The 127,623-nt window shown below is 34.5% G+C and overlaps 4 protein-coding genes and 1 long non-coding RNA gene across 5 annotated transcripts; 2 read left to right on the top strand and 3 right to left on the bottom strand.

The window, feature by feature from the left end:
- The first annotated feature begins 15,885 nt into the window (after nucleotides 1-15,885).
- Nucleotides 15,886-17,638, top strand: LOC125675319 (uncharacterized). Its single transcript, XR_008797991.1, has 2 exons — nucleotides 15,886-16,081; nucleotides 16,989-17,638. It is a non-coding gene; the product is annotated as an uncharacterized LOC125675319 (long non-coding RNA).
- Nucleotides 17,639-25,261: 7,623 nt separating this feature from the next.
- Nucleotides 25,262-83,979, bottom strand: LOC125660709 (uncharacterized). The gene is made up of 16 exons (XM_056147202.1): nucleotides 83,702-83,979; nucleotides 82,895-82,973; nucleotides 82,576-82,801; nucleotides 82,159-82,284; nucleotides 78,879-78,960; nucleotides 71,989-72,057; nucleotides 60,613-60,707; nucleotides 56,840-56,887; nucleotides 56,590-56,637; nucleotides 55,858-55,977; nucleotides 51,397-51,615; nucleotides 46,025-46,309; nucleotides 40,386-40,493; nucleotides 26,494-26,603; nucleotides 26,324-26,419; nucleotides 25,262-25,714 (listed from the first exon to the last, which is right to left on the bottom strand). The coding sequence occupies exons 2-15, from the start codon at nucleotides 82,937-82,939 to the stop codon at nucleotides 26,363-26,365; spliced, it is 1,638 nt and encodes a 545-aa protein (XP_056003177.1). The 5' UTR covers nucleotides 82,940-82,973; nucleotides 83,702-83,979; the 3' UTR covers nucleotides 25,262-25,714; nucleotides 26,324-26,362.
- A 25,046-nt stretch (nucleotides 83,980-109,025) lies between these two features.
- Nucleotides 109,026-110,933, top strand: LOC125660727 (uncharacterized). The gene is made up of 2 exons (XM_048892544.2): nucleotides 109,026-109,960; nucleotides 110,718-110,933. The coding sequence occupies exons 1-2, from the start codon at nucleotides 109,510-109,512 to the stop codon at nucleotides 110,720-110,722; spliced, it is 456 nt and encodes a 151-aa protein (XP_048748501.2). The 5' UTR covers nucleotides 109,026-109,509; the 3' UTR covers nucleotides 110,723-110,933.
- A 4,467-nt stretch (nucleotides 110,934-115,400) lies between these two features.
- Nucleotides 115,401-121,922, bottom strand: LOC130049476 (zinc finger protein 239-like). Its single transcript, XM_056147201.1, has 4 exons — nucleotides 121,561-121,922; nucleotides 118,586-118,742; nucleotides 117,756-117,927; nucleotides 115,401-117,175 (listed from the first exon to the last, which is right to left on the bottom strand). Exons 1-4 carry the CDS (start codon nucleotides 121,657-121,659, stop codon nucleotides 117,049-117,051), a joined length of 555 nt encoding a protein of 184 aa, XP_056003176.1. The 5' UTR covers nucleotides 121,660-121,922; the 3' UTR covers nucleotides 115,401-117,048.
- Nucleotides 121,923-121,994: 72 nt separating this feature from the next.
- LOC130049634 (zinc finger protein 25-like) lies at nucleotides 121,995-125,029 on the bottom strand. The gene is made up of 4 exons (XM_056147504.1): nucleotides 124,874-125,029; nucleotides 123,729-123,861; nucleotides 122,796-122,879; nucleotides 121,995-122,104 (listed from the first exon to the last, which is right to left on the bottom strand). The coding sequence occupies exons 1-4, from the start codon at nucleotides 125,027-125,029 to the stop codon at nucleotides 121,995-121,997; spliced, it is 483 nt and encodes a 160-aa protein (XP_056003479.1).
- Between the last annotated feature and the right edge of the window lie 2,594 nt (nucleotides 125,030-127,623).

The raw sequence follows: 127,623 nt of genomic DNA, 5'->3' as shown, positions 1-127,623 counted from the left end.
AAAAATGGTAAACTTTTGATACTGAAAAAGTTTTCATTTTCCATAGATAATCAATAATTTATAATTTTTAAAAATGTTGTCAAGGGTAATAACTCCTATGCTGGAATTTTCCTCTACAGCATGTCTATGACACAATGATTTCCCTAATATCCACAATTAATTTTGATATATTTTTGAATTAGCAGTTTTCTTCAACTGTTGACACTTAAAATTAGAAATTTCAACAAGTTCTAATAAATTTTCATTATTTTGTTGAATTTTTATGTTGATATATAGTTCTGTTTTTGTATGCCTAACATCTTTAAAAAGGTGGCAACATACGCATTTTCTTTGGTTATTGATTAAATTAAACTATATTGAGTGGAAATTTATACACTTTTTCCACTTTCAACCATTAATATTGATAAGTCACATGAGGATCGATCCACCTTAAAGATGTTTAATTTTTAATTATTGCGTGCTTTAAATGAATCAAATAAAACTGTATTATCAATCAATGAGAGCAATATTGAGTTACAGTTATCTTTTATTGAATTAACGATATAATTTGTCTTAATAAGAGCGCGATTATTACAAGATCATCGGTTTAATTTCTCTCTCTCTCTCTCTCTCTCTCTCTCTCTCTCTCTCTCTCTCATCCCATGCACTCGTACAATGTTGTATATGCGAATTATATAAGCATAAACAATTTATGTACTTAAATTATTTCCTGATTTATAAATCTGCAATACTCTGACCTGTAAACCAGACGGTATAAGGATTCATGCACAATGCAGGGTAAATATTATACTTTGATACTTCCCCTGAGTCGCAGTCTGTACATTGGGGAATGGTATGTACTGTTGGAATACAAATTGAGTTTATGGTTTTGTTTCATGGATTATGCAAACAAAGGGATTTTTACTACTACTTAGAGTATTTTCGACAAGTGCACACGTACATCTGGGATTTGTTATTGTTAATATTGTCATTGTTATTAATTAAATTTGTTATTGTTAATAATATAATTTGATATTGTTAACGAGTGATTGTTAAGGGTGGTTTTTGAAGGGAGCATACGGATTTAAATATGAATTGAAATGATACTGCCTAAAATACCTTCACATTGATATTTTGTATCATTTTTAAATAACAGGGAAAAAAGGTATTTTTCCAAAAGGACCAACCTTTTCATATCGAGAAGATCGTTGTGATCATTGAACAACGCCGTTATATTTAATTCACGATTCATTTCAAATTTCATCCAAACTGCAAAATGGCTGTAAATTATCCCTATTTTAAATGAAATACAGAAAAATAGAATTACAAGAGAGATTGACAAAGTCACAAGCACACACACACACACACACACACACACACACACACACACACACACACACAGAGAGAGAGAGAGAGAGAGAGAGAGAGAGAGAGAGAGAGAGAGATCTGCATTACTTTTTATCACGATATTCCGCATACGTGTTTGTTTTCAAATGACTAGTGGGTATGTATACGTGTTGGATTTTTTTTTTAATAATACAATCTGAATTTGACATAGATAATGTGGGGTCAATATCGTCGTGATGTCACGATGGTCTGCTGGAAATACAGAACCGGAACACATGGTTTCTTTTCTTTTCTTTAGTTTAACGCCCACATTTTCAAAGATCATATCTGAATGTTTTAAAGTACGATATAACATGCCATTTTTAAGTGTCGAATTACCGATCGACAAGTTATCTCGTCAACTCGTCAGACCTGAGATATTTGCACTTCATTTAAACTGCATTTGGAATTGTTCAAGAAATCATGTAAAGTCGTAAAAGCAAAGAAAAATATCAATAAACTTCATTGTCGTTAATTCGCATCCAATGTAAACAAGACATTCAGGACCGGTGTTGTAGCATAGACTCCTCTCCCCCGCGTATAAAGTTCGCCCTGGGAAAACGGGCCCGGGTTACACCCCATCTCCGGAGAGGGGGAGGGGGTCCCAATACATGCATAGTAGTTCCAACAAAAAACAAAGTAAAAAATAGGATAGAGCTTCTCCCTCTTGTTTCTGGATTATACGTATTTTAGAACATCAATCATTCGATATGAACACAAATTACGCGTCATATATACATGTATGTATATTCATTTATGTAAGGAAGAAGTTTCATATTTGCATATATTATGTGTAGACTTTATTCTGAAACATCCATGGCATAATTGGTTTTGAATTCTGTATACACATTTTGCTTATACATTGTACATTAGCGTTTGCCATCAACAAATATAGCATTTTTAAGGGGAACTTTTTTTTAAAAATGTTGTATTACACATATCAGAATCAGGGGAATAACCCCAATTGAATGTTACGAATTTCACCGATTTACTGTTAAATCTTTAAACGATTACTAAAGAAAATGTCATTTCTGCTGATCCCGGTGGAGATGAATGGGTTGTATGTGTGATAGAAGATTTCACATGAAATGTACAATTACTTTTCCATGGAGAAAACATGAGGTCTCCATATGAGCGAAAAATCTTCAAGAGGGACATAAAACAAGATATAATCAATTAATCGATCCAGAAAACATCCTGGAATCAAACTTTAACATCTTTGTTACACAAGTGAATGTTAACGATGGTTTTGGAAGGGAGCATATGGATTTAAATATGAATTGATATGATAGTGCTAAAATACCTTCAATTTAATATGTTGTATCACTTTTACGTAACAGGGAAGGGGATATTTGTCCAGAAGGACCGATCTTTTCATTTCGTGAAGATTGCTGTGATCATTGAAAGAAGTCGTTATATTACATTCACGATTCATTTCAAATTTGACCCAAACTGCCGAATGGCTGTACATTTTCCCTATTTCAAATGAAATACAGAAAAATAGAATTACAAGAGAGAATGGCAGAGTCATGAGCACACACACGCACACACAGAGTGAGAAAGTGAGAGGGGAGGGGGAGACGGAAAGAGAGAAATCTGCATTACATTGCGAAATATGTCTATACCTATGGGTTCAGGGGAATTATATCAGTTGCATGTAAATACTATACTTTTTATCACGATTTTCCGCATACGTGTTTCTTTTCAAATGACTAGTGGGTATATATACGTATTAGCAGTCAGAACATGTTCCTTGCTACCAACGGAGAATCCTAGTTTGTTGGAACCCAATCCTTTTTAATACATCTTACATCTTCTACTTTTCAAACAAAACAAAAAATCTCCGTTTTCATCGTCACTCGAGTGACATTCAAGCAGGAGAACATCCGACCCCGCAGACCTATATGTCATTGTGATAAAGAAATAATGGCACGCATAACATTTTTTGTACATCAAAAGCAGAATGTATAAATTTAACGGTTTGTCTAGAGAAATTTTATTAGTTTTTTTTTTTAAATGATACAATCTGAATTTGACATAAATAATGTGGGGTTAATATCGCCGTGATTGCACGATGGTCTGCTGAAAAATAATGGAACACATGGTTTATTTTATTTTATTTAACGCCCACGTTTTCAATTATCATATCTGAATGTTTTAAAGTACGATGTAACATGCCATTTTTGAGTATCGAATTACCGGTCGACAAGTTATCTCGTCAGCTGATATTTGCACTTTATTTAAACCGTATTTGTAGTTGTTTAAAAATCATGTGAAGTAGTAAAAGCAAAGAAAAATATCAATAAACTTCATTGTCGTTAATTCGCATCCAATTTAAACAAAACATTCAGGTACCGGGGTTGTAGCATAGACTCCTCTCCCCCGCGTATAAAGTTCCCCCTGGGAAAATGGGCCCGGGTTAAACCCCAGCTCCGGAAAGTCTGAGGGGGTCCCAATACATGCATAGTAGTTCCAACAAAAAACAAAGTATAGATAGGATAGAGCTTCTCCCTCTTGTTTCTGGATTATACGTATTTTAGAGCATCAATCATTCGATATGAAAACAAATTACGCGTCATATATACTTGTATGTATATTCATTTATGTAAGGAATAAGTTTCATACTTGCATATATTATGTGTAGACTTTATTCTGAAACATCCATGGCATAATTGGTTTTGAATTCTGTATACACATTTTGCTTTTGATGTTAACTTGCACTCTCTTTATATTCAAACAATTACTAAAGAAAATGTCATTTCTGCTGATCCCGGTGGGGTTGAATGGGTTGTATGTGTGATACAAGATTTCACATAAAATGTACAATTACTCTTCCATGGAGAAAACATGAGGTCTCCATATGAGCGAAAAATTCTGAAGAGGGACATTAAACAAGATATAATCAATCAATCCAGAAAACATCCTGGAATGAAGCTTTAACATCTTTGTTACATTAATGATTGTTAACGATGGTTTTTGAAGGGAGCTAAATGATGAAATGATGACGCTAAAATACCTTCAATTCAATTTTTTGTGTCACTTTTACATAACAGAAAGAGGTATTTGTCCATGTATTTTCATTTCGTGAAGATTGTTGTAGCCGTCATATTTAATTCACGATTCATTTCAAATTTCACCCGAACTGCCGAATGGCTGTACATTTTCCCTATTTCAAATGAAATATAGAAAATAGAATCACAAGAAAATTTGGCAGAGTCACAAGCACAGAGAGAGAGAGAGAGAGAGAGAGAGAGAGAGAGAGAGAGAGAGAAAGAGAGAAAATCTGCATTACATTGCAAAATATTTACATACTAATGCGTTCAAGGGAAGTATATTAATCGGATGTACATCTAATACTTTTTATCATGATTTTACGCATACGCTTTTGCTTTCAAATGACTAGTGGGTATGTATACGAGTTAGTAGTCAAAAGATGCCCCTTGCTACCAACGGAGAATCTTAGTTTGCTGGAGTGCGTTCCATTACATGTTTTAGTTTATAAACTCTGAATTAAAACAATATCTTTTTTTCATCGTCACTCGAGTGACATTCAAGCAGGAGAACATCCGACCCCACTGACCTGTGTGTCATTGTGATAAAGACATAATGGCACGCATAGCATTTTCTGTACATCAAAATCAGAATGTCTATCAATGCTAGAGATGTATGAGTGTAAGGAACGATAACTCTGGGTAGAGATTGTCCTTGATCTTAGAGAAAATAAATGTTTAAAATATGATGTTGATATTTACCTTAATTCTAATCGCCGATGTTTTATGAGGAATATACCATTTGCCGAAATATACATGTAGCTCCGTACAGATATAATTGCAAGCAAATACCTTGAGGGTAAATCAAAATCGATATGTCCTAGAAATTAACCTGTCTACGGGATGAGATTAAAATTCCGATATAAAGACTCTAAATTCAAGTAGTTAGGAGAGGGAACGTTAAATATTTATAATTTCTGTAGTCTGACATCGGTTACGTGATTTTTTTTTCTCAGCGAATTAATCTTTTGATGTACATTCAATCAAAGTGATATTTTTAAAAAGACAAACCTTTTGTTCTCATGTCAACATGAATATAGTCTAAAATGTTAAAAGATTCACCATTCATCATATTTAGTTTAATTGAGTGTTGTGGAAGTGTATTGATTAAATGTATTCTTTTCATTATTATTTGGGTTTTTTTTCTTTAATATAGAACGTTCGATTTTCGCTGCAACTTACAAAAACGAAAGAAAAACTAGATATTATATATTTTTGTTTAACGATTCTACCATGTAATTTTTTTAACATACCTGTAAGAACATCCACCTTCAAGCAGAACATTGAAAGTAATACACGTTATACATCATAGAAAGACACATAAACCCCTAGTGTACGTACGGAAGCCCTGAAGTGAACTCATTGGGAGAAGAGCCATGAATTTTCCAAAACGTCACCGCCTATAGACGTAAATGGTGAAGGTCAGAAATGAAGTAGAAAATCTTCGCTAACATTTTTTTCTTCTTTCCTTTATGTACCGTATGGCGGGTTCTTTCAACGGGTGATATATTTGGCTCAAGTTATCTTAGCGGTTAGATAGCTTTCCGCCAAAATTTCTCTCGCCAAATATGCATATATTGCGACTTCAGTGTTTGCAAAAGAGATAACTTTTCCTTGTCCGCCAAAATTTATTACGGTAAATTTATTAGCATAATTATACTATTCACCAGGAAATCGCCCGATTTTAAACCCGCAGAAAACTCCCGCTATACAATGTGTGATGTGTGTAATGGGGGTTATTTAGATATCATAGTACAATTCGCAACATAAAGAAAGAAATTTATAGATTATCCAATAGTAAAAAGAAATGGAGTTGACAATAATGTCTGATAAAAATCTGATGAATCGATGTATGATTTAAAAAAACTGGACCCCTTGCGAAAGCTTTCTTGAATCAATACAATTACTTGCAAAATAACTCACTTTACAATTAAAATGAATATATATGATACTAATACCAACGACTCAAAAAACGTCCTGCTATAAATCAAAATACATTTATAGAAGACAGGAGAGTTTAATTAATGACATATATGATTTCCAAAATGAAGTGATAAAATGACATTTCAAGGCTTTCGTACCTGTCGTAATAAACCGAAAGTATAAAAATTGATGGGATTTCCCAATCTCTACTGTACCGGTACAAATTTGGGGATTTCCACCTCAAAATGACAAACATCCTCACTTATTGTTCTTATTCGACCAGTCTCAAACGAACATAAAATATTTACAACCTGATTCAAAATTATAACAACACTTTTTATGGGTACTTGCTCCAAGACTTGCACATTTATTCATGATAAGTACATATATCACGCGATCTGCCTCACTGCCTTCAGGAATAATATTTACAATGACATATACATCTCTCTCTCTCTCTCTCTCTCTCTCTCTCTCTCTCTCTCTCTCTCTCTCTCTCTCTATATATATATATATATATATATATATACACACACACACACATATATATATATATAATAATAAAAGTCAAGAAACACAAAACTCGAATAACATTTCACTGTTAGCGCTTTCGGCTTTAGTGCCTCTTCAGACAGTTATAAAAATGTTATTCGAGTTTTTGTGTTTCTTGACTTTTATTATTGGATATATATATATATATATATATATATATATATATATATATATATATATATATATACAAAGCACTAAAATGACCAACGACACGAACAACGAGATTGTCAAATTTTAGGGTCCCTTCTTCAGGACAAACGAAAAGAATTACATAATGTGGTTAATATCAACAGAGCATAATAACAAAAACTACATATAAATACATCTAGCACTACAGCTACACTAATCTACAAACGTATTTACAACGCAGACTACATGTTTTTGGTCTTTAGGCTTGCCAATCAAAGTTAAAAGTGGAGCGAATTAGGACATGCCTTATTCGTCCAAAGAGCTGATCCAAAATGTCCGAAAAGAAAAACAATAAACTTAATTAATCTCAAGTGGAACAAGTTAACCCAATTACGTTGACAAATAGTAAAGCTAACTCGTTCCCAGAGAGATTCTATTTTAACCATGCATAATTTATAAAAGATAATAATAAGTAAAAAATACAAAAAAATAAATAAAAATAAATGAAAATAAGCTATGTAAAAGAAGTAAGAAATGAACAAAGTTTGAGAGAAAGATAATGTAAACAACAAGTTTGAATAAGTTAACAAAATGGACCAACTCCAAACAAAAACAAAGAATAAGCAGCCCAGGAAATTTATCACTGATATAAATGTAAGCTTACAAGCATTAAAAGTGTCCATCTTTTTAAAAATTTGTGATTGACAATATATTGGAAACTTACAGGAGTTGATGCTTATAATTGAATTCATTACAAATTTAAAAATATATATATATATTAGTTTGAACTGTGCATGTAGAAAATATTGACTTTCTATGTCAGAATAACGGGAAAAAGTAAATTGTCAAAAAAGTGGGGAAAGCAGCGCAGCCTTCCTGTCCACCTCACAACCCTCTGTATACGTGCTTGAAACATCACCTCAATTTGTGTTGAAAGAAAGGTGTATATCTGCATTTCAGTAAATTCCAAAGGAGCTCGAATTTATGAATCCCCTATTAATTATTTTATATGTAAGATTCGTTCCCGAATTTAGAATCATGCTTTCATTTAGTGCAGAAATGAATTCATTTTGAAGTACATCGAGTTTGAACGCAAATGTTGGGCCCCTTCTTTTAATTTTCATCAGACTCATTATAACCCCCTCCCCAAAATATGCAGCTTTGTTTTTATTGATATCTAAACCGGTATAGATTAATCCGGATATAAATTATATAATGTTTTTTCGTGATCATATAGATATTGATACTAATAATGAAAAAAGAGAATGTTTCTACTCTTAACTTTTGCATATCCTACTAATGCATTACAGTATATTGACACTATCATATTGACATTGTATTATATCAAATAAAACCTCAACACGAATTTACCGATATCTTATCGAATACCTATGAATTTGAAGTTTCGACGCACAACGGTATGGCCATTGATCTACGAAATGAAAATATTTATGAATAAATTACACTCGTTATGGCATATTACAAAAACGTTAAAATACACATATGCTATAGTCCTGCAATGCATGTATGCGATTTTTCTGAATACATGTATATATGTATTTGTGAATGAAGTTCCTACGCGTAAAAATATCTTGGTCTTTATGCATTTTGTTTTGTGATTTTGGTTTACCATTTACACTGCGTAAATGAAGGAAAACTTGGTAAAGGGTGTAATTCTACACCATACAATCAGTATACATGCATGTGTTGCAAAGCAAAATGTACATGCAATAACCAGACATGTATCGTCATTTTTCATGGGGGCGGGAGTACAACAGGAAGGGAAAAAAAAGGAAAAATGGATTCTTCAAGATTTCTTGCCATTCAAAATAATAATTTAAAAGATGAACGAAAACAGCAATAAAATAAAACAAAATCCCCAAAGAAACCAAGATGTTTTGTCCGATGTTCAAAGTCCTAATGTGGGGGTGAAGGGTTAACGAGACTTCTACTTTGACTGCCTCAATAATTTTCCCCTACACTTCATTTTCTTCAATCGTAGGGGGTGGGATGGGGTGGTGAGAGTCTTCTACTATGAGTGCCTCATAATATCTTCATTTTCTCAATTGGTGGTGGTGTGTGTCTTCTACTATTATATCAGAACTTTTAAGCTGGGGTCAAGTGGGGGAGGAGGTTGTCACCCAATATATCTTTTATTTGCATTACAAAATAACAAATAATGGATATTGTTATTAAAGGTGGGGGATAGCCACTCTTGTCCCCTCACCTTGATTTTATGTGCTTGATAACGACGCATAATATGATAAACTCAATTATTACATTTTGCAGTAGTACAATTAATTTGCGTCGAGTTTAACGCAGAATGTAATAACGCAAAATGGCATGGATATATAAAAGATATATTGAATGCCAAATTAGCATAAAATAAAGTAATTGAAAATAACATTATTTAAGGTCGATCGATCCTCATGTGATGTCATAGGTTTTTGCAAAACCTTTATTTAATTAAATTTTGCACATGATAGAAATATATCTCTCAGAGGAATTTTGTTCACTGAATAAAATAAAAAAAATTGGTAAACTTTTGATACTGAAAAAGTTTTCATTTTCCATAGATAATCAATAATTTATAATTTTTAAAAATGTTGTCAAGGGTAATAACTCCTATGCTGGAATTTTCCTCTACAGCATGTCTATGACACAATGATTTCCCTAATATCCACAATTAATTTTGATATATTTTTGAATTAGCAGTTTTCTTCAACTGTTGACACTTAAAATTAGAAATTTCAACAAGTTCTAATACATTTTCATTATTTTGTTGAATTTTTATGTTGATATATAGTTCTGTTTTTGTATGCCTAACATCTTTAAAAAGGTGGCAACATACGCATTTTCTTTGGTTATTGATTAAATTAAACTATATTGAGTGGAAATTTATACACTTTTTCCACTTTCAACCATTAATATTGATAAGTCACATGAGGATCGATCCACCTTAAAGATGTTTAATTTTTAATTATTGCGTGCTTTAAATGAATCAAATAAAACTGTATTATCAATCAATGAGAGCAATATTGAGTTACGGTTATCTTTTATTGAATTAACGATATAATTTGTCTTAATAAGAGCACGATTATTACAAGATCATCGGTTGAATCTCTCTCTCTCTCTCTCTCTCTCTCTCTCTCTCTCTCTCTCTCTCTCTCATCCTATGCACTCGTACAATGTTGTATATGCGAATTATATAAGCATAAACAATTTATGTACTTAAATGATTTCCTGATTTATAAATCTGCAATACTCTGACCTGTAAACCAGACGGTATAAGGATTCATGCACAATACAGGGTAAATATTATACTTTGATACTTCCCCTGTGTCGCAGTCTGTACATTGGGGAATGGTATGTACTGTTGGAATACAAATTGAGTTTATCGTTTTGTTTCATGGATTATGCAAACAAAGGGATTTTTACTACTACTTAGAGTATTTTCGACAAGTGCACACGTACATCTGGGATCATTTACAGATATTACGAGTAGACCTAGGTAAACAGCCGGTCCGCATTCGATGCGTTTTCATGGCGAGCATGCATGTCATGTGCATAAGTATAGTAGTATTTATGTATTTGTCTTTTGCTTGAAGTAAGTGTGAATGGTATAGATTTTATTCCATTTGCTTATTCCATTTTATCAATAGATAATAGATGAAATATTTCTCTGCGTTTTTGTATAGTTTTGACATATTTACTGCAAATGTACGTACGTTCACGTAAATAAAAGGCATTCTATATTTATTTCTCCAAAGATTTTAGAACGATTTACTACTGTACGATATGTTTATTGTAAATGTTAGCACTGCGTGGTGTTCCAAAACGTGTTTTCATTTCTTTTTGATGTCCTATAAATTAATATCGGAGATGTACGTGTTTGCCTGTCGAAGCTACCCGCACAGGTAAATCGAAGACACTGATAGGAAGTGAAGCGTAGATAAACTCGTCCCCTTAGATATCATGCGAACCCTGATACATATAACAATAGAATAGCCAACTAATATGGCGGATTAGTAGAGAAATATGGTGGACTTATAGAATTATACTATATTTATTAATTCATGTCAGCTTTAAGCAAGATACAATCAATCAATCTTTACCTTTCCTAATGCTAAAACCTTTATTTATCCTTGCTTCTTTAAGCCCCCTCTCTCTTCGATCAGCTTGGAAGAATGACATAGAATCACATCACCCCGGTTTATATACACAAGGGCTGTTCTAATTATAAGGGTTGTCATGTCATTCCATGTTATCATGACAAATATAGTCAATAAAACGTTTGATTAAATAGAACAAAAGCATTACAATATAATTTATTTTCAAAATATTGAATCACAAGAGAGAAAAAAAAACCCCAAACCAACTCAGATTTCAACAGATAGATTCGATATACATCTACGTGAAATTAAGATTGTCAACTATGTGAAACGGAAACAAATGGATATGATATAGGTGCGGATCTAGAAAATTGTCAAAGGGGGTGAGGATGAACAAAGAGGTTTAGATTGTTGATATGATGATATTATTTTGAACTTTTTGATCATCTGCATGGAATTTTATAGGTTAGCTACCAAATAAAAACACTCTTTTAAAAAAAAATTAAAATAACACACGAATTCACAACGTTTATTGCTAATGCTAATGGATGAGATTGAAAGTTCAATGTCTGACAAAAAATTAAATTCACATAGCTTTAATCAACAACCCTCTCCCTCTTAGAACAATCAATGCAATAGTAATGCCATACCCTGATCTCTCTCTCTCTATCTCTCTCTCTCTCTCTCTCTCTCTCTCTCTCTCTCTCTCTCTCATATTATTGCGTCGGATGCCCAAGCGCGTAATGTCTTCCGCAATCAGAAACGAAAATAGTATCTCATTAGATATTACATCAATAAACCGCGTGATGCAATCGCTACCTTAAACAAGACTGTTGAAACCCCTGTAACATCAGCCGATGTACATTTATAGTAAATGAAGCGATGCATTTTACTTACCAGGTATACTTCACTGTATCGAAACTTGTGGATACAGCAAGGGCCTTTTTACGAAATGTGAGAGAAAATACCTGAGAGGTTGCGAATGTGACTGGTTTAAACGGAAAAGCGAGAGAGTGTTACAATTTCAACATGAATTCTTGATAATGGTGTATAACGGTGGCAAGGACCCAAAAGAGCGTTTTAAAGAAGTTATAGGTAATATCTAAATTAATTTGATTTAAGGATATTCAGACCCAGAGAGAAACAAAATTGCGCAGTTACAATACCTTACCCTTTCAGTACCAGTCTTAATATTTCTCTCATTGTCTCTTTTTTAGAGGGCAAAAGTGTTATGTTCATCATATTGGTAGAAAAGGGTAACAATATAAGCTGGGATATGGAGGATGGATCAATGGTTGAAATAGTTTACGAAGATGAGATTTGTACAAATGACAACACTGACGCTCTTAAGATTTCAATATGATAGGGGAGATAAAAAGATTTTCAAAAAAGAAACATGGGACATGAAGTCTAGCCACGTCACTGATATTTACTGAAAAATGCATATAAGCGTTTCTCAATAGTATATAAATTTTCCCGACATTTTTCAGATACAATTTACATGAATCTTGTCGTATTTCTTGAATATTACCGAAAATTATAGTTTATGTAACTGTAACTGCGGAAAGGGATGTATATTCGTTAATAGGTTATAAAGAGAAAATGTAGGTATTCTTAATGGTGTTTGCATCACAATAAATGAGAAATACGAAAAAGATTGTTATTTGAACAGTACAACGTTATTGTAGCAAAGCAGGGGAGATAAATCTTTGGATCAATGAGAAGTCGAACCCGGTAACTGCATTACTAGATAAGAAATCTAAATTGATCTTCCCGGGTCGAAAAACAAAGTGACGTATTATTACTACAATAGCAAATTTAAATCAGTTTCGTAAAGAATACTTTTAGAAAAAAAAAAAATCAACAATGACTTTCCGTGAAAACTACAGCTCATGATACGCAAAAACGAGTGAATATCATTTTACTCGTCTGTTAAGTGGATGTTGTAAATGTTAAAGACGAAACGTAAAGTACTGTTACGTTATCTTCATCATAGTCGTTTAATTCATTACAACAGAAGCATGTTAAATTTCATCTCTAGTTATTAATGTAATCTTGTCAACCGATAGATCAGCAATTAATCTTAAAGTTATAAAAAGACCCCGCGAATATGCGATAAGCGTCCGCCAATACTTTCGATTTCCTTCTCTAAAGAGTTATCGCTCTTTGATTGTTCTTCGATATAAGGAGAGAGAAATTGCGTAAGTCTCACAAGATTTCTGGGACAAACATAGTTGTCAGTCTGCACGACATTGCATCGCTGTCGGTTGTACTGTCGAAAGTAAAACGCCAAGTTATAATGTCAGTATTTGGTAATATTTAAAGTTAGTTTTAAGATTTAATCGAAATAAAGATCCTGGTGTTATTGCATAACGGTATGTAACTTTAATATTAAACAACATTTTGTATGTGAAGACAATAAAGTAATTTTACTTCATTTCGAACTTCTGAATATTTTTGTAATGCAAGATTTTTTTTTAAAGAAATAATAACAAAGCATAAACCATAATTTTTCAACAAAAGTTTTCAACACCATATTATCAAAACCTAATATTGCTTTAAAGATGAATTTTCCCGCAGTAGTGGCATAAAAATGTACTATAAAATCTAGGAATTGTATTTTATGAATGTGGTAAATCCTTATCTTGAAACATTGATTGTTTGTTCAAATATGTTCATTGAAATAAGTGCATGTACAATGTTCATTAATAAATCCTTTAATTAATTTGTGTAAAAACTTGAATATATATTTACATTTCCTTTGTATGGACCTGTGCCACATTTTTCAAAATCTTGAATAAAAAGCAGCATTCTTAGGGATAACAAGCAGCAATATGCATAGTGCAGTAGAAAATTGAATAAGAATTGAGAAATACATATTGCAACATATGCATAGCATACACTGTACTCAAACTAGTTATAATACCATCATATAATGATGATATCAAAACATATATGATAATTTTGAAACGAATATGCAATTAAGTATACGCATTTTGAAACATAATAGTAAATCAAAATCTAATTGAGACTTGGTTTACTTAATAACTTTCACTAGGCCTGTTTGTAATTTCAATGGTCTTTGTGAAAACATTGTATTCAGCCAGGATTTACAATTGTATGTTAAAGTGTATCATAGTTACAAGATGAAATATGATTACTTCCATTAAATTGACTTTCTTGTTGCTCTTTTTTATCAATATCCATTCCCATGAAAATGTTGCACACCATATCGTGACATCAACCTAGCCCCCCTTTTTCAAAATTCCAAAAATTCAAAATATATTTCGGAAATTGAGACTGTATACAATTGAATTGGGTATTTAGAATTGAACATTGAAGGCAAATAAGATCTAACGGAATTGAAACGACAAGAACTTTAGTCAGACTGACAAAAAGACAACATTTTTACCTGATATCCAAGTAATTACTAGATATTGGCCTACAGACGTTTTCAGGTTTGTCTCAATATGCTGCAGTATCAGTCACTCATATGGTACTTCTGTTCTCCATGGATATAAAATGATCGATATTGCTAAACAGAGGGGCAAAGACATGTTTGCAAAATCCATGTCCCCTATTTAAGATTATAAATAATTTATTTGTAGCTTAAACTTGTTGATTTCAAATTTCAGTTAAAGTCTTATTAGACAGAAAAATGCTCAGCCCAGTAACAATTAATAGTGTTCTTTTCTGATGAAACACACACACACACACACACACACACACACGCATTCATTTTATAATCCTCAGGCGTTACATTTTAAAATAATTTTGAAATGATCTGACGTCATAAAGGCGTCCTAAACGAATGAAGGGAAAAGGTTTTTACGTTAAGCATATTATGACGTCATAGATAATAACAGTAAACATATTTTATGACGTCAGACCATATATATATATATATATATATATATATATATATATATATATATATATATATATATTCATGTCCGCCCCTTTTCCCTCTTGTACCACATGTACCTCTTCCATACCATGAATATTGACCCCCATAATTGTTTTAAAAACCACTTTGTTGTACATTGTATATGATCACGGAACCTATCATTTTATTCTTATCCTTGATTGCACCTATCATTATGAGTATATTGTTTGTATTTCAGAATGTTCAAGGGAAGAATAGTACCATGTACTAATCGGGCTACCTTCTCTAAATAAAGCATTATTATTACCAATGGAATATTGCTAAATAAATATGGGAATATGGCTATAGAGAAGCTGAAGACATTCCGTTTGTCATAAAGAACATGACCCGCGAACCATGAAAAATGGCCTAGCCTGGGATATTGATAATTTCTGCATATAATAATCTTCGGGATATAGGCTTTCTAGAAATGTTTTTCTTTTTTTCATATATTCTATACTTTTTTGTTAATATGACGTTGAATATTGTGGTGTTTAATGTTAAAAAATTAACATTTCGGGATATACGTCACAACAATAAACCTCCAATGACCATGTACAATGTACACGAACCTATAAATCTCTGAATATATCAAGTTATATGCACTCAATTAGCTAGAATGGCTTATTCAATGATCATAATATGCATTTTTGACCAAATTTGGGAAATAGAAATAAGAAATATTTTGGAAATGATGTTCAAAGCCGTGATTGTTCAACTTTACTTTTGAATTATTTTTACTTAAATTTTAAAATACTGAAGTAAGAAGAATAAATATAGTATGTAGTCTATCTACATGGTGAAAGGAGTGAATCATTGGAACAATTCTGTTTCATATCATATTTCATAGTTTTTTAATATATTTTTTTTTGTATTAAAACGACCGAGTATCGAGATCAATGGTAATGAAATAAGTTGACACCGCGTCTCGTCAAAACATGTTCAATTCGAATTTACTCGGAATTACACGTTCAACGAACATTTCCTGTGAAACCTGATTAAAGAAAAATTACTGTAGACACCTAATAGTAAGTATCAAATGATCTTTTTTGTTACATGTACATGTAGATTTCATAACGTGAATAATAACAACACAGCACCGATATAGGGGATCAGAGTCAGTATATTATTGACTCTGAAAATACGATTTGAGAAATGATACTGTATAAATTTTACTGTACTTATCTTGATCAATAATTGTATATTCCTATACGTATTAATCATGTAAAGCTACTGAGGTCTTTTAACCAACAATTTTAAATGTTTGTGCAATACATTATTGACTGACAGAACGTAATTCATGAGCTGTGATATAAAAATCTTTCAGGCATTAATATAGATTTGAATAGAATTAGATCTAGATACATATTTGAAATAGAATATATCCTAAGGCACTGTAGTTTTAAATTGTTTGGATTATATTGCATTTACATGTAATGCTTGTAAATGCCACAGAATGAGAAATGATCTAAATTGGCCTATTTTCATAATGTTCCAAAAATAGAAGTATCATATAGATCTATACAGGAAATAACATTTACAAATCATGTTTGTTGTTTGTTATTTGCCAGTTAAGTATCATAATGATAATACTAGTAGTTTATAATAAGTAATTATTCTGCTAAAATCAAATACCCCTTTTATTGTCAACAAATACATCACTGGTAAAAAGGTTATAAAGCTTTTATCTAGCACAAGTTTCCATATATTCTACAGGTTTACATATGTCAGCAAGTCCTCAAAAGCAGCTTTAGGGGTTCCCAGGAGATTCTGAAGCTCACTGTTAGACTTTCACTGTTGTCAAAATCCAACCTTATTTTCTCTTTTCTCAAAACTTCAGCTCTCAAAAACTTGATTGATTAATTATGTAACTCCTGTTTTGTTGAACATGGTGTTGTCAGCAATAGGTTCAAGTTCTTCTATGTCTTGTTGTAGGTGATTTGTACAGAAGCGAGCCCCGGCAGGAATGATGGCCTCTTTTGAAATGAAGATTCCATGCCTTACTCCTACTGGGACTACAACTAACTTTGGACCTGGTCACTCGCAGATACAGCATGAAGTGTGCCCTCTTGATGTACATGGGAATGGGAGTGATACAGAAGGGGGACTAATTGGAAGAACTGCTGCTGCTGGTGGTGGTGCTGGACTGTCTTGAATATGTGGCCTAACCGAGTTGATATTCTTCTGTTTAATATGGGAGCAACACACACACTCTGGCATCTATTGCACAGAAAATCATGATCAGATGGTGCCCTCCCTATCAGAGTGGTGATCACTGTCCTATATTTCTTTGAAATCCTGGATCTGTGTTTTGGTTTTACTCTCCATGGACAATTGAAACAGAGAAAGAATTTGGGACCATTCCTTGGCATATTTGAAATATTTATGTCATATACATGTAATTGAAATTATACAATTTGGGTTGGATGAAAATCTTATCTTCATGTTAAAACCCATTAGCCTAGGTTATTTTTCCTAAAATCTAATTATAAATCAATTAACTTGTTAATTAATGCTTGGTGAATCAATTAATAAATTGTATTCAAAAACTTGGAATCATTTTTTCCCACTAATAAACTGAAAATGTGTATCTTCAAATGTTTTGTTGATTAATGTCACTGTGAAATATAGAGGGGGTATGGGATTTACAACAATGTATATTACATGGTTAATTTATTTCTATTATGTAGTCCATGTAAATTTCTGTGGAAATGAGGAAGTTATTTATATTCGGTCTTTCCTATCCCGGGGTAAGAAAGACCGAATATAAATAACCCCCTCGTTTCCACGGAAATTAAGTCCATGAGAGCCTGAAATCTCCCAACCTGGGTCTGTTTAATGGACCCTTCCAAAGTCCTTTTTTAAGGAAAAGGTAAACCATTTTCCTAATCCAAAAAGAAAACTGGTGCAAAAACTATGCACATCTCCATACATGAAATAATATAAATAATAGAAAAATTATCAGTAATATTGTAATACATTTTCGGATGTGGTTGTGTTTGCTGTTTCACCTTTATAGATTGTTTTTTTCCTAACATTTAAAACATATCTTTTCAATATCAATTTTGTCTATTTCACAAAATAAAAATTCTAAAATCAATTAAAGCATTTGATATACGTGTGTATATATAAAACAAAACGAAAGAAAAAAAACAAAAACAAACTAGGATCCACCACTAGTAAACTATGTTTTCCATTTAGAGTTATTGCCCTTCAATCGAAAAAAAGTAAATATAACTAGTGATCCTAATTGTTCGCGAACAATTAGAGGGCTTTCCACCTACAATGATTTAAAACGAGATATTTAAGAATTTTAAAAGACTTTGAAAATAAAAAATAATAATTTTTACGGTGACCTTCACATTTGACCTTGACCTCATTTTGAAGGTCAAAGGTCATCAGTCTTAATGCAAGTGATCCCATGTCTTTATCTATATTAATAATGTAAAAGCTATAAGCTTAAAACATGTTAATCAAGATATTCAGGGGCGATAATTTGTTCAGGGGTTTTTGATTACTTTCAGTTAGCTTCTCAATGCTAAAAATACGTTGAAATACCTTGAAAATGGAAAAAAATAATGTTGATGATGACCTTGACCTTTGACCTTGACCTCATTTTGAAGGTCAAAGGTCATCGGTCTTAATGCAAGTGATCCCATGTCTCTAACTAAATTAATATAAAAGTTATAGGCTTAGATAATGATATTGGAGACTTTCAGGGGCAATAAATATGCTTAAGGGTTTTCGTATCCCTTCCATTAATTTCTCATTGCAAGGGGCTTTTACTCTGAAGTCATTAGCGAAGGTTTCATGTCTCTATGACTTTCGCTTTAGTAGGAATAGCGATAACAAGCTTTTCAATGCGAGTCTCCGAAATTCACGAAAGGGTCAAAGTTCAAAGTTATCATGCATAATATCTGAACCAATCATGAAGTCAATACTTACCGATATAATATTTCAATGATATCTTAAGCAGGAAAAAGGGTATACAAAGTGTTATTTTCTGGCCTTTTGGGGTGACCTTGACCTTTGACCTTGACCTAATTTTCAAGGTCAAAGGTCAACGATCCCATTCCAGTTGGTCCAAGTGTCTCTACGATAAACCGTTCTCATGTTGGACGTTATTTACGAATAAATCGTAAAACCTAAGGGGCAATAACTCCCCTGAGGGGTCTTCGAATCCTTTTGATTAATGCCCATATGAATCCATCTAAGTCTCTTCTATGTTTCAGCAAAGGTTTGATGCTCCTATCTTTTACGATTAAAGAGGAGTAGCGATAACAAGGATTTTTACGTAAAGTCCAATAACTCCGTAAAAGGTCAAAGGTCATGTTTCGAGAAGTTGAATATGATGGGATATAAAACTTTTCGATAAGTCTAAAGATGTCAAATTATTTTTTGGCGGAAAGAAAAGAAGGAAGAAAATAATAACTAGGAATCCTAATTGTTCGCGAACAATTAGAGGTCTTTCCACCTTTTCAGACATTCAAACAATGTCTCTGAATACAAAAAAATGTGTACTTTATATGCTTTAGATGGTATAAAAATTGCTTATTTTCAAAGTTTCTAGATGACCTTGACCGTTGACCTTGACCTACTTTTCAAGGTCAAAGGTCAGGGATGTCACTTCAGTTGGTCCTGTCTTCCTACAACAAATACTTTAGGAGTTGTAAATTTCTACGCTAAATTTAAAATTTTTAAGGGCATTAATTCCCGTTAGGGATCAACGAATCATCAAAAACAGGAAGTCATATTTTACAATTGATCAGGCAATAAGTTTAGTGAACATTTCGTGTTCGTCCCATTTACGGTTTCCATACTGTAGTGATAACAATGGTTTTTACGCAAGTCGCTGTAAATCGAAGAAAGGTCAAAGTTCAGAGTCGTAATGCAATGCATTGACTTAAGTTGCTTCTTGACTTGTTGTGCATATTATACCTAATCTGTACTTTATATGCTTTAGACGGTGTGAAAATTGCTTATTTTCAAAGTTTCTAGATGACCTTGACCTTTGACATTGACCTAATTTTCAAGGTCAAAGGTCAGGGATGTCACTTCAGTTGGTCCTTTCTTCCTACGACAAATACTTTAGGAGTTGTAAATTTCTACGCGAAATCGAAAACTTTCAAGGGCATTAATTCCCGTTACGGATCGAGAAACCATCAAAAACGGAAGTCATCTTTTACAATTGGTCAGGCAATAAGTTTAGTGAACATTTCGTGTTCGTACCATTTACGGTTTCCATACTGTAGTGATAACAATGGTTTTTACGCAAGTCGCTGTAAATCGAAAAAAGGTCAAAGTTCAGAATGGTAATGATATGCGTTGACTTAAGTTGGTTCTTGACTACTTGTGCATAGTATACCTTATCTGTACTTTATATGCTTTAGACGGTATGAAAATTGCTTATTTTCAAAGTTTCTAGATGACCTTGACCTTTGACCTTGACCTGATTTTCAAGGTCGAAGGTAAAGTATTCCATTCCAGTTGGTTCCGTCTTTCTACGACTTATATTTTAGGAGTTTTGAATTTTTCCATAAAAATCGTAAACTTTCAGGGCCATTAACTCCCTTTAGGGATCACCGAAAACTTAAAAGTAAACACTACAACGCTTCAGCTTGATCGACTAAAGAATTTAGTGAAAGTTTCATCCTCTTATCATTTACGGTTTTCGAGGTGAACCGATAACAAGGTTTTTTTGGGGTAAAGTCCCATAAGTTCGTTAGGGGTCAAAGATCAAAGACGCAGGGTGAGATCTGAGCATGTTTCGAGATGTCAAATATGATGGTCTAAATTGTTTTTCGATAAGTCTTAAAACGTCAAGAGCTTCTCGAGGCGGAAAGAAAAGAAGACAAATAATAATAATAATAATAATAATAATAATAAACAGAACAATAACAAAAGGTCTTTCCACAGAAAGGTGGAAAGACCTAACTAGTAATCCTAATTGTTCGCGAACAATTAGAGAACTTTCCACCTTTTCAGTGGTTTTTCTGAAGATTAATTTTCAAATCCTTTTCAACTTCAATATTTCTTCCCTTCTTTTATCGCCTAACCGGACAACGCCTAAATCCTAAAAAAAAAAAAAACAAAAAAAAAAAAAAAAAAAAAAAAAACTTCCCGCGGTCAGCCATCCAACTTCTCGTCACGGCGACAGACTCTCTACCACTACACCAGACTGACTTGCTTAATAACGAACAAGTCCAAGTGAATTATAAACTGTTTAGTGCCACGAAAGCCATTCTTTAAAGGCCGTAACATCCAAAGACCATAAATAAAGGAATTTTAAGGGTTTTCTTGTTGTTTTTATGTGTGTTTGAACGTAGGACAGGCGTCAATGTGCATGGATCTAGTGTGCTTTTAGGAGGACGTGCTGAGAGACCGCAAGTCCTGTTGTGTTGTATTGTGGACCACCACGGACTCGCAACGGGAGGTGTGTGACCTTGACCTTTGACTTTGACCTCCTTTTGAAGGTCAAGGTCATCGGTCTTCTCGCAAGTGCTCCCGTGTCTCTAGGTATATTCCTGTCCAAGTTAGAAGCTGAAATAACGATATCGGAGATTTGCAGGGGCAATAACTCTGCTCAAGGGGATCCGGTTCCCTTCGGTTTACTTCTCACTGCAAGGGAGTTTCACTGGGAACTCCTCAGCGAAAGGTTCGTGTCTCTACGACTTTCGGTTCTGGAGGAGTAGCGATAACAAGGTTTTCAACGCGCGTCGCCACAGTTCGCAGAGGGATCCAAATTGAGAGTTGTCATTCACGATACGGAGACCCGTCCAGAATTCCATGCTGACCCATGTGGTATTTCACTGCTATCTGAAGCGGGAAAGAGGTTCTAAAAGGTGCCATTTTCTGGTCTTTTGGGATGACCTTGACCTTTGACCTTGACCTATTTTTCATGGTCAAGGTCACCCGACCCGTTCCAGAAGGTTCGGTGTCTCTACGACGAATGCTTTAGGAGTCGACAATTTCTTAAACATGAGGGGTACTAACTTCTTGAAAGGGTCCTCGAATCCTTTGGTTGAATTCCCATGTCAATTGGACCAAGTCACCTCTATGTTCTGGAAAAGGTCGGATGCTCCTATCATTCACGGTTTTCGAGAAGAACCGATGACAAGGGTTTTTTGCGTAGAGTCCTCCAAGTTCGTTAAAGGTCAAAGTTCAGTTACGCAGGGTCAAATCTGAGCATGTTTCGAGATGTCGAAAAGGATGGTCTACATTGATTTTCGATAAGTCTTAAGACATCAAAAGCTTCTCACAGCGGAAAGAAAAGAAGACAAATAATAATAATAAAAAACAGAACAATATCAATAGGACTTTCCACAGGAAGGTGGAAAGCCCTAATAATAAAAAACAGAACAATATCAATAGGACTTTCCACAGAAAGGTGGAAAGCCCTAATTAAGTGAATACTCTACATTTCAACACAAGTTATGTCAAATATTATTTAACAAGATATACTTTGATATGTATTTAAATTGACCTACTTCATTAAAAACAAACTCTCTGAGTGTTTTTGTAGGTTTCTTTCCACGTATATACAAGGGACTTATGAATTTACGAACTTAAATAGTTGAAAGTGAAAACAAAACGATAATTGTTTCTTCTCCGTTCGATGTATAAATATTGTGCGTTCAAATTCTGAAGTACAAATGTAAAATAGATAAAGCCAACAGCCGTGTTTGACATTGCCGTAATGTGCGGACATTTGTTAGTGTAACACGTTGCTACAACTTTACAGTTGCGATTGACAGACTTCATATTTTATAAGAAACTTTGAACTGCAGCCTATAATAATTAAACGTACAAAATTTGTAAAAATTGTGAGAACCAACGGACAAATTCATACGATAGAACATACTGTCTGAATATATATCGCACATCTCCATGCGTAATACATGTGTACATGCTGGGCCTGTATAATTGACATGTTTACTGGGGTATTCCTAGATAGAATATTCTATCGTTAAAATGATAATGTCCTACGGACCGATTGTGGTGAGGGCCTGTCCCGAGACACAGTTAGAATATTCTAACTAGGGTATTCCGTATGGCCGTATAAGTTTGTACTGTACGTTTGATTCGAACATTCATTCTGTTTCGAACAATATCATTTTTAAAGTAACAAAAGGTAGGGAAATCGGTACTTTTAAAGCCATCGGAACGGACTCAAACATACACGATAGGTGTAACCCTCCCCCACCCCCCCCCCACCCCACCCCCCTGTACCTTTTTACCATAGGCCATGACTCTCATATTTACTCGTTTAGATATTGATTGTTTATCTTAAAAATATATAACAACATAAAAACTCACCTCTTTGCTGTTTCTTTTTGAGCCGTATCAACTGCGTTAGATGTATGTATTGACTGCCTTGGAATCTGACGTTTCCAGACGACACTTTTGTTATTATTATTTTTCTTTTTTCGACATGGCCGCATTGATTACGAGTTAATTTTTTTAATGGAAAGTGTTAATCTAACTTTGCATTTTAATTTTAATTTATAAAATTGAGTCGTGAGTAATGCGGCCCATGTGAATTTATAGACTAAAGTTGGCAAATTTATGCGATTTTCCCGGAAAACGTGAAACTGCGGTAGGTTTGGGCATTTACTTGAGTGCTTTAAACATCCGGTGTGAGGAAACGATTGCGCAATACAACTTGGCTCATGTTATAGATGAAAAATATAATCTTAGATTTATTCTAACGTGTTCTTTAATTTTTCCAAATTTGGTAGGCCAAAAATGGCATATTGTGGGTCATGTTCTTTGAGTTCCTAGTTTGCCGTCTGCACTCTATGTTCAATACAAGAGGCCCGTGGGCCTAGAATCGCTCAAGATGCATCAACTGACAAGTCAAATAGTATTCAAATATAGCCGTCAAATTCCAAAAGAAGGCCATAGTGACCAACTTTTTGGTCGACACATTCCAAAGACTCAAGATACATGAACTGAAAAAGTTTGATAATTGAAGTCAGATAGTATCTGAAATATTCAGATATCAACGTCAAATTCCAAAAGTAGGTCACAGTGACCTACTTTTGGTCGACACACTCTGAAGACCCAAGATCCATCAACTGAAAAAGTTTGATGATTGTAAGTCAAATAGTATCTGAAATATTCAAATATAGCCATCAAAATCCAAAAAATAGGTCACGGTGACTTACTTTTTAGTCAACACACTCTGAAGACTCAACATGTATCAACTGACAAAGGTTAATAATTGTAAGTCAAATAGTATTTGAAATATTAAAACATAGCCATCAAATTTCAAAAGTAGGTCATGGTGACCTACTTTTTAGTCAACAAATTATGAAGAATCAAGATGCATCAACTGACAAAGATTGATGATCGTAGCTTTCATAGTGTCCAAAATATGCATCTAAAATTGAAAATATGAAATTTGAATGTCTGCAAAATTCAAAAAGTAGGTCACTATGACCTACTTTTTTATAAATATGTTTCTGGGCCCCTAGACGCATCAACTTACAAAGTTTGATGATCCTAAACCTCTTGGTATCTGAAATAACAACCTAAAATGTATTAATACATTATTAGCCATAAAATTTAGAAAGTAGGTCATGGTGACATACTTTCCAATGACGCAGTTCCAGGTCCCACGGTCCATCAACTGTCAAATTTTGGTGATCATAGGCTCTAAAGTGTCCAAGATATGCATCAAAATCCATTTAATAATAATTACCTGCTAAATTCAAAAAGTTTGTTACCATGACCTACTTTTGAGACAACATGATATTAGGTCCTAAGATTAATTAACTGACAACATTTGATGATCCTAGTCTTTATACTAAGCAAAATATCAAAGTTTTAACAAAACAAAATTAAAGTAAACTTTGAAGTGACCTTGAGACCACACCCTTTGCCCCAGGATGATGCCTTGAACATTTTTTTTTCTACAACCTATCCTCACCCTTATGCATAAGTTTGCCCAGTGGTTCTTGAGAATAAGATTTTATAGCAACCACTACTTTTGTTTGGATTTCCTAATTATATCCCCTTGTTAGAGGGTCAAAACCCTAGTTTTAGTATACCCTGTGACAAATTTGACAAAAATTGGCCAAGGGGTTCTTGAGATATAGCCCTTTTTCGAAAAAGTTGACGCACAGGGCCATATGACCATATGATTAGCTCTTTGAGCCTTCGGCTCAGAAGGCATAAAAATACAAATTTGAAGTAAACATGGAAGACTCATGTGGTAACTTTTATTTCGAGATCACAGGGATATATCGAATCGACACATAAATCAAAATTAACAGATAAAACACCGTCAATGTTTTTGAATTTTGAGTTGAAAACAACAGAAAGATATTCTTCTTCTCATATTCATATGAATATTTTGTTTCGTAGGATTTTTAATCAAATAGATAAAATGACAAACACTTTCTAGACATACTTGAAAACTAGTTTGTTGAATAATTATATAATCTAATTTGAAGTACAACTACACATATGTTTAACATATTGTGTATCGCTGGCAAATTTACTGTAATTAATTTTTCTCACATTCACAGTCACCAAACGTTAGGGTAAGGCTATTATACACTTCCAAACGTAATCGTGCGTATCAGTCCAGAAGTAATCAAGTGTTTTCTTTCACCATGATATTTTCCGTTTATGGACGATCATAGTTTTTCGGTGATCTGAAACAGATGTAACCCTGTTAAGACAGTGAGGAGACAGGAAAGTAGAATTGGCAAATTGACGGTTACCGTATATCAAGGGACTAAGCACAGGGAGATAACGGGACGATAGCGCGACTGCGCGATGACGAAATTGCAATGACATAAGAACGACTTCACGATGGCGCAATGACGAAGTTGCAATGGCACAATGCACCAAAGACGTGATAAAGTATCATGTTAGTGCATCATCGAACCACCTTGCCATCAAAATCGTATCATCGTACATTAAATAGAATCGCCTTATGGTCATCGAATCATTGTTCTTTCACATCAACATCGCACAACCCGAAAGGAATGTTTTGACTTTGTATAAGTTATTTTATACTAAAATAAAATTAACAGCATCAAATCTAATTGTGAACAACAAAGCAGCAGGAGTGTGTTTGTGTGATTTGTCATTGGATAAGACGCTTTAACTATATAGCATCATTCTTAAATTGGTCGACTACGAGTTCACGTACAGTACATGGTGAACGATACGAGTTTCTCTCTACTTAGGACCAAGAAAGTTATCTATAAACAAGCATTCATGGTTAAAGAAGAAAATAAAACGTACATGTAGTTTACCTGGATATTTCAAGGATGTAGTCCGATAGCATGCACTTTTCATATTCTCCTTATCAGCAGTGTTTGGCTTTTGGGATCCCAAAATCTTGGATGGGGCTTAAAGATATAATGACAGATGCTAATACAAATACTTTACTAGTTTCTTTGAAATCAAATAGAAATAGAATTACATGCAAAAGCTGGGTTAGCATATCGTATGGGTGTTGTTGGCTCGTAACCAGCATTCGGAACTCTTGAGGCCTTCCAGGATTTACATCTTGGCAATCAGTGTCCGAGTCATCTGAAAACGACATCATACGAATTTCAGTAAAACACGGTTATAGCAAATCACCAGGACCAATAGAAAACAGTTCTTTAATACCATGTATATTCTTGAAAATTGCTTTATTTAAATATCATAGGGGAATGAATATTACTAAGTTAGAAGCGAGTATTCGTTATAAGCGTGTGCTTTTAATACATGTGCTTTACTGTACATTGTAAACGTGCACACCCACGAGATATTTTAAAAAATGTATAATACGTTATATTATATGCAAACATGCGTAAACAAACAAGGAGGAAGAGGTGTTATAAACTCTAATTTCTATTAAAACTACATACTCCACCTTACACGTTGTTTAGACGTTGTCTTTAATCTTCTAACATGCATTATCAGAGCAATGCATAAGAAATACATGTCTACATGTCCCATGAATTGACGGGTGTAATTCGACAGCATGTACATTATATCTTGATCAGGTGAACGGAGTAGTTCGTCGTCAAAATCAGTGTGCTAATAACGGCCTAACAATTGGTATGAAAAACGCCTAACACAATTTGATCCAATGATAGGTCATATGGTCAAACTAGATCATTATAGCGATCATAGAATTTGCGAAATGCTTACTTAAAATTAAATTGTTGAAACTCCAGTACGGCTCATGGCGGGTGTGACCAGTCGATAGAGGATGATTACTCTTCCTAAGCACCCGATCCCACCTCTGGTATGTCCAGGGTCCGTGTTTGTCTAACTAGTGCTTAGGATGAGTAGGCATTCCCTCTCGACCGGTCACAACCTCCGTGAGCCATATATCTTCATGAAGTAAACGGAGTTATCTGTAGTCAAAAGCAGTGTGTCAAGACCGGCCTAACATATAAGACATTATTTGACCAAATGAAAGGTTGTATTGGCAAATTGGATTGTTTGATATTGCAGAACCATAGATTTTGCGAAATGCTGACTATAAACGAGACACTTGAAACCCCATTGCAATCAATATGTTTGTCAGTAGCTTGCTTCAATCTAACAAGAGGCCCATGGGCCACATCGCTCACCTGAGTCACCTTGGCCCATATCTGAAGACTTTCCATATATATTTGCATGTAAAACCTTGGTCCCTATCATGGCCCAAACTACCCTTTGCAAACTTGAATCTACACTATGTCAGAAAGCTTTCATGTAAATGTCAACTTCTTTGGCCCAATGATTCTTTTAAAAGCTTTTTTCTATATTTGTATGTAAAACTTTGACCCCCCCCCACTTGTGGCCCCATCCTACCCCCCGGGGACCATAATTTGAACAAACTTAAATCTGCACTATGTCAGAAAGTTTTCTTGTAAATCTCAGCTTTTCTGACTCAGTGGTTATTGAGAAAAAGATTTTAACTATATATTTGTATATAAAACTTTGATGCCCCTTGTGGCCCCATCCTACCCCCGGAGCCCATGATTTGAAGAAACTTGAATCTGCACTACGTCAGAAAGTTTTCATGTAAAAATCAGCTTTTCTGGCTCAGTGGTTCTTGAGAAGAAGATTTTTCCTACATATTTGTATGTAAAACTTTGATCCCCTATTGTGGCCCCATCCAACCCCCGGAGCCCATGATTTGAACAAACTTGAATCTGCATTATGTCAGGAAGATTTCATGTAAATCTCAGCTTTTCTGGCTTAGTGGTTCTTGAGAAGAAGATTTTTAAAGTTTTTCCCTATATATTTGTGTGTAAAACTTTGATCACCCCCCTTTGGGGCCCATCTTATCCCCGGGGGCCATGATTTGAACAAACTTGAATCTGCACTATGTCAGAAAGTTTTCATGTAAAAATCAGCTTTTCTGGCTTAGTGGTTCTTGAGAAGAAGATTTTTAAAGTTTTTCCCTATATATTTGTATGTAAAACTTTGATTTCCCCCCCCCCCCCCTTGGGGCCCCATCTTATCCCCGGGGGCCATGATTTGAACAAACTTGAATCTGCACTATGTCAGAAAGTTTTCATGTAAAAATCAGCTTTTCTGGCTTAGTGGTTCTTGAGAAGATTTTTAAAAAAAATTTCCTATATATTTGTATGTAAAACTTTGATCCCCTATTGTGGCCCCATCCAACCCCCGGGGCCCATGATTTGAACAAACATGAATCTGCATTATGTCAGGAAGCTTTCATGTAAATCTCAGCTTTTCTGGCTTAGTGGTTCTTGAGAAGTAGATTTTTAAAGTTTTTCCCTATATATTTGTGTGTAAAACTTTGACCCCCCTCCCCCTTGGGGCCCCATCTTATCCCCGGGGGCCATGATTTGAACAAACTTGAATCTGCACTATGTCAGAAAGTTTTCATGTAAAAATCAGCTTTTCTGGCTTAGTGGTTCTTGAGAAGAAGATTTTTAAAGATTTTTCCTATATATTTGTAAGTAAAACTTTGATCCCCTATTGTGGCCCCATCCAACCCCAAGAGCCCATGATTTGAACAAACTTGAATCTGCAATATGTCAGGCAGCTTTCAGGTAAATTTCAGCTCTTCTGGCCTAGTGGTTCTTGAGAAGAATATTTTTAAATGACCCCACCCTATTTTGGCATTTTTGTGATTATCTCCCCTTTGAAAGGGACATGACCCTTCATTTGAACAAACTTGAAAGCCCTTCACCCAAGGATGCTTTTGGCCAAGTTAGGTTGAGATTGGCCCCGTGGTTCTGGAGAAGAAGTCGAAAATGTGAAAAGTTTACAGACAGACGGACAGACAGACGGACAGACAGACAGACGGACAGACAGACAGACGGACGTGTAACATTTGACTTGTGATTGTACATACTTAGAGTTATCGCTCTTACATGTTTTGTTTATATCCGGGACCCCGTGTGGACCCACACATGTTCGTCAAAAAAAAAAAAGTTACAGTTAGGAGCACGTTGTTTTTGTTCCTCTATAAGGCTCATGGCACGAGCCCTGCGCACACTATTACATGGTGTCAGAAGTAAACCAGATTTACAGAGAGAATCCTGTCAACACTTCAAAATGGATTTGACCGGCATTCCGACGCCAAAAATGGACTGGGATTGCACCAATCTCCCAGAAGCGTGGAAGAAATTTCAACAACATGTGCAACTTATTTTCGACGGGCCTTTAAAGGACAAGGACGAGGAAATAAAATGCAAGTATCTCTTATTATGGGTTGGTGACAAGGGCAGAGATGTATTTAACACTTGGCCGGAACTTTCAGCCGAGCAGGCAAAAACTTTGAATGTGTACTTTAACAAATTCAAGTCGTATGTCCAGCCCAAATTGAACCCTGTTTTTGCGAGGTACAAATTCAGTAACATTCTTCAAAACAGTGACACTACTGAACAATTTGTTACACGTCTGAAACTACATGTACAAGACTGTAATTACGGAGACCCTGATGAGATGGTGCGTGACCGCATTGTGTTTGGTACGTCATCTACGAAGGTGAGAGAGAGACTCATAAATGAGGGAGAAAAACTGACACTTGTTAAAGCTATTGAAATTAGCCAGAGTTACGAATACTCCCAAGAGCAATTACGTTTGATGTCGCCGCATAATGCCGAAGTGCATGCAGTGTCCAAACCGTCTCGCACAGGAAGCAGATCGAATTCGGAACCAAGTGATGCGAAATACAAGAACCGTAACTCCAATCATCGACGTTCATCCAAACAACAGAACCAACAGAAGAATCCAGGATCTTCTACATGTGGCAAATGTGGATACACTCACAAAAAAGCTGACGTCTGTCCAGCAAAGGGGAAACGCTGTGATAACTGTAACAAGTGGAATCACTTCTCCAAAGTGTGTCGCTCTGTGCACAAATCAAAGTCTGTTCATGAAGTTACAGCATGCCCCGAGTCTGACACTGAATCTGATTTCTACATTGATAGTATAGAGTCAAATTATGATCATGTAAAAAATCAACAGGCTTTTGCCAAGGTAAATATCGGTCCAAAATCCTTCCCTGTAGATTTCAAACTTGATACTGGTTCTCAAGCAAATATATTGCCTGAAAAGGTCTACAATAAGCTAGGATCACTTGACATCCTTCGTAGTCCCCAGCGTAAACTGTCAGCTTATGATGGTGGTCAACTACGCACATTAGGTGTTTGTCGTCTGTCGTGCACAGTAGGTCAAAGGTCACAGAACCTCGAGTTCTATGTTGTCGATACAGAAGGACCCCCTATTTTAGGTCTTCAGTCATGTCTTAGTTTTGAATTGATCAAATTAGTCTACTCTGTTGAAACAGTAGTCCCAGACAGTGATGTCAAGGTCCACTGTCCAGATAAAAGCGTTCACAAACATGAACCTGATGGTCACTCTCAATTTAGCTCATTAGACAATGAAGTAATTTTGAAACGTTACTCAGATGTTTTTTTCAGGAATTGGACTGTTTCCAGGGGAAATCAAGATCCACATTGATCAGAACGCCGTACCGGTAGTCCACCCCCCACGACGTGTACCATTCGCAATCCGCGACAAATTGAAATCCGAGCTCGAACGCATGGAGCAGGCAGATATAATTGCAAAGGTCACCGAACCAACGAAATGGGTAAACTCGCTTGTGGTAGTCGAGAAGCGCTCCGGTAAGTTACGCATCTGTCTTGATCCGCAAGACTTGAACAAGGCTATTTTGTGTCCACATTACCCAATGCATACCCTAGACGATATCCTGCCGCAGCTCTCTGGAGCCAAATTTTTCACTAAGCTAGATGCACGGTCTGGCTACTGGGCTCTCAAGTTGGACGAGGAGTCATCCTTCCTCACAACGTTCAACACCCCTTTCGGTCGTTACCGGTTTCACCGTCTCCCATTTGGACTTAAATCATCGCAGGATGAGTTCCAAAGGAAAATCGATGAGTGCTTTGAAGGTCTGAGCGGTGTCGTAGCCATAGTCGATGACATCTTGGTATTTGGTAGTTCTAGGGCAGAACACGATCAGAACCTTAGATCTGTTCTCGCAAGAGCACGCGACAAGGGCATCCGATTTAACGAGGATAAACTAGAGGTCGGGGTCACATAACTGTCCTATTTTGGACACGTCATATCGTCGCAAGGTCTTAAGCCTGATCCGTTAAAGGTCAATGCCGTCAGTAACATGAAACCCCCGCAAAACAAGACCGAACTTGAAACAATACTCGGGATGGTCAATTATCTCGCAAAGTTTGCGCCGAACCTCTCGGAAATCACCAGTCCGATGCGAAAAATGTTGAACAAAGATGTGCAGTTCTCTTGGGACCACCCCCAGGAAAGAGCATTCAATGAGGTCAAAAAGGTCATCACTCAATGCCCAGGACGAGTACTCGCATACTATAACCCTGGCAAGGAAGTCACTTTGCAAGTTGACGCTTCTAAATTTGGTTTAGGGGCTACATTAATGCAAGATAAGAGACCGATAGCATTTGCGTCGAAGTCACTCACTTCCGCAGAAGTGAACTACGCTCAAATTGAGAAGGAAATGTTGGCCATCTTATTTGGTTGTAAACATTTTCACCAATACGTTTACGGACACTCCGTACGAGTCGAAACCGATCACAAACCACTTGTAAGCATAGTAAAGAAGCCGATCAGCGCGGCTCCTCCTAGGCTTCAGCGCATGCTATTGCAACTTCAAAGATATGATATAGACTTGTACCATTTGCCCGGAAAGAGCATACCCGTGGCTGACACTTTGTCCCGTAAGTTTCTTCCGGACTCTTATCCACATATTTCGGAAGGATTAGACCTTCAGGTACATTCAGTCTTATCTTCACTACCGATTAGTGAACGAAAATTAGAGGCGATAAGATCCGCTACTTGTCGTGACGAGCAACTTTCTACATTAGCTGAGATAATTCTGAATGAACTGAAATGCTCGAAAAAATCCATGCAGGCCACATGGGCATCGATAAATGTCTAAGCCGCGAAAGGGATATTATGTTCTGGCCGAAAATGTCAAGTGACATACAGAACCTTGTTTCTAGCTGCAAGATATGCTTAGAGTCTCGAAGGTCAAACCAAAAAGAACCTTTAATCAGTCATGAAATACCTGATTATCCTTGGCAAATAGTGGCAACCGATTTGTTCGCGTTTGAAGGTCAGCACTACCTCGTGGTAGTTGATTATTTGAGTAGATATTTTGAGTACACGAAACTTCGAAGCACGAGCAGCAGCATGATTATCAATGAGCTAAAATCCATATTTGCGCGATTCGGTATCCCGGAAAAGGTCGTATCGGACAATGGTCCACAATACTCATCGTACGAATTTGAAGACTTCAGTAAGAAGTGGAACTTTGATCACATAACATCAAGTTCTAGGTACCCACAGTCTAACGGTCTCGCCGAGCGAACTGTGCAAACGGTCAAGCGACTCCTTAAGAAAACGTGAAAGAGTGGTACCGACCCTCTATTAGCAGTTTTAGAATATCGCACAACCCCGTTGTCAGATACTGGTTGTTCCCCTTTCCAAGTCTTAATGAGTAAAAAACTCAGATCTGTGATTCCTTGTTTACCTGTTCAACTGGTCCCAGAAACCCCAAATTTGCCAAAGATCAAGAGTCTAATGAGGTCATCTCGTCTAGAACAGAAAAATCACTATGATGTAAAAGCAAAACCTTTGAAACCACTGGTTCTTAATGAAACGGTGAGAATCCAAGGCGAGAATAAATCTTGGAAACCAGCAGTTGTTGTTGACAAACACAACACTAGGTCATACACTGTCCGCACTGCTGATGGCGCGCAATACACGAGAAATCGTCGTCATTTGCTTAAGACAAATGAACCAGACTTGAGCCAGGTATCTATGTTTGAGTCTTTTCCCATTGTTTTGGACAATCAAAATTCTAGTCCCATGGTCACAAACAATCACGATCATGAAAATTTAGAGGTTGAAAAGTCTGACATTAACAGCCCCCTTAAATCAAAAAATGACTCTAGTCAAGGTTGCTACATACACGCTCTGGACGTGCTGTCAAACCAAAGACAATTGTTTCTATGTAATTTCAAAAAGAGGGAGATGTAACATTTGACTTGTGATTGTACATACTTAGAGTTATCGCTCTTACATGTTTTGTTTATATCCGGGACCCCGTGTGGACCCACACATGTTCGTCAAAAAAAAAGTTACAGTTAGGAGCACGTTGTTTTTGTTCCTCTATAAGGCTCATGGCATGAGCCCCTGCGCACACTATTACAGGACGCCGGCCAAAATGTGATCAGAATAGCTCACTTGAACCTTCGGTTCAGGTGAGCTAAAAACAGATCATACGCAGAACAACATGTTGCGTATCGAATCAGTTGAGAGTCATAATTACCATATGCAGTTGACAATGAAAAAATTGCTACATAAATATGGGAAATGCTCGATGGAGATGCCGAGGTCATCCCGTCGAATTGTTAGTTTGCCGTTAACATATATGTTCAATATATATTAAAGCACGAAGCAAATGTGGAGGATTGTATGTTTTTTATTTCGAGTTTACTGGGATATATCGAATCGACATATGAATCAAAATCACAATCGATTGTTGATAAATAAATGTCAGGTTGAAGGCCACAAAAAGTGGTAAAATGTCGTGTGAAAAAACTCATACACATGTATATTGAATATAAAAATCTTGTTTATTATAATTTTCTAAGAGCAGTTCCAAGTGGTGTGCATGTACACTCAAGTACTTTGCGCATTAGTTATGTTGTTATTTTGGATAGACAATGTGAATTATGTTCTAAGATAGGAAAGACAAAAGAACTAGTTTATTTATGCTGGAAAAACATTTGTTAGTCTATACCATATTCTACGTATACATCACATCATCCATATGCAGAGAGGACCTCCCACACCTGAATAAAACTTATTTAGTAAACATTTAACAGAGAAATTAAGATAATGATTTCAGCCAATGAAATGAACGTTTGAATTTCTTTCATATTAATCCCATGCATGTGTACAATTGTAAATGCAGATTATATATACATGTACATGTTCAGCTTAGGTACGTAAATGTTTCCATCTGAATGAAGACAGCTGATCGACACGGACCAATTATGTAGTATTCGGTACAAGAAAGTGAAAATATATTTACTGTAGGAATACAAATAGTGTTTATTGTTTTGTTTCATGGATTGTAAAAAAGGAATGTGTATACTACTTAGTGTGTACATGTACACATGTGTTCCTTTACAAATATTATGAGTAGACCTAGGTAAAAAGTACTCCCATTTAATGCGCTAAATAGCGCTTTCATAGCGACAATGCATATCATGTGAATAACTTACAGTTGTATTCATGTATTTTATTTGAAGTCAGTGTAGAAAGTTGATACCTTTTGCTTATTTCATTCTATTGAAAAATAATTGGTCAACTAATCCTTTGAATTTATAATATAATTTTCACATGTGTATTGCAACTATACAGATTTACATGTGAAATGCAGCTTTTCCATCTAAACTATCCAAATCTTTCGAAATAGTTTGCAATATATGTATTGTAATTTTAAGCACTGCATGCGTTCTTAAACGTGATTCCATCTGCTAATACTGCAGATAAACAGATAAATATGTCGGACACAGAATTCATGCCAGCTTTAAAGCTGACATAAATTAATAAATATAGTATAATTATATATGCTCGTCATATTTCTCTGCTAATCCGCCATATTAGTTGGATATTTTATTGTTATATGTATCAGGGCTCGCATGGTATATAAGGGGACGAGTTTTGCTACGCTTCACTTCACATCAGTGTATCCAATGTATCTTTGTGGGTAGCTTCTATAGGTAACACGTACATGTACGATACTAATTCATAGGATATCAAGAAGAAATGAAATCACGTTTTGGAACACCACGCAGTGATCAAAATTATAATTAACATATCGTACAGTAGTAAACCATTCTAAAAACTTTTGGATAAATATATATAGAATGCATTTCCTTTACGTGAATGTGCGTACATTTCCAGTAAATATGTCAAAACTATACAAAAAATGCGGAGAAATATTTCATCTATCATCTATACCATTCACAGTTACTTCAAGTAAAAGATAAATGCATAAATACTACTGTAATTATAAACATGACATGTATGCTCGTCATGAAAACGCATCGAATGCTGACGACAATTTACCGGGGTCTACTCGTAATATCTGTAAAGGACCGTAGATCGAAAATACTCTAAGTAGTAGTAAAACTGCCTTTATCTGCATAATCAATGAAATAAAACTCCAGTTGCATTCCAACAGCAAATACCATTATCCATTGTATAGACTGTGACACACTTAGCCCGTGCCGATCAGCTATCTTCAGTCAGGGGAAATATAAGAGTATAGTATTTACTCTGCATTGTGCATGGATCCCTATGCCATATGATTTACTGGTCAGAGTATTCCAGATTTATAAATCAGGAAATCATTTAGGTACATAAATCGTTTATGCATATGTAATTTCCATATTATACAACACTGTACGAGTCTATGGGATGAGAGAGAGAGAGAGAGAGAGAGAGAGAGAGAGAGAGATAACCGATGATCTTGTAATAATCGCGCTCTTATTATGACAAATGATATCATTAATTCAATAAAACAGAACAGTACTAGTAACTCAATATTGCTCTCATTAATTGATAATACAGATTTATTCGATTCATTTAAAGCACGTAATAATTAGAAATTTAACATATCTTTAAATAATGTTATTTTCAATTACTTCATTTTATGCTGATTTGACGCTAAATAGATCTTATACATTCTGCGTTGAACTCGACGCAAATTGTACTAATGCAAAATGTAATAATCGAGTTTATCATATTATGCGTCGTAATCAAGCACATAGATTCAAGGGGGAGGGGACAAAAGTGTCTGTCCCCCACCTTTAATAACAATATCCATTTTTTTTTTTTTGCTATTTTGTAACATAAATAAAAGATATATTGTGTGACAACCCCTCTCCCCACTTGAGCCCAGCTTGAAAGTTCTGAAATAATAGTAGAAGACACACACCACCACCAATTAAGAAAATGAAGATATTATGAGGCGCTCATAGTAGAGGACTCTAACCATTCCATCCCACCCCCAACGATTGCAGAAAATGAAATGTAGGGGGAAATTACCGAGGCAGTCAAAGTAAAAGACTCTTTAACCCTTCACCCCCATTAGGAGTTTGAACATTGGACAAAACAACTTGGTTTGTTTGGGTGTTTTGTTTTATTTTATTGCTGTTTTTGTTAATCTTTTTTATCATTACTTTGAATGGCAAGACATGTTGAAGAATCCAATTTTCCATTTTGTCCCGTGATGTAACCCCCCCCCCTCCCCATGAAAACTGACGATACATGTCTGGTTATTACACGTACATTTTGCTTTGCAACACATGCAAGTATACTAATTGCATGTTGTAGAATTTTACCAAGCTTTCCTTCATTTACACAGTGTAAGAAAAGGTAAACCAAAAACACAAAACAAAATGCATAAAGATCAAGATATTTTCAAGCGTAGAAACTTCATTCACGTATATATAAATACATGTATTTAGAAAAATCACATGCATGCATTGCAGGACAAAAGCATCTGTGTGTTTTAACGTTTCTGTAACATGCCATAATGATTACTTTCAGGCTTGAGTGTAATTTATTCATCAATATTTTCATGTTGTAGATCTGGCGCAATGATCATACCACTGTGCGTCGAAATTTCAAATTCAAGTGTATTCGATAAGATGTTAGTATTAATAAATCAGTAAATTCGTGTTGAGGTTTTATTTGATATGATACAATGTCAATATACTGTAACGCATTAGTAGAATATGCAAAAGACAAGAGTATAAACATTTTCTTTTTTCATTATTAGTATCAATATCTATATGATCACGTAAAAGCATTATATAATTTATATCTGGATTCATTTATACCGATTTAGATATCAATAAAAACAAAGCTGCATAGTTTGGGTGAGGGGTTCTAATGAGTCTGATAAAATTAAAAGAAGGAACCCAACATTTACATTCAAACTAGATGTACTTCAAAGTTAATTCATTTCTGCTCTGACTGAAAACATGATTCTAAATTTGGAAACGAATCTTCATATAAAATAATTAATAGGGGAAAACATAAATTCGAGCTCCTTTGGAATTTAATGAAATACTGATATGCACCTTTCTTTCAACACGAATTGATATGTTGTTTCAGGCATGTATTCAGGGGGTTGGGGTGGGCAGGAAGGCTGCTCTGCTTTCCCCACTTTTTTGACAATTTACTTTTTCCCGTTATTCTAACATAGAAAGTCAGTATTTTCTACATGCACAGTTCAAACTAATATTTTTTTTTAAAATTTGTAATGAATTCAATTATAAGCACCAACTCCTGAAAGTTTCCAATATATTGTCAATCACAAATTCTTAAAATAGCTGGAAATATTTAATGCTTATAAGTTTACATTTATATCAGTGATCAATTTTCTTTCCTACTGGAAATGATATATTGTATTCTCTCTCTCTCTCTCTCTCTCTCTCTCTCTCTCTCTCTCTCTCTCTCTCTCTCTCTCTCTCTCTCTCACCTGTTCAATCAATACATACGGACATACAAGGCCGTAAATAATCATGTGGTTCCAGAAGAGACAACAAAACTATATTTTCCTTTATACATTTTTATAAGTGTCTTTGTGTAATCAACTGTTTATTACGGATTGCAAATGTAATACATGCATGTTCACATAGATATATATTTTCGATCATTATTCCCTTATCTGTATATCCAAGATTGTATATGATCATTGATAAATTTTGAATTGTGCACGCAATATATCCAACCAGATATTAGATTCCCGATTTCTATAAACTACAAAACCTCGACCAGACAACCATTCAATAAAGGAAAAATTTTCGACTCTGACATCTCCCCTTATTGAAGACACTCTGTTTGCTCGGGTGAAGTGTGTTGCAGTTTGTGTAATGGAATGACAACGTGTTGTAAAGTTATAACGAGATATAAATGGAGTTTATCATTTTGTTTCGTGGATTTATCAGAATAAAGAAAATCTGATATTTTCGATAAGTGCACTGGCGGAGTCCACCTAGAAAAATCATTCAGGTGTGACAATCACATTTGGGGTATATACGGATAGAGTAAATTAGGCTATCTGAGATATCAATTCATGTCAGCTTAAGCACTGTTGTAGCTTGGGAAAAACTACATGTGATGATGCGTGTATACGCCACATTGACGTTAGTGCTGCAAATATATACTACTCAAAATTTGATAAGGATCATAGGTATTTTTCTGTTTAAAAAATTAATAACTGCATAACTAGCAATATTGTGTCCAAGTGAAATCAAAAACGTCTTCAACAAACTTGCACGTGCATTTCATGCCACGGGAAATGCGTTTCTCATCACAATTTATGCTTTTGCTACCTTTGCACGATTTTCATTCAGGCATCGGTGTCTGATTCTTTCTAAAATTTCAAACTCACTTGAGTGTTTACACTACGTTTATCAACACAATGTCCCCTCAACGTCTAAGGCGTCGCCTGACGACAGAACAACTGGGCAGATGTATTGGAATGCTTGACGCTGGCTATTCACAATGTGACGTTGCAAATACATTAAATGTCAGTCAGAGAGTTGTAAACAGGGCCTGGAACCGACTGCAAACTTTTAGTACAACAGCACACCGGCATGGGGGTGGTCGTCAGAGGTCGACAACCCAACGCCAAGACCATTTTATGCCTCTTCAGGCACGACTCCATCCCTTCTGGACAGCAACCAACCTACGTAACGACCTCCTGAATGCCTCGGGGGTGAATGTGTTCACTCAGACGATATGGAATCGGCTTCACAATGCAGGTCTCAACTCTATAAAGGCATGTGTTTGAGTCCCTCGGACTGTTCGACACCGGCGGGAGCGATTGGACTGGGCTGAAGATCATGTCACTTGGACACAGAACGACTGGGTTCAAGTTCTGTTCACCGATGAGTCCAGGTATTGTTTGGACTTTACAGACAGGAGGCACCGAGTGTGGCGACGACAACGTGAACGTTTCCATGATGCCAACATCAGTGAACATGAACGTTATGGTGGTGGTTCCATCATGGTCCGGGGTGGAATCAGCAGGGATGGAAGAACAGATATTCATGTCCTGGAGAGAGGAACAATGACGGGGGTGCGGTACCGGGATGAGATCCTCGATGTTTAAGTCAGACCCTACGCTGGTGCTGTTGCCCCTGAGTTCATCCTAATGGATGATAACGCCCGTCCTCATCGCGCCAGGGTGGTGGAGCAGTACCTTCAGCAGGAGGCAATTGTCCGTATGGACTGGCGAGCGCGCTCACCGGACTTGAACCCGATTGAGCATGTATGGAACATGCTACAGGTTGCCCTTTCACACCGTAGAGCACAACCCACGACTTTGACAGAGCTCGGAAACGCCCTCGTGGAAGAGTGGAACAACCTTCCCATTGGAAACATCCGGGTGCTTATTGACAGCATGGTTCGACGTTGTCAAGCCGTCATTGATGCAAGGGGAGGCCATACCCGGTATTGACACTTCATCGACTAAGTGTACTGATGGACTATCCCCAAAAACTGTGTAATTCTTTCTCTGGTTCGCTGTTAATTTTTGTAATGAAATGCCTTTTGGTGTTGTTATCAGATTTCAAGCATTTCGTATTGATAACAGTTCATGCCGTTCATGAATTTTCATTCATAACCTGAGTAAACACGTTTCTGAGTCAAATTTATGTCTTTTGTTATGTTAGTGGTAAATTACACACCTATAACCTAATGATCCTTATTAAATTTTGAATAGTATATATATCATAATTCATATATTAATCTATATACCATGACTTGTGACCTCTTCGTCAACAAATGGGATTCGAGGTTCTACAAGTGGTTCGGTTTCCTTAAACGATGCGTCATCCAGATCGTCTGCATCTTCAGCTCCGGTGTCTGAAACAAGATTTTAGGGAATTATTCATAACACTAATACATATGAAGTTTCTTAGTTTTTCGTTTATTGCTATGATATTTACTGTAATTTTCACATGGAAACACATATCACATAATCATTCATATTGAAATTCATTTTATTGTCAATTGATAAAGTTTTCATGATCATTCGAATACGAAATCTCTCTCTCTCTCTCTCTCTCTCTCTCTCTCTCTCTCTCTCTCTCGTGTGTGTGTGTGTGTGTGTGTGTGTGTGAGAGAGAGAGACATATCCAACTCTTTATTAAAATGGCATTATAGGGGTAGTTATTATTTCATTTTGGGGCTTAGACTACAATGCGACACATCTCAAAAAGGTAACTTGTTTGAAACAAATTTAAAGGGACTGGTTCACATTTTTTAAAGAAAAAATATTTCTTAGTTTTTATGTTAACAATTGAAAATATAATTCATCTAAGTTGAAAACCAAACTTTAGACCTTCTAAATACAAGGATTGGAATAATATCTTAGTCTTAAGTGGTATATATCCAAAACAAGTTTCGAATCTTTTCGTCTTTTTATGTTTACAAACATACCAGTGCAATTTTGGTTTTGTAATTTAAGTGATCTTATTTTTTTCTATATTCAAAATTTAACTTTTAAATGATACATTTTACCTAAAGTATTCTTGATATATGATAAATTTGGTTCGATATCCATTTATTTCTAAAGCTTCGTAAACAATAACACACCTCAACCTTTGAAGATATTAAACTGTACATTTTGATCATTTAAAGTGAAAAACAAATTCGGGGGAAATCGTAAATCTGCCCGACAGCTTTATATCGCTCTATCAGATTGTGTGTTCTCCCGCTTCTGTTTCCAAGATCATTTTCAAAAATAATATCTAGAAAACGCATAGAAGTATTTTCTGTCAGACCCAAAAACAAAATCAATCCTCAATAATGTCCAAGAATTAGTAGTAGTTATTTCCTTGCTTTGAAATTCCATTTGGAAAGACATAACAGACGCTTTTGAAACATGAATGAAAATATCTTAGATGGTAAGAAAATTATTATTCTTGAAAACTACTCACTGAGCATCATCATCTGGCTTTTGAATACATGTAAACCACCATTGAAGGTAATAAGTCCATGTAACAACCCAGTTAACCAAAGATTGCTCGAATCAAGAAAATACGGGAAAGTTTTTGGATGATATGAATATACATTTGGAGTTTCTAAATGTTTTTTTTTTAGGAAATATCACTGTTTTCTAATTAACTACTTGTATCTATTTGCATGTACATCGATGAACACTTTTCATTTCTCAACACTACATAAACGTTATCATGGGTGACCAATCAGAGGTACGTAAGATGAAAAATACAATACTCGGACATTAAGTCTTCCAATAGTGACAGAATAGCAGACTATGATTTAATGGATTGTCTCACAATAGTAGCATGAAAACCTTCACACTGTCTACAGTTGGACTGCAAATTACGGCGAGTATACCTTAGCGATTATACAAGTCGTGAAAACTTCTTGACAGAAGGAATGAACATCCATAACATGCTCTCTTTTTGACACAAATCCATATTCTTCACAAAATCACAGCATCATTGAGAGGTCTTTAAAAAGCAGACTTTGTGGTATCCCCTTGTCTGTCCTAGAACTGTTTGAAGAACTTCAAAGCAAAGTTACCTATGAGGAAATTAGCTATCCCATACGAAGATGACAAAAGTTTTGAAAGGAAATTGGTTTATGTAAGTAGAACCTCTATGTACAGGAAAATATCTACCGAGAGTAAACTACAGCGTCGGCTTCAGGTGTCAAATATTTCACTACGGCCAATCCATATCTCAGCGCAAAATCATTTGCACGCATTGTTAAGCTACCGCCCATATCACATATCGCTGTAAAAAGTGTAAACAGGAGGGTCACAATCCTAGCCATCAACATTGTCCATAATACGAATGGAGAGGACGATATGTTATCCATTTTTCCATGTGAACTGAACATCTATGGAGTGACCCATAATTCAATTCCCTGTCAGACTTCGATGCGTCCTCGGTGTTTAATCCAGATGAGGCGGGTAATGGTGAACACTAACTCTGAAATGGCTAGTAACAATTTCGATTTCCAAGACCTAAATGTCGAAGGATTCTGATTTTTGAACAATGGAATGGACTCCACTGAAATGCTTTTTTATTTATAATCTAGTAATTACTATTTATAATTAGTGCTGAACTCACGACCAGAGGAACCAAATATCCTAACACCATGCGACCAGTGCGCTAAACCGTTCAACCATCTAAGCAAGAGAAAACCTTCCTTTCGATTACGATGGAATTCTCGCCACGCTGTCACACGTTACACGGTCATTGTAAATGGAAATGGGATAGTCATGTATCGTAAATTCAAGAGAATCACACAAGATACGCATTGCATTTGAAATATTTTATTTATCATATTCTTGGCAATGATTATGCAGACTTTGCACTGCGTGATACGGGTGACATCACAATAGACGATATGAAAGACCGGTCCGAAAATCCATATCACATATCAAACCGGCATGCAACTTACTCATGTTTTTATCATGGTAAATCAATATTTTTAATTGCAGTAAATCAATGTATGATAGTTTTTATCATAGTTACTAATAATTGATGCACATATATCAAACTTATTACATGTAAGGTGAAGATAACGAAAAGTGATCAATCTCATAACTCCTATGAGCAATACAAAATAGATAGTTGGGCAAACACGGATGGGATCAGGTGTCTAGGAGGAGTAAGCATCCCCCGCCGACCGGTTACACCCACCGTGTACCATAATGATAGTTAATCAATGTATCAGAGATTTACCATTATAGTAATTCAATGTACCAACGGTTTTACTAAAGTAAATCGTTGTATCAAGGTTTTTGCCAAGAAAAGTAATGTATCAAATATTGATTTCTCTTTAAAATGTAAAAACGTAACCCGCATGTGACAACAAGAAGATTATTTTATAAAAACAGCTTTCGGATTCGGTATAAAAAAAATTTAATAAAAACCTCAAAGATACTATCTCGTTCGTATGAAATATTTAAGTATGAAAAATTGAAGCATATGATAAATATAATTTCACAGGCCAACATCCATATCATATGTCATATCAGCACTCAGGTCTAATATCAATTCACTTGGGCTGATATGGGGACCACTGAGGCTCACATGAGATATGATATGGATTATAGCATGTGATGTTCTCTAGAGCAACAAACTCTTAATAAACCATAACTGTCCTTGGTGAAGAACTGTTTAAGATAAAGCTTATCATGAAAACCAGACGTCTTTTAGGAAACAAAGTTTTGTCAATCCTTGCCATTTCTACACGCACTCACAGGATGCGTCACAGCGTCAAGAATGTTCAGCATCGAAATGGGTCCCCTACTTACGAAGGCAATGGAATATCGAGAATTTAGACAAACGTGAAAATATTCTGCATATGATCAGTTTTAAATCGAGGCAGGTTACTGACAAACAAGTTTATGGTGCTGGGGTTTCAACGGGCTCGTCTAAAGGCGGTATTTTGCAACTTCTTTGGTCGCTCTAATAATCTAGTTTGCCAATACAACCTATCATAGTGTCAAATGCTGTCCGATTTGAATCATACCGATTGTTTGGCCGTTCTTGGCACACTGATTGTGACTACGGATAACTCCACTTACATAATCAAGATATAGGGCCCACAGCAGATGTGATCGGTCGACATCGGATGCTTACTCCTACAAGGAACCAGATCCAGGGTATGTGTTTGTCCAACTCTCAATTTTGTATTGCTTATAGGAGCCATGAGATTGATCACCGTTCGTTATTTTCACCTTTCATTTATAAGAGATAGTTTTCAAGCAAACCTTCGAAGAATCGAAGTTCATGATGGTATTCGGTTTTCACGAGATGTGTCACTTTGAATAAGTAAAATGTATTCGTCTCTTGTCGTAATTGTCTTAAACTTTAAGTAGACAAAGATCAATTGATCTTGCAGGAACTCGTCATTTAGCAACCGTGCCTACCCAAGCGACTTAAGTGATATATACAGTTTGTTAACGTTGTATTGCAGAATAAATGAGATGTCGACATTTCTTTGGTAATGTATATGTGGCAGTACAAATCTATATTTCTGTCTTTCTTATCTATTTATTCATTTTTCGTTTGATTATATTGTTGAAGAGTTTAATAAATTTCGGATTGGGTAAGATTTCCACCGCACATCGGATTGAGTTTTTTTCTTATGCGCATTGGATTGAGTTGATATTTTTGTCACGCTAAATTTCGTTTGTCATTAAGTATTACCCAATAGTCATGATTCACCTTTAACCACAAGTTACCTTTCAAACTGTGTAAACCAGAGCAGTGTACATTTTTACTTCGAAGATCTGTCCAGCTTCTATAGGTGCATCTTGTGGTACGAAAGAATCATTTTTACTTAGGTCTTACTTTACTACAATATGTTTGTGTATGACTCTTATTCTTAATTGCAATGTCTATAAGTTATTGTATTTTTGCAGTTAAAGTTGTCAAAGTATATTTTCCAAATTTGTAAGTTCAAAGGTAAATTTCTTACAGAACATATTTTTCTATTATAAATGTATTTTGTATTATTGATAATTTATTGTCAACAGTTGATCTGAATTATGAACTTGTACTTTTTGTCTAATGCTATTGTTATTTGTTTTTGCTTATAGGTCAATGCCTTATACACTTCTTCACAAATAAATCAACATAAAGTCGAATCAATGCATTTTCCTTGCTGCTCGGTTACATATATAAGATATATAGAACGCAGCTTAATTACATTCCTAAATTATTTAGCAACACACAAATTAGAGCATTCGTGAGCAGGAAAACAGGCGATATGCTGGAACAGAAGAGTATGAATACAGGTCGAATTCAATTTACTATAAATTACTACACAATATTGTAGATATTTTCACTATGGTCAACAGTAGTATCAAATGTTCTCCTTTAGTTAATCAAAGATTGTCTTAAAGTCTCAAAGTTAACAGTATGAAATGTTTTACGAGAAGAAGCCAACAGGGAACCTTCATAGTACAAAATTATAGACACAGTAGAATTTTCCCATTTTTAGAATGTGTTCTTTAATATAAAAGTATCATGACTGGTCACGAATGAATGTAAACTATCATTATCGGGAGCTTCCTTCAGCCTTCAATGTTTTGGTTGGTTTTTAAATTGTACAGTGGGTATATCAATAGCATTAAAACAAAACGTGTATAATATCAAAAGCATGAATATGAATATCACTATGTAAATTGCTATACTCTACTCTATGAATTCGAAATTATGCATGCATATATACATATACTATACGGTATCCTTTGTATGAATTACCCACTTGAGCAGGCTACATGGAATTTTCAAAGACATCTGGAAACTTAATAGGTAAACATTTGAACAGGATATAGAATACATGTATAAGATCATAATGCTTACGTGTTACAATTGTAAATCTGAAAGCATTCAATTTTATTCTACCTGGATGGTGAATTTCTATTTCTTTTCCATGTAATCGAAGGGAATCCACACCAATTTCACTCAGTTGACGTGAATATAACACATCTTTGTCTTGAAGTATTCTTGCATTTTCTTCGGGTATCATAAATTTCAAAAGAAAACTTTGAGTTATCTCACCACCTCGGTATAGGACATTTTCAAGTTGCACTTTTAAGATTAGAGCTATCGATTTTCTTAAATCCTCAATCTTCTCTGACGACACTGCACTTCCTTTGATATGAAAGGATATTTCTGTGAAACCATCAACTGTCAAAATAAGTTAGAATTAATTTCATATTACATGAGAAACGCTGGGGCTTATTTTACATCGCTTTATACTGCTTTCAACCAACAATTGCGAATAGCCGATAAAATATTATACAGGTAAAATTGCATCATATGTTTAACATAAGATTGGATATTCATATGTTAAACTCATGTTTAAAATATGTTAAACATATGATGAACATATTATTTAACCATATGTTTAACGTATGTTTGAAACATATGTTGAACATACTGCAAACTTCAAACAAATGATTAACACAACGTGAAAACTTGATATGTTTAACATATGTTCAACATATGATAAACATATACAATTTTGAACATATGATTAACGTATGATCAAAAGGGGGTGGGGATGTATAATTTATACATATTTTTGTTTTTTGGAATACACCCACCCCTCAAAATCGCTGCAATGGGTCTAGGTCATAATTTACAAAAGAACTTGCAACTAAGACTAAAAATGTTACAGAGTTTTAAAAACTCGTCACATTTATAAAAAAAAAATCACAAGGTTTTGACACAATCTGAGCAAACCGGTTTTATAGTATAATATAGACTCAAAATCGCTGTAATGGATCTTGGTCATGTTTTACAAAAGAACTTACAACTAAGACTAAAAATGTTACAGAGTTTTGAAAACTAGTCACATTTATTAAAACAAATCACAAGGTTTTGACTCAATCAGAGCAAACCGGTTTATAGTATAATAGAGACTCTCTGGACTTAGTTGTAGGTTATATTGTATGACGTGGTTCTAAGCTATAAAACATCATACTAAATATGACGTGAAATTATTTTGAATTGCGTTTCTCGATCGCGGAAAAATCTTGCAAAAGAGCTTTGTCATTATATCTGTCGATGTAATTTACACACTTAACACTCGTTGTTTAAAAAGTTCATGCAATTATAGCATCGATGTGACTAGGAAGATTCATAGTACGTGTGCGGACTGGCAGACAATCGATTATGTCAGGGAGAGCGGAGAAAGACTTTCTAACAGTGAGTAGAAAGACGGAATTAATGCCAAATTTAGGCTTACATTCAAAAGTATGCTTTTTGTATATAATGTCAGGTTATAAGCAGTGTATATCAGAACTAAACAAGGAGAGAAGGGTAACCACAAACGACGATGTAATTTGTAAACGATTTGCTAATATCAGGAAATTCTGTATATTCAGCACAAACATTCGCATATTAGACATAGCTGATTTAGCATTTATAAGTATTTTCTTTATATTGATATTTAGAGCTATCAATAATCGCAACAACTAACGGGAAATCTAATTGAAGATTCTTAACAAGCTGCTCGTGGCCGTGAAGATGCAGTTGTTTGCCCGAAACATCACTAGAACTCTACAGGACAAAGTCGTGGAAGATTCTCAACAATGTGCAAGTTCAGTTTATATAAAACTCTCATTTATTGTTGAAATAAGTCTACAGGAACAATTACTACATCAAGATATTAGGCATATTTTAGACCCCTCCCTTCCCCGAACAACACATTGGGCTAACTTTACGCTTACTACATTATATAAACTATATAAATAGATAGATAGATAGATAGATAGACAGATAGATAGATAAATATATATATATATATATATATATATATATGTATATATATATATATATATATATATATACATACACACACATATATATATATATATATATATATATATATATATATATAGATATACTGTATTTGAAATGTTGTAATGTTGATAGCATTAAGCAATGCAACCACACAAAGAGCATATTTGTTTCCAGCGTCCACCCCCCCCCCCCTCCTTCCGGCACCTTAAGAATGAGTTTGCAATTATCATAAATTTTTCAGGATTCCTTCACCTTTGATACGATGACAGGCTCATTTTTTCGTAAGCTTTGTATGTTCAAATTAACTGTAGAGTACATACACGTACGTTAATGATAATAATCTTTCGGAAATGTTTGCGATATGGCTTTTATTACCCCCCCCCCCTCTTCCTACCAGTATTACTGGTATGGAGATTTTATAGAGAGATGCTGCCACTGACAAACAATACCAAATTACAAGCAACTTACAGCAGGGATTGACAAAAACTTTTAATGTTTACAATCGCTACAAACATATCCCCTCCATTTTTTGTTTCTGTTGGTATGTTTTTTGAAGATCTAGTCTGTAGGCTTTTCTCCGTCTTTAAAAAAATGTCATATTTCTTATTTAATTTAAATGCTTTATGGGCCCAGGATTGGTTTAAGAAATATTGTAGTGATATGAAAATCATTATTAAATATCAAGGTCAAACATTGTGAGAATCAAAATTGAATGATGTGGTGTAAATGTATCTAGCTTATTTCACATTTAATTGGGGAAGCCCCAAGATTGGATGCAGTGGGGTATTCATTTATGTTAACAAGTATCATAATTTTTTTCTTTCTGAAATAAGTACACAACAAGAAAGTTGATACAGAGGGCATTACCATCAAGCAGCCACAACCACCGGACGTGGATCAAAGTTACTCACAAAATATTCCTCCCTACAACAGCTACTGCCAGAAAAAGAGCATCTGACAATAATGCTGGTAATTGAATTTTTATGTTCACTAAGTACTACTTTTTCTTTCTATATAGTGGGAAAATATTTTAGTAGATATGCCAATGAATTGAATTTAAATGAATTGATCTTGTATGTAAATCGTCTGGTATTTTGTACAGATATACACGCATGATTGCACATTTATGACATATTTGCATGCCTAATACTAATATAATATTATTACAAATAAATGTACACCTGTATGCGTCTAAATTTAAAACTTATACGGTACCAAATTTGATGCACCACATGCGCATTTCGACAAACAATGTCTCTTCAGTGATGCTCAAGCTGAAATTTTTGAAATTCGAAATAACAGTAAACTTGTAGGGCCTAAGAGCTATTTTAGGGGGAAACAGAGTGCCAAAAAGGTAGAGTCAAATTCTTCTAAGGGTAAGAACTATGCATGAGGGAGATAATCCTTAATTTTGAAATGAATTTCTAAATTTTATCACAGCAATTAAATATACATCCGTATTTTCAAGCTAGTAACGAAGTACTTAGCTATTGGGTTGTAGAGACCCTCGGGGACTAATATTCCACCAGCAGAGGCCTCGACCAAGGAGTCATAATGTAAAACTTATACGGTACAAATTTTGATGCACCAGATGCGCATTTCGACAAACAATGTCTCTTCAGTGATGCTCAAGCCGAAATTTTTGAAATCAGAAATAACAGTAAACTTGTAGGCCCTAAGAGCTATTTTAGGGGAAAACAGAGTGCCAAAAAAAAAAATAGAATCAAATTCGTCTAAGGATAAGAGCTATGCATGAGGGAGATAAACCTTAATTTTGAAATGAATTTCTAAATTTTATCACCGTAATTAAATATACATCCGTATTTTCAAGCTAGTAACGAAGTACTTAGCTACTGGGCTGTAGAGACCCTCGGGGAATAAGTATTGATTATTCCTCCTTTTATTTCACCTACAGCGCAAACTGAATAGTAAATATGTATCCAGAGACATGAATAAACGCTTGTTCATTCCGACATAAATTGCTTTTTTTTTCTGGAGAGGTACTTCGAAATCGCATACATCACCAAAAGCTGATAAACGTTGAGTACACGTATATCAACACCATGAAAACAATGTAAACAAAATACATATTTATTTATCACGGACTAATACTAACATTTTATCTACTGTATATTATCAACAAATATGCTAAACAAATATCTTAATCATATGTTTGTAAACATACGTTTACCTTGAGTGATCCTTTTATATGACTACCATATGTTTCAAAACATATGTTATTTATATGTTTAACATATGTTTCTATTTTACGATTAATTTGCAAGATGTTCCTTTAGTTCCTAAGTGTCTTTAATAGTTAGTGTTATATCCGTTTGGAAAGATTACATCTGAAATTATAGTGATTCAAGCTATATAGGTCACATCATTCCCAAAATTTAAAGCGAAATTCACATATAATAATGTAATTATGGTAGATAATGACTTTTATGTAACGTGTTCATTGTGTATGTTCTATTACGTATTATTTTGGATATGTAAAATTTGTATAGCATGTTACATTTGTTTCTTTCACGTTTGTCGGATATTGGGTATGGGAAATTGTCTGTTTGAGGTCCCCTTTTTGGGACGCCTCATATTGGTATGTTTCTTATCGTCGCTGTCTTGGGTGGAAATATCCGATCAGGCAAACTTAGATGATCTAATGTTTTGTTTTAGGGTCCCGTCCTTAGCCTATTCCATGGTTAACCAATCATAGCGTGCCGTTACTACACTTTGGTCACTTGGGGTCCAAAGAATGCTCAATTTATTTTGTGCACACAAAAAATATTTTTTATTTGTAAAAACCATCTTATTTCATTGCAGGCAGCTCTATTTCGCTATTTAATTATGCGTTGTAGGGGGTCTGATTGCATATCATACCTATGCGATACATATGTTCTTATGTTTTTGTTTTCGATTCACTTTGGCCCCCCACTAGTTTATTCTGTTATGTAACTTTCGCTTTCAAAATAAATGACATTTTTTCAATTCATATTAATGACATTTTTTTCAATTCACATCACTGTCCTGTTTTAACTGCTTTTATCAAGTAACAAGCAAAGGCTACCTGGCAGGTCATATTAACCAAGGAACATAAAAGATTCTTGATCGTTATCAAAATATTTGAAGCAGGGGCAAATCTTTCAGGTTTCCTTGAATATAGTTCTCTTTTCTATATCAACAAATGCATTCTGATATGGTGAAGAGATAACTTAGAACATAATTTCCACATATTTATTTAGAAATTTAGGTTTATTTTGAACTCAAAATGTTGAACGTTGTGTAAAAAGTTTTGTTACGTTTATAACATACCTTTGCTACAGACATTAATAAAACATGAACAACGGGTTCGAGACAATGAATATCATTGACTCAAAGTTGCCAACGGATCGTTCGAAGAATTCTTACACGCGAATTGAAATTGGTTTACATTTATTTCAGACCTTCACAATGCTCAAGTACCGTACCTGGAGGTCTTTTGTCTTGTTCAAGATACAACACACTCGATTTTGCTTTTGCATAGTTACGACACATCTCAAAAACTGTCTGACTTTCTGACAAGGGGCTCAAAATTCTCATCAATATTGCTTGCAGGTAGTGTATATTGTGTTCCAAGTTGAAACGATCCGCAAACTTTCCGAACATCTCTCTGTCATCCTTCACGCAAAGGTCATCTTCACCGATATCTGTAAAATGTTAATGTTTATTTTGATAGAATGCACAATTACAGTCATCAATGATGTTCTATTCAAGAGAATTACTAAGTAAATTAAAAAGAAATATGTTGACATCGGAATAATTTTCTTTTAGATATGCAGCGGGGAAAATTTGTTACTGACTTATTCTAAATCAACATTTTAGATGTTTTCATCAAACATCAATGATGGCAGAACATCATTTTATTAAGCACACATGCAATTAAATAATTTAAAGATTTTTATATACGACGGATAATATGTGGTTTGGAAAAATGTAGCAATAAGACTTTGTCAAAGTACTTGTAATATATAGTATTTCTTTATAAATGTTATCGCATACTACACTTTTGGTTGATATCTATGTTAACAAACTACTACTGTACTATAATAGATTGGGAGAAACAAAAGACTTATATTAATCCCACTCTCATTATGTTAGAGGTTAGAGGTGAATGTTTGGTTTGTTGAATATTGTTTAACGTCCCTCTTAAGAATAATTGATTCAACTGGAGACATCATCATCGCTGGTGAAGGGCCGTAAAATTTAGGCATATGATGGAAGCTTACGTCTTTTAAGCAGGGGGATCTTTATCGTGTCCCGTCTCCTGTGACAGGGAACCTCGGTTTTTGCGATCTCAACTAAAGGACCATCCCAATTAGTCGCCTCTTACGACAAGCAAAGGTACTGAAGACCTATTCTAACCCGAGAGGTGAATGAAAAGTCTAAGAATAGTAAGTCATATACTAATTATTCAATAATACATGAGAAAAAGGAAAAGGGAAAAGAGAGAAGAGATGGAATTGAGTATTGAAAAAAATACAACACACATGTGTATGTAATAAGTGTCGATGCAGATGAAATTCAAGCAAACTATAGACAATGCTGAAGTAACATTTTGTAGAATAATACCATATGAAATTTCGATAAACAAACATACATTTTGAACTTAATACAAGCCTGATGCACATATTAATATTCTATGTACAATATAACAGTAACAAATATAGTAGAACAACACTCACAGTCGGCTCAGCTCTTTTTTGCTTTCAGTACGAAATTTCTGGACTGGATAACAATGTTGTTTTTTTTACTTTCAGATAAATTAACCTTACCACATAACAATAATTCTACATTAAGTGAATATGGCTGTGTCAGACTTGTATTGATCCTAACTCTGGAGTATATATTACAGTGTAAAAGAAAATAATCCGTACTTTCAACTTCTTTACAAATACAAAGACGTGAATTGCATAATTAGTCCCTACAGACGAAGTGGAAAGGGACTTTAGGTTCCGTCTGCCTGTCTGTGCGTCAGTCCTGCAAATCAGTTTCGGCACTTTTTCTCTGTTCTTGCGGATATTTATTTCATATTTAGTACGTTGCCTTGCCATAACAAGTTACAGATTAAGTTTGAATTCGGTTTCGGTTCATTGATTTTTCACTGAGTAATGGCCCTTGGACTTGGAAAAATAGCTTGAATTATCAGATTGCGGACTGGTTTTTTTTTTGTGCTTGTAGAAATTCATTTATTGATTTATAACCCTTGGACTTAAAAAATAGTGTGAATTATCAGATTTTTTGGTATTTTTTGTTGTGCTTGCAGATGTTCATTTCATAATTGCTACATATTAAGATTGCTTCTACATTTGATAAAAACTAGTGGAGTCACATCCACACCAGCTTAAAGTTTACATCAATTTCTGAAGATAAGAGTACTACACTAATTTAAACTTCAATCCTAGTAATGCAACAATGTAGCTAAATTATTCATCATCATCTATATTTCACAGTTCATTGACTTGGTTAGATACCTAAACTTAATTATGAATTTGTCTTTTTTCCTGGTTTAGTCTTTGAACCTGAATAGTAATTGATTTCCAACCATTTCTATCTGGTTCTTGAATTTCCCCTTGTATCATAACCCACATTTACGTACATGTACATTTAGTGAACTTCGAATATTGTTGCGAGAAATTAAAGGAAGGACATATCATTTCCTTACTATAGCTAGTAAAACATGAATTAATGTATAGATTGGTTCTAGATTTGATTTCCTGCAATGCATTATTTGCTCTTGTGTTGTAATTATTACCTGGATTTTTTTTTTAGACTGGATGGTGTTGTTTAGATACTTGGAAGTCATATTATGGTACATCTTCTAAAGTTTGATAAGACTATGATATTCACTACGCTTTGACAATGGTTTCCATCCCGTTCCCTTATATAAAAGATTCCTGGATGCCAGCCTATTACCTCCCGAAACTATTGTCTAACTGTATATTTCCTTTTTTGAATAGTTATTCTGGTATATTGTCCAATATAATGTCAGCTGCTTGTATAACCGGCAACTGAAATACGGAATCTCACTTTGATTCATATAGCACAAGATCTTCCTCCCAAAAAATTGTCAAACAGAGAATTTATGAAGTGGTTTGACATCCTGTAATTCATATCCGCGTGCGTACTGATATAATTTTGTTCAGCAGCAAAAAATCAGGGCTGCACCGATACACTATAGCACAATACAGGAAACAATTTTTTGCACAGTTTTAGCAGTTTGAGCATTAGGGGAATATGTTTCTGTTGAAAGCCATTGAAGGCCATTGAAAGTACAGTGTATGGTTTAGTGTCTGTTTTAACTCTGAATCGCATCTGTATTTTCAACAAGAATGAATCTAACAAAAAGCCTAACAGTTTTATTTATATCCACTAATAGTATCACTTTGTCAAACGAATCCGGTTTTTTCTCGCCATTTGACCAATCGACTGCATAACTGATGTATTTGGAAGGGGGTGTCCACCACTCAGACCTAACGTGAATCCATTGATTCACATAATTTACATGTACTCATAGATGCATGTTGGCACCGCAGTTACCAAAATATTTTATGCCCCATTTTAAGACTTAACTACAGTGAGAGTCCAAAACATGACAGCATACACGTTTTCTCTATCACCCACTAATCTATAAATGTATGCCTATTTTGGGCAGAGTTATATCACTTTTCAGCTTGTATACAAAAAAAAAAAAAACAACGCAGATCTGGTCCTTTTAAATTTAAAACTGGTCAAGTCAAAGCAACAAATTTCAGAATAATCTGATTTGTTTTACGAAAAAATAGTTTTATGCGGTGAGGTAAAATTAAATGCGGTGGGACTTGAGAACCAATCTTTTTTTTTATTTGCCTAATGATACATGTTTTTTGGATACGGAATATCGTACACAATATTTCGTCTCCTAATCCGCCGCGCGTTGATATAAAGTACATTTGTATGCCTATCGGGATCTCGTTTTATGCGTTAACTTAGGCAACGTTTCATTCAACATGTACACGTGATTGTTAGATATAGTGAGAATACCACGAAAACCAGTTCTCACCAAACTCTAAAACTGTAAAGACCTATAGTGGGCATTTATCCTTCAGAACACGAGTTCAATTCAATAGATTAACCTTGCATTTCCTCTACCATCTACAACTACTATAAAAGCTCGTTTAGAGGATGAAACTGGAGCTCTGACATTCAGTCATCTTTCCAGACATATCAGTGCACTGACTGGCACACTTTCATCCTGTCGTTACTAATCATTTTAAAGAAGTAGGTACAGTTTCTAAAGTCATCTTGCCCAAAATATCGATGATTTCTCTTTGAGCTCAAACCCTGTCATTCAAATAAGAAATAGATTAGCAAACCCAAAATTCGCTCAGTTTCATCAGCAAAATGATTTGTGACATATAACGAGAGCTTGAAGTTGGCATAAAATTGAATAATATGCCATTTTTTATGAAAATATCCACAAATTCAGGTAGTTTTCCTTTCAGACAACATACAGCGCATGCGTCGAGCAAATTCATATTCAAGCATGTTTTTCATCTTAAAATAATACACATTATATATCATTTTCATTTTGCTTGACAAATGCGCACATCTTTTCCTAAGCAATAATCAGTATGACATTTGACAGTTTTCAGGCTTATTTTGAGAAAAAGGCGGGAAATGTCTTATTCATGATGTCATAATGCTATCCATTTAGGAATATCATTCTGATTTTGTTGATATAATATACCTGGCATATATTTTACTTCCTTAAAACGCTGATTAAGGTTAATTCCAGACAAAAATTTTCGCCTTTTTATGTATACTATCCTACCTTGTTCTTTGAAACTAATAATTTCGTTAATCTTATCGAAAACATAATACACGCGTCTTACACTCCCTCAAACGTTTACCTTTCAAATAATTCCTAATATAAGCCATCTTCTCCACTGGTAATATTTTACTTATATCTGTTAATAGCACGCTAAAGGAGATCTTCGATATCTGTGAACCTTCAGGTAATATCTGCACATCTATTCAAAATAAATGAAAAAGTTATTTATACCATTTAGAGATGTAGGGTTATGCATCCTGACTGAACAAAAGGATAGACATTTGAACAATATTAGATAAAGAAAATTAACTAAAATAGCAGAATAACAACTATTTAAAATGTCAATGAACACTGGACTTGAATCATCCGTTGAGTGATTTGACTTAATATTTATCCAAGTTTCGAAGAAAGACTACACCTTTTTTTTTCATAAACGGGTCATGTCCAACACAATTTCAACAAATGTGTCTCCCGCACCTGTATCCTTTTTGTAGTATATAACATTGAATGAAAGGCGAAGATAACGAACAGTGATCAACTCCTATAAGCAATACAAAATAGAGAGTTGGGCAAACACAGATTACTAGATACACCAGAGGTTGGATCAGGTGACCAGGATGAATAACCATCCCCTGTCGACCGGTCACACCCGCCGAGAGCCCTATACCTTGATCAGGTAAACGGAGTTCTCCGTAGTCAAAATGTGATGAATTTTCTATAGCTTACTCGCTGTTAGATAAAACCATGTATTTTCAATAAGTATCTACAGTACAGTATGTATCAATGAAACTAGTTAATGAATATTCAATACCTCTTGGTTCAACGGGAGTTTCATTTACATTTAGTAACTCAGACGTTTCTGTAAAATGAAATGGATATGTTTTATTTCAGTCATTTTTTCAGAAATATCTAAATCTATAAGATGTTTTGTATTCATCAAATTCACAACCGAGATATGGCTAAAATATGGCCAAATCCTGCATTAATCATAAAAGTGATGTGCATTCCATCTATTCATTAATCAATATTCCGTACATACAATGCATATGTAGTTTTACTACCTTGTGGTTCATTATGTTCATTCTGTTCCGAAAAGGGACGGTTGTTTTCTGTTAAAGATCAAAAAGGAAAAGAAATCAATGAACACCTTATTTGATTTTGAATTCTTTGCATTGTTGAAACAAATAAGATGTTTCATATTCGGTGTAATAGCAAGAAATAAAATGTATGGACCTGAATAGTCTTACGAAGGGTTATAATCGAATATTTAAAGAATATTTTTATTTTCATCTATTTTTTCACCTGCTCTTGAGAGAAATTAGCTTCTCAAAAATATATCTTTTTTCACAAGATTTTGAGAAATTTATTTTACCAGTCTACAGCTGACAGTCAGTCGATAGTCAATAACATTGTTTTAACGTCAATGAAGTGTGTTCAATTCAATTATTCCATGATAACAATGGTTTATATTATATTCTTTTTTTTTACCACTAAGTTTACTCAATGGTATTTTATATTCAAAACAGTGAGCAATTTAATTTTCAACTCTATCAATTAGTATAAATGAGTACAATGAGAAATAAGAAACACAATCCTTGCAGTTTACTGAAAGGTCATCACAGAGATACACAAGACAAAATCATGCACATTGTATTACTTTATATTGCTTAACAAGTGATGTATATTGAAAAATATGCACTACATGTAGAATTTCACACATACAATAATTTACGTCTGTGAGCGAGATAGGATAGATGATTTCAATTCCATTCATTATGTGACATCATATTATTCGTAATCAATCTACACATTTTATGAATAATTTTTATGAATGATTATTTATGATATCAACTGTAATTTCTGACTGGTATCTTTATTGTGAAAATCGAACATTTGCTGACTTTGTTGTATAACTTAAACATGTAATGTATGTTTGACGTCATTTGTGAATGTCATATGATAATATGTAGTGATTGGTATATATCATTATCAAGGTTCTATTTACTACTGATACCCCTTTTACAGGTAAAACATTATCCCCTTCAATTGTAGAAAGCTCCTTGATTGGAGAAACTTCATACATAATATTGTTAATTTGTGAACTCTGCCCCCACCCCCAGCTTGGATATCACGCATGCATTATTATCTCATTTTTTCTCCATTTAGGTTTCACTTTGTGCGGTTTTTATATCTAGAATTATTTAAAAATAGTATTGTGTTATATTATCTTTCTCCGCTCTTTTGCAGATTATGTGGCACGGAATTTCTCTCAGGAAAGTACTACATGTACCACCCAATCTACCCTTTCAACTGAGTTAACTCAAGGATCATATTCTGCAATATCTCACCAGAGGGCGTATTACACTACGCTACAACACTCTATCAACGTCTAAATGTCAAGATTCTTGGCAAAACTTACTTTTACCTACTTCAAGATTCTTGGCAAAACTTACTTATACCTACTGCATCATGAATAATAATTTTACAGGTTTTCGTTTTAAGCTTTAAATCTAAAAAGTAGGTTAAAAAAAACAATGAATTCCATGATAATGCTAGTATTATTGAATGAATGAATATTTATACAAAACCGATGTCTCATATTTACCATCTTCCGCTCTAAAAAATTCAGACAAGTGTTTGATTTGCTTAGATATTATCATTACAGTTCAATATGCTAAGTTAGTTTTAGTACAGTTTGATATACTTTTTTTCGACGTTGACAGAGGTATTAGTGGAGCGTAGCGGGAACGATAACTCTGGGTAGAGATTGCATATTCTGATTTGGAAATGGGAGTTACTGTGTTTTTGATTATTTGACCTGTTTTAAAACTGGTCGTCGCATGATGTCTACCATTTATGTTTTGCATATCTAATTTTGACTTGTCAATATTTAAGGTCATTGTCATTTATAACTTTGAAATATGTTGAAAAATTACAAATATAATTGTAGTCAATGAATTTATGTGAATTCAACAATTTTGAAGAATTAAATTATTTAATGTATCAATTGATTTTTAAACTTTAAGCCAAACTTACTAATTATATCAGTAATATTAAATGTATTATCTTAAAAGTACTATTTGAAAAATATATTACCCAGCTTGTAATTTAAAAAAAAAACTGTTAATATGAAGTACCGTCCTTGTACAAAAATGACAATTTTGAAGACTTGTCTGCCCTTTGTATAATATTGACTTGTATGTTTAATATTGACTAATGTTACTTTTTGAAGACCTTTGTCATTTGTAACTAGGAAATTCATTGAATGAAGTATGAATTTAATTTTAGTCCAATAACATAAATGTATGGTACATTAATTTAATCTTTTATGTAGATGTTATTGAAGAAAAAGGCATTATTTAAACCCTTAATACCTAATTGATTTTTAGATGCCAAGCTCAATAACATGCTTTAATGATGTTTAGTAGTCTATTTTGACATAAGTGTAAAAAAAAATTATCTCCTAGCCTGCTCTTAAAAGATTTGACCCTTCAAATATCTACTTTTTCTTCATTTCTCAGAAATTGGCAATGTGCCAGTTTTAAGAGTTGTCTGCCGTTCGATATGTTGCATGTTTGATTATGACTTATATCAAGGTTATTGTCTGCTGTTGTTATGTAATTCATTTCTTGATGTTTAAATTTAATTTTGGTTGAAAAATATAGATATACACATAACTTTTTCTAGATTTTTTTTAAAAACAGACATTATCTAAACCTTAATATCTCATATGATTTTTAAATGCCAAGCTCAATAATATGATTTAATGATGTTAGTAGTCAATTGTGACAGTAGTATGGAAATGAATTATTTCCTAGCCTGCTCTTGGAAGATCTTACCCTTCCAATTTGTACTTTTCCTTCATTTCGGAAAAGTTGGCAATATGCCGATTTTGAGGAGTTGTCTGCCCTTTGATGTGTTTCATGTTTGATTATGACTTGTGTCGTTTTTGGAAGATGAGTGTGCAAGGTGAAGATAACAAACAGTGATCAATCTCATAACTCCTACAAGCAATACAAAATAGATAGTTGGGCAAACACGGACCCCTGGACACACCAGAGGTGGGATTAGGTGCCTAGGAGGAGTAAGCATCCCCTGTTGACCGGTCACACCCGTCGTGAGCCCCATATCCTAATCAGGTAAACGGAGTTATCCGCAGTCAAAATCAGTGTGCCAAGAACGGCTTAACAATCGGTATGAAACACGTCAGACAGCATTTGACCCAATGCGAGGTCCTATTGACGAACTAGAAATACTTTTGAAAAAAATAAATTTAATTTTCTGGATTTTTATATACGATATTGATGAAAATATGCAAAATACAAATGGCGCTGCGTATGGCAGCCATGTTGAAAATAGCATATTTTTGGGGAGTAATTTTCAATTACTACTTCGGATGTCTACCTACACAACAAATTTCATCAAGATGTGGTAACCTACGATTTGGACAGTATTGCATGATTTTTTGCTAGACAGACTCTTAATTTCAACTTTAGAATACTTGTGTGTGAAATGATAGCGGTGTTTACCAAATTATTCTTTTGAGGAGTGGCTGATCATAATGTATGACTATTTTCTTTGTCCATTTTTATTGCAGACGCAACTGTATATAATGTCAGAAAGTAAAGTATTTAATTCATCGTGAGGAATGGTCGTGTAAAAGTGTTGAAAAGTCATGTTTTGACGTTGTTGATTTGAGACTAGTTCTGAGATTTCACATTTGAATATTTGTTACCATTTTAGAGGTCTGGAAAAAAAACAACCTAGAGCTTACAAAAGAAATTAAGCTATTATAATTTAAGCGGAATTTTTGCTAGATAATATTGAAATATACCTTGTGTACTGCAAACTTTCTTCTTTTTCAATAAAATGACACTGCTAAGAATTATAACAATGGATACAGACAGAACAACGATAGGGATGATGAATCTGTAATGTAGGAAATAAATCCCTGTCAAACTTATTATCTCCAGGTAAAACGTGAAACTCATTAAAAATCTAAAGTCATTTTACATTCGGTTATCTCAACTTACATTGACAATTGAAAAACCAAATCTTTCTCTTCGCCAAAGGTTTTTGATATATATATATATATATATATATATATATATATACATACACACACACACACACACACACACACACACACATACATACATACATACATATATATATATATATATATATATATATATATATATATATATATATATATATATATACTTAAATGCTCGTCACAAATTCAAGTGCAATGAACGGATTCTTTTTTTAGAACACAAAACTCTTTATCGTTTTACATTGCATAGATTATCTGGACTAAATGTTTAGGATGTGTGCATTAGAATGAATGAAAGGTGAAGAATAACTGCAGTGGGCATTCTCATAACTGCTATAAGCAATACAAAATTGAGAGTTGGGTAAACACGAACCTCTGGATATGCCAGAGATGAGATCAGGTGTCTAGGACTATGCATCCCCTGTCGTGTTTTCACATACGCCGTGAGCTTTATATCTTTATCAGGTAAATGGAGTTATCTCTAGTCAAAATCAGTCTGCGTGCCACCAATGATATAACAATCGGTATAAAACAAGTCATACAGCATTTGACTCAGTGATGGGTTATATTGCCAAAGTGATTGTTTTAACGACCATAGAATTTGCGAAATGCCGACTTTAAGCGAGACCACTAATTTCTTTGCCAGTACCCGGCTTGGTTTAAAGACTGATGATACGCAGAGCAAGCTCCTGTGTATCGAATCAGTTCATAGATATGCGGGTGATAATGGAATACAGCTACACAAATGTGGGAAGTTGACGATGGGGAAGCTGAAATCATCCAGTTTGTCATGAAGTTGAGTTGTTGGTTTGACGTTAATAACTATTTTCAATAAAAAGATTTAAGTATGCAGCACACGTTGACGACTCTCTTGTGTCACTTATTTCGAGTTCAAAGGGATACATCAAATTGACATGAATGAAAATTATTATTGTTAATAGATGAAACGTCATCGATATATCTAAATTTCACAGAGAAAGCCACAGTAAGATATTTTGTCACGTCGAAGTTTTTGAATAAATTTTGTCTCATAAAAATATAAGAACAGACCAGTTAACAAAGGAGAACAATTCGTGTCCATATGACTTACAACAGACTTTTGAAATAGCTGATCACAAAAGACTTTGAAGATATTGTCAATGAGGAACTCTAGCATAATTTTAATTTCAAATTCAAAGTACTTGTGTGTGTTATTAGAGTGGTGTTTAACAATGTGATCTTTTGGATGACTGATCACTAGATATTAGCATTTTCATTTTCTATTTTTGTTGAAGAAGACACTGACTATGATGTCATAAAGTCTACTCTTCAATGTATCGTGAGGAATGGTTGTGTCAAAGTGTTGAAAAGCAAGACGTTTTGAGGTTGTTGATTTGAGAAAAGCTTTGTGATTTCAAGTTTACTAAAAGTTGTTTAAAAATTCTTGGAATCCACATTTGAATTTCACCATCTACTGGCATGTGAAAGTTGCACGGTACGTCTGAAATTTCTCTTTCACAGCAGGTAACATTTTCGTGGGGAGTAATGGTAGAGGCTTTGTAGAACAGTTACTGGATTCAGCAAATGTATTTTTGTTTGTAAGAGTTTTTATAATGTTTAGGAATCCAGTACATATTCATCCGACTCATTGACTAGGATATTAAGGATGTACTCTCGTGGTAATTTTACCGCGAGTGAATCTCCATACTTTTTAAAGTCGTAATTATGATGATGCGTGTGTTTTATTTCGTATGCACAAAATAGAACATTAATATATGTTTTTGTTTGTAAGTAATGTTAATAAACTAACAAAAATTAATTAAAACATGACAATTTTTTTACTTTTTTCTCATGTTACGACATTCATGATGACGTTACGATTGTAAACAAACTCGAGATCGAAGACGCACACTGTACGATGTTGCATTTAGTCTATTATAAAGCAGTCCAGAAACATACATGGACGATTCGTTAGAAGTAAAACGGCAGTTATAGATCAGGCTGCATCCGATATTCTGACGAGTGAGTGACAGACAAAGAAATTTACAGACAAACAGTAACAACCACACACATGGTGACAGCTCAGTACTTGTACTGTACATAGTTTCAGACGAGAGGGGAGAATGGAAGATGTTAGCGATGTAGTACCGGAACCACAGTTGCTGATATAGTGTTGAATGAATTTGTAAGTTTTTAAATATACAAGAAAGTTTTTTTATGAAAATAAAATCTACAAACTAATAGATACTAATAGATGTGTACCTAATTTGATCTGCGATCTTCCCGATCCCGATCCCGCCTAGTCGGTCATGAGTGAATCTCGTTTCTAACGTTCAAAGTATCATTATTGAAGCATCATTTGATTAAAAAGTGTATCTATATCATTGTTTTTAAAAATTGCCCACGTATACAGCGAATCTAATTCATTAAAATGAATTCAAAGGGAAAGGGGGGGGGGGGGTTCTCCCATCTAGAGAACTATGGTGCGGTGTTCTTGTACAAATTAGTTAAAACAAAAAATAATTTTGCTGACTATATATACATGTATAGATATGTTTCTATTTGGCTACTACATCGATAATTTGTTTCTGTTCAGTTCTGTGAAATTAAATTATTTTATCAAATTTTATTTTAATTATTCCTTCAAAGTGTAATTGTCAAAAAGTTTTAATAATGTTAAAATTTTTTATAGAGTATTGAAAATGCAAATCCTGAGTAGAATTTATAAACAATCATTTATGCAAAAACAAATTCATATATAACATTTTGCATAAGAAATTTTTATAGAGCAACAATTTATTGAACAAGGCATTAAAACATAATCCCTGGCTAGACAAAAATTGGAGTTAGTTGAAGTTGGTGTATTAGCAGTCTGGTGGTAAACCTATTAGTATATTATGTTCTATTGTTAAGAATTTACAGTATTGATAGAAATTGAGTTCCAATGTTTGCTTTTTATTTGTTATCCACAGTGAGAGGCATGAGTCGTGCTATCATCATCTGAAGAACCATACCAGGAAGTGCAGATTTCTTCCTTATGGCCGCATGGAAGTTGATTGTTAAAACTGGTTTCTGGATAATAACTCAAGTACTTTGCATTTTATTCAAACCAAATTTGGACATATGGATACATACAAATAAGGAAAGATGCCTATCAATTTGGGGGTCAGAAGGTCAAAGATCATGGTCACAGTGCATGGATATTAGAAAATGCTGATGCAGAGGCATATGTTTTACACATTCTGTAGTTATAAATGAATTAGTATTGTATATATGCATACATTATTTATTTTCTGATTATTTATCATATAATGAAATAAATATGTAGAATTTGTAAATATGAATTGAAAAATACACATTTTATAACAAATCGTATATTGTTATTGTTTAGAATGTATGTTATTGTAAGAAGGGGATGGGGATACAAAATGATTCAAATCTTTGTTCCAATGTATACTACCCCAAACATTTTTTTTTTCATTTAAATTGAGCAAAAATATGATTCAAATATACATTAGTAATTTTAGAAAAAGTTTGATACAGACATTTTCCCTAGGTTGAATTTTTTGATGAAATAGGTCTTGAAATTTATATGATACTTTATCCAATTATGTTAATTAATACCTCTTATTTTGTAGAATTGGTGATCTATTTTATGTAAAAGTTATTGAAATAATCAATTATGCTTAATTTTCATATAATAAAAGAAAGCCAAGATTATTCTGTCCTTAATATCTGTTTTATAGTGTATTTCTTGTAAAAATTGGTGATTTTCATGAAAAATTAAGTTTCAGCAAAGGGGCAACTTTGAGGGGCTGTAATTCTTTAAAGTCCACACTAACATACTTTTTCTTATGTTTTAAATTTCTTTCGGATAAAAATGTATCAGTTAAAATGGCTTATCAAAAAAGTTTAATACTTCTGAAAAAATTCAAACCAGGAGAGAACATCCTTAAATTTGTCTAAAACTGAACCAGGGCAGTAGTAATATAAGTAGGATGACCAAAAGTGAAATTAATGACAAGTTCGTTTAAAATACAGTTGTGATAATGAGCCTTACAAACAAAGACAATGTTGGTACAAGCTTTGTCAGATCAACCAAAACGTATTCCCTGTGTAACTTATCTAATTTTTTATCACTTCTGGTTTACTAAGCACAGAAGGGTAGATAATACCTACTTTTATGTGTCTAATGCAGAATTTTGATATTCCGCTTACATTTTGTAATCCATTCTAGCAATGTAGTAAGTTCTTTTTCATATTTAGCTCATAGCCTGGTATATTCGTCGACAGAATTCATAATGGAGATTATTTGAATGCAATGTCAAATAATTCAGCTTAATGTACCGAAGTTCCTACTGCAGTTTACTGTATTAACTTGGCATTATCAGTACGATGCGTAATCAAAGCACCCATGATACGAGTTCTCGTCAGTACAACCCATCATTGGGTCAAATGCTGTCTGACGTGTTTTATATCGATTGTTAGGTCATTTTTGGCAAATTGATTTTGACTATGGATTACTTCGTTTACCTGATCAGAATATAGGATTCACGGCGGGTGTGACCGGTCGACAGGAAATGCTTCATTTCTATCAAAGCATCCGTGGTACGACCTATAATCCGCTAAGGATTTCATCTTCCGTTTTCACTTGCATGACAAAGCTGACTTAACTTTAACAGTTTTAAACAGGTGTATGCAATCTGGTTTCAATGTCATTTTTTCTACAAGAAAAACATGTCACAAATTCACAATATAGTGAGCAGGCAATCAAGGGCGAAGATGGACAGAAATTCCGTGTCCCCAGCCTGGGGACAAGGGAGAGAAAAACAAGCAGCTTGGCGAGGTTTAGAACAACAATATCAGCTGTTGTAAATGCAGAGGGCATCAACACCCGTCGTCACGGTACCTCACAACCAGGATCTACCTACGGAGAACATTTCCAAATTTTTCAGGTGAGTTTGACCTGAACCAACAGTACCTTCTTACTTCAATCGATATTTTATCGCAAACTGCCAATTTCTCGGGCCCCAATATTTCGGTCGTTGGATTTGCAACAGCCAACGATCTCTAACACTTTCGATCCAGTTAGCATTAATGTCCCGTTGAAATTTAAAACAAATTTTGGGGAAGGAAACTCATCAACCTCTCTATGTTGCTTAATTCAGTGGTAAATACAATTTTGGAACAGCGTAATTTGCCTTCTAAAGCAAAAATATAACCCCTATTTGTCGATCTGGCAATATTCCTCAGACTTTAGTATTTTTTCAAGCAATATGCTAGAAAAATAAAGAACTTTGGCACACGAATTCCTTAATTACATGCGTGACGTCAAAACGGCCGCGTAAAGGTCGTCGGGGTAGTTCCGGTACGACGAGCAGTATCGGCTCAGAAAACTGGCCAACGCACAGTGCTCGTGTGGACTCATTAACTCTGAACTGCTTCATATGCAATACACAGCTCCTATCCTTCTCAAACACCGAAACAACCGTTCCCTCAAACACACCGCATGATCCTGCCGTCACCAATTACCCCAAAGCTGAAGCACTTCCCTATCCTTCATTTGCAATTGTTATGTTAGTGGTAAATTACATACATATAACCTAGTGATCCTTATCAAATTTTGAGTAGTATATTTCAATTCGGTCAAAACCTGTACATTCATACGAAATTGCCGATTCAGTCACAGATGCAAAGTGTGTGGTGGTGATCATCCATCTACGAAATTCAGGATAGCACAATAACTATTTTTAAACCCCATATATGTCTCCATGCTAGCCAGCTCCATTTATAATTACCAAAAAATACTAGATTTTGAGGGTTCAGTCATAAATCACTACAACATTTCAGGCCACAATGTAAATATATTTCGATATGGTGGAGCACCTTTCATATACAGGTAATGATACTTTTTTATCAGTATCCAAGCAATGTTCCTTATCTTGGTCAATTCTCACCCTTGTCCTACTAAATCGGGTTCGTTGTATTTAGTTTGGGGTGCTCGTTGTTTTAGGTAGTAGGAAGAACACCATATCGATGTCTATTGCAGGTATTGGGGATATACTTCAGTAAAGTGTTCGTCTAATATAGCTTGTTGACAGACAGCTAGAAGGCTGTACGTTACACGTGTATAGTAATTCATATGAACGAGTATTAATAAAAGTTAATTGGGCACATAGGACACCATTCCGGTGTCCTCTCCACCTCTTCCACTTAGAGGGGAGTCCCCGCTCCAGAGTACAAGTGTGTTTCTAGTTCGTCTCGCTGGGTGGCAATCTTGCTGAAGCAGCGTAAATAGATCGGATGACCTTTATCAGTGTGGTGTATCAGTTTGGGATGTCGGTATTTGTGCTCATACGAAGCCACCGGTATGTCCTAAGACTTAAGGTCGGTACTGCGGACATTCCACTGGACCAGCAACTTGTTATTTTTTGTACATATGCAAGGCGAAGATAACGAGCAGTGATCAATCTCATAACTCCTACAAGCAATACAAAATAGATAGTTAGGCAAATACGGATCCCTGGACACACCAGGGGTGGGATCAGGTGCCTAGGAGGAGTAAGCATCCCCTGTTGACCGGTCACACCCGCCGTGAGCCCTATATCCTGATCAGGTAAACAGTTATCCGCAGTCAAAATCAGTGTGTCAAGAACGGTTTAACAATCAGTAAGAAGCATGCCAGACAGCATTTGCCCCAATGTGAGGTTGTATTGACGAACTAGATCGTTATAACGACCATAGAATGTACGAATTGCTGACCCTAAACGAGAGAGTTGTATGTTTGGGGCTAGGTATATACAGTAAAATATTTCTATCTCGAAGTCCAAGGGACCTCGGAAAAACTTCGAGATATCCGGGGGTTCCAGATATCCAAAATCGAGCTAGATCGTTATAACGACCATATAATTTGCAAAATGCTGACTTCAATCGAGACTGTTGAAACCCTTGTACCATCAACTTGTCTGTCAGTAGTTTACCTCGATTTAAAAACTGACTATACGCAGAACAAGCTCTTGCATATCGAATCAGTTGAGATATATAAACACCATATGCTGGTGATAATGGAATATTGCTACATAAATTTGGGAAGTTGACGATGGAGAAACTGAAATCATCCCGTTTGTCATACATTTGAGTTGTAAGTTTACCGTTAATGTCTACTTTCAATAAAATATCTAAGTATGAAGCAGAAGTGGACGATTCTGTGGTGTCCTTTATTTCGAGCTCACAGAGATATATCAAATCGACATGTGAATGAAAGCTATTATTGTTAATAGACAAAACGTGATCGATATATCTAAATGTCGAATTGAAGGCCACAGCGAGAGATTTTTTCTTCTCGCTTAGAAGTTTTTTCAATAAATTCTGCTTCATATGAATATAGAAACAGGTCAGCTAACAAAGGAACACAATCCATGTCCATGGGAATTCCAACAGACTGTTGAAAGACCTGATCACCAAAGACAACGAAGATATTGTCAATGAGGAACTCTAGCATGTTGTTTTATTTCAACTTCAGAGTACTTGTGGAATCAGAGTGGTGTTTAACAAAGTAAGTTTTTGATATGAATATTTCCGTTTTCCGATTGTGTTGCTTCAACTGTCTATGATGTTAAAAAGTCTTTAATTTATCGTGAGGAATGGTCGTGTTTAGTGTTGAAAAGTCATAGGTTTTAATGTTATTGATTTGGGAACAATTCTGCGATTTCAAGTTTACTAAAAGTTCTTTTGATTTAATTTTAGAATCCACATTTCATTAAAACCACTTCTGGCATATGTAGTCGCAGAGTAAGTTTGAAGTTTCTCCTTCACAGCTGTTAATATTTTCGTGGGGAGCAAAGATGGGGGCTTGGTAGAGTACTTACTGAATCCAGCAATGTATCTTTGTTTGTAAGGGTTTTTATGTAGTTTAGGAATCCAGTATAGGTACGGTAACTCATATTCATTCAACCCATTAACTGGAATATTAAATGTGTCTACAACTGAAACATGTTTTTGAAGAATTTCATCTTTTGAAAGGGCAGCTGGAGTATAAGTATGATTACCAAAGTGGAATCAATGCCAAGTTCGTTTAAAATACAGTTGTAATAAGGAGCCTTACAAATAAAGACAATGCTTTACTAGCTTTGTCAGCTGGAACCAAAACATATTCATTGTGTAACCTATTTAATTCTTCTTTCACTTCTGATTTATAACATGCTGGCAGAATTGCCAATTCACAATAAGTGTGTAATTGTGTCCATTTCGCCACTGCTAAACAGCATGTTTATGGAACATGTTGATTCAAATAAATATACTAAACTCACTATTGCCCATTATTCAAACAGCAAAGGCGATATGCGCTAGGCAATAACACCACAAATTGTTCAGTGTGGGTTATTATCTGAGTCTTCAATTAAAATAAACATACATCCTCCTAGGCAACTGATCCCACCTCTGGTAAATCCAGGGGTCCGTGTTTGTCCAACACTTTATTTTGTAATCATTATGGAATTGATCATTGTTCGTAACCCTAACGTTTGCATGCCTAAATTCACATTTTAACAAATTATGACTGAAATATTGCTAAATAGGCGTTTATAACAGGAAATCAATCCTATGTTACTCCTGCTGATCTTGGCTAACATAAAAGAAAGACAGGTGTCAAAAACTGCACATAACTTTCGAACTCAACCCTACGCAGATAGCTTTTTTCATTATCAAAAAGAACATGTATCATACGTAACTACTATTTCTAAAATTTCACCATTTTTTATCATTGCACTCAGTAAATGTAAGTCAATGTTCATATGAAATTCTCTGTGTAAAATATAAGTGTGGTAAATCCGTGGCGTAAAGATTATTTTCAAAAAATAAAAAGGATCCATTTTCAGCATGATTACTATATATACACCTCCAACGAGGTAAAGCTCATTTATGCCCCTCAAACAGAGGTAACAAAATTTGCTAATTGTTGGCAATTTCTTCTTGCGTACATATCCATCAGTATGTACCAGTTCTTTCTCATATATTGTTGAGAATAAATGAGGAAAACTCATCAAGTGTGTTCCGATCTACATCAAAATACGATATTCTTTAGAAACGCAATAATTGAGGTATGAAATTCGCCATAATTAAATTCCCAAAGAAATCTTTATATATTTCGTGTGAAACTTTCTTTCATGAAAATATCCCCTTGGAACTAATTATTTCTCAATTTTGATGAAATAAACACAATTGTGTTAAGAAATATGATAAGCAGCTATCATAAATTTCAAAACAAAATTACAATGAAATACTGAAGAGATTGATTGATTGATTGTTCGATTAATTGATTGATTGATTGTGTATTGTATAACATCCCTCTCGATAATTTTTTACTCATATGGAGATGTGACTGTTGCCGGTGACGGACTGCAAAATTTAGGCCTATGATAGGCACTTACGACCTTTGAGGAGGGATGGATCTTAATCGTGCCAAACCTGATGTGATACAGGGCCTTGGTTTTCACAGTCTCATTCGAAGTACTGCCCCTTTTAGTATCCTTATACGACAAGCAAGGGGTACCAAGGACCTATTCTAACCCAGAGATACCATTTTGTTCAAGTTGTAAATCTCTTAAATTAAAAAATTCCATACAATTTTATAAAGAATAATTTTCTCAAATTACACTTTTACAAAATATTATGATAGAATTCTTCTGAAGTTACGAAATGATACAATAAATATTTCCAAGATTAGTGCTTCTTATTTCATCAAAATTGAACAGGAAATGTGTTCAGAATGAAGTTTTGAAAAGATGTATAGTTTTGCACGAAATATATTGATAAATGTTTACCGATATTTGGGAACATATTTACTGAAAGCAAATTAAAATTACGTATTTGATTATGAAAAGGTAAAGATATAACAGTGATCAATTTCAAAACTATAAGGAATACAAAATTAGAAGTTAGGTAAACACGGACCCTTGGCTATACCAGAGATGTGACCAGGTTTCTAGGAGGAGTAAGCATCCCCTGTCAACCGGTCACACCCAACATGAGCTTTATAATTTTATTCGATTATGAAAGCTGAAGATAACGAACAGTGATCAATCCAATAAGCAATACAAAATAGAGAGTTGTGCAAAAACGGACATTTATTTCGAAATATTGGATATATTGCGAAATAATGGTATAGCAATATTCATTATAAAAGATTTATTATGATATCATTGCCTTACGCTATTCTTCAAATATATCAAAAGCTCTTTTTTTGTAAAATGTGGATACTTGTAAGAAAATGTACTTCTTGACATCATGAAAATATATAACACGTGTATTTTAATGTGCACATTTAATTCCGTTGATGTTTCTATTTCATATAAAACATGTACCTGCAACTTAGCAGTGCTGCGATGTAAATTCAACCAAAAAAGTAATACCGTATTGGATTGTCAAATGCATTTGTCCTCATACCCAGTTATGTTATACAATATAAACTACTTTTTTTTTCAATGTGCTTAGCTAACCAAATTGCGTGTTACAAGTAAAATTAGATTATTCAAAATTGAAAATGACATTTTCCAATGATATAAATACTTTTATGATTTGAAATCCGTCAAAAATTAATCGGAAAGATTCTACCAGAGTACGTACATGTAGTATACATTAAGCTAGATAGAGTTAAGTATAGATTACTATGGCATATTTTGTACGGGGAATTACAATTATGGATCCTTCCCATGCATATTCATAGCAACGTTGACAGAAGAATCAAACATATCATTGATACAATTTTGTTTTCACGACAAGGATTATCAATATGTCTTCAAGAAAATGATAAATATTTTCGATACACTGTGTCACCTTTATTCAGTAATAATTGTAGCTTACGTCCAGTGAACACATTTTGGTCAATATTGAGGTGACTACGATACGGCGCATGTCCACATATCAAACTTACCGCCAACTTGTTGCAAAACAATACACAAACAAAATATATTATTCTCAAATTGTCTAAAATATTCAACATTTTGTCTGTTTAGTGTTTTATTATCTTTCCTATAACACTATTATCATAATTTCATTTTGATTATGTTTTTAACATATACCTAATTCACATTTATGGGGGTTCAATGATCGAAGGTATAGTAATTAAAGGCGCCATATTATATATATTTATACATATAATATACTGTTCCTACTTACTTTAAATTATCGTTCTCGCCATTGTTTTTATCGATTTCTGTCGATGATGAATCAGTGTGATTGTTGGCACTAAAACAAAACAAATATAGAATCCATCAAAACGAAGTTTTATGAAAGGCAATTGCTCTGATAGTTTGTAGTAAATAAAAAAAAAACTAATATTGCTATTTACTATTTTTATAGTTGGTTCTTTTTTTAACAACAAAACACCAATTGCCATGTCCATATGCATATTTCTATGCATTTAGTGGTTCTTTCGTTGACACAATGCCTATATATTAAAAGGGTTTCCTACTGCACCCATACTTTCTTTTTACAAATATTTGTCTATAAACACTATGTCTTAGACAATGAGTAACACAATAAAAACAACATTGTGGTGCAATCGGAAACTTTACCAGTTCGAATATGTTATAGTCATTTTTTTATTTTTTATTTTTCATTCATCTGCAAACTGTTCGAGTCGTCAATAAGTCTTTATGCATTAGCTGTGAGATACATACGAGGCGACTCGGTTTTTATCCATTTCTACTTTCAGTTTGTTTAAGTTTACGTTACTTGTTAGTGGTTATATTGAGGTCAATCCGGGACCAATTGCGGCAAATGTTTTTCACATTGCTCATTTAAGCGTTCGCAGCATCATTATGACCAAAATAGGCTATTTAAATATTGTTGTGGATGACTTCGATATCCTATGTTTTACCCAAACTCATCTAGACAATGCAATTCCTAATGATGTTTTATTGTTTGGATGGATTTAATTGTATTTTACGCAAAGACAGAATTCTTTTGATTGTGGCATTATGATTTATTTGTCCAATGTTAAGGGCGAATCGGCGATTTGAATTTGAACCCACCCCCACCCCCAATACCGAGTGTATTGCGTTGCAAATATATAATCCTGTCTGTAATTACTATTTATGTTGCATATCTATCATCCTCCAAATTCAATAGGTAGTTTTTGTTCGTTATTTTAGGGGGAGGGGGTATGTCATGTTCCATTGAACAATCGAAAATTCGAAATTCGAGGAGATTTCAATATAGACTTTCTAAATACATGTATATATTCATACCGTAAGAAATATACTACCCTGCAATAGCCTTGCAAACAAAATATGCGAGCCCGCGAGAATCTTGAACAGTACACGTATTGATCTCATTGGACGCATTCTAACAACAAACGGTCATCGAATCGGGAACCCTCGGCGTGGGTTTTTCAGTCAGTGATCATAAAGCCACGTATATATCGGTCTCGTTAAAATCTAATTTAAAGTGTGATTACGATCGCAATGTGTGCGTATATAAGAATGCCGATATTGATAAACCAAACATATCAATAAAAGGATTTGATCGGAAAATGATTATCAATGACACAAACTCAATAGAACTTGCGACCAAAACATTTTCAGATTATTTTTTATTTTTTGTGCGAGAAAGTATTCCTGGAAAAAAAATCAGTTACAATTCGTCCTAATGATAAACTAAAGTTCGATTCCATGTTAAGGAAAACAATCCCGGCCAGAACACGATTACATCAAAAAGCATGAAAATAAGAAAGGAAGAGCACTAGATAAGTTATAGGATAATTCAAAATAAGGTCAATAATATAAAAAAAACATGCTATTCTAAACTACTACAATAACATTGAAACGCATCTAAACGGCTACTCATAAATGATAGTAGATTATATTGGAAATTAATTCCAGAGGTTTTCCAAGTTAAAGCAAGTAAGGATATTCCGCCTATCAAATTTATTTCCGATAATGTTATCAATATGGTAGCGTTTTCAGGTAAAGAAAAAATAGAAGTATTTATTACATATTTTTCTTCAATATCAAATATCGATGACACAGGTCAAAATCCACGCGGGTATGTTAGGGCAGGTCATACTCCATGTATGCACGTAAACTGCATAATTTTTAAAATCTGTCGTACACAGAACTAACTTTTAAAAACTGTTTCGGTTGTTTACATGAGAACATTTTGTATCATAACAACATGGCAAACACGCGCTTCCATATGACGTCGTCATATGGCTATTATAAATAGACCACAAATGTACCTTAATAGAAAATGGAAAAGTACCCCAGGGCTTAAGAATTGCTCTATTTGGCGATAATAACGGTAAATCAACCATAGTTTATCAAGAGTGCTGCTAGAGTCCTACCGCTTTCAGTAAGAACTGATTATTATACATTTAAACACGAAACCATCTAGCCTACATTTTACTCTGATGCTATGCAGTTTTCTTGAAATTGTTCATAGCAGACAATTCTATCAAGAATTGCCGTGTACATTAGTTTATGATCTTTCACACAGTGTATAAAACGTCTCTAAAATTATGCGGCATAGTGTTTTTCAGTTCTATGTCAGTGTGCCAGAAAGCTTGGGACGAGAACAAAGTACCAGAAGACTGGCAAATTACTATAGTGGTGTCATTATGGGAAAAGAAGGTCATCAAGAAAAACTGCAGCACCTACAGAGGTATATCTCTTCTCAGCCATGTAGGGGAACTGTATGCAAAGATCCTGGAGCAACAAACTCGAGTAAAAACGAAACATCTCCCAGTTTGATTTCAGGAAAGGAATAGGGTGTATCGATGCAATCTTTGTACTCCGCCAACTGTGTGAGAGGTCAATGGAATACGACCAAGATCTCCATCTCGTATTCGTGGACCTGGAAAAAGCCTTCGACAGAGTAAACAGAGACAAGCTATGAAAGGTCCTTGAGCAGTATGACGTCGAAGGGCAACTAGTAGACAACATCCAGGCCATCTACACTAACAGCAGAAGCGCAGTCGGCACTTCCAGTGGACCATCTCACTGGTTTCCAATAACATCCGAAAACAGACAGGACTGCAATCTCTCCCCACTACTCTTCATGACCTACAAGGACCAGATTACAAAGAAGGCCAACCCAGACCCCGAGCCACTCAACGAACTCATGTTTGCAGACGACTAGGCAATGATGAACAACGACAAGGCACAGCTAAAGGAGAATACAGACCAGCTCAATACAAGCTGTGCGAAACATGATATGAAGATCGGTGTTAGGAAGACAGATGTCATGAGAGTCAGCAGAGACCGAACAAACTGGACATCAACATCAATGGATCTCAGCTGAAACAAGCCATTGAATTCAAATACCTGGGCAGCATTTTCACAGAAAACGGCAAACTGGATCAAGAAATATAGACAAGATACCAGAAAGTCAATGCAGTCAGCTATGAACTTGCCCCTCTCCTGAGACACGAATGCATGTTTGTTGCAAACTAGTTCAATCCGGTTTTTAAATACCACCTGTCTGTGTAATCATTACCAAATATGGAGCGTCATCAAGGTCAAAGGGTGCAATAGATGTTCCATTAGCGTAACGAATGGGTCAACCATATTATATTTTAGCCATTAAATCTAGTTTATATTTCAAAACAATGCATAAAAATATAAATATAAACAATAAAATGTATTTCTTTGTTGTTTCATCGGGTAATGAAAGTAGTAATCATTGTAGAATTTTTTTTACATAACCCGCTTATGCAATGCTAGATACCTTATTCACCCTATGAAACAACAAAGAAAGCATTTTATTGTTTAAATGAAATTTACATCAAAATAAAATCAGAATTCAATATATACTTAGTGATATTCTCGAGCGAGACGTTAAGCAAGATACAATCAATCAATCAATATTTCAATTGTGACCTCACATTGTTTCGTGGATGTTATCCCAGTAAAGATTTTAATAACCTGTCTTAACGTACCTGCGTACCAAACTTATACTCCTTATGCAATGACAATCTTAATGATATTCTTATCGATGAGCAAAAGTCATAGATATACGTCCCACCCTCCCTGGCTATACCCGATAGTATAAGTCATAGGATGCTGAATTGAAAATAACACTATTTCTATACCACTCTGTATGGTTTTCAATAAATGTCGTGAAATTTTTTTTCCTAGATACTAGAAAATGGCTCATGTTTTACCTCTTTTCAAAAAGGAAAATCCGTCGCTATCATGCAATTATAGACTCGTGTCCCTTTTAAGCTGTGTTAGCAAAGTTATGGAAAGAATAATTTTTAAACATATATACAATTCTTTTCACAAGAATATCTATTTTACAAGCAGGATTTTGCCTGGTCATTCTACAATTTTCCAATTATTAAAGACTTATCATAGCATTGAAAAAAGTATTGATGATGGGAAATCTTGTTGTATGGTATTCTGTGATCTATTTAAATCATTTGATAGAGTTTGGCACAGAGGCCTTTTATTTAAACTACATATTTATTATGGAATCAGAGGCAATATTTTTCAGTGGTTTCCTGGTTATCTTGATCGTTGCATCCAAAGAGCTATGTACAAAGACCAATCTTTTTTTCAAAGTGCAAGTTTAAATGCCGGGTACCCCAAAGCTCTGTTCTTGGACTGCTGTTATTTTTAATATATGCTGATGATGTTGCTGAATATATTATGTCTTTCTGTAGATTATTTGCTGATGATAACTCCATTCAACATGCATTTAAGAATTCCAATGAAGTTGAATTTACTTTGAATCTTAGATGAATGGTAAAAAATGGTTTGATACCCCTAAGACTAAAATTGTTCTTTTTTTTTCATTGAATAAGAGCATTGATCTTCCTAAATTATTTTTTCAAGACTGTCAGCTAGAATATGTGCCAGTGCACAGACAGTTAGAATTGTTTGTTTCATGCGATTTGGACTGGTCCCAGTATATAAATAAAATAACAAGTACGGCTTACAAAAAAATAGGTCTTCTTAAAAAATTAAATTTCGCTTTAGGAGAAAACACTCTTTTCAAAATGTACACTAAATTCATAAGACTAGCTTTAGAATATGCCTCTGTTGTTTGGAATGGATGTAGCTCATCTGACAGTGATCTCTTAGAAAAAGTCCAATTATGTGCAGCATGAATTATTACTGGCCTTCCTATACTAGCCTATAGAGATTCTCTGTATTTAGAAACTGGTTTAGAACCTCTATCGTCTAAACGAGCAAGTGCTGGATTAATTACCATGTACAAGATTAATAATAACGAGGTTCCACAGTTTCTAAAATAAACAATGCCTCGTAAAGTAAATAATATGTCCACATATTATCTCCGTTTTGGAGATAACTATTCAAAATGCAGACTTGTAGTGGACAGAAAATCATTTGTATTTAAGTGGAATTCTCTTAGTATCAAATCAAGACCGACTTCTTCAATTAAGCAATTTCGTGAAAGTGTTACATTGTAGCTCTAATATCAGCAACCTCAAAGTCCTGTATGATTTACCTATGGTACCCATTTGTTGAATATAATTCATACCAAACTTAAACGCAATGATGATCTTTATAGACGCAATATTGTTGATTCTCCATTATGTTCCTGTGGTATGAGTGAAGATGCATAACATGACATAACTTTTTCTTTATTTGTAAGAAATATTCATGCAATTGCTGGATACAAATTAATACCGAGCGAAGCAAGGCTCTAAAGGTAACACGTATGTAAAAGAAAAAAGTCAAATTCAGCAAAAGAAAAAGAGATAATCTCTATATACGTTCACTGAAATTTTCGTGATCCATATGGGCGCCGCCATTTATTTTTTCATTACCTGTTTCAACAGTTATTCGTGTTTTATTTTGAATGCCAATAATAGAAGACTCTGACATACAATTCGTAATTTAAACACTCAGCTTGTTCAAAATGAATAGTATGATTATCATTATAACAGGTTTTTAGCAAATAATTATATATAAAACCGTAATACGACTAAATAGATGAACGAGTTCATGATTTTCTTTGAATAAACATGATTTTCTTTGAATAAGAATATCAATCTCCACCCAGAGTTATCGTTCCTTACACTCACATACAACTCTGGATAGAGATTGTAAGAATATACGAATTACTTTTTTACCATTTTGAATTTATTGGTTAATTTTATTTAGTTTTATAACGGCCTTTTTCATTGCATACGGAATGTATTATTGTGCTTTTTAATTGTTTGCTTTGAAAAAGAGAAAAAAGTCGAGGCTAAATGTGACGTCACAATGCACAGTTTACGTTGCCTTGCGTTTTATTTACCGCGTTCAATGAATAGGCGGATCCTGTAAAACTGTTCTCCCCATATAAACCCCTTTAATATTAAGATCTTGCTGGGTTTTTAGTGCAAGGAAAATTTCATTAAAATATACATTTTTAAACGAATCATAATTTACCGTACTTAACTTGAGACACTCCAATGACCATTACATGCTTCGCTCGGTCCAACGGTCACACCGTATACATATTAGAGATGACGATAACGTTAAATGATTTGGTTATTATTGATACACATCTTCTACTTTGAGGTGATGTCTTGTATACCGAACTAAATAATTGTATTTTTTACTATGTTCAGACGTATATTCAATTAAATTAAAAGATTTTGCTGATGATCATATTATATTGAATTGTTTATCTATAGAACACTTACCATTATTGTATTATCTGTATCTTATTTTTTCAATAACATTTGTGTGTTTCATGTATTAGGTTATACGGAGAAGAACTCCTAAGTTGTAGGCACTTGTTTCTGATCCTTTTGTATTGTAAAACCTATACGGTACCAATTATGATGCACCAGATCCGCATTTCGACAAATAATGTCTCTTCAGTAATGCTCAAGCCGAAATTTTGGAAATTCGAACTAACAATAAACTTGTAAGAGCTAAAAGGAAAACTAGAGTGCCAAAAACTGGAACCAAATTCGCCCAAGGATAAGAGCTATGCATGAAGGAGATAATCCTTAATTTTAAAATGAATTTCTAAATTTGGGCCAAACAGTTAAAAATGCATATATTATATACAATAAAATGCGTTCAATTCTAATCGACTTCACTCACCTTAGTATATCATAATTTTTTTCACATATAGGCTCTGCAATATAGCACTTGGCTATAGGGTTTACGTTAAGACATGCTGGATCTAGAAGTAACATAGAAATATAAATATGCTTGAATAATTATATACATATTAGCATCAAAATCATAACAAGGGCCAATCATGCCATACCAGTCACCTTAGCAATAGCTTAAAGCTTCAATAGCTCCAAGGGTGTACGAAATCTACAATAGTTTCATGTTCTGCATATCTAAAATAAATTCTAATAGTCAGCAGTAGCATAAAACTCAAAATCTATTTGTTCCAGAAAATGTCCATACTTGTGAAAGACTTTACATGTTATTGTATGTTATATCAGCATAAGAACCTTGGCGTTTAAAAATTCACAATTTTTCTACATTTCTTTCTGGGTGATTTAAATATGCATTTAGTCTTCATAAAGTATCAACAAAATTAATGAAAAAATGTTTTCAGTTGATCAGAAAATAATTGTAATGACCATTTTCAGCCTATCCTGATATTAAAACCCAAACCTTTGGTGTCATTTTGGTAAAGGGCTTCTCGAAATCCATTTGCTTTCAGATTAATATTAATAGCATTAAATGTGTTATTCAAATATTTTACATATAAACACTATAGGCTAAGTTTGATCCTGTCCTGAATTCAGAATCTCTACCCTGAGGATCATGAACTTGACAATTATGGTAGAAGCCTCCGGGGTGTTCTTGACTCTACATCTGGTCATTCTTTTCTTGTTTTTTATAACTGCTCGATTCCTTTTCCTAATGACCCTTCGGTGCAGGGACTTAACATTTGCAATGTATATACCCTAGCCCCAAGCATCCAACTCTCTCGTTTAGGGTCAGCATTTCGCAAATTCTATGGTCGTTATAACGATCTAGTTTGTCAATACAACCTAGCATGGGACAAATGCTGTCTGATGTGTTCCTTACCGATTGTTAGGCCGTTCTTCGCACTCTGATTTTGATTACGGAAAACTCCGTTTACCTGATCAAGATATAGGGTTCACGCCGTATGACCACTCGACAGGGGATGCTTACTCCTCCTCGACACCTAATCCCACCTCTGGTGTGTCCAGGGGTCCGTGTTTACCCAACAATCCATTTTATATTGCTTATAGAAGTTATGAGATTGATCACTGTTCGTTATCCTCACCTTTCACTATGCCATATTGAATCAAATTATTTTCTTAATTCATCTATTACTGAAGATGAAATATTACAATGTATAAAATCATTGAAGTGTAACAAATCATCAGGCTATGACCATATTGTTAATGCATGCACCAAATTGCTGTGTGATTTTATGCTGCCTTTATATGTGAAATTGTTCAATGATATTTTCGAATCAGGTGTTACAGGTCCATGTAGAAAAGACTAAATTATGGTTTTTGGTACAAAAAAATGTAGCATGTTACAATTCCATAATTTCATATGACTGTAAAACTAATGAAATTTTCTTATGAATCCCAGCATCTTGATATTTTCTTTAATAAAACTGGCTCATTTGTCTATAATATAAAATATCAATATGACAAAGCAAAGCAACTAGATCAATGTAAGCAAAATAACTTGTCATTCAAATGTCAACTTGGCCTTTTTGATAGAATCATACAACCGATTTTATTGTATGGTTTTCACAACCTGTTTTTTATTCAACACTTCCCTAATTGAAAAATTACATGCTCGATACTGTAAATATATATTTGAAATCTATCAAAACACTCCGAATTATTTTATATATGGAGAACATTGAAGATACTCTTTGTCTATTAATATTAAAACAAGAATAATCAAATTTTGGTCAACAATTTTTTTATCCGACAATAAAAAAAATTACAAAAAGTATGTATTCATTTAAATGTAAAGATAATAAAAACCCTTGGATAAAATACATGAGAAACATTTGAAATGAGTTTGGATTGTCATATGTACATGTATGATAAAATGAAGCATTTTTAAACAAAAAGATATTAAATGCAAAGGTATTATAAACACTGAAAGATCAAAGTACACAGAAATGGAATGAATGTTTACGTAATTCGTCAAAACCAAATAATTGGTCCATCTTTAAAAATGAACCAAATTTTGAATTTTATTTAGATGAACTTCCTAAAATAAAACAAAAATGCTATATAGATTTTGAGCGTCAAATTTTAGATTACCTGTTGAGAGGGACGATGGTTAAACATTCCAAGAAATGAAAGAGTATGCACTTTAAGTAATAATGATTTTTTGGTTGATAAGCGCAATTATTTATTTAAATGTACTGATGAAACTATTAAAAATCAAGATTGGAAAGCTTAAATGTTAAACAAATAGACCATATCAATATGAATTTAAACAGCTTCTGAATTGTAAGAATGTTAATGCACTTAAAAGATTATGCACATTTTCAATGGTTATAAGAGAGAGGTAATGTCCTCGGTGTTAACTGCATGCTATGTACAACATTGTATTATATATTACGAATTACTTCTCTACATTACATATGTTTAATTTATTTGACAACAAATCATTTTGTTTTTGTTGTTGCCGCATTGAATCATCTACACTCGATTAAAAAATTTAGGAGAGAGACTATTAAACTTTTCAAATAAAAAATATAGTGCACATTTGTTAAATAAAACTTGAGTTATATGGCAAAATAAGATGAATTATTCTAAAAATGAGTTAATGACATATCCTTCTTGGTCACGATGTCGCATAAAGTAACGTCAAAATGGCACAAAGTTATAATAAATATACTGCATTGTGCATATGTAAAGCTTCTTACTAATATATGATTATCATTTTATGGAAACATACACCATCTGAAAGGCTTTTGAGGAATAAAATTTTATTTGGGCAGCGGGATTGAATTTGGCTTCAAGCATACCGTGCCCTTGTATCATTTAATGACCATGTCATTTGCGAAATGCTGACTTTATATGAGAGTTATGAGATTGATCACTGTTCTTAATCTTCACTTTTCACTGTCAAAACCCCTGTATCTGTTGCATACCATGTGCGAAATTAAACTTTGTTGATCGATGTTCGAAGATATATTGTATATATTGTACTATGTAAGACCTCTAAATATTCAATCGCTACCCAAAACATACACGTAAAGCTCATCCAGATCAAGACAATATTTTCCCTCACCTATAAACCAGTGCTATACTTTCATGTCTTCATATATACTACCGGTACATGCAATCTAGATGCAAAGTGTTATTTTTGTTGAAAAATTAAAGACATGTTAGCTAAAATAATTACTCACGTTTAAACACTTCTTTTGAGTGATAAAACTTTGCTGGACATCCGCTTGTGAAGTTGGTGCATGATCTATAGCTGGCAGCTTTGTTAAGTCCCATCGTATCGCCATACACATAAACAGGACAATTACCTAATAATACATGGAAAAAAAAACTTTAAACAACAACCTGATTTTGACCCAGCATAATGTACATGTACTGAGTATATAATAAGTGTTGTTTTATTGCATGTCTTGAACTGTGTCTTGATTCTAATATATTGGAACCCCTGAAACACATAATACATGTATAGAGCGTGTCAACGCCTTTGATATGAATAGTTCAATGATGAGAACATACAATATGAAAAGCAACATGATTGATAGACAGTAACAGTTAATTTTCATTTTATCTTCAATTCAAATGTGATTATTATATGATACCTTTATCAACCGGTCCCGAAATTCCACAGTACTCCAAACTCTCATTCAGGAAACTACTAGGAAGACAGTGATAGATATTATATTGCTGTTGACTGGAACCACCCTCTATGGGATGAAGGCATGCAAGTCCCGCAGATGCTTGTTCCCATTCTGTAATGTTATTTGGTTCTGGACATTTTAATACTCTTCTGACAAACTTTGGAAGTAATGCATGTGATCCTGGCAACTGTAAAACAATTTTGAATTTACATATAAATTACATCCAACTACTACCACCAACTTCACAGTACTTTTATAATGACAATGGTGCTTTTCTTACCAAATAACCAGTGACGGTCATTAATAAGATCATCTGTCCACTCATAGCACTTCGGATAAATCTGTACTCCAGTTTGTGTCTGTGGATATGAAAATAACACTGTTACAAAAACTTTAGACCAAAACTAATACCTGCTAGTTAATTCTGGGGAGTTGAAGTCGCGCAGGAGTGGAATAGAAAATCCTTTCTCACTTGGTTGTATGATGACAAAAACATAATCCTCTCTTTCAAATTGATAGGTTATCATATCGAATCTACTCCTTCTGGTCTTAAAAACATTGTAAATAGTAATATAATCAATTTCCATTACTTCTAATATGTTGACATTACCTTTGTGAATATGTATGACAAAACAAATACATCTAGCTGAAGTTTGTCATTTTGAAGCATGATACCTACTTTGTGTAACCAAATCTTCGCACATTTACAACATTTTTCAGACCTTATAATTGCACACTATAGTCGTTATAAAAACATTGAAGATATAGGCCTACATGGGATATTTTGAAAGGGCTATTTGTGGAAAAAATCTGTATTTGATATGACATTTTTCCAGTATGCTTTCTTGAAAGTTTACCTACATAATCTGACTTTATCATAAATTCATACAAAAATCTGAGGCATCTCTAGGTTAGATTTCTTAAAATCATTGAATAATTGATTCTCTACCACATTTACTTCAGTTCATTTTTATTTCATCTGGATCCATGTACAGCTATCTCTATGATGAATAACTTATTTTAAAGCAACCCCGCCATTTCTGTTTTTGAATTGAGTTTCTTATATTTATGTTACAGTTAAAGTTACCTGCTTCGAATTCACCTTTTTAACAACACTCCATAAGCTTGTTGATTATAGCAAAGTACATGTAAATGAATCAACGATATCGTCAATATGATGATAAAGAAATACTTCTTCCACACCGATCATTCACTGGCATTTTCTTGTTTTGACCTGATGGAATGTACTAAACTATGTTTAATGACACAAATGAATTATTTCGTTTATATACCATGATAATATCACATGAGGACATCGCATCGTATATTACATAGGTTAGTACAAACTCTTTTCCATATCACATCGACCCAGGACCTTGTGGGACGATATTGATAATACATGCATAATCAGATACAATAAACAATGAACAAAAATGAAATTCATCCTAAAGTAAACAAGCGATTCACAGGCCTTATCGGTCAGCGGAGTACTAGTTCAAAGTATCACTAGTCCCAAGGCCTATAAAATCTAGAAAAAAATTCCTGTTCTGAATATCTAATCTAAATTCTAATATTGAGCAACAGTATAAAACAGTATGTGTTCTTAGAACTTCAGTGCCTTCAAAAGTGTATACATTGAAGAAAACCTTTACATAATACATTTATATGGATTAACATTAAACGATGTGACTAATTAGGACTCGGATGGGATGGTGTGGTTAGAGTCTTCTACTATGAGTGCCTCATATTATCTTCAATTTCTAAATTGGTGGTGATGTTTCTTTTACTATTATATCAGAACTTTCAAGCTGGGGTCAAGTTGGGGTCACCCAATATATATTTTATTTGTACTACAAAATAACAAATGATGGATATTTTAATAAAGTTGGGGGACAGACCCTCTTTTCCTCTCTTGATTCTATATGCCTGATAACGAGGTATATGATCAACTCAATTATTACATCTTTTATTATTACAATTTGTGTCTAATTCAACGCAGAATGTAATAACGCAAAATGGCATAGATATTTAAGATCTATTGAGCGCCAAATTAGCATAAAATGAAGTAATTGAAAATAAAATTATTTAATGACATGTATAATTTTTAATTATTGCGTGCTTTAAATGAATTAAATGAATCTGCACTATGAATTAATGAGAGCAATATTGAGTTACTGTTCTCTTTTATTGAATTAACGATATCATTTGTCTTAATAAGAGCGCGATTATTACACGATTATTGTTTGAACCCCCTTCTCTCTCTCTCTCTCTCTCTCTCTCTCTCTCTCTCTCTCATGCCATACACTCGTACAGAACTGTATATGCAAATTATATATAGATGAACAATTCATGTACCTAAATGATTTCCTGATTTACGAATCTGCAATACTCTGACCAGTAAATCATTTGGTATAAGGATTCATGAACAATACAGGGTAAATATTCTACTCTGATACTACCTATGATTGAAGATAGCTTATCGGCACGGCTAAGTGTGCCGCAGTCTAAACAATCGACAATAGTGTTTACTGTTGGAATACAAATTGAGTTTATCGTTTTGTTTCATTGATTATGCTAATAAAGGGAGTTTTACTACCACTTAGAGTATTTTCGACAAGTGTACACGTACATCTGCGATCCTACAGATATTACGAGTAGACCAAGGTAAATAGCCATCCGCATTCGATGCGTTTTCGTGGCGAGCATACATGTCATGCTTATACGTACAGTAGTATTTGTGTATTTGCATTCTCCTTGAAGTGTGAATGGTATAGATTTTATACCCTTTACTTTTCAATTTTATCAGTAAATAATAGGTGAAATACTTATCCGGTTTTTTTTTTTTTTTTTTTTTTTTTTTTTTTTTTTTTGCAGTTTTGACATATTTACTGCAAATGTACAATGTACGTACATTCTCGTAAACAAAATCATTCTACAATTATTTATCAAAAGCTTTTAGAACGATTCACTACTGCACGATACGTTTATTGTAATTTTGAGCACTGCATGGTGTTCCAAAACGTGATTTCATTTCTTCTTGATATCATATAAATTAGTATCGGAGATGTACGTGTTACCTGTTGAAGCTACCCGCAAAGATAAATCGAAGACACTGATGTGAAGTGAAACGTTGCAAAAATCGTCCCCTTATATACCATGCGAACCCTGATACATATAATAATAGAACATCCAACTAATATGGCGATAAGCAGAGAAATATGGCGGGCACATAGAATTCTACTATATTTATTAATTCGTGTCAGCTTTAATATGCATTTAGATTTTATACGGTATCATTAAACTTAAAGGAGTTCTTCAAATTATTATAATAATTTTGGCACCACTCTGAAACTAAACCCTTGCCCCCAAGGATCATGAAATTTACAATTTAAATGACTACCTACTCCTAAATATCCATTTAGCTTCAATATCAACAGCATAAAAGTAGATATCATTCATATGTTTTGCACATATACATTATACATATCAAGTTTGGCTCCAACATGAAGTCTGAATCGCTATCCCGGTGTTCCTGAAAGTTACAGTGTTGGTAGAGGCCTTCCTGTTCTAAAAACTATGCATTTAGTTTTTCTTAAATATATGCAGATGTAGAAAAGAAAAGTTTTGAAAATGTGTCAATTTTTGGCAGTTTTTGCCTCGGCCATAAGGCCCCCGGGGTGCAGGAGTCTTGAAATGTATGATATATGTCCCCTTTGTCCCAAATTTGAAAAGAATTGCAATAGTAGATACATCAAAAAGAACTTTAAAATGTTCTATTGTTAACGCACGGCGACGGATGAGAACCAATTACAATAGGTCACCTGGGTTTAGTGACCTAAAATATATCTATATATGATATTATTAACTGTTATTGTGATTGTTGTGAGGGTGAAATAACATATTGCTAGAAATTTGGTACTGTTTTTTGATTGGGTAACCATTCTAGTAATATTCCAATCCCTTGTGCGCTTTTGCAAGTACATGTACTACTAGAAAGATAACTTGTATGCCTTTCTTAATTTCAAAGTATTTCGAATCACTTTGACAAAAATCGACAGATGCATGACTTGATATTGTATAACTTTGGTATGTGTCACAATTTTTGTGAGTTTTGTCTAAACCTCAAGTTATTTTGGTTGATGTTATTCTATCAATATCATGTCATTTTAACATGTGATATTGATGTACTGATTGTAACCACAGAAACCTGAATTGTGGATAGCTTGTATAGATCTTATGTACACCCCCCCCCCCCACACCTAGAATGAGATTATTTTATACAGAACCAAAAATGTATCCAAAATATGTTATCTCCACACCGATCATCCTCATAAGTCGTTCTGAATAGTCAATTTTCAACCTTCTGTAAGCTTTAGCTATGACCACTTGTGAGATATGTTTATTTTCGATCTTAAAGTTGAAAAGCTTTTTTCTTCTTGATAGGGTTGAATTGGCTACAAACGGACCTTTTCGTTGATCTTAGGCAATGTTATATGTTCTTAGTAGCGTATAAAACAGAGTTCTGGTGCAAATACCTAACATGGATTCGATGACTGAGCAATAACGATGGGTTTTCGTTTCCTTTTATGTTTTCATTCCACAAGAAAAGATAGTGATCATACCGAGAGAGATATCTAAAGTGAATTATCTTTAACCTAAACAGGTAATAGCAAACTATTTAAATCTCCTTTACTATGGGGTGATTGACAGTGTACTCTTTTCGACAAAGACGATTCATTCAAAACACATACATGCAAGGATATGTCTCAATCGACAGTGATATTTAAAAAGATAACTTGTATAAAATGGGTCAATTGGTTTTATTCCCTCGTTGGATATTCATTCAATTCTTATTCAGTGCGATTTCATATTATTGACAGATTTGTCATTGTTCTGACTAACAGTGTATAATCGTCGAGTCCAACTTGTTTCCCTTCGTTAATGATTAAGAAATACAGAGGCCTTTAAGGATGTTAGCTTCTGTGCTTCTGAGCACAACTGCTCAGGATGCTACAACTAAGTACTTACTGGTTCAATGTTGATCCCTTTGGTGCATTGATTGTTTTGAATGCTTTAGATCTTTTTCACCACATTCAAAAACATTTCAGTTATATAGTGGCGCCCATTTTTTGTTGGTGGAAGAGATAACCCAGATACAATGTAGCTGGAAAGAGACCACCGACCTTACGAAAGTAAATTGGGAAACTTTCTCATTGGTACAAATATATTACAAATCTATTACTGAACCCTATCCAGTCTAAATCTGCATGATATCACAGTTTCTGTTTCATCCAATATATCCTCTATATATATTGAGGGGGGGGGGGGGCTCCTAGACGTGTATTTATGATACAAATAGTTCAGACTTGGAACTAGTTCAAATGTTGTAATTTATTAATATGGCTGATATATTTTCCAAACAGAACATGGATTATTTTAAAACTTTATACTACTAGTAATTCACTCGAAATTGTGTATAAAATATTCTCGTCAATATTTTAAAAAAATGATCTCTTACCCCCACCTTTTCAGCTCCATTTTGAATTTTAAAACCATATCTTGAAAATTATATGAAATTTTAGAAATTAACATTACTCCTAATATGTCTTTTAAAGCCTCCAAATTCGATATCATGATTTTTTGTCGCATATGATATACAAATGGGTAATTATATATATTTCCATGCAAATCATACCTTTGGCTAGACAGACGTATCATGATAGCTCCCAGATTCTATTGAGACATTGCAAAGCAATCTCCTCCAAACCCAGTTTGGGGATACCTACTGATGGATCTGAAGTCCACCACACCCAAACAGCTGACTCTTGTGAAATCATATGATGCAGATCATATAGTTATTATTCTAGCGAGGACAAGCCAGGTATTCAGGAGTATCTTAAACATCTTTTCTCCGATCAGTCTTGGTTACCTTCAGAACAGAGAGAAACTACTTTTCCCTCTGAAGACATGCTTTCCTGTATAACATGTATTTTTGTCAACTTTAATCTATGTTTCATAGCTGTACAAATGTACATTTAAAGGCCGGGAGTAACCTAGAAAAATTTACACCCCTACAGCAATTAAGCATATATGGCAAGAGGGCAGGGCATAGCAGTGTTATCAGAATAAGCAGCAGTCTGATGCTTGACTCTACACGTGCTCTGTAGCAGACAATATTTTGAACAGGGAGACTGGCATGATTTATCAAAAGTTTTCCCGCATTTTTCTACCACTCTGCTCAATCTGTGAGGCACTGAAAGGATATGTTTTTACTTTAACAAAACTTCACCCTAGGAACTACAAAATGAATTCATCATTGTTTCATTCATGTCTTTTAAAACATGTAGTTTTTTTATAATATACACAAATATTGGTATATATGATATACTAATACTTATGATTTTCCTCTTGGTTCCTTTCAATTATGAGAAGAATTGGGGGGGGGGGGGGGCATTGTAGCTGTACAATGGAGGACATGTGCATTGAAGAATTATTAAGAAACATTTTGTCCATTATGATATTTGGAAACCTACTATCTGTGATTGTCTCTTTTGACATTGTAGTGTTCACACGTAAGAGTCCAGATTAAGAGTAATTTTAGAGTGATGGTTGATCAATTGGACGTTTGTCATCATTGGTGAGAGACAATGGGAGTTTCACAACTGGCCTAGGAGATTGTTGCTTAATCAGACAAACATCATGCTTGACATTATTCGAGAAAAGGTACCAGCAATCCTGCAAAACTTTGAAACAGCGACCAGACTGAACAGTCCTAATGAGTTATTTTTATAAAGTTAACAGTTTTTTAAAGGAATGTGATTATATATAATTATTGTTTAGTAAGTACTGTTTTTCCACGTTATACAGTGATTTAATTACATGTTTCCTTTGGTGCAATCCCCCTTATCTAGAACTAGACAAGAATGTTCATGCAATATGTGAGTCAACATCCGGTGTAAACAATAATAAAAGATAATCACACCCACAAAATGGCAATCTCTAGTTTGAAATACAAATTTAGCCCTGCTTCAGATTTTTGAGGCCAAAATTAAAACTTCATGAGAATTTATATCTAAAATAGATATGGCCAATACATTCACAGTTATGAGGGGAACAAGCATACCCATTTTAAAATTTCAGTACAACAGCTTAATCTTTATTTTTGCAAAATAAGTGCTGCAATCTGAATGTGACCAGAAAATCCATACATTCCACCATTTTCACCGATTGGTTGTTTTATACCAAATTGCTGGCCTTTAATACAGTGTATATGTAGTAGTTACCCCATATGATATTGTTGGTTATGTGCAGATACCCGATGGGTGTGGTCATAATGACACGAGGGAGCGTAGCTCCCGAGTGTCATTATGACCACGCCCATCGGGTATCTGCACATAATCAACAATATTATATGGGGTAAGTAACTTGTACCATAGTTTACTATTATTCATTATATTTTATTATATCTTTCGGAAACGCGGTCGCCTGTTTACAATATGACGCCAATTGTTATGTCTTTACATTACACTTTGTACACCATATATTTCTATCATAATGACTTTCTATCACCGAAAAATGTATGTTCATTAATTGTTTTTAAAAGGCCGGTTTTAAAGTGCATATAAATGTTTGGACTATTGGTTTTGATATTTTTATTTTAATACATATTTTTACTGAATTGGCTGGAAAAACATTTACATGTATATACAATAGATTTTTAAAAAATGGTGAAACATAAGAGGAAAAAAAAGAATTGTAAGACGCGAAACCATAAAAATAAACACAGGTCTGATTCGCTCTGTCCGCTAAACAAATTTATATCTCTCAAACGCGTTCTTATCACGTGACTGGGTCTTTTATAAAACTCTTTGTAAATGATACCCGTATTTCTACTACACGTGTTTCTCGACTTGAGGAGACTATGGAAATAGAAAGTCGTTTGGACGAGACCATTGACGATAATATCTTGTATCAAGGTTTAATTGAGATTCAGAGCGAATATCTATAATGTATTGGGAGAACTTAGTCCGAGTCAGTTGTCCGTGTTTGATATGTGCAATTTTGATCTGGGGGAACTTCATACAGTAGACAGTGATGCTGTTTTTTTTTTTTTTTTTGTTTTTTTTTTTTTTTTTTTTTCGAGAATGTGGGCGGGTTTGAAGAAAAGTGTGGGTTATGTACAGATAACCCACACTTTTAACAAAAGAAACCACGCCAAGCTATGGTACAAAGCGTGTTAAACATCATAACAACACAACATAACATAACAACATAATACACATTATAAGCATATACAGAATGAACATATCCAGAATGAACATATCCAGAATGAATAGATCAATACATGTACATGTAATATAATAACAGTAAGAACTTTTAATTCGAAAGTCGTCAAATGTAATTACTTTCAATAAAACGATTGATTTATTTTTCTTTCAAATCCGATAGAGGAATGTCCGCATTTTTTAAATTGCCATGGTGACGTGTCGTGTTGATTGATGGTACACTTAATGGTACTCATTCGGTACACCTGTATTAAAAACGTTTTGAAGGTACTCGCCAAAATCTAAAGAGGAATATCAAGGAATCTAATGTCACCTGAGACGGGGACCTATAGTGTGGACTCGCGTCCACTATCACGTACACCGGTACACTGTACATATACACCGTTATTTTGTAACTCTTAGTGTATCGATCACTTTATACATTTACCGACGTTTGAAAATGACACCACACCGGTTGAAATACTAACAAGTAGACTTAATTCATTTTAATTTCCCAACACTTTCGCCAAAAACGTGTCAAATTCATTCGCCAAAAACGTGTCAAATTCATATTAGTCTAAAATGTATATGTACTGAAAGTAGATCTTATAATTTGACAGTTTGTTTGTTTCGAAGTCCCCTATCGACAAATTGATAAAAGAACTGGCTTCATGACCTGACCTAGGGTATGTTGAATTTAAGTAGAGGAGCTATTTGGTAAAATTAAACATTAATATATAACACAACCAGCCGCAATATGTTTTACCTACTGCCTGAATTAAATAGTTCACCTTGACCTAATATCTGAATAGACCAGTAGGTGTGTCGAACCTTAGGTGGCTGTCCTGTAATCCCTCATAGGCTGCTTAGCAGCTGAATTAACAAGAGTGATACAAGTTTAATATTTTTTAACTTCATCCTGTCGCTGCACTGGCAAAGGATTGTTGGCTGCGTATACGAATGAACGATATTAAGAAATTAAATTGATGGCAATGGATTGTCTTTGTGATGATTTCTCACAATGTGTTCAATCTAGGGTTTTGGTAGCAGGGGACAGTTTCGCACTATAGGCGCACTTTAGGCCCGGCCAACTTTTTCAAAAAATGGAATTACCCCGTATTTGAAGTGAAATTACATGTGTAAAAATGTATACAATAATTTTAGGATACATGTCAAATGTAGCTGAGTGATTAGTAAAAATGTTGATATACAACATGTAGGTGTCACCATGATTCCTAGCATATAGATGGGTGCAAATACGAAACTAAGACACGTGGTCAGTTGCTGAAGAAATTCCGGTGAAAACAAGCAGGGTCCAGCAAAAGGTCTGTAGCTGTGAGGGAAGGTGGATGGCTCCATATGAGAGGTAGATTTTTGAGAAGGGCAGATAGGGTTCTTGGTTGTGCACAGTGTCTAAATCCCCATGTTTGGTACTGTGATGGTGTGGGGGTGGTGCGGATTAGCCCAAATGAAGGAAAATCAAAGCAAAAAAGGGGAACCTGCTCAGAACATGTTTTGTGCACCAGCACCAGTATTTATAGATTGCATGTAATTTAGGGTCATAATTTATAAACTACACTAATATGAAATACAAGTATTGACATAAAAGGGAAATATGATTTTTCATTAGTCTGTCATAATCTGACTTTGGTGTATACCCCCTATCCACATGTTTCAAAACCAAAGAAACTGTCCCCTGCCACCTTTCAGCTGAATGAAAAGTTAACTCGTTCCCGGTTTGGCAGAATTTCAATACGGCGAGATAGTTCGAACCAGGTTTATTTCGAAAACGGTATGAACTGTATTAGCCAATCGTAGTGTGGACTATTTGAGATGCATCAAATAATCTTGAATATGGATAATTCATTTTCACATTCTTCCGCAAATTGAAATCCGTTCACAATTTTTGTGAAAGTAGATTTGCCTTTTACACAAAATAAAAATATGCTCTCTCGCGTCGTGATGAATTGGTGATTTGTCTGTAAACTTTATCGGATTTGAATTGTGGAAATGTCCACCCTTGTACCACTTTAAGATAGTGTGCCAAATTAAGAGCGATAACCTTCTCCTACCTCGGCCGAGCGCCATGTTGACCTACAATGATGACTGATACGTGAGTTCCCAATGGCCATGCGGGAACAAACGGTTTTAGGGAACAAACACTTTGAGGGAACGAAAGCGTTATAAAGTGAAAGTTTTTCGCGTTATACGCGAAAACTGCGTTATGTAACGCAACAATTTTGCGTTATATCACGCGAATAGGTTGCGTTGTGATGCAATAGTTTCGCGTTAAAATGCAAAGCTTTCACGTTTATTCAATTACATGTACTTCAAAATAATAATTGCATAACTTTGAGATAAACCTAGTCTTTTGATATTTGATAAATAAATTATCGTTATTGAATAACTTGAGAAAAAGAAATACTAATTCAAACAATGCAAATTCTCAATTAATCTTTTCGTGTTTATTTAGGTACGATTCGTTTTGCGGTGGAATATGCATATTTCAGTGGCAATTGCATTGTGCTCAAAAGCTCAGGAACTAACTTCCTTAATTCGATGTTTGAATTGTTGTGTGTACGTTACATTGATCGCTGTACGTTATCGTGACCTTTTCATTATATCTATGATTGCGTAATACTCCACACCTACCCGTGCGCCACAGTCTTGACTATTACACGAACTTTACGATCTATCGATATGTCCTCTGCAAACACTACATGTATATGGATCAAGAAAATGTGGCCAGGATGGCAATTGTTGGGACTATTATCAATTGGTTGATGTATTTCTCTTGTACAAGTATAATAATTGTATATTTCTTTTTATTGAATATTGAAATTTTTGAAATGATATAATACTTGCATAGATCTATAAGGAATTGTGGGAAGGGGGACCAGACTACTCTGCAAACGTTACCTGTAACTTCCCTTGTTTTAGGTGGCGGGGTTAAAACGATTAAATTGAATGCTGTGAAGAAAAAAATTGCACATGAAAAAGCGATGCATTCAATTTAAGAACGATCAATAGATTTAAAATGACCGTTGTTTTTTGTTGGTATGTGCATTATTGTTGCTCTGTAATTAGCATTCAAACTAACCTCTTCATACAAAGAGCTCAAGTCACTTTCATTTACCTCCATGATATATTACTGAGGTGCAACCTTCACACGTGGGGAAAAAATATAAACTTCATTTTATATCATATTCTTAATTAGAGCCTTGGTAAGATTTACGCTACATTGTATTATTTGTATTCTATTGATAAGTGATGAATTAATTGGCAGATCATCGGGTTCATCCTCCGTAGAAGAACGCTATAATTCACTTGCCGTGCATTATTCCCGACTGATTTAAACTGATATGATTGAACCACAAAATCGGACAGTTCGTCCGAAAACAGATTTTTGTTCATATCCATTAAATTAGTAAGAGATTTCGTGAAACAAAATGGCGTACAATATACATGTACTAATTTCTTTGCGTTGTTTACATTGATGGGTCGTTGTGACGTCACAATCACATAGAAACAGGAACAATCAGTCGGTAGCAAATTCATTCTATGTACAAGTATACACCTTTACTTTTTAACAATGCAAAGACAATATTTATTTAATAAACGCTATTAACATTCATTCATGCCTATCTTTATGTTTATAAAGCAAAATATCGTTTCATATGACCTTTAAATGTGCGTTGTCTAAATGTCTGTTTAAATGTTGTGGGGGTTTGTTTTACGTATAGGTTTTTTCCTTATAAGATAAAAATTGAAATAAGAACCCAGACCAACATTTGTTTTATCTTGGTACAGTCCCTGAAACGTTCTTCTTTCCCACTTGAACGGTGAGCGAACGATGAACGCACGGTGAGCGAACGGTGAACGAACGCAGAGTGAACAGTGAACGAACGCAGAGTGAACGGTGAACGCAATTTGGTGAACGGTGAACGAACACTGAGCGCAAAGTGAACGGTGAACGAACGCTGAGCGCACGCTGAACGCAAAATTATCTAATTACTCGGAATGTTTCGGATTTTTCCCTGAAATTTTACTTATTTCATAATCAAGTAATAAAATATATGTACATGTATATTTCATCAATTAATAAAAAAAAATGAATAAACCGGAATCGTGATACAGCATATTTTACAGTTCTGTATATATTCAATGTAATGTATTTGTGTACAAGTACCGAGTATACATGTATATATTTCATGAAATTATCGCAAATTGTACATTAATACACCCAACAGTCATACACAAACAAAAGCAAATTTCGTATGTACATTGTGTATACCATTACATGTACAGATACATTTAATGCATGGGTATAATATATAAACAATGCATGTGAAAAGGAAAACACTATAGTCTACATGTGTAGTGACATCCAGAATTTACAGGTGTTCATGTATGGCTTCAAACTTTACGAGCTCGATCGTTTGGGATACTTGTAATTAACAAACACCCCCGAAAGGAGTCAAGATAGATGCAGTAAACAAACAATACGGACGGTATACCCTGTGTCAACACCTTAACACTCCTAACAGTATTAAATATTCCTACTTACAATTTGTGTCATTCATTTGTCACAGCTACATCAACCAGAGGAAATAATCTGTACAAAACTTTCTATTTTTATTATTGATGTAACCATAGATTGCAGTTAGATCGTGCAATATTTGTATGTATTTGCTGTAGATAAAACTGTTTATTATACTGAACTACCCGTAGAATGTTTAAAGGCTAATGCAGAAACGTACCACATAAACAATTACATCTTTGCATTAAGGACAAATGTTGCAAAAGTTTCAAATTGGGCAAGAATAGTAAATATCAGTTTATTGACAATATCTTTCATAAATATAGGTGTAAAAATAGCTATATCAGTTTAACATTCTGACACGTACATACGGTGCAATGCACATTATGTAGTATCGTTTGTTTGTTTTTATTTTTCAAAGTAGCGGGTGACTTGTTTAAAACTCGTGTCAAGCAATGCAAAATAATTATAATAATTTGTGCCCGAACTTGTAAATGCTAAATCGTGAACACTTGGGAAGAGGTTTTGATTACCTGAAATTAACTGCCTTATTTTTGTACTTGGGTTAAATTCATAGCGACACGCTCTTATATTTGTCTCTCATTTAGAATTGTTTTTAAAAAAAAGCTCAAATGAACCTTTTGGCATTCACAGTGGATAATCCTGACATTTTGTACTTCAAAATTAAATTTCTGATATAGTAAGAAAGTACCCTTCCACTCTTAAATTACGCACACGTTCAATTTTCATTATCATCTTGCTATCAAGATTGGTCCTTTCACTTTGGTGTTCCGAATGACAATGAAAAGACTGAACGATGAACGAACAGTGAGCGCACGCGGAACGCTTTGTGAACGGTGAACGAACAGTGAGCGTACGCTAAACGCAAAACTGTGAACGGAGAGCGCACGGTGAACGCACGGTGAGCGAACGCAGAGTAAACAGTGAACGAACGCAGAGTGAACGGTGAACGCAATTTGGTGAACGGTGAGCGAACGCAGAACTCAAAGTGAACGGTGAACGAACGCTGAGCGCACGCTGAACGCAAAATTATCTAATTACTCGGAATGTTTCGGATTTTTCCCTGGAATTTTACTTATTTCATAATCAAGTAATAAAATATATGTACATGTATATTTCATCAATTAATAAAAAAAATGAATAAACCGGAATCGTGATACAGCATATTTTACAGTTCTGTATATATTCAATGTAATGTATTTGTGTACAAGTACCGAGTATACATGTATAGATTTCATGAAATTATCGCAAATTGTACATTAATACACCCAACAGTCATACACAAACAAAAGCAAATTTCGTATGTACATTGTGTATACCATTACATGTACAGATACATTTAATGCATGGGTATAATATATAAACAATGCATGTGAAAAGGAAAACACTATAGTCTACATGTGTAGTGACATCCAGAATTTACAGGTGTTCATGTATGGCTTCAAACTTTACGAGCTCGATCGTTTGGGATACTTGTAATTAACAGACACCCCCGAAAGGAGTCAAGATAGATGCAGTAAACAAACAATACGGACGGTATACCCTGTGTCAACACCTTAACACTCCTAACAGTATTAAATATTCCTACTTACAATTTGTGTCATTCATTTGTCACAGCTACATCGACCAGAGGAAATAATCTGTACAAAACTTTCTATTTTTATTATTGATGTAACCATAGATTGCAGTTAGATTGTGCAATATTTGTATATATTTGATGTAGATAAAACTGTTTATTATACTGAACTACCCGTAGAATGTTTAAAGGCTAAATTCATTGTTTTACCGACCACAACTGGCATACGTACGTGCTTATTGTTAGTCCCCTATTATGAAGGATCAGACTAATTTCTTTTATATCAAAATCTTTCTGATTTGATAGATAGTAGTTAGAAAACAAAGTCATCTTTTTTAATTTAAAAAAAAAATGTTGCACTTCTGACTGAGTTTTAGTGAAATTTTAGGAAACCAGTTGATTTTTTTTAAGCAGGTATCTCTTAGATTTTTGGAACACTCATACAAAATACCTTGACACAAGATATGGTATATTGTAAAAATCACCCAGACTGTGTTTGTAAATCATGTAAAATTGGTCAAGTATGCTTTGCCTCATTTTTTCAATCGCCCATAACCAAACATTTTACATGTCAGTACCTGGGACAGATATATGTGGGTACAGAGGACCAGAGGTTATATTACAAAGTATTGATGCAAGAGCATCTTTATTTTAAAAAAAAAAACGAGAAAAACATTTTTTTAAGAATTTGCCAGCACTCTTCTCTGTGTATTTGTTTTCTGTCAGTATCAGTTGAAATGATATCAGCCATTACCATACCATTACTTTTTAGATAAACAAAATTACTGGTTCCTGTGACAATATATATGCAACACCTATTCCAAAAAGATAGAGCTTCGGTTAACTTTCCATATATATATATATTTATACCTCAGCGCCAAGTCAAAAGTATCTTGCCATGAATCTCAAGCATGCTGGAGTAAATATACATCATCCCGCTTCAGTAGTTTTAAAATGTTTATCTACTTGATCTATTTGCTTTCAATGACCTCACTGTGATAACCAATGCAATTTTTTTTACATCTCAGGTGTGTGTGTGTATATACAGTATTTGTTTAATACAAATATTTATTGACACAAACACAATTACAATACTTGGCAAAGGCCCATTGAACATCATTAGATAATGTTTACATGTTTGCATAATTTTTAATCGACTTATATTCAAAACAGTCCCTAATAAATTTCACAGTAATTTTTAAGACTTTATGTACATGTATATCACTGTTTAAATATATTTGTAGCATATGTATCTTTCATTGTCCAGAGTAATATTTTTCTGTTAAATATTATAAATATGTCTAAGGTAGGTGGGTTGTTTTTTTTTTTTTTAGCTTATAAGATTTACATTGAAAAACAAAAATGAATTTCATCCTCAATCACACCAGTGCTGCAAGCATTACCACAACTTTCATTTATTGATGTGGAATTATATCTACTATTTTTTATTGCAAGTTTTGTGCACTCAAACTGAATTTGTTCATCCAATAAATCTGTAGCTTGTTGAGGATTCATTTCGCGGTCTCAATGACTTTATGGGAACAGGGTCACGCATGTTACTAGCTCTAGGAGATTTTTGGAATGACAACAAGCGTCGGACCTTAGGTTTACCATCATCGGATACCCACGGCTGATCTCGTCTTCTACTCAGGGTTAGGGTTAGGGTAAAAGACGAGATCAGCCGTGGGTATCCGACGTTGTAGGTTTACGGGTGTTGGAGTGGTTTTTTTTTTGGGGGGGGGGGGTGTTTTTTTTTTTTGGTCGTTCTAATTTTTGATGACAGGTGTAAGAACTTTGCTACCGACAGCATTTTTTATTTCTGCAAACAACGAATTTCCTTTCTCGATCTACTTTCGTTTTAATGTCATCAACTTCTTCCATTTTGGTACATTACCGCTCTTGGCGTAAACTCATACCGGTGCATGAGGTGCAACGACTGTACGGGTGCAAGTTAAAAACAACAGATTTACAGTGCAGTTAAAAACGACCGGTAGGTTTAACGTCTGATGGTGGTGTTCTGTATCTGGAACTTGAAGCTGTCCACAGATGTTGCACAGACTGCTTCGGATGGTAAAGCATTCCAGATACGTATTCCACCAGGGAAGAAAGATTTCTGGTATATTAGAGTCCTTGCAACCATAACCATCTCCTTCCAAGTTCAATTCTAAATTTATCTTACAAAAATCTGCATTTGATTTCACCTGTCTGTAGGATTTATTGTACTTAATAATTTCGCTACATATAATGATATTTCACAGCTTTTCCCTTGGTTACCGTGTTGCATTGTATGGCCACCATATTTATCTCCGAAGCAGGAGATTAATAGGTAAATGTAACCGATAATTTCATTGGATAAGAAAACATCAAAAAGTTCATGCATATTTAATGAGAAACGAGCTATTTGTATAGGACTGACCCACGGGTGATGATAGAGAGAATCGAATAGAAGCACCCGTGGGTAACCGACGATGGCTTGGACCCTGCGACAAAAATATGACTATTTTTGTAGATTGAATAATTAAATTGTAGACATTTTACTGTCAGTTGTTGATGTTTACGAAGTTATTCACGTGGGAACTTTCCTAGATGATTTGCATAGACCTCTACGAAATGAATTTCATATTTTGAATTAGATCATAGGCGTATCCAAGGATTTGTGAAAGGAGGGGTCTAGCACTTGATCTTATAGCTACTTTTCACACAGAAGCTCTGCGGTAAATGGTGCAAAATCCTGCATTCTGAGCATTTCTTGGCACTTCTTTTTTACTTTTAAATTGTCTGTTTCTTAAACAAAACTTTTATGTTACTTATACTTTTTAAGAATTCTTGTATCTGACGAAAATATCGTAAATATATATCAGTGTTTCGTCTTATTTATCGTAGAATTAGATGATACACTGGTGTGAATAAATCTGAATGATGCAATTACATTTAAGTATTCACCTTGTATATATCATTTGACTCAAAGTCTCGTTAAAATTAAATAACTTAAAAAATTTTGGTCCGCAAAAAAAGAGTGGGGGGTGTTTGAACCCCCTGGACTCCTCCCCCTCTGGATCCGCCCTTGAAGATCATGGACAATTTTAAAGATAAAGGATAAGTAAATATCTGAGATGCGTTAAGTACAAGTTCTTGTACTTTAAGCAAGGTGGAATTGTTTAGTTGTGTAAGTCATATCAGTACACATACATGTATCAACACTTCGCGCAAGTTATGTCCCTTGTTCGCCATCTTCCGGTTAAAATCGTCTTTTCCTACGTTGACCGTTGTTGATTTTCAAGTTATTTTATTGGATGTAAAGTGCTCATAGAATAACAACTCCTCATTACAGATTTCTAATACAATGACAGAATTTTTCCATTGCAAAATTGTGTACACAGATTCACTGCAAAGGGTGTTTCACATGGATTGTTAGGCCGTTCTTGGCACACGGATTTTGACTACAGTTAACTCCGTTTACCTGATCAGGATATAGGGCTCACAGCGGGTGTGACCGGTCAACAGGGGATGCTTACTCCTCCTAGGCACCTGATCCCACCTCTGGTGTGTCCAGGGGTCCGTGTTTGTTCAACTATCTATTTTGTATTGCTTATAGGAGTTATGAGATTGATCACTGTTCGTTATCTTCATCTTTCATTCATATCAGGTGCCGAGCGTTTGGCGATGGAAATGTCACTGCCTGTTTTAACGACTTCGCAGCAGGGTTAAGGTGTCCCGAGTAAAGTTAAAATAATCATCATAAAATGTACCTCGGTGCACTTCATACTATATGACGTCACAATATAAAAGTACGTCACGACGTACAGGTCTATAGGCCTTTCCGAAAACGTGACTTATATCTCTTTGTATTCTTACATTTAGTGTGAATATGACAACTTCCGGGTAGTAACACACTCAGGCTGCGCATATATTATAAGAGTTATATTAGTATGGGTGTTGTTCAAAATCGTAAACAGTTGAAATAATTTGTACGAGAGAGTAAGAAAATGTTAATGGAAACAAAAACGAATTTCTTGATCGAGTCGGCTGTGATTTTTCGGGGGTTGGGGGTTGGGGTTAAAAACTGAATATTGGAAATCACGCAGACATTCATTTGTTTACATATATCTCCAATGACGACTGACATAATTATTTTGTATGAAATCAGAACAAAACTTCTGATTTTCAAGAGATGATGGTATCTCATCAACTCAAAGCTCGGGTTTTTACGAGGATCGAGACGTGCAAGGATCTCCAAAAAAAAAAAAATCAATTAAATTAGGAAATCAACGCTCTCGTTGTTTTATCAGCGCTAAAGTTATTCCACCACTACCAATCGATTCTTTCAAAAATAAACCAGATCGTAATGTTTGGGTAACTTTCTCCAAAGTACCTGGACGTGTTCATTCTGTGTGCAAATCATTTGTACACTGCAGCATGAGACTGAAATTGTTTTAAAATATCAACTGATATGTTTAAAATGCAGAAAAATAGGTAATTAAATAAAAAAAATTAATCAATTTTATTCAATATTGCTCGATTGATATAAATTATTTTTCATAGACCTGTGTGATCCGGGGGGGGGGGGTATATTCTCAAATGTACTTTCCGGGGGAAGGAAAGTTTAACCCCCAATAGAATGCTTTTGACGTCTCTGTGTCTTCCCTCTTTCATTCGTTTTAGCCCCCTTGAAATGTAAGTGATTATATATAGGCACGTATCGTGTCATAACAGAAATTGCAATGACAGATTTAGATTCCCCTTTTCGCCACAAATTTACAAAATAATTTGAGTAAAACTCCAAATATTTTACCCCAAATGGCTGTATTTACAGGTACACACTCTTGCCGACTATAAATTCAGGGCGTTCAATTATAAGTTATTTTATTTTCAAAACAATTGTATGTGTAAATGTGTCAGTTTAAAGATGGTTTGTGACGATGAATTTCTTTATGGTTATACTTGTATTTGAAACTGTATAAAATTTGTGAGTAGTCAGCTGGAAATCTGTCAGTGGACTCTCACTTACAAGTACAGGCTGGGATAAATTTTACTCGCCAATCAAAGAGATGGACATTTTGAAAATCCAGAGGTGTCAGTCCGACATACCTAGACGTTCATCGTGGCAGAACTGTTATCGTTGAATGTACTACATTGATATTGAACAAGTAACTTCTGATATTTTATTATAAATCTGACTATTGAAACACGGGCTAAAGATACTGATGAAATGTATGCAATATATAATATATACTAATTTCAGTCATAAAACACGTGAAATCCTGGAAAGTGGGAGGGGGAAGGGTAGTTAGAATAATCTAACTGTGTCTCATGACAGGCCCGCCGTAGGAAATTACATCACTTTAACGATAGAAAATTCTATCGGGGAGGGGGGGGTCCTTCTCTACTTACAACATTAATTTTCTATTATTTTTACATGCAAAGTTGGTTATTTTCACGTGTATGAAGTAAACTTATGCATTGGGATTTTTTATTAACGTTAACATATTTGTTGGCATGATTACTGTAAAATTATACAGCAATATCTTTGCGGTATTCTGCACTGTTGATAATGACGCTTCTCGAATATACTGTAATGATTCCAGATATTTGAGGTACGACCATGCGGAGTTCTCAATTAGTCACTTTACATCACGTGATCTCATTTGTGTATAAATACCGAGACTCCGCAGTCGTCAGTGTCATCCAGATAGAAGACCCAGCCAAGTTGAGAGGACGAGATTATGTGTACTAATAAAGTATTCATAGTAAACAATTCCTCACCTGTTCTTACAGTTAGAGAGTGAATTTGGAAGGCCATCAGAAGTCTGGCCTGCCACGAAGACGTTGACCTCCAGTAAAGAGGCTAGCCATAGTTTTTTTTTTCTTTGGTGTCGTCCGCATTGGCTGAACAGACCGTCGTTCAGGCCGCTATACTCATTGTCCGTCCTGAATAAGGCATCCTACAGTGAGTGTAGTGGTTGAAGGGCTACCACATATACTGTCCGTCCTGAATAAGGCGTCCTACAGTATATGGGGTAATCCGAGGGCGACTGGGCTCTACATTTTGTTAAGTTAGCACTACCAGTTATCGTTGCTTGCCTCTGATTGATATAGTGATTCTCTGTTTGATGATAATTAACTTAGATAAGGTTAGGACATATTTGTATATTTTGGCAGTCCACTAAAATCATACCAATTAGTTTAAATTAGTTATTGTTGAATACCCCAAACCCTGGAATTGACCAGGTACGATCCCAGATTGAATGTAACTACCCGGAAGTCTTAAACTACTGTTACGCAAGGGCACTACGTTCCGGATCAAGGAAAGATAACTCATGTTTTCGGATTGGCATATAGTTGTATTGCGGGGAAAATGTCATAATATTTTCTCGCTATTTATTGCCGTTATCTAGTGTTCAAGCTGTATGTGTTTTAATCTGTTTGTCAAATGACCCCCCCCCCCCCTAAATTTCTTCAATAATATATAAGTCTCATATATTTATATATAATATGTGAACGAAAGACTGTAAAGTAATCTTTACGTCACTTTGTGACCTTGATATCGCCCCCGATGTGTATTGTCATTTTGAATAAAGAAAACCAACGCATGTACATATCGACTCGTTACAGGTGAAAGATGACGATATTTTATTTCGACCTAGGCATATTCAGAAAGGTAACTAGTTGCAGATTTAGGATTTTGATATGGAAGGTACAATATTTTGCCTGGTTTAGATACGATTTGGATGTGAATGTGGAAAATGCCCAACATTTGAGTTGAGATTATGGAAATTGTTATATTTGAGAGGATATTGTACCGATCCGCATCACTCTTTAAATTTACCATATTAATGTCGAAACATCAAGCCCAAGCTGCAAATGATTTGAGTGCATCTTTCACCTGGAACGAGGTGATAAACAACTAAAAGTCTAGCGGATAAAAATAGCTCTACGTCACTTGTATGACGACGTAATAGGTAAGCAAAGGATTTTCCCACGTGATACGATGTTTGTTAATGTATTGACAAACGATTTTTACTAAAAATATGCGACGCTTGAAAGAATTTTACTTTTATATGAATATGCTGTTATTACTTGTTATTTTACCCGGGACACCTTAACCCCGCTGTGTTAGATCTGTCGCGGCTGGGATTCGAACCCGTCCTTCCGCATGCGGGGCGAACGCACTAACCTCTACGCAACCGCGGCTGTTAAGAGTTTGTAGCGGAGTGATATATCAATGTTATAGATATTGAAAATAATTGCCAGCCTTTACCCGAATGTGAATTTAATGTTTTCATCTGCGTTCGGTTCTTTTATCAAATATCTCATTAACTGCACGATGTCCCGAGGGGAAAAATGATTAAAAACAAAAAAGCATTAACTATATTAAACAGTGTATTCATATCAAATAACCAGAAATAAGGGTGTCTTAGGATTATCAACAGGGCACAATACTTAAAGATATAATATGTGTTTTATACAAAAACCAGAATTTAAATGTGTTTTCTTAGTAAAATTTTTGCTTGAGAGTAAAGGATATCAAATTGGAATGGGATGGTGATAAAACTGCTTTCTTTTAGATCCAGTGGTACGGTATGTATCAATATCTCACCAGAGCTCATAGAATGTAGAACGCACTTCATAATGACTTATGAAGCTGATCGGTGGGAAAATAACATATCCTGGTGATATTACTGGTTCTACGGGTATATGTTTTGTAGACAGTGGAGGGGTGGTGGTATCTACACAACATCTGTACACGTACACAACATCTGTACACGTACACTACCCACACTTCACGTGTCTGTGCATTATGTAAGCACTAGTATTTGCACAGCTTTATAAGACACATGGAAGATAATGACACGAAAGTCACTAAGGATGAACAAGCTCCACTTTTAATTTGGTGTCTTTGTGCATGAAATAAAGTGTTTCTCGTCTCCCAAAAAATCTTTAAAGAAGAACACTTTAACAAGAGATGGGAGATGTCTCTCATTATTCATGGAAATAATTGTCATTAACACTGTATTCTTTTAGCTCCTTAAATGGCCCTGTGAAATGCAGAACCACACGACCTCTATCCTTGCCCTTGGTGACTAGGTACACAGACTCTTGAATAGCAGTTGACCTTTGCTGTTCACTACAACAGTCTTTTTCAAGACCACCAATTATTTTAACACAACTTTCAAGAAATGCAATAAAATGGGAAAGTCTAACAGATTGAAACACACAAGAGTCAATGTTATATAATCATGATTTTATGCTTGTTTATAAGGAACTCCTTGAGAGAAATTAAAAACATTTTTAATATTTATGATCAAGATTCCTTATAGCCAATATTCTTTCAAGCTAAACAAAGTCATTATGATGTGCATTGAGGATAGTTATTATTAAAGGGGCATTAGCTGTCATTTTGATACCAAACATTTAATTAAATAAAAATCGCTCCATATCATACATGTATATTTCAGTAATAACACCAGTATTTAATTATTTCAAACACCTTTTAACCTCAAACCAGGCACATGAATGTGTATAAATATCACATGAATTTTGGTAATTAAATAATTATTGTCTTGCAAGACAATAATTCTTCCTTATGTATTTCTGTACACTAAATGTGGCAATCTATCATCGTTTTATTAGGTTTCTCTTGTTTTTGTACAAAATAAATGTTTTTATTAGGCATTAATATATATTCCTATGCCATTGAGAGATTTTTAATAAAAAGGTTGTCATCACTTTCACAGCTAATGCCCTTTGACAAACTACATAGCATATCATAATTAACTTGCTGTTAATGACTATGTAACTCTTAAATTAGGTTAAGGGAATTTGATACCACAGTGCAGAATATTATATTGTAAAATGTACAAATGTGCAGCCTTGAAATTTATTAAACATAACAATAATATGATTTCACAAAGTGTATTAACAGTATCACTTATACCATTCATAAATGTATTTTAACATGATGCATTTAGTACTATTGTATGCTGGATTATTTTTCAACCTCGTGTAAATAATGAATTACATTCAAGGGCAACAACTCCTCTAGACACATTCTGTTTTCAACACATTTTCTTCCATAGTCATAAGATATACATCATCATTTAAACTAATGTGTTAACATGTGCATACTATAGGAAAAGATTTCACACATATATCATAACCTATTATCCGTTGTGGAAATGTGCATAGACTCCATAGTTTAGATATCGTATGTCTAAATATATGTTCATTTGAGATATTAATAAGTACAATGTCAGCTAAAGTATGAGTTGAGGATTTTTTTCAAGTTTTACCTAGCAAAATCAGGATTGTATGTAAATCTATCCAAATACATCAGGGTCTTAGTACAGTTTCCAGCACATCCATTCATATTCCTGGTCATCCTATCTCCAACAATCTAGACATTACTTAGTTCTCTCCATGCCAAAACACATAGGACCGAAACTCTCTCCAATCCACTCTGTTCTATTGCTTCCATCTGGATCTCATTCTAGTTTCTCCATTCTGCAATCTTTCTTTCTGTTTCTACTGTTCCTGTTCTTTATTATTTGATTAACTTTAATACATAACTCTAAAGTTAAATTGTAAATTCTACATTTCTAGTTTGGTTTATTATCCTATTTAGACCCGACACGTCAATTTCTGTCAGGTTACAGTTTTCAGACTGGGTGCATATTTTTTGGTATGTTGTCATGTAATATCATTACAAGTATTTTTATTGTGTTGATTATATATGTTTGCAGGTATCTATGTTTGTTATATATATATATATATATATATATATATATATATATATATATATATGCTATTATCTTTCATGTCATATTTATGTGTTATTTGTACTTGTTTCAGCACTTTACCACACGCCTACACACACACATACCCACAGCTTACAATAAAGGACTAAGCCAAATGTTGTGTACTTGGTTATGCTAGCTGTTTTTCAAACAGCATACAGATAATCCATACGGTACTTGAAACAAAATAAAGATCCAAAATTCCAACGTTTCTCCTGTTCCAGAGAAATATGTGACTTCCACTGATGGAACATACTCGGTTGTCAGTAAAGCTGCTGGGGGTTGCAAAGAAACCCGGACAGAGGAAGCGGCCAGTAAATGCCAAGACAACAAAAAGACATTCATTGATTTACATTAATTGTTGAGAGAAAAATATTGTCGATCAATAAAATAATAACAAGTAATATATTTTTTCAATCTATTTATTTATTTATATAAGACAAAAAATATTTTATCAATATTGGTGAATATTACAAATCTAAAGAAGTTCTCAGACTGACCATGCAAGTTTTATTTTTCTGTGTATTGAATTTACATATAAAAAATATCATAACGATGATGACAAAGGGACAATCAAGCAAATACAACAACAAAAATGAACTGACTCAATCTGCTAATGAATGAAAACTTACATTGAGAACACGTTCGAGTTGTCATGGAGGTTGACAAAACAGGGAGAGTCACGGACGCACGGAAATAGAAAATAGTCCAAATCACGGATTCATTTTGCACGGATGATAACATTTTCCGTGCATTTTTTAAATATAGAATATACTATTGATTTGTGACTTCGAACATACTCTGAATTTTTTTAGGGTGCATGTAGGTAGGGGATATGTAGGTAGAATCTACCAGTCACGGACATTTTCCGTGCATTGTGACGTCATTCTAATTGTTATAAACATGCGAAATTTACACTAAATTACAGACGGAAGACTATATTTTTAGAATAATATTTTATTTTAATCGTTATTTCTTATAATTCTTCAATAAGAACAATTTACAGAATTTCCGTAGCTTTGTTATCCGTGACTAAAAAAATCGTCCGTGACTTTAAAATCGTCCGTGAATCCGTGACTTTAAAAAATCGTCCGTGACTTTTTGTTTATCCAATTTCCGTGATTTTATGTGTTTACGGATGTAATAAATGTGTTTCTAGATTTTAATTTTATTGATCCGTAAAATCTGTTAAAAACGGAATGTCAATTTCATATTTTTATCAGTAAAACTTTAATCTATCACAGTGCAATGTCAAATTCGATTTCGTCCGCTATTCAAATAAGCATTGCAAATATAATGCATTCTCCAGAACAAAATATTACTGTTCACTTTATGAATTCAGATGTTCAGAATACAATGACAAGTCAGTAGACATAATACATTTTTTTCTAATTCACGGAAACTTGTTATCCGTGCAAAATGAGTCCTTGGTTCACGGGCCTGATTCTAACACTAATTAGGATATGATCCAGTTCACGGGCCTTATTATAACACTAATTAAAATGTGATCCAGTTCACGGGCCTTATTATAACACTAATTAAAATGTGATCCAGTTCACGGGCATAATTAGGATGTGATTGAGTTCACGGGCCTGATTCTAACACTAATTAGCATGTGATGGACTTCACAGGCCTGATTCTAACACTAATTAAAATGTGATTGAGTTCACAAAATAAAATCAAAGAAATATTGCATACAATCACGGACAAATGTTTGTGACGAAACAATTATGATGACGTCACAATGCACTGACTATTTCCGTGACTTATAGATTCTAACTACATATTGCCTGGGAAGTATATTCAAAGTCACAAATCAATTGATTTTGTAATTTAAAAAATGCACAGAAAATTTTATCATCGTGCAAAATGAATCCGTGATTTGTACTATTTTTTCGATTTCTGTGCATCCGTGCGTCCGTGACTTGTCCGTGTTTTGTAAATGGCACCCTTTAGATACGTCTTACGAGGTTCATTGCACTCAAATTTCATCAATTTATTATTTTTTTTAGAATATTTTTAATTTTTCTTTAATATATGAACGATATTGGTAGTTTACTCTACTGTTCTATGATATTTTTTGGTGTTTTGGGGTATTCTTAGGTGTTTTGGGGTAAATCTATGTTCCCTTACCGGATACGTATTACGCTGCGGAGCGTAGCGTGAACGATAACTCTAGTGGAGCGTAGCGGGAACGATAACTCTGGGTAGAGATTGGATACGTCTCTTTTATTCCGCTCACTTCCGCGCGAGACTATGGGTTGTTTTCATTGTGTAGCATATTCGAACTAAAATGGATGATTCTAGTATATTTTATTTAGCATTAATAGCAGCAACGTTTCACATGGCAACCGGTCCCATTTCAAAGACAGCAAGTATTATAAGGATAATTAACGTTTTACCTAGAAACGAACGGGAATATAAAGAGCTGACGAAGGACATTACCTGTAACGATACATGTGATAATGGAGAGGTGCAGTATCCTCATTATGTACCCAGCAGTACGGGTAATGTTATGTACATAGTGTGTGCTTGTAAACAGCCAGTCTTTGGTTATTGTCTAGAGTATAATGAAGGTAGTAAAACATACAACAAAACTACGGTGAAGAGTGCACGACTTACAAACTGTCTCCTTGCGAACCAGTGTACAATTCCACAGACAGCTATTTGTGGTTTGAATGTTTTGAGAGAATTGCGCATATGCTATCCCCTAGACAACAAATAGCAGAAATAGAATATTATAGAAAACAAGGGGACAATTCATCTTGTGAACAGAATGAAGATGCTGTGTCGCATTGGCGCATTGGTTTTTATGCTTTACTTGGGATTTCATTGTTGGAGGGTGTTTTGGTTGTCTGTTGTTGCAGAGCTCTTCGTACACATATTATATGTAAATGCTTTAAAAGTCCCAAGAGAAACGACAGTAATGCTTCTAATCAGGAAGAAGTGGATTCTACACCCTTAAACGTGGTCGACACACGTCAACTGAATGATCTACCTGCATCCTCACTTGAGATGCCAAACAGTTTTCCTGAACAACAAAATTGTTCACGCAGCAGCACTTCATCTGTACATAGGCAAGCCGTGGATGCAGGAGAAATATCTGCTAATGTTCCATATTCAGAGGATTTAGTGGTAGATATTGACAGAGGTTTGTATAATTATCTAAACGTTGGCAGATATTTATACAACATAACTTTTAACATAGACTGTCTTAAACTTATTTATTAAGTAAGTCCTTTTACTAAAAATGTAAAGTGATCATACTCTTTAATACGTAAGTTCCGAGTTACACAAAAATTATTTCCCTTTGTCGAACCCTTTCACATTTTATGACGTATGGTGGGTACACAATGTATACATTATATCGTAGACTGGCATTGTACATAACGATTAGTAAACGTACGATTGATGTAAAAAAAAAAGCGTAACTTTTGTTTATATCAATCACTGGTATGTATATTCTGGCCATATCAAGCATAATCTGTTTAAATAGGATCATCAAATTGGCTATTAAATCATTATTCGTTTCCTCTTCTACATGAGTGACGCTTTTATCAAAGAAAGCTGGCAATTAACAGTATTTGTTTGAGCCATTTTGTTATCCAATACTCATAAACTCAATAAAGAATTGCCTTTCCCCTGAGATAGGATGGTCTCAGAAACTCTGGATATTATCTTTTAAGAAATAATACAATGATAGTAATTAGCAAATGTACCCACTGTCATCATATTTTACGTCACAATTTACGGAAGAGTTTGACAAAGGGAAATAACTCTTGGGGAACTTTGACCTTCCGTATTGATACACACATGTATATGATTAATACATGTATGTATTTTGACTTCTATGTTGTAAAATGTGCTAATGTGTGACTATGTTTTATACCCATCTATTGATTTTGCAGACTGACATCCGACTTTCCAGATCACCTGTGATTTTCTGGATACTGTTATGATGAACTGCTCCTGCGAAGTTGATGTGATCTAACTCTCCAGATAGAAATACTATACTGTGACATAAATTATGTTTAAATAATTATATTTATTTTTTTTAACGAGTTTACATGTAATTTCAGAAATATTATTTTATTAATAAATAAACTTTAATTAATTTTTCCTGAGATGCATTAGTTTTCTTGACTGCTTGATAAAGTGCATACAACATGGATTTGTAAAATTGCTTTAGACTCAGAAATACATAAAGCTGGAAATTTAAAAAACAAAAAACAGATTAACTACATAATAAATGTTTACAGTGGTCTGTTGATCTGATTGGTGAGAAGAGTTTGAAACCTGAAACCTACTGAAGAAAACCCTCATACCAAATCGTGTAATAAATCACTCATCTCCAGAAATACAAGCAGCCCACATGCAGTATTCATCACCTGAGTTTTAGTTTTTTTTAAAAGTATCGATCTCCAGTCCCAAGGCCCAGGGACTGTTTTGAATACTAATATTCAACAATAGTATATAATGTTTTAAGAACACATTTTTTTTCAATGCCCTTGAAAGTGCCTTTAGTGATGAAAAGCGTTTCATTAAATATGTAGAATTAACATGATGACTAACTTGGATCCATCCTAGACTAGAGTCAATACTTTGGAGTTGCAAAATTGACAATATTAGTAAATCCTTTTCTGCTTTTCCTTAATGTGCAGCCATTCAGATTTTATTTCATATCAGCAAACTTCAAGAAGAATTTCAAATGATAAAGAAAATATAATCGCTATAATAATTTTAGCTAGAACCATGAAATTTACAATTTTGGTAAAGGACTACCTACTCCTGCTTCACATCTGCTATTACTTCTTTTTTTACATACTTAGTACCAAAAAAAGTAAACCTTCAGTTGCTAATTGAACTGTAGTTAGTTACTATACTTGTGTCCTTTTTATACGCCCGTCGAAGACAGGACGTATTATGGTATGGCGTCGTCCGTCTGTCTGTCCGGACCTTGTGGGCAGGATACAGACTGAACCATAAGCCCTAGGACTTTACAACTTGGTACATTTCATCACCATGATGAGAGGAAGAGACCTATTGTTTTTTCAAGGTCAAAAGTCAAGGTCGTAGTATCACTTATTAGGAAAACCTTGTGGGCAGGATGCAATCCGAACCGTAAGCTCCTGGATATTATAACTTGGTATATTTGATCACCATGACGAGAGGAAGATGCCAATTTTTTTTCAAGGTCATAGGTTTACTTAGTAGGAAAACCTTGTAGGTATACAGACCGAACCGTTGGGGCTAGGAGTGTCAAATTTAATACGCATATACCTTATTCCAAGTGGAGGAAGCCTATTGTTTCTCAAGGTCAAAGGTCAAGGTGGTTGTAGCAGGATACAAACAAAACTGTTGTGGCTAGGCATGTCAATACTTTTCTTTTTCAAGTTTAAAAGGTCAAGACTGTTAGATGGCATGCTTCACTTGATAATTTGGTGCCAAGTATAGCTTGTGAACTTCCAAGTTATACTTTATTGAAGAAATATTTCTATATAATTTGAGATTCTCCTGCAAAAAAAAATGGTGATCTGCCATTACAAAAATAGTTATGTTTAATATTTTTGACCATTTCAAACTGAAACTAATTACTGAAATAAACACATGAAATCAAATTGTATGGAGTATCATTCTGCATGATATGTCTTCATTATACATTTTATGGCTACAAGTGTGTAATAAGGATCCTCTCCGTGGTGGCACTAGAAACAGTCATTGCTATTGTAGCTGTAGTGAACTGTCTGAAAATAGCTTTTCCTTTCCTTCATCAGATTAATAGATGTTGCTTTGTAACATACACTTTTATATATGTAATCACATCATTAATACCAGTCATTTGTAAGAATTATTACCATTCATATACTTCTTATGCATATTCATTGTGTGGTAGCAATGAGTCTGGCTAAAAGATCATGCTTGCTTTAGTCTTAAGGATGCAAGACTCTTCTGGATAATAACTGTATTCATAAGAATTGTGCAAAAGTAGTGTTTATTTTTTTTTAACTTAGTGCATTTTTAGACCATATATTTTTAAAGAAAATCCAGTTTGCACCCTTAAGATTTTTTGCAGTACTATAAAATGTTGATATCCATTTCTACAAGCATATTAATGATATAGCTCACAGAGGACAGTGCTAACTTCACTAAAATATGAATCCCACTAAAATATGTTTTCCTAAGGGTTGTTTTATGTTATTAGGAAAAATATGTATTTAAATTAGGCGCTATATATTAATAATAATAATTATGCATATTAATTGTGACATTATGAATATTTTATTCACATGCATGTGCACATCTACTTTATATTATCTTTTCTCTCACATTTGTAAAGCGCTTTAGAGAACTAATGCTGATGGGGTGCTATATAAATCTTGTAATTACAATTACATTATATATACCAAGTTTGACACCTCCCTGGTGTAAGAACCTTTACAATGGGTATCATCAAATTTACAATTTTGGTAGAGGTCCTGTTGATTTACATCACTATGTATATTATATTTTGGGTTTTTCTTGCACGTGTGGTTGTAAAGATTTTTTGAAAATGGTCAATGTCTGCTTAGCCCCAGAGGTGCAAGAGTCCTGAAATTTACAATTGCTGTCCCCTTTGTTCCAAAAGTGCTTCATACCAAATTTTTAAAAAAATACCATTTTGGTCCAACCCTTATACCAAAACCATCACCCCTAGGATCATCAAATTTATACTTTTGGTAAAGAACTGTCTGCTCTTTCTAAATATCCATTTACTTTCAATTTAATATCAATAGCACTGATATTGTTTAAATGTTCTTCACATATACACTTTATACCAAGTTTGGTCCCATCCTCGAGTCGGAACATCTACCCCAGGGATCATGAAATATACAATTTTTGAAGTAGCCTTCCTACTGTACATTTCGTTTTTTACAAAGTTGTGCAGTTATAAAGTACATGTAAAAATGTTGGCTGTTTTGTCCAAACTTAAGGCCCCAGGAGTCCTGCAATTTACAATTTAACCCCTCCTTGTCCCCAAGATGCTTCAAACGAAATTTGAAAAGAATTGAAATGGTAGTTATCAAGAGGTTCAAAATGTTCTATTGTTCAGTCACATTTAATAACTGACCATTTTGGCCTCACCCTGATACCAAAACCCCTACCCCTGGGATCATCAAATTTACAATTTTGGTGAAGGACTACCTACTCTCTCTAAATATCCATTTAGTTTTAATTTAAGTATTAATGGTACAGAAGATGTTATTTAAATATTTTACACTTAAACACTAAATACCAAGTTTGGCCCCACCCAGGGGTCATAACCTCTACCCAAGGGATCATAAAATTTACAATTTTGGTAGAGGCCTTCCAGCTCCAAATCACTGCATTTAACTTTTCTTGCACATGTGTGGTTATAGAGAAAAAGTTTCTTGAAATCGGTCAATTTTTGGCATTTTTTACTCTGCCCCTAAGGCCCCAGGAGTCCTGAAATTTACAATTTATGTCCTCCTTGTCCCAATGATGCTTCTTACCAAATTTGAAAAGAATTGGAATGGTAGTTACCAAGAAGTTTAAAATATGTTCAGTTGTTAATTCATGTCGGACTACAACTAATAATTTTGCAATGTCACCAGTCAGTCTATAAATCTTATTTTGTTGGGGGAAATGCAGAGAGGAATAGAGAATGATCCTGTGGTCACATACAGGTGTACCATACCACCAGTTTTGATATACACATGTGACTTAATTATGTCTCCCCTCTTTCAGGGGGAGACATTTTTTTGTACTTTCCGTCCGTCTGTCAGAAAATCTTGTGAACGCTTCTCCTATATGGTTTATTGGATATACTTGAAACTTTGTACAATGCTTCATTGTCATTTGTAGATGTGCATATTGTCGGGACAGGAGGATCCAATTATTTTCCTATAAGTTATAGTGGATCTAAGAGGGTTGGAGGATGTAAAATAGCTTGTGAACACTTCTCTTATATGGCTTATTAGATAGATTTGAAACTTTGTGCAATGCTTCATTGTCATTTGTAGATGTGCATATTGTCAGGACAGGAGGATCCAGTAATTTTCTTAAAAAGTTAAAGTGGATTTAAGAGGGGTGGAGGATGTAAAATAGCTTGTGAACTCTTCTCCTATATGGCTTAGTGGACAGATTTGAGACTTTGTACAATGGTTCATTGCCATTTGTAGATGTACATATTGTTGGGACAGAAGGATCCAATTATTTTCCTAAAAGTTGTAATGGATCTAAGAAGTGTGGAGGATATAAAATAGCTTGTGAACACTTCTATATGGCTTATCCGATAGTCTTCACATTTTGTACGATACATCAATGCCATTAGCAGGGACAAGAGGATCCAATTGTTATAGTGGATCTGAGGGGTGGATGGTGTAAAATAGTTTGTAAATACTTCTCCTATGTGGCTTATTGGAGTTCATATTGTCTATGTTCCTACTCATGCTTTTTCCTCCATACCATGCAGTACATTAAGGGGAGGAGGTTTCATTTGGAGCACTTCCACTTTGGGGATCTGGCTTTAACAATCTCCAGTATTACATATATATTAAGAAACACATCCATATATTCACACAAGACACAGATTAGCTTCATAGAATCTATTTGAAATAACCACGGCACAAGTTTGTATTTTCAACAGAAAATTCCAGATTCAAACATCAATAAAACTAAACATGAAAAAGACATGAATGTGTTCCCATGTACACATAGTGAACTATTAGTTTAAAACTTTAGAACACAAGTTAACTCTGTCCCATTTCTTCCCCATGCTTTGCAAACACAATATTTAACATTTTGCATCCCTGAGTTGATTTAAAATCATAATTTATAATTGCTACTAATCACAAATACCCATTAGCCCCCCCCCCCATTTGTGCTTTTTATCCCCCATCCCCTCTAATCCCGACACATATTTAAATTGGTTCTTTTTTTACTGTAGGTTTTAATGTTAAGCTTCTAGATCAGTCTCATGTGCCTATTTACATCAAGAATTATAAATACTGAATTACAGTCGAAAGATTTATTACTTGCGATACCGTACTAGTAAATGTGTATTTTATAATAAGGGAATTCCAAACTGTATTCATCTTATTTATTAATATCTTTTTTCAATCTATACTGGCAGTTTATAATCAGATTTTTTTTAAATTACGAGATTGTTAAGCCTTTAGGCCAATTCAACTTAATTGATAGATTATCATCCCCGCCCGCACCTCAAAAATTCACCTGCCCCGAATTTTTTTATTTCGCGAAACTTGCGATTTCCGGATTATTTTCATGTCCGACTCTGGTATTTACACTTGTGTTTACATTTCCGGTGTAGCAACGTGAAAACCCACGTGAAGAAAATAGATCGATATGTTTTTTTTTAATTTCTCGCGTTCTTACCGGCGTAAATCTTGAAGTTATGTATATTTCTGTTATATCCTTAGATTAAAGCTGAACCTGGAATTAGTCTATGAAAATAGCATAGATTGATATCCATCTTGCATTAAATGATGCGGATCCGTTGAAAAAAACAACCTCATTTGTCTTCAATATTTTTCTCAGAAAATAAAAATTGAAAAATTAAATCCTCCCACCCGCCCCATACTTTTTGCTGACCCTGGATGATAATCTACTAATTAAGTTGAATTGGCCTTATATATTTGTTTAAGACCCACTTACACATGTAACAACCATAATCTATGATATTTACAAGAGTAAATACAGCATACACACTATCAGGTGTAATAGAAGTTTCATGTCACTATTCAATATCAATATTCTTAATGAATGAAAACATAAAAAATCAACCTCACAAATCTTAAAAGCAGAGTTGCATATAGAAAATAATGGAAATCATCCTGCAAGCTGTTATTAATGGGTATCACAGTTTGTAAACTTTAAAACAAGTTCTGTGATAACTTTGAATAAACAATCCAGGCTTCGTGCACTGACTGATTCTCCACTACGACAGAATAACTAATTGTCCTCGGGAATGACCACCTACACAACCTCTTCTCCATTCTCGTCACCTTGGTAAATAATGCTATCCGACGGCATGGTGATGTGAGTGGCCTCCCCTGAATACAATGCTGCCAGATTAGCTGCTGTGGCCTGGGCAGCCTCTCCGTCCGCCTCAAACTGGATCGTGGACACCGCCGAGTTGGTCTCACTTGGCTGATTTTCATTGTTAATTTCAAACGGAATAGTGACGTGTGTTTCCACCACTTCCTCGGTCATCCCCTCCTACGGGTTATCGGCAGTCGACACGGGGACGTACTGTACGATGTTGTTTTCGCTGACGCTCGAGGCAGGAGTGTGGATGACTGTGATTACTCCGTCCTCCTCAATCGTCTGGATGTTTGGACCATCACTGAAATCAAACGATGGCTAAATCAATATCACTTTACCTTAATACATGTAGAAGCACTGGTATAACTTTCAGAAATCTTAAAATATTATCTAAAAATATTTTCTTTGCACAGGAAACGTCGTTTATCCCAGTGTGAATAAGATAGGAATCTGTCTGAACCAAACTATTCATTTCTGAACAAAGGACGATACATTTGTGTTGGATCAAGTTGACAGGTGTGGATGAGACACTAAGGTTGATCTAATGATCTACACATGTCAACGAGATGTTATCCAATTCCTCATGTGGGTATCTCTCGGCAATGAATTTATCGACTATTAGTAACTTTAAAGTGCTGTAGATTCCTAATTTTACGTGAGTACTTACTATCACAAAATGACTCGTATACGTCAAATCGAGCGAGAACATAAATTCACGCGTGCTCAGTTGATCAAGAGTGTGTACAATAATTTTAGCAATATAAAAATAAAAGCAAGTAATTTTAGTTCGCAAGTGATGCTTCTCGCAAAATTATGCAATAATAAATTCCTTGCGTATATCTAGGAATTTACAGTATGCCCACAATGAAGTAAACACTTACAGAGATACAATCTTGGTCCTGACAGGTGCAGACTCTTGCATGTGGATCTGTTTGATGTGGCGGTTGAGCTTGGCTTTCTCTAAGAAGCCTTTACTACAGTAGTCGCACTGGTGTCTGTAGATTCCGTCGTGGTTGTCCAGGTGACTCTGTAGCTTAAACTTCAGTCGGAATCCTGCATTTACAAAAACAATGAAAATGTAATACTACCACCACTGAATCATTATATTTTGTGGAAACTCAATTCTTATGGATTTTCAGTCAATGAATTTAAAATTCAAAGAAATGTACAATCTTATACATGTACATAATATATCAAATTAAATGTACAGAAAAGGTATCCGTGAAATTTACACCCAAACAAAACTGTTAAAAAAAATCTATAAATTCCTCCCCCAAACCGTATAGCAAACAAGTTTTATTTGGGTATTTCTATCTTAGCATATGAAATTTCTTTTAGCATGTTCAGTAATTAATATTGTCATAATACTTCATTCAAATTCTAGAATACAAAGACGCATGAGGATACTTGTATCTTAACTGGCAAAACTCTGCTGGAGGTAGTATTTTACCTCATCAATTTTAATACACAGAATTTCAAAGCTATGGAAAGTGGACACATAAATCACACTGTCCTAGGACAATGCATTATCTAGTACCCCTGCACTGCGCTACACATCAAATACATTGTACATTATCTGGTACCCCTGCACTACACATCTTGTTACATTATCTGGTACCCCTGTACCACACATCTTGTTACATTATCTGGTACCCCTGTACCACACATCTTGTTACATTATCTGGTACCCCTGTACCACACATCTTCTTACCTTTCCCACAGATGTGACAGATGTGAGGATTCTGCCCTGTGTGGGAGTAAGTGTGAAACTTCATCCTCTCCTTGCTGACGAAACCCAGACCACAGAATTTACACTTGTACGGTCGCTCTCCCGTGTGAAGACGGCGATGACACTGCATAGCACCCATCTGAAAAATTTTGTTATTAAAAATGACTAACTTTTCAGTACATCGCTAATCTTAAATATATGCATTAAAGGGATTGATTCACGATTTTACGCAAAATTTTGTTTTTCACTTTTAATGATCAAAATCTACTGTCTAATGTGATTGAAAGATTTCACATAAAAATTAAGGTTATACATCATCACAGAAGCTCAATTTAGAGAGTTTATTATTTGTTTTGTAAACAAAGATTGCGATATGTTATTGTTTACGGAATTTTCAAAAGAAATGGATATCAATCTAAGTATTATTATATCTTTCATTTTTCAAGCATTTTTGGGGTGAAAAGTGTAATCTAAAAGTTAAAATTTGTGACTATGCAAAATTAAGATGCATTATATTACAAAATCAATATTTCACTTGTTTGTTTGTTTACATAAAAAGACTCTCGAGTCTTTGTTTACATAACACATATTTAAGGCTAAAATATTGCTTTCATTCATGCATTCAGAAGGTCAAAATTTTGGCTGTCAACATTAAATGAGTTATATGTCTAATGTTTAACATCAAAAATGAAAAATGTTTTTATCAAAAATCGTGAACCAGTCCCTTTAACCTATAACAGTATCTTAGTAACATGGATACAATGACTGTTTCTTCGTTAAGCACCCAATATTAAAGGTGAAAGCAATGGGTATTCCAGATTTGACTTGTAAAAAAATCAGGTCTTGTGTCAAGGTAGGCATAGGTGCAATTAACAACCTTCACTGCTGTGGCCCTGAGCGCCATGAATGAGTCAAAATTTCAACCACTTCACCTACAGCTGGTGACTTTTCTACGCGAGAGAAAAAATTCTCAAATGGGATGCAAACTACATGCATATAAACATACTGTATACACAGGACAGTGTATGCCTTCTCTTACCTCAATGGAAATCTCCCATTTACACATGAAATTTACTCTTAAGGAAATTCTCAGTCTATTTCTATATACATGTACATGAACGTTTTTTCCCCATAAACTACTGGTACCTGTAACCAATAAACAATATCATTCCCGATGCTAAATCATTCTGAGAGTGAAAAATTCCCAGTAACAAACTGCTTGTACTTCGCTATGTACATGTATGAAGCGTTGTACAAGTTATCTAATTTCTTCACTTGCTCTTAAAGTGAGTCAATAAAATGGTGCTCATTTGTAAAATTGTAAACTATGAATATGGTACCTGTTTCTTCTTTAAAATATGGTTTAATCAGTGTTAATTTTAAAACAAATGCCAATTGCTGACATGAAAGAAAATTCCCAGTTCTATTTTGAACTATCCCCCCCTCCCCCAATTGAATGGGCTTTGGTGCCATTTCCATAAAGTAGGTAGCCTAGGTCACGCAAGCCGTTTGACTTCCCACTCAAACGCCTTGGAGCGTTCTATTTAAAAATATTACACCGCGAGGGGGCGCTATCGAAAAACGGAAATGGCGACACCAAAGAAAACAAAGACCACAGCTGTTGTTCCAAATGTCAGTTTATGTGTCGCTTGTTCTAAAGAAAGCAAACGTGTTTTTGCAAGTTCGAAACTTGGTCCTTCATTAGAGAAACCAGTGACGATATGACCAGAATTATGCTGACTTCACGAGAACTAGTATTACTATGCAGGTCTTCTTCAAACATTAATTGCGGTAGAATCGTATACAATAGCGATTTCCCATAGCCTGTTGGTAATACTGCCAACACGTCTGACCTATTTGCTAATTTAAGTAAACACTCTTTCTGTAAAGGTTTCAGTGAGAATTCGATTTTTAAATCTGATAAAACTTTGTTTATCTTCTGTTCGACTGCATCCGTCATCGTTATGCATCAACCAATCAGCTGCTTTATCAGAATTCGGATAAGCCTCGTTATGAAGTGTAAATGTTTATCATAGAATGCTCCTAGACGTTTGTCTTGTAGAACACTGCATTGACAAACGTGTAGGTGACCTAGACTATAAAGTAGGAAAAAACACTGATACATTCAGTCATAAAAAGCACCAAATGCTGATACGCATTCAGAGTTTGAAAAACCTTCACATCTAACAAATGTGTTGTATTTACTGCAAGTTGTAGGTTCACCGCTCAAAATGGTGGTGACCCAGTGATTTGGAGCTAGTAAAATTTGTTTCTGGACCAGTAAACCATTTATCCTCTTGACCAGTTATTTCTATTTACAGTAACCGTGGAATTGTTAGATTTTGTAGAGGCTCGATTCTCGTGGGTACAGCTATCCCACAAATTTTAAGCCACAGTGAAATACATGTATACAAACTATGTAGTGTTTTAACATACAGAAATCATAACCACAAAATCATGTCCCAACGAAACTAAAAAAAATCTCAACAATCCATGAAAACTAAGCCCCATGAATCCACAGTAAATGATTCTAAAATATTCTATCAGATATAGGCCACTAAAATATTTTATCAGATATAGGCCAGTAATATATTCTATCAGATTTAGGCCAGTAAAATTGACAAGGTCACATACTGTTTCATTGAACGGAAAGCATTTCTCAAGTTTAACTAAAAACCTTTCATAAGGACTGCAACCCTTCCCCACTAAACAGTGTACCAAGAATCACTTGCAATACATGTAACTATCGAGATCATTAGTTTAATCTGTCATTTTGGGCAAGTAGTTTTCATTTGCACTAATCAAGTGGAACAATAACATCTTCCAATGGAGGAAGAAAAAATATGACCATGATGTTATGTGTCCTTTCAATTTGGATAAAATGACAAATGAACCCAAAAGACTTGAAACATTATCTGCATCAAAACGGTTGATTCATAAACGAACTGATGAATCACCTGAGTAAATGCCCGATCACAGATGTCGCAGACGTATGGCTTTTCCCCAGTGTGTCGGCGACGGTGGCACTTGAGGATGTTTTGCTGAGTGAAGGACATTGGACAAAGGTCGCACTTGAACGGCCTCTCCTTGCTGTGTACGCGGCTGTGCTTCTGAAGGTCTGCCTTCTCGAAGAACCGCTTCCCACACTCCGTACACACCTCATTACGAATATGTGGATTAATAAAACATACACTGTACTGTAGAAAGTGGTGGACATTTACACTAAAAATGCAAGGTGAAAATTCTCCACAAAATCTCTTTGGTATCCAAGTTATTGTGTTTTGTATTTCGAAGCAAAAAGTACTCAACGGCTTCGCACAGACAACAGCTACATTTCCGATGTTTATAGATTACTGGCTTCTTATGGTGCAATTATATATAAACTTCTTAACTATGAGCAGAGGTAAAAGCTCACCTGGGTGTGGAGATACTTGTGTCGTCTGAGATGAGACAGCTGAATAAAACGCTTCCCACAATCCTGACATTCGTAAGGTCTCTCACCTGATGCAGAAAAACTTTCCAATACAATATGTTCCATAAACAAGTGTCGCGCATTATTTTGTTTCATTACAATATTTTCTTTTATTATATACTTTCAATTTCATCTCTTCTTTTTCCTTTAAAAGTTTGCGGGCATATATCACACGATACATGCCCGGAAACATTCCGGCCCGCAAACATTACGTCACAATCAAATTTCTACGCCGTTAATTTTCAATTTTTTTGTGTTTTTCCATCTTTTACTCAGTTAAACTGATAAAGTTATTGTTAAAAATAAAATTATTGTTAGTTTCTAAATGAAATTGAAAGTGTATAATAAAAAGGTTATAGACTTTGTATGGGAAATATGACGACCTCGTTTTTGTCGCGAACGGACCTCGCAAGCTCGGTCCGTCTACGCGCCAAAAAACTCGGTCGTCATATTTTCCCATACAAAGTCTATAACCTATAAATACGATTACTTATACTTGGTGGAAACTTTTCTCAGAAACATTATTTGCAATAAAGATTTTCTCAGTAAGTATAATGAGCATTGATCATGCACATTTAAAAATTTACATATATGTAAAAAAAAAAAATCACAAACACTAATAAACAGAAGAAACACAAAGCATCTTGTGAAACAAATATTTTCACAACTGCCTAATATCTCGAAATTATACAAAATGACCAATATAGAAATTCAGTGTACCTGTGTGAATTCTAATGTGATTTTCCAGACTCTTTTTCTCCCCAAAGCCTTTCTGGCAATGTGGACAAACAAACGGTCTCTCTCCTACAATGATAAGTTAACAATAATTGTAATCATTTAAAAAAAATGTCAATCTTCTGTAGTAATATATGACAATCTGTCATCATCTTTATCATTAAACATAGGCCATCTTATACAGAAATAAGTTATAGATGAGAATGTCATTATCTGTATAAGAAAACAATTAACAATTACAACAAACAGATTCTAGGAATTAATGACTTCATTCATGTTCTTGAAAGGTAAACATTCTAGGTACATGTAATCATGAAATCTATTTGCACCAGATGCCCCTTCATGTAAAACGTTTCATAGATGTAGCTTGAACCAGGTCTCATGAGTTGCCCTCTTTCATAAAAGCTTTTATTTATGCATTTTGAGCTCTTTCTGCCTGTGATATCACCTGAGTGTGTCACACTTTCTGCCCGTGATTTTACCTGTGTTTCACTGTGTACTCTGAGCTACACTTTCTACCCATGATTTTACCTGCATGCTTCACACTTTCTACCTGTGATTTTACCTGTGTTTGACTGTGTACTCTGAGCTACACTTTCTGCCCGTGATTTTACCTGTGTTTGATTGTGTACTCTGAGCTATACTTTCTGCCCGTGATTTTACCTGCATGCTTCACACTTTCTACCTGTGATTTTACCTGTGTGTTTGACTGTGTACTTTGAGCTACATTTTCTGCCCATGATTTTACCTGCATGTTTCACACTTTCTGCCAGTGATTTTACCTGTGTGTTTGACTGTGTACTCTGAGCTACACTTTCTGCCAGTGATTTTACCTGTGTGTTTGACTGTGTACTCTGAGCTACATTCTCTGCCTGTGATTTTACCTGCATGTTTCACACTTTCTGCCAGTGAGATTACCTGTGTGTTTGACCATGTGCCTCTTCAGATGCCCCTTGTTGTAGAACTTTCTGTCACAGTGTTCACACTGGAATTCCTCCACTTCATCTCCCTCAGGCGGGTGACAGAATTTGATGTGCTTCCTCAGAGTGTCCTGTTCATACAACAAGGTGTATATATACAGGATATGCAAGAGTTGTGTATCTTGGATTAATAAATCAATATACACTAGAGTACAATAAACTAACAAAAATATTACCCAGGGCTTGAAGCTAACTTTTTATGTCATCAGTCCAGCCGGACTGATGGGGTATAATTTCAACCAGTCCGCAGAAAATTTACCAGTCCAACAGATTTTTCCAGAAATAATTAAACATTTCATTAAGGTTATTAAAATGAAATTTAACTCACTATGTCTCTGACAATATTGCAACACTTATGTGAGATTCATGTTTATTAATGTTTATTAATCGGGTTCGTCTGATATCTACAGAAGCATGCCAAATGTGTATTGTGTATATAAGATTTCATAAATATATTTTCCAAAATGAGGCTTTAGAAAATTAACCAGTCCCATCAGACTGACTAAAACAAATGTCGGTCAGTCCGCCAGACTTTTAACTAGTCACAGACTGACGGGCATATGTTAATTTCGAGCCCTGATTACCCCAATTATACAATGGCAATAAAGGAATGCCAAATGTACAATGACATTGAAATAATCCTAAATTACAGAACGACATTGAAATAATTCTAAATGGAAGAATGTCAATAATTTAATCCCAAATTATCAAATGATGACAATGGAATATCAAATGTATTGTGCTTTAATACAAGTACATCAGCATGTCTATAATTTAGAACTGTAGTTCAGATACAATTTGGCTAAGGTTAATAATGTATTAGTGACATCTGCATCTCTCTCTCTCTTTCTCTCTCTCTCTCTCTCACTCTACTGCATATTTTGACACTGATGTTAATGCTTTTACGACTACACCAAATATGTAAAGATATGATATCTACTGTAACAAACTTGTACATTTCATTCAGTTACATGTGTTCATTCTAATCCGGTTATAACTCACTACCACACAATTCAGACTGATACAGCAATCACACACCCCTTCCCATCATGCATCCCATTTTGACTTGATGAGATCGCCTACCTTGTCTTTGTACGACCTAGGACAGATTTCACACTTGTACATTCGGACCTTGGTGTGAGTCATGATGTGGCGCTTCAGGTGGGTGATCTTAAAGAACCGCTTGGGACACATATTACACTGGTGGATCCTGTCTGGGACCTCGGTGTGGGTCCGCATGTGGATCTGGTACAACCTGTGATGTAATATACCGTGTATGTAGAAATTTGAGCGACTATCTGATTTGGCGTTATTAGCGAGAGTATTGAGGTCTCTAAAATTAAACATCGGTAACAATTTATTCCATATCGGAGGTAATAGCTATCTTTCTTAGAATTAAAATGAAATACTAAAACCTATTACTTGGTATTTAAATAAATTATAATTTGAGTTATCTCCCTTAACACTGTATTGGTAAAATTGTGCAATATGGTATCTTTCAGTGGTGATGTCCAAGAATAATGATTTTGTTTAACCACAGATGAACCAATCAATGAATGTTTTACAATCTTATATCTTACATCAGTCAGTGTTGTATACATGTGATGACATGTTTGCTTACACACAGCACCAAAGAGTTACTACCATCATTTTCAGTGATATGGTCAATTTCTCTCCCCCTCCCCCAAGATGAAAAATTTAGTCTTTAAGATCATCTAATTGATTCAAAAGGAAGCAGATCACAATAAAGTAAGGGGAAAGAAAGATAACTCTGATATATCACACATTTTAGAAATGAGCTGGCTCTAGATCCCAGACCGGTACACTTTGTCATTTTAGATATTTTACATAAATAAACGAGATCACTGATATGTTACATGCAAATTATCTAAAACAAATAAAACGTAGCAAATTACATGTAAGTAATTACTTTCAATCAATTTTGCCCGACTTTCCTGAAGATAGCCAACAAGTAAAAACCACCATGGCGGACGATAAACAGTCAACAAAATCTGAATGCGCAATGCTTGAAGTTGGATCGGAAAAGTGGTAATTTTGTTTACTGTTTCTTCATTATGAATGGCCTGTATCAATGCCTTCCAAAACGTCTGTTAAATTAATACCGGTATAACTTACACTTGTAATGAAACCTGTACCCTATAAACAGCATAATAGTGTTAAAAATAGCCGGGAAAGTCTTTGCCATATCGAGCAATCGCAGGATTTTTCTCAGAAAATGGCTAGAAATAAGTCTTTCACCCTATACTCCACATCTAAACTATTTCCGAAAATTTCAGTATATCCCCTCCCACAACATCATTGCTACATACATGTCTGCGAAGGGATCATAATCATTTTATTGAACAATCTACCGTAACTGTAGACATTGTAATCTGTATCATGTGAGCACTGTAGTTACTGTAAAGTTTATCGTGTTTAGATTTTGTGAATTTCACTGTGTTTAGATACTGTAATCATTACTGTGTTTAGATGCTGTAAATTTTACTGTGTTTAGAGTTTGTGAATTTCACTGTGTTTCGATACTGTAAGGTCTACCATGTTTAGATACTGTAATCATTACTGTGTTTAGGTGCTGTAAATTTTGTTGTATCTAAATACTGTAAATTTTGCTGTTAATTTTCCTGTGTTTTGTTACTGAAGTTTTACTTTGTTTACATACTAATATGAACTGCACTTTATGTGTTTAAATTCTGTAAATTCTACTATTTTTAAATACTGTAAAATTTACTTTGTTCAGATACTGTAAATTGTAATAATAATAATGTGCGGCATTTATATAGCGCATTATATAATTTGTAATTACTCTAAACGCTTTAACAATGTAAAATGTAAAACAAAAGATTAATCAGTGCATAAAATATAACATCCAAATAAAATAAAACAATTTAAACATTATTAGTTCATGCGAGAAACCAGCCTTTATTTAAGGGTGACAGACCTAATTCGTTTCTACAATAGATATTTTATTCAAATTTTGATATAAGCTAAAGCATGCATTAATGAGTTAAAATCAATGAAAAGACCAAATGAAAATCGTATTTGATTTTCACCGGGGGGCGTTTCAAAAGTTGACTATGAAGTAGTCGTAATTGCAATGGAAATATAAGGAAATTTCCAATGTGCAATATAGAAGTTAAAATTAAAACAATTCTACAATAGAGTTTTATACCAAATTAAAGGATGATTTTAAAAAGACAATAATCTTACTAATTATAAGAAAAAAAGTATGGGTCATCGGCAATTCTTTTTCAGGGGAGCATGTCAAAGGACGATTTTTGGCCAGTTTTCAAGGAAAATGTCATTGAATAAGAAATGGATAGGTTTTCTACTTGTAGTTTCATACTTTTACTTTATACTAAATAATCACATGGATTAGGAAAAAGTTCACCAATCATATCTAAACACTGAGTCATTGCATAATATTCCAGGGGTGGTGTCAAAATATGTAATGTATGAACTGTCAAAAATTCAATAAATCCGATATAGAGCTTAGTATGCAGCTTAAGACAACATATTTGTATAAATAGGTTAGGCCTATATGTAATCTGCATATTTTGTTTTCATTTTCATAATCTTCAACCTTTCTAAATAAATTCAAAAATTTCAAATGTTTGAATAAAAGCATACATGATAAGAGATCAAGTACATGACTTATCGGAGAGTTTCAAGATAGGATCTAACATGTACTTCAAGTGTCATCTTCATCTATAAGATTTTTCTTATGAACACTCTCAGAAACAAAATGGACTTTTATTCCCTGAAACATTTTTATAAGTTAAGCTTAAGAGTAGCATAAATCTATTTTAATAAAG

Source organism: Ostrea edulis, chromosome 8 (genome assembly GCF_947568905.1).
Source record: "Ostrea edulis chromosome 8, xbOstEdul1.1, whole genome shotgun sequence".
Classification (NCBI taxonomy): domain Eukaryota; kingdom Metazoa; phylum Mollusca; class Bivalvia; order Ostreida; family Ostreidae; genus Ostrea; species Ostrea edulis.
This window is presented reverse-complemented; position numbering and strand designations above follow the sequence as displayed.

Bases quoted from the DNA above. Each gene is read 5' to 3' on its own strand.
- LOC130049476 (XM_056147201.1), bottom strand. From the start codon at position 121,659: ATGTCCTTCACTCAGCAAAACATCCTCAAGTGCCACCGTCGCCGACAC. The intron at 117,928-118,585 runs GTAAGAAGATGT...TTGTAAATGCAG, and splicing joins CTGTCACATCTGTGGGAAAG to GATTCCGACTGAAGTTTAAG. The intron at 117,176-117,755 runs GTAAGTGTTTAC...GTTTGATTTCAG, and splicing joins AGGACCAAGATTGTATCTCT to TGATGGTCCAAACATCCAGA.
- LOC125660727 (XM_048892544.2), top strand. From the start codon at position 109,510: ATGCTATCCCCTAGACAACAAATAGCAGAAATAGAATATTATAGAAAA.
- LOC130049634 (XM_056147504.1), bottom strand. From the start codon at position 125,029: ATGCGGACCCACACCGAGGTCCCAGACAGGATCCACCAGTGTAATATG. The intron at 123,862-124,873 runs GTAGGCGATCTC...TTGTATGAACAG, and splicing joins CTAGGTCGTACAAAGACAAG to GACACTCTGAGGAAGCACAT. The intron at 122,105-122,795 runs GTACACTGAATT...TTTCTGCATCAG, and splicing joins TCACATTAGAATTCACACAG to GTGAGAGACCTTACGAATGT.
- LOC125660709 (XM_056147202.1), bottom strand. From the start codon at position 82,939: ATGAGTGGACAGATGATCTTATTAATGACCGTCACTGGTTATTTG. The intron at 56,888-60,612 runs GTATATTTCAAT...GATCTTTAACAG, and splicing joins GAAAGTTTGCAGTACACAAG to AAAACAACCGTCCCTTTTCG. The intron at 56,638-56,839 runs GTAGTAAAACTA...TTCATTTTACAG, and splicing joins TGAACATAATGAACCACAAG to AAACGTCTGAGTTACTAAAT.